Below are 123,864 nucleotides of genomic sequence, written 5' to 3'. Positions count from 1 at the left end.
AGACACACAGAGTGATACAACTGAAGATTCAAGTAAACGTAGTTCTAGTCTGATCATACATATACACAGAAAACTAAGTGAACTGATTATAAAATAGAGTACTATTGCATAAAATATAAGATGCTGGGTGTATTTGGTTTGTTACATGTTATATAATTAAACTGTAGATGTTAATAAATATTCACACTTAAGTGTACTGAAAAGAATGCTACTTTCTGAAAACAACAAAAACATTTAAAACACTTTTAAACACTCAAAAAACATAACAATGTTGCTATACCAACATACTGCATTTAATTAAACAAATCTTCTTTGCCCTACGTAATTCAGGCATGCCAATCGCCTAAGCAATCGTTACAGATATATAACAACATACCAAACCTGCCAAGATTTGTTCAATTGTAAGAAATGCAGCAACTTGCCGTGCACATTAGTAAATGCCAAATAGTTTGGAAGATATCAGTATTACTTCAATCTTCAATGAATGCACATATTATTGCTCAAAAATATGAGCACCAATGTAATGGAAAAAGAACTGTTACTACCAGCAAACCACCCAAAAGCAAATAAAGAATTTGTTTAATGTCCCTAAACCTTTTAACTGAAATAGTAGCAGTCTTGGGCCACTGATTTTATACATGACGCTTATCTCGGGCTAAAGGCAAGAAATATCCTAAAGTCGCTGACACTGTATTTCGAAGCTGTGATCAAGCAGCTTAGCATTCACAAAGTCAGAGCAAGCATGTAACAAAAGAAGTGTTCCCACCGTGTGCACCCCTGAAAGAGCACAAATTAAGGATAAACATGCTCACAGTGTGGTTAGCTTTAATTATTGGTCCATGTTGGCAGATGAGAAGGTAGCAATGGTATGTAGAAGGCAACTGACGAGTCTGGAAAAAGTAGAAAGAAAACGCAAAGCACTAAAAGAATGCTCAAACCCTTCAGTAGTACTATTCATTGGAATTTCATAATATGAGCTTTCTGATACCATACAAGTAAGTGCTCTATTGGAAAAATTTAATTTTACTGAACATGTCATCAGGAGCAAAGGTAATAAAAAGGGAAAACAGAAGAAAACAAACAGAAAACACCGTTATCTGGCATATGAAAAGTCATACATTACTTATTTCAACAACATCAAACTCTTGGTCTCAGAAACAGCAGATCAAATTCTGCTTTTCTTAGTGTCAACGAGCATTGATAATGGACTGAGCAACATGGACAGAACCTGTCAAAGCATTCATTATCTGGATTCAATAAATTAGATCACTTAAATTTGAAGATGTGCCTCACTGTTTCCCAATTATTTAAAAATAACTGTTAGAGTAACTCCATGAAAGTAATTCTATTAGGAGTTATGATAATAACACTCTTCAAAAAGAAATACTAAATTATAAAATTGTAGACATGTCTCAAGCTAAATTAGGAAGAAAATCTGTAACACAGAATAAGATCTTGCTAATTGTAAGCATTTTGTGGGTGGTTCTCCAATATATGGCTAATAATTTCTTATTCATATGGTTAAAAGAAATGGGCATATCTTAATGCAAACAAACTGCAAACAAAAAATCTTGTGTATATAAATATTTATAAAACTCAACCCTATGAGAAATTGAGACTACATCTGCATGGCTTTAATTCAGGATCTCCTAAAACTGTTCACGGATATTATAGTGTTATGTGATTGCATGGACATTTTAGAAGACAGAGCAGCATGTTATAGAACATGCACACAAACAGACCTACTTCTGTTTATATTAACAGAAGTATACATGCTAGCAGACAGCGAGACACATACATGCTGCTCTGCTATACTTTTCATCCGAAGAAATCCATACGTTTGCTCTAGAACAGATTTGGGAGAGGAGGTTTTCCCAGTTCCACCAGCCCCTCTACAAGGGTGGTCCTTTTATACATGAAGGATGTAGAAGACAAAATAATTTCCCAAGAAACTCAGGAAGAAAGAAGCTGTAATACTTTAGACATACAAGAAAAAAGGGAAGAGGACCTTTACCTTGCTACCCAAATCTCAAATCATCGAAAGGCCTACCTTTTAGAAGGCCTACCTCTAGAGAAGAGCAGGCGATGGCTCTTGTCAAGGTATCAGTGACAGAGAAATGGAGAATGAGAGAAAACTTTTTTCCTAGTTTCTAGACTTTTTTTCTGTGATCGGTTTTCAAATCAACAAGGAAGAATGGCAAGTAAAGAGCCATAAACATACAACACATCATTCATTATACTTTTATACCAGAAAATGCATGGCTTAACTTAAAATGTCTCTTTCCTTCTAATTTATGTCAAAATTGAAATAAAAAAACCTTACATAGTTATTTACCAGGTTAACATTCAACATATTCAAAATTATCATCTTGCAGTTTCTAAACAACCTCCAATCTACCTTTTTGAATTACCAGGCAGTCAGGAAACACCATGCTGTCCTGACAAACTGGGCGGAAGAGCCACTGAAGACATTGATTGTACTTCAGAACGACCATTGTTCATAAAGGAAACATTTTAAATGAGACTATTTTAGATGTCAAATGGGAGTTTGAATGCGATACAAAGCACATCCTATGAGATGTTTAAAATCAGTCTTGTCAAGAAAAAGTGTTTTCCTTTTTCACGATTGTCACCCTGAATTTTTTCCATCAGGTCTATTTTAAATGTATTCAGAGCATATACTGATAAATATTTGGGGGAGACAGTCTCTATCATGCACTAGATAATGACCTCCAAGCCTAAAAACTGTATCAGATTATCTTCTCTGCCTACAGCTAAGTCAAATAAGAAGTTATTCCCCCATCTTGCATTGTGCGTAACTACCTCCATCTAGATCATAATGTCCCTTTAAGTTTAAGTGTAGTGCCACAGCTGTTTCTCAAAATAATCCAAGGGAAAAAACCATTATTAAATCCCTTTAGACTAACTTGGATCATTTTTGGTAAACTGGATTAGAGAGCAATTAAATATGCAGTCATATTACCAGATCAGGAGGATGGGAAGCCATAAAGAGGGGGAAATGGCAAGCAGCTGAAAGAAGAAAATTCTTACTCTGTCTCTGACAGGGTTTGGACAGCGTATCTGACTGTAGCCTATGCCATTTTTTTTTGCCTGAAAACATTATCCCAAATCAAAACACAATTCAGAACTACATGCTGGTATGACAGGAGCCCATCCTATGTTCAAGTTCTGCCAAGATCAGCATGGGAACACAAGGATCAGGATATGCAGTTGGGTGGAGACAACAGAGCCATTACAAAATCCCTACATCACTATTATTTTCTGGGCAGCTGCGTTTGACTCTTCTACGTTGCGTATGTAAAGGAAAAGCTTCAGAAGACATGATCCAGCCCTTGTATTTAATTTTTGTATTTATGTGGGTGAGAAGAAACACTAAAGGCTATAAATAACATTTTACAATATTTATCTTTCCTCCTTTGAAGACTTCTCCAGGGATTTTAATTAGACTCTCCCTTAGCACCATTAGGCAATTATAATAATAATAAATCAAACACAATCCTTCTCACCCAGTGGGTATTTTCCCCAAGCTCTCTCTGTTTCCTGTCTTTTTCACTTTATGTAAATAGAAAACCATCACACTGTTTAAATTCAGCTGTTTGATTGGTATTTTGAGTTTGCAAAGTAGTGAGCCACTTTAACACCATGCTGATATCAAAAGAAAATTCTGCATCACACAACTGTCTAATTCCAGCAGCCAGCAAATCCCTTCTGACATTTATTTGAATCATCTTTATTCTTATGAGAACACTGTAGAGGTGCCAAAGCTTTGGGAACAATTGCCTTTCTCAGTCCCACTATCTATAAATACTTAATCAAGAAGGAACACTTTACCACAAACTGTTCACGCTGAGACTCAATGTAGCAGCACAGCGATCTGGCTTCATTAACTAACTTCTAAATATTGATCCGTGAGAGAAAATCAAGAAAATTACAGATTTATCTGCAGTTACAGTAACGACAGATAGTTTAGACCAGAAATTGGAAAAGACCCTATTATATTTAAAAAATCATAATTTACAGAGAAGAGAGCATAACTTAAACCCCTAATTGGTTGCTTGTAGTAGTAATACAGGTCAAACAAAAACCTGGATCAGAAACTTGACGACCTCTTGAAACAAAGATTACTTTCGAAAATTGATCTACCTCTACATCAGGCATTTTCAGTACAAGCAGCACAGAGCTGCATACCCCTGCACAAAGCCACCACCCTTCTAGACATTACAAAATATTTGTATCACAAAAATAGTTTCATTAAACCTTTCACATCACTCTTGACTTGCCTTACGTCAACAAATGAACATATCCAAATTTGCCTAATGAGTTACACCCTTCTATTTCTAAACAAAAGAATATGGACCTGCAATGAGATGATGGATGCACCTGGAAAGGGAAAACGCAACAACCAAACGCACAGAAATTACTGGGGTCTTTTTCTCATAAATTCCACGGCATTAAACAGGATCCCCTATACATTGGTTACAGTTCCCAGTCAAAAATTATGCTTTTATTTCCCAAAGAGGAAACTAGGAGGTAATGCTAACATTTTGGGAGCTATTTCAGAAAAGCCTCAGGTACTTATCAAACAATCTTAAAATGTATAGTTAATATTATTTTTAAAAGGAAATATTATTTGCATTGCAGGGACAATTTTTTTTCTTCTATGGATGCGCTAAACACTAATGATCCTACTGAAATTATCTGCAGCATATGGTATCATGCCATTTGGGTAAAGGTTTCATAATTGGAGAATGAAAAACACTACCACAGGTGAATGGCTCAACAGTGGGCTGAATGCTAGATGGCCAAGTTGTAATCATGGATCCAAAACCCATTATTAGCTGCGGCTTCTTATGTGCAATTGAGGTTAAAAATGTTTGAAATGCCTATCAGCTTAATGCTTTGATCCATTAACTGCAACTCCCTAGAGCCTGATATTCTTCCTATCACCCCAGATATCAAAAGTAGAGCAAATAAAATAGGAAACATTAAAATTAGTGAAAACTTAGAACACTGCCTATGGATACCTCAAAAAGAGACAGGATACAGAACAGCACGCCAGTAAAAATCTCAACATTTCACATGGTTGTTTTCTACAGGTTGCAGGATTCCTCTCTGAAACCCCTTATCTATACCTGTTTTCAGGCAGCCAGTGCAACTTTCTCTGAATGAGGCACAGTTCTGCCTCAAGACATTGGCAAGAACACACACAATTTTAGCAGCATCCATTTGGCATGCTGCCACCTGATAGCTGTAGCTCTGAAAGCCAAACACCGCAGCATTTAACAAGGCTGGCTACAGTAACCGGAGCAGCAACAAACACATCTTCCCCTTCTCACTGTACGGCTGAACTAAGAGGCAACAAGAACAGTGAGGATGAGAAGGACGAAAAGAAGTTCAGACACATACCTCGAAAAAGGGTCTTGAATTTCCAGTGCTTGACATAATTCCAACCTGAGTGATGCAGCCATGCAGGCCTCCCAAATTTCATTACGCATCAGATGCTGTTAAAGGGCACAGTCCAGCTTCTTAAGGTTTCTCCCCACTAAACCCTTATCTGTTTTTCATGGAATAACTTCAATCAGATTCACTTCTTGACTTGGGAAATGAGCTCGTATTAGCGGGAAAATAATACTTCAGCAATATTTTGGAATTCCAAAATGGCTAAATACATTTTCATTGAGATCTGGGCAGAGCTTTCCAGTACTGCAAAGCTGGTTCATCAACGTGAGTATTCCTTTATCAGTTCAGAAACACAGGTCTCCCAATTGCATTAGTGAAAGTCATGGAATCGTATCCCTCCTGCAACAAGGCTCAGAATCAATAAATAAAAAGAAATTCAACCTCTGATATGAGCTATCATGTTGTTTAAAAGCTGTTTAAAAATGTTACTGGAAAACTGTTATGAGGTTTTCAATGATAAAGATCATAAAAACATACTTGCAGTCACTTTCTATGCCTCAAAATTCAGTATGTAATTAGAACCATCCTAAGCTCAGTTACTGGTAAACTCATTTCCATGTTAAAAAACTCAGCAGTTAAGCATGCATCAATGTTCAGGAATAAACCTGCCCTAGGTCTGAAGTAAAAGGGCGATCTAGAAAAATTGTAGTTTATAGTAAGGTGTATACACTGTGCACTGGCAGAGGAGTTAGAAGCAGTCAGATATGAAAGAGGACATTTTTAAAACTGGGTATGCAAGGAAAAGCTGAAATATAGAAGAAAACAATTCAGAACTTGATTACAAGTACCTAGATAGGAGTGTTCTGGACAGAGAAAAACACCACTGCCACTGGGCAGGCACTCAGTAGTGATTCTTTGTACTGAAGGCAAGAACAAGACCATGTATTCCCAGGGCAGCTGGCAGCTTGAAGGCTCTAAGGGGCAGAAGGCTGCCTGACAACGTGACGCTATCATACAGTATTCAGTTTGGCTTTTAAGGGCTCTCAGCCTCCAGCAAAACAAAAGAGACTCTGGCTTTTTGGCATCAACCTGTACGTAGTCAGTGACCTCAGTCTTCTTGACATCTAGTTCATCATCCACATCCAACACAAAACACACCTTTACAACCAGTCAGGTGTAAAAATCCTGTCCAGCCCCTCGTACCACAGAGGGATGGCTGGAGCACAGCTGGACTGCCGGTTTTATATTTAATACACTTGCAGACCATTTTCAAGCTTTGTCTTCGTGCAGTTCTGTATGCATTCTGCTACAGAGTTATTGCTTGCTGCCACGGCCAATTCTTCAAATGTGATGTGAATTCTGCACTCAGATAGGACCATTTACTGCATCTTCCTCTCTCGGAAGAAGAGAGAGTGCAAAAATCAATTTGGAAGGCAATATAAGTGACCAGCAGCCTAGCACATGCAGGGCAGCCAAGAAAACAGAAAGCTTAACTGAAACAGGTTTGAAAGCAGCACTGAAAGAAAGTGATTGTTTGCCAAAACACTACGAAGCATAAACACAGACGTTCTAACATTACCACAGCTTAACTTGCTCCTGTGTCAAGTTAATCCTGATTCCAACCGAGGTAAGTTCTCCAAAGCTGCTCATGCGTCACATAGGTGGAAACAGTTCTTATGAAAACTGCTCTTTTTACATCACACAATGATTTTACCTCAATGGAAATAATTTGTACCAAAAGAGACCTCATTACTAACCACCACATCCTACCAGTTGATTTCTTTCACATTAGGAACTGAAGAAACAAGCTAACCAGGCAAAAAAAAACCCCCAAACTCCCACCCAAAACCCCCCACCAACAAAAAACTCTCAAGAGCTTGTATTCTGAACTCTCTTTCTCTCAAAAAGGAATGCGAAATCTTAGCTTGTATAAACTGACTCAGGAAGGGGGTACCCTACAGGTGATGTCCAATACTGTTTATTCTGTTCACTCTTTTTGAAAAAGAGAGTACTTCTGCTGTATCAAAACTGAGGCATTTGCATCTCCAGTGAGGCCCTGAAGTTCTGAATCCCCTCCACTCCTTGAGCCAACATTGATCAAGAAACATGATGGTTCATCCACCAGCCTTAAAATACATTCTCCATACTCCAAGAGCATATTCCTATTATCCAACAACCTCTTCCTTTGTTGAAAGTGTCTGTCTGAAATTAATGAATTATGACAGCCAACATGACATCTCTTGTTCTTCCTTCTGAATAATGATTGTGTGGTAGAGATTCATATGGAACAAAGAAGGAAGAAATATATTGGAAGAAGACTCGGTATCTCTCAGGCCCACATCAGCATTCACTTTCCATGTTCTCTCAATAGTCCTTTTATTTAATACTGTGCTTTGGTTTAACTCCTATCTTTCCTGCACTTTCTTTTCGTGTTTCATACTCTATATAAGAACACTTTTTATTCCAAGAAAGGAAGTGATTTGGGTGGATAAACATTGCCAGAGACCATAATCTCTCCACAAATCATTCAGGTTTTATGACATAATCGTTTCATCTAATAAATGGCATCCTAAAAAAATACTGAAAAGGAGGCATCTAAATACTTCTTCCTGCGAAGCCATAAAGTTTGATAAATCATGCTGAAGAAATTCCCTATAGTATTTACATCTGAAACTCAATACTAAGCAGGCATTCTTCAAATACAGATATGGGTTACAAAAGGTGTTTTTCTAAAATGGTCTTATTTTTACCCAGATAGTCATCATTCCTGCTAGGAGAGAACCCACCAAAAAAAAAACCCCACCTCTACTGAAACTTCAGCTGAACTTTGACTTCAGCCTATTAATTAAAAAGCATAAGGCGTTAAATATGAAGCTAGTACAGCAAAGTAGCTTTTTCAATTAAGGAGTCTTCCTTTCTTGGCTTGCTAATACCTCAGACACTCATTATAAAGAGGTCACGCAGTCTATTATGCCAAAACCCTACACTTCCTCATTTTACACTTCAATTCAGCAAATTATTTTACCACCTGTTTGAGCACCTAACAGAATCCATGCCTTAATTCCACCAAATGCTCACTTCTGTCACAATGTCCATTTAAATGTCTGTCACATTAGCTTATTTATTAAATTAGAACACAAGTTGCATTAAAATGTAGGCTTTTCAATTAAACATGCATGATACTGCTGCTGGATCTCTCGCTGTTCGACACACCTTTCCCTACAACCTGCATCTCATCATTGTCATATCTAATGTTACAGCTGTAAATCCTTGCAGACAAGTTCATGGTTTCTTTATTTCACTTCATAGTACGCATACTGCTCGTCTCTCATTTTGTTTCATCCTTCTAAAATTTTCAACAGTTTTGTATTTGAACGGAACAGAAGACATGCGAGGAACAGGAAGCAGGCTTGGCTTTACAGCATCCAAGGGGGGGGTCCTAAGCGCTCTAAAAAAAATCTAGCACAAATCTTCTTAAAGGGCTTGATCCACATCCCAAGTCAGTGCAGAAGCGCTTATCCCAGTGAAAGCTGGATCATGCCAGTAGGGCAGTGTCACGACCGTGTGAAATCCCAGATTACCACCCTCACAAGCTGCCTCTTTCGCTCTCATTTATTCACGTAAGCAGGCTGTGGACTGCTCCTTAGCCACCTGTAATTGTCTGTTCCCATAGTTTACCTTTCTCCCTTATGTATCTAAGTGTTAGGCAGAGCAATATGCCTAAGTTGTCAGACAACGTTGAAACAGGGTTAATGCCCTCACCCTCCCTAGCTCTGTGCAGCATGGAGCCAGTTTTGCCAGAAGACAGTGAGACATCTCAGTGGCAAGCTTTGTCACCCTCTTATTCCAAATAATTTATAATCCTGTTGAACAGCACTTATGGCTGTTGAACTTCATTAGTAATTTTTCCCTCTTATGAGGACTGTCTTTAACACTATCTTTTGTTTTCTATCATTTAACTGGTCATTAAGCTATCCTTCATCTCAAAACAGCTTAGTTTCAGCAGTGAGACATCTTTATGGAAAACTGTTCTGAAATCCAAATACTTTATATCAATGGAATTACCACCGGTGTCATTTTAGTTTTATAAAACAGATACACAACCACACATACTTTAGCAAATAGGGACAGGATCTCTCAATTCATAGGTTACAGAGATACTGTTACAAGTGGTAAAGAAATCCTCGCTATTTCTTTCAATGCCAAGAAATCCTTGCTACTGATGTACTCGCAATTCCATTAATAGGAATACTGCAAAGCCACGGTCCAGATGAAATTGTGATGATAACCAAGAAGTACAGACACCAAGTTAGTTAAACACAGAAAAAGATGCCAAATATCTTTACAAACATGCCTTAATCTAATTATATAAGACACCGCATTTCACATCTATCAGGGTAAGAGTTAGAAACCCTACCTGTGGCCGTCTATTCAAATTATTCCTTTGAGTATGGAAGCACCTGTAAAAACTCTTCACTTGTCAGCTTAAAATATTCTAAGAAGTAGAAATACACCAGCAAGGTTTATAAGAATCAGTGGTCATACAAAGCTTTGAGAAAACAAGAAGTGTTGTAGCACTGTGAAGAAGATAAAGCAATTAAGTTTTCACTATTTTATTTAGCATTCTGCAGGGACGGTGCTGGAAAATGCTTCCATAATAAACTAAGAACACGTTCCATGGATTGCTGTGAAATAGTCCCAGAGCTGTCTGACTTCTGCTCAGCAACAGCACACAGCCTTGAGCCCAAAACCTTGCATTTAGCTCATTCTCATAGGAAATGCTGGCCAAAAGGACATCAGGTTACATACCCTGCAGTTATATTTTAAATATAACTACCTTTCTCATGGACAGTTCACCAAAGCTCCCAAGAACGAAGACAATCTCAACTAAATATTAAAGCCTATAATGTAAATGCACGGCATCAGACCTATCATTTCTTAAAGTGTTCTCAGTTACAATTATAAGTTTTATCTTTTCGACTTTCACATCAGTTAAAGCAGACATCCTGAATTTAACCAAGAGTAAAATAAAGGTCAGTACCTTATTAGTAACCCCATATATAACTTTATTTCAGTGGTTTCAAGGCTTTCTTTCTATGGGTTATGAATGGCAATCATGTATATACAACTGAAGATGAGTGAAAAAAATATTAGATCCTCAATTATAGAATTATTTTAACTTTTTTTGACATGTTTCTAAATAGGACATCTTTAATATTTGGTCAATGACAGCGAGCTATGTTCTGTCCCAGACTTACTTTCTCTGCAATTTATCCACAATATTCATCACCAAACAAGAAAAAACAAATTTTTCACAAAAATGAGAGAACATAGAACATATATTTTAATTTCATTTTATAATGACATCTTCTCCCTTAGTCATGATGTTTTTCCCAAGTCATTAGAGTGTGATTTACCTGCAACTCCACATAAAATGGATAACGTGCTGAAGTAAGAGTACGCAGCACTGATAAAACTGTAGCTCATACAATTTTTCTTTCAGAAGCAGCAAAAATTTTCACAATCGAGTCAACTGCATTTTGCTGCTGTCTAGAAAGTCCTGAAAAAGAGCAAAGATGATTTATGAGGGAAGTCTTTTCCTAGGAACAGCAGACAGGGATGGAGACCAATTCTTCCTCTTTTAGGAGGAGATGAGCTCCCTTCCTTACAGTAGCTGTGGGTCAGGAATTCAGATTTGGCCACATACCAGACCCAACGGATCACTTTATGGTAGCAATGCTAATATTAAAAAAACCCAAACAACCCAGAAATCCTCTCAGAATTTTATTTCTGATTCCTATATTGCAATTACGAACACCAATACTTTTTTGGCTTACTTTCCATTTGCAGTAGGCAACTAATGAAGTGTTTAAACTTGCCTCAGTAATAATTTACACCTGTGTGGAGGGGGAGGAGGCATTCCTCTGCTTTCAACTATTCCGAGAGATTTTTCTTCCCCAATTTTGGTACTCCTCCTATGCGGATTTTCTTCCCTCTCACCACCCCGTTACCCTATGCAGGACTCAATTTCCAAACCGCCCAACAAACCCCGGTCAGCCATCTCAAAGCCTCGGGAAAATTCAACAGCCACCGGCCTCGTCGTGAAAATCATCCCCTCCTCCCTCACCTTCACCTCGGCCACCCCGGTGAGTGACGCGAGTAAAACCTCAGCAAGCAAGCGACGAAAAATGAGCGGGGAAGAGGGGAAAGTATCTCCCCAGCTGTTTTTATTAAAGACCCCACAGAAACACACCTGGGAAAGGGGCAAAGCCGAGAGGCGTACCGCCCGCTCCTTCCCTCAGCAGCCCCCTCCCGCCGGCTCGTGACCCCCGCCCCGGGAGCGGTGGTGGTGGCGGCGCGGGGGAGGGTCAGGAGCCTCACCACCCCCCGCGGTGCGGCGGGAAGGGGCGCGCGCGCACCTGAGGCGCGGCGGCGGCCTCCCGTCAGCGGGGCCGGCCGCAGCTCCCCCGCCCGCCTCCGCCTCCCGAGAGACCGCGGCAGCCGCAGGGGATACCCACGTCCCCTCAGCAGGCGCTCCCGCCGCGGGAGGGCGGGCAGGCAGCCCGGCGCTACTCCCTCCACCCCGCGGGGCGAGGCTGAGGAAGCGTCCCCGTCCCCGTCCCCGTCCCCCTCCCCCGGCGGGGCGCGCTCCCCTCGACACTCTCACAGCGCGCGCGCACACGCCGCCTCGGGCCCCACTGCGCTTGCGCGCCGGCCTCCCGCCGGCGCTGGCGCACGGGGCTCCGCCCCCGGCGCGCAGTGCGCAGGCGCGCGGCGAGGCCGCGCGGGGGGAGGGATTGAGATGAGCGTACTACTCCCCAATATGGCGGACTTCGACACTATCTATGAGCTGGAGGAGGAGGAGGAGGAGGAGGAGTCCGAGCCTGAGCCTGTGGTGCGGAGCCAGGAGCTGCCCCGGCCCCGCGATGCGCCTGATCCCGTAGCGGTACGGGGCGCCGGGCACATCACCGTGTAAGGAGTGGGGGCTGGCGGGGGGCACGAGGCAGCGTGACAGGCCGGTGTGGCGGGGCGGGGGCGGTGGAGGAGGCGGCGGCCGGGCGGGAGCACCGTCCTGCCGCACCGCGCTGCCGGCGGCACCGTGCTGCAGGGGACACGGTTGCCCGCTGGCGGTGCCGGGAGGGGGTGAGGACGCGAGGAGGACAGAGCCCCATCCCTCTTTGCCCCCAGCCTCTTCTCCCCCGCGGACGCGAGCTGCCCGCGTTACCGTGATCTGCAGCCCTGCTTCCCCCCCCCGCCCCCCCGTCACCTGTTTTGTGAGAGGAGTTTTGCTTTTAACGTGGTTAAACTGGGAAACTTCGTATTTTCCAGTAGGTCGAGGCAACCCAAAGTCATGAATGAACAGCTGAAGTTCAGCTGGCTGTTCGGTGCAGAAGCAGCAGCTAATCGGCCCTGACAGCCCTGGGTGTACTTTTTCCAAACAATCTGTTAGATAAAAAGTGAACGCCACACGGTGTGAGGATCAGCGGTCTGTTCAGACAATTTCACTACGGCCCTTCTCTGTCTCAGCTGAGCCGTGGAGCCCCCACACTGCACTGCAGAGGAGGCACATGGCTGTGTTGTGGTTTATCTACTCCAAACTTAGTTGTGAGTTTGGTTTAGGTTAAGTGTTTTTATCATTAGAACACAGCATGAGCCAGAACGTTTGCTATTCATTTAAACAGTTGGAACAGAAGATGAGCAAACGGTGTGACCTCATACGTAATGTTTACTCGTAGGGATTTTTCTTAATATTCCTACCCCTGCAAGTGGAGGAATTAATATAACAAAGTACATCCCTAACAAGTTGTTGGTTGTTACATTCATTTTAACGGCAGGGAGGGAGGTATTGAAATTCTCGTATTGCAGAGATCCATCAAGCTTGTGTTGCTTTGGGTCTGTCTTTGGATTGCATAAAAGAATGCACATTTCTCTCTGTAAATAGGTGCAGTGTGATCTAGCTATCTGCAGCAAAAACACTGGGTGGGGAAGGCTCTCTCATCCTAAGAGAACTAATGTTGGATTTGATACTGTGTCCATCATGTAAGTCTAAATCAGGTTTGCATTGAGCTAGTGCCAGTGGATAGTTGCTCTGCTGCACCGCAGTGTACTTGCTTGTGTTGATGGAATTTCTTTCTGTCCTGACCCCAAATAGCATGTGGCCTGACTAAAGGAGGGATGTAACACAAGCAAAATGATCAGAATACCACGTACCCCTCTTATTAGTTATCTGGTTTTAAGCACTAAACTGGAAAAAATGTTACACGTTTATTTGCTTTGTCTGCTGTGATGCTTTTTGTGTATTAGTGATGTTCCTTAAAGTTCCTTCTTGGCTCCAGCATCTTTTGGGGATGGGCAGGCACATCTCCAAGAACTCTGTCAACTAGTGATGTCTACATCAAAAGAAAGCAATACTTGTAAGTGATGTGGAAATCATGAGCTAGCATACATGCCCTTGTAACTACCTGAACTGAATTCCCATCCACCTTATGTTCCCTTTCTTCCACTCCTCCCAGCTTTCTTCCTGTAACAAGTATACCTACCTGAATGGTAGAAGGCAGCTTTTATCAGTTCATGACGCATTTTTCAGTCTCCTTATATTAATAAAAACAGTTAGTGGATGTTATCAATAAAATGCAAATAAACCCTGGACAGTATAGTATGTAATCCTAACCTCCTTATTAAATGGGAAATACTTTGCTTCCTAAAGAGTTTCTGGTTAGTATGTATCAGCTCTGAAATTCTGTCACTTTTTGATCACACAGATGCTGCTGCTTTTGAAATCAGTTGGCTTCAGAAGCAGCCTGCTCTAGTTACTGAAGTGAGATACGTCATCGAGTGAAACTTGTGTTTGTTTTCTGAACCTGTCTGGAACATTGCTGATAAAAATTTCTGTCCTGACAAGTTAGACACTCTATTAAGAAAAAAAGGAAAGAAAACCAGTTATTTTTAAAAAGTCATTGTTTTCCTTGGATTTTTGTTTCAGAGGCCTTCTGTTCCTCATCTGACACTGGCTTTCTTGGATACTTTCGATGTATAGAGAAAGGATAATTCTCTAATTCCAGGGTCATCTTCTGGTCCAGCTTTTCATGTACAGTCCTCTTATAAAACTCCTAAGTTAATAGAGTATTAGTTTCTTGCATGAGAGTTTTTATTCTTATGACCTTGTCAGTGAGCTGCTGAGCCTAACAGAGTTCTACTGCAGTATCCAACAGTACTAAATAGAAATGACAAGAATCTACTGAGGGTTTTTATCGGGATCTTGCTTTTTCCACTGACTTTTTTGCTAACCCTTTTACCCCTGTGCATGGTAAGAGTGATCGTGTAAAGTGTATTTGTTTTATTTTACTCACAGAGAGAGAATGTATGTGAAAGCAGTTAGCAAAATTTATGCTCATATTGTTCAACGCTGTTTCACTCTAGAAGATTCTTACTTTGAAAAAATTAACTTTCAGTCATATTTATTGTTTTCAGAAAGCTTTTGAATTTTAGCACAGAAAAATTACTAGGACCTAGTAAATGCCTTTTCTTTGCTTCTGAAATTCCATTTTAATGAGCTATAAACCCATTGTTTGCTGTTTCTTGCATAGTCAGTGTGACTCTGGTTGGTGTATCCAAATATCTCAACATAAACATTTTCAGTGAAGACTGAGTCATATGCCTACCAAAGCAACGGCAATAACTTTCAAAAACAGAGCAGTAAACAAACTCTAATTTGGTTATGTTTTTATTTATCTGATGTAATTTTTCCATATCATTAAGTCCATGTGGATGGATAGTAATAAGGTAGTGAAACAGCCCTTAAGCATATTTTTGCCCTTGGTATGCAGCTTGTGATTCCTGCTTAAGTCTGCAAACCTCCTAGCTTTGGACACAAGTTAACTTTTGTTATTCCATTATATTCTCTGTAGGAGTGCCCCAGGGATCCACAATCCAGGTGCTAATGAAAAGCATATTGTCATCAATTAGGGAAGGCAGGGAAGAGCCCGGTGCTCTCAGTTGTGAGAAGATGACATTTGATTATTGTCTGATGTAACTCCATCTTCCGCCTAGTTAAAACAGCAGATTCCACGTATTTAAAATAGCAAATGACCTCAGCCTTCCACTAGTTACCAAAAACTTACATCATCCATGGGTAAGGATGCTCTGCAGTAGTTCTGTTGACTTCATAGGGAAAGGTCCTAGACTAGGAAGAGAAATGTTAAGTATTTGAGGAGATTTCAGCTCAGGCCTCTTGATGAATGTCGTCTTTATTCTGTAATGCTGGACAAAGCTTAGATGATACCTCATAAAGAACAGTATGTAGGATCTGAGTTTGTCTGTTCCAGATAGGTTAAATGTAACCTGGATTAGGTGTGGGGAAAGGAGCCATGCTGAAACGGGGCTGGAGAGCCTGTTGTACGAGAGTTGACTAAACGGGTTTAGCTCGTGTAGTCTAGTAAGACTGATTACGATCTATAAATACAGTAGTGGGATAAACGAGAATGAAGCGCTGTTTAAGTCAAAAGAAAAAAAAAGGTAAAGCACCTGTAAATATGTCTGTGCTACATATGAGAAAATGTTTTCCAAAATCTTCCTGTTTCCATTCTGGGGACAGGAAACCTTACTTCCTTATGCTTTGTAAACTAACAGAAAGAATTTTATAATGTGATACCTGTTGCAGGTGGGGTTTGCAACTGGTGATTCAGGGTGTTCGTTTCAGTCTTTAAGGGATTTATGAATGTATCTTACTACAGCTCCCTATTAGAAGTTGCGTTCTCCCCACTTTACAAAGGGGGGAAAATGAGGTGACGGGACTTGTCTGATGCCATACATTAAAACAGGTAAAGAGAGACAGAAGAACTAGAAAGTGAGGTCATCCTACTTCTATTCCAGTGTTGTTGCCTATAGGAAAAAGTGCCTTGCTTTTAGAGATACTTGTCATCCAGCAAGAAAATTGCAACCAAAGTATATGGGTGACTTACCCGAATTTCGAAATGTGAGACTTTGGGCAGCTTTCACTGAGGAGCCAGAGAACTAGCCCAGAAATAAGTTGCCGCAAACTGATGTTTTAAATGATTTAAAGGACAGGTACTGGAATTTATTTTACATCACGATTTTTAAATATACTGAATTTTAGAAGACTTCATAGGCCAAATCATGCTAGATCATTAGTCTGTTGTAGAAGGTCTAATGAAGTTACTTATCCCTTAATCAAGACTTTAGGTCTTAACTTTTTTGCATTAAATGTTCAGTAACACTTCAGTACTTTTACAAAGTTGCTTGCAAAGCTGTAGAGCTACACAACATTCTGCTTTAACATTTCTTAAAAAAAAAAAAAAAAAAATCTCTTTTTATTTGGTTCTTGAATTCCCCTCTCCCATCTAATAGGAGTTTAACGTTTCTGAACTAGGTGATAAATCATCATGAGGATAGTCTGTAAAACTTCTAGAGACACTTTAGTAAAACTGCTAAAGGCCATCAGTGATGCTGACTAAACCTAGTATTATAATGTAGCATAGTCCTGTTTTCAGTATAGTCAAAACCTTTTATATTCTTTCAGCCATTTGCAGGTGTCAAAGAGATGCATTTCTGTAACTGAGGTTTCTTGGATATGTTATAACTGAATGGAATGTTTTGGCAACGGATAAAAGTTTTGGGTTTTAAATACGTTCCATGACATTGTCAGCCTGCAAATGTAATGTAATAAAATATATCATGGTCTTGTATTCTTAACAGATCTAAATCAGAAAGCATAATTTATGTTATTCTTTATGGAAATTGGTGGTGCAATGGGAATTTTAATGAGTGTATGTGACCAGTGAGATAAAAGACACTACCTATGGCTTAGGAAGTTTTTGAACTACGAATTGTTGAAGGTCAGAAGAGTATTCTGGGGAAGTGCTAGTGCACGGTTGCTTTTTTTTTTTTCCCCCCTTTTGCTGTTTCCTAGGCATCTGCTACTGGCCACTGTAAGAGTCGGTGTTCTGGGCTAGGTGGACCTTTGGCATGATTTAGTGGAATTAGTCTGTTACATGGGTAGAGTAAATAATTCTGCAGTATTACCTGAACTTTCCAGTAGTTCATTTATTATGTTGTCTGACTGCTACAACTTTGTGATCGTTTCCGGTAGTTTCATTGCTGATATACAGAGAAGTCTGTATTCCTCAAAACAAGTTTGTGTATGTGCTTCCTATCGTTAGTCTTTTCTGGAATTTTTTTGAAGACTGAAAAGACTGCATCATTGCTCTTGAAGCTTCCTTAAAAAAAAATACATAGTATAACAAAACTTGGAAGATTTCAGCTTAAAAGCTACAAAATGTGGAGGCTGACTTGCCAGATTACATTCACAGAGAATGAAAATGTGCTTATATTAGTAACCTTTGTGCTTGCCTAAAATATTATTGTTTTTACTGTTTGCTTTTGTAGCACTAATTTAACATCATGGCTTTCCAGTTCACTTGAATATGCAGTAGCCCATGCTGTGCTGATGTTCAGTTCACTCACGTTCACTTCTAGAAACTTTTCAGTGAAAATACGTTGGATGAAACAAACACAAATAGGTGGCAATTGGTTATAGTGCTTAGAATAGCTTAGGAGACAAAGGTTGAGAAACACTTCAATTAAGGTCTACTCTTTGGGGCTTTTTTGATGTTTTACATAGCTAGTGCTCCAATATGCTGCTCTTCAGAAGAGTCAAGGCTCTGACTTAAATTAGCCATTGAAGAACTTGATTGGACTTCACCAGTACGGTTGACAAATATTTTAATTAGCTTACTGGATTTCAAAAGACAGCACAAGTTCTTTTATTTTGCTTCTCTCTTCTTTAAGGTTGATTTTACATTTTTGTATACTTCTAAACAAGTTACATTGCCAAGTTTGGCTATCTGAATTATTACGCAGTGCACATGAGTATGTACGTATTATATAATGATAGGTGTTTCAGGTGTCAGTTTGACTCAAAGCAAACACTCTCTCTCCAGAAAGTTTGTTTCTACAATAAATGTTACAATACCAAATGTATTTGTGCTCCTCTTTTTGGCTGTGATCCTTTGGTTTTTTTCTTTTTTTGAACAAGAATACTCAGGAGATAGTTTAGCAGAGCTTACAGTGAACTTGATGTACATTATATTTAACTTTACAAACTTAACATTAAGCTCTGTTCAGACATAAAGGTTGTAGCTGAGGTGCCGGCTGCTGTTGTATTTTGTTAGATTACTGAACTACAAAGGTGTTAAAGACTTCCAAGTGAGGTAGAGGGGATGGAAGATCAGAGTTCTTGTTCTGCAGAAGCTAGCGTCAGAGCTTGGTTAACTTCTTGCCTATTTACATGCTTTAAATAAAATAAAAAAGTCAAGTCAGCCTGCACTGTCAGTATGCTGCTGATCTACAACACCAGCTTTTTGGAAACTTCAGTTGGTTCAGTAGCTTTGGAGCTAGTGGCAACGCAGGTTTACAAGCAAAGCCTAGCTGCCTGTGGGTTTCACTGGTTATGGTGAAGACTTACCTCTCGCTCAATAACAAGAACACCTCAATGAAGACTAGTCACAGTGATACCTAAGACTTACTTTTCTTGAAGTTCACAGTTGTTTTAAAACTGTTCTTTGTGTAGGCTCTTACATGTTTTGCATGAGATAGTTTAACTCAGCCCAAAGCAATTTTTTAAAACTATATGGTTATAAATTTCTAAGATGATGATGAATGGGTTCCTTATAACTAGCTTTATCTGTTGCATGTGTATAAATTGCATGAGTAAGAAAAATAGCAGTGAAAGGATTACTGAACCTAGTAAAACTGGAATTTAATAGCTGGAGCTTTTTTTTCTTAAAGCAGAGATTGAAATTTACTGCCATCCAGTTGTAAAAGAATTTTTGCGCTTTTAGCAACTTAAAGGTATTGAAGTAAGGCAACAAGCTATATTTCTCTGTCTTATAAATAACCTTATGAATGATACACGAGACCTTACATAAACTTAGATTGAAAGCTCATGAAATAATGTAAATGCAAGGGCAAAAGAAATTAATAGGTTTTTTTTAAAGTACAACATCTATTACTTTTTTTTATTAAGGGAAACAAAATAAGTTAGGTGGAATATATTTTGTTTGTCTCTTTTGTTTTCAAGGTTTGGCTTGAGCAACAAGTTTGATACAGAATTTCCTTCTGTTCTGACAGGGAAGGTAAGTGTGAGATTAAACTGTTCTTTTAAATGGAAAGATCCAGTGCATCCAGTGGTTTCTGTGTTACAAATACGTGCTCATGAATCCACAGTGCAGGCCAGCACTGCATTGAAGACTGTTGAATTAACTCTGTCCTGTGTGAACTGGCTGGTTGATGACCAGTCCCTACAGTGTACTTTGAAACAAGAAAAAATGACTTGCAGCGATTGCTATCATTGTTGGCATTCTAAACACAGAAAAGCTCAACATGGCATCATACTGTTTTCATGCAGGCAACCTACATGAAAGCAAGACTCACTTAACCTTGCTCTATAGATATCTGGAGTTTGTGCTACCTCCTGAGTGAATTAAATTATTTCAAATGCTACACCTCTCTTTTTAATATCTGTCAAGCCTTGAGTTTATATTTAGACAGATCTCTGGAAGAGAATCTTGTTTTATCTGAAGTTTTAAGGAACAAAACATTATAGTGTTAAATCTACAAATTAAGTAGGTTTTTAGTACATTTTCAGAAATATAATAATTGTTCTGAAAATTAGTGGTGACAAGTCTCTTGCTTTCTCTGGAGTCCTGTCATCTTACTAAATGCGAGTTTAATAAATATTCATTTGTAGCTATTACTTAATGAAATCTTGTAACAAAATTATTGGTTATCGTCCTAAATTCTTTTCATAATTGTTTTAGTTTTGGGGTTTTTTTAGACTTTTAAATTTTGAATTCTTTTTCTCTTGGATTTTTTTCTTTCTGCTGTTTCACTCTTTAGTGCTTTTCTTTTGCTTTATTTTATATCCTCCTTATGTATCTTTTCCAGAATTTGTAAGGATAAAGTTTATTTGGCTCTTACTACCTTCTCTAATGTCATACCATACAGCTACACTACCTCTGCAGCCTCTTGCAGTAGCTGTTGAGTCATATTAACAATATACTAAAATGCAGCTGGATGGCGTCTCCTGGTTCTGCCAAATCCATCTGGGGTTTTTCTCCTTCATTTTCACCCCAGAGTATAATGAATAAGATACTTGTGTCGAATTTGTCCAGCTTTTTTGACAGCAGTGCAATTGAAAAGCAGGTTGCTGTTTGGAGGTTTTGGTTGTTAAAAGGCAGCTTGGGAACTCTGGCCTTGCTTCAGAATCTCACTGAGCTCAAAAGGGAAGAGTCTTACTAATTCCATAGTGTCTGATGTGAGGACTGGTGATAATACCATTTGCATTTCACCTTGCATGTCTGAGGTTTATTCTTTTCTGCGAAGCTCGCTCTGATCACTGAAAAGCCACAGAATACTTTTTGGAAATAACAATTTTTATGTTCTTTTAGTCCAGTTGTACTTTGTTATAACTAAGCCTACGGAAAATACCTAGCAGGGAATGTTAAAACTTAATTTGATTATATAATTTCATCTCTTTCTGTCTCTAAAATATATTTGTGTGTATTAAAAAACCAAAACAAACCCAACCCCCCAAACCTACACTTTTTAATACGAGCATCAGTGCCTGTCACATTTTCCACTTGATTGTCCTCCTCTTGTTAAATAGACAGTGAACAAAAGTTTAATTTAAAGTTCAGTTGACTGCTTGGACGTAATTTAGCAAAGAGAGGAAAGAGGAAGTTCTTTTCTTCTACTTGGCATTTACCCTTCTTGTTCTATAGATCTAATCAGTGACAGCATAAATCACGTGAGCAGGGATTTGCTGTATATAGGTATGCTTCTTCTGTTGAGAATCTTGATATCCTGTTATCTTTTTCTCATATGTGGATTTGAGGGGCTTTCTGAGTAAGAAGACCTTGAAAATAAATCAGTTCCCTTTTGTGAGGGGAAAACAGCAATCAAATGGGGTAGTAAACACATTTTTCTAACTGCCTACCACACGCTGCCGTGAAAGACATTAAAAACCACAGTTGTGGGTTTTTTGGTTTCTAATACTTTCTTGAATTGCAAGAAATAAAAAAATCAGCTTCTTCCACTGGTTGTGGCAGTCCATCACCTTTATCGCTATTGAAAATGAAAACTCAGTCAGTTTTTTCCAGTAAGTAGGTTTTCTTCAAATACCCTGATAAATAATTCACAGTAATAAGCATTGTAGTCAATTGATACACCACTTCAAGATCTTTTACTGTTCTTAAAATACAAATTTTTACTTTTTATGAAATCACAATTTATGAATAGCATAGTGACTGTTTATATTAACAGTTTGTGATTAAAATGTTTACTACGAACTTGCATTAGTACACCGCTAGTATAGGGCAATGTCATAGTTTACTCAGAATGTCTGTGTAACATTAAGTTTAATGGCTTTGTTGTCCACTGTGAATTGACATTAATAATGTACTCCGTCTGCTAATGGAGTGTAAAAGATGAAGCCATTAGGTGGGCTTGACAAATTTCTCTATGGTATTGTTTTTCCTTTTAATAAATACAGATGAAGATCTAGGTTTTTAAACACAGGATGAAAATCCATCCAATGCACGATAAAAATCCTAAATAGATAAATCTATCTAGCGACACCTTTCTCCCAGAAGCACTGACTTTTTGGATTTATGCCACTGTGTACTCTTAGGAATTTACTTAAGCTTCCTGACCCTCAGTTTTCCCATCTACATAATGATGATAGTAAACTTTCTGCTTTTTTTTTTTTTTTTTTTTTTTTTAAATCTGAAATACCCCTCCTTCTTCACCCATCTGCCCTACCTCCTTGTCTCCCAGTTTTCACAGATTCTGGATAGTTATTGTAAATTAGCCTAGAGCTAAGATGCATGTAATTACATCTTAAATATTTAATTGAGACACGTTTGTTGCTCTTTTTTTGGGAGAGGTGAATGTGTGTATTTGAGGATAAAACATAGGCAATAAAACAATAAAGGAAAGGAAAATAGCAGGTAGGTCAGATGTTGGGCCTAGCTAATTCAGCTAGATTGACTTAATACTTATGTTGCAGGATGAGATGCAAGCTTCAGCTGGTTTATAAATACTGAGCTAGGCTTTCGAACAGTGCATTCTTTTCAGCGGAATATTGTAAGAAAAGGTTTGACTACACTTAATACAGAGGCAATATTTAACTTTTAATAACGTGATTGGACTTTGGCCTAAATTTAAATTCTGGCTAAATTTAAATTCTGTGTGCTACAGTTTTATAGGATTATTAATTCTTTTAAAACAAGCATTTAAAAGCTCTTAACAAAATACTCTTTGTGATATATGGCACAATAGCACACGCTGCTCCAGGTGACAAGAAAATGATGGAGGCAGTGAACCTTAAGGAAGAAAGTGGAGTTTCCTGCCCTGATCTTAAAACAGTAAGGGTCCTATACAGAGATTACTGTGCAGTGCAGGGAAATGTAAGCCATAAAATGTGCTCTTGGTATTGTGATCCCATTGCAACATGTGATTGATAGGGTTTGTGATCATGATGATTGAAGGAGAAAGATCAGGCCTGCTGGGCTTTACTTGCTCTCTTCCTGTGTTTGTAGATTCTCTTGCATCCTGTTGTAAAATATTATGACACCCCCTCCTTTCCTTTTATGTTTTTTTTTTTCCCCTCCCTTAAAGACCTAAAAGGAACTAACGTCTCTTTACAAGGTGTACTGCACAGCCAGGAGCTATGTACTTATCTCATTCTTTTCAAGACCCAGACAGAAACTTTCCAAGACACTTTCCAAAATTACTCAAAACTAGACTTTCTTAGGGAGCTTTCTTTGTGCAGGAGGCGCTGTTAATTCTCTGTTTGTTTGAAATACATTAGTCATTTCATATTAACCTTTCAATATCTGCACCTGCAAAAAAGGCAAGATTTAAATAATTTTAAATTATTTATCAACAAAATTCTTTGTTTCATTTGGATACCATTTTATTATTAAATTAGAACAGTTATTTTATTTACAGATGTTTCGTTCTTTGTCACTGTGTAACAATGCTTAACTGTTACTGGACTGTAAACTGAGAGCAATAAAACTGTGTTTTACTTCTGTTTATCACAGAATGAGGCTTATCTTGGTCACCGGTTCCTTTAGTTTCAAATAAAGATGTGTTATTGACTGACAGAAATATTTATTGTGATTACATTTCCTAAAGGGAAAAATATATCCAATAGTTTGGGTTAGCCGAAACCATCTTAAGTAATTTCATCTTATGTTGCAGCTAAGACATTCACCTTTATTTGGTGCATTAGCAGGTAGTCGTGGTGCTTTCATAATACTATATTAAGGTAAACATCATACCAAAATTTCTGAAATAGAAATTTTCTCTGTTTCTCGGTGGCATCTAAAGTTGGTTTCTAGTTTAGCCATTTGCAGTGCTGTGCTCTACAGGAAGGAGAGTACTTCAACATCGTTCTTACGAAGTAGCATCAAACTGTTAACTTGATGTGAACAGGGCTCCCTTAAGAGTAGCACAGAAATAGGGAATCTCACCATCTCAGTGCTTTATTAGGTCCCAATTTTTTCTGCCAGCTGTGGTCTAAGAATCTGGTTGACTTCTTTTCATGTTGGGTGTTACCACTGATGGTAAGGTTTCTTCATGTTAAACTAAATTCTAGACTGCGATTCCATTGTCTTTGGTGGGTTTGTACAGCTGCATTTTGGGGTTGGGGTGTGCTGTTGACAGGGTCCAGTAAACTTTCTGTCTAACAGAAAAGGAAACATTCTCTTTTCTTAGTGGGATTCATTGCAAAAGTACGAATGGGTCACGAAAAAAGATACTTATTTTTATCTTTCAAATAAACAGATAGAATGATACATGTACAAATTTCAAAAGACTTCTCAAAGAAAGTGCCGTTTGTATATATCTAAATGTTAGGAACATGTAAACTTCCTTAAGCCTTGAGAATGCCAACTTGTTAATGTACGTAGTCTCAATTCACTTTGAAGCATGTCGGACTGCAGAAGCTGTACAATGTTACTTGTACTGCACACAACCAACCCAGTTGTACTTTACTACAAAACGTTCCCCCACGTTGGAGATGAAATGGTCTTGCTCACGTGCATCTGATATTTGTTATATCCTGAACACAAGAGCTGGCATTGGCAGAGAGATCTGTAAAACCTTCTGTTTCAGATACATGCAGGTACAGGCTAGTTTTCCACATTACAATGTGATTTTTTTTTTTTTTTTTTCCCCTGTTCATTGAAAATGTCCCAATACGTGGGATCTCTGTTTCTTTTTGCCATTTTCTTCCTTTCTTTTTTTTTTTTTTTAAACTAACGTGTCTATTGTAAAATATATTGAAATGTTGATGTTCCAGTCAGTCTAAAGAAAATTCTTTTGCTTGCTCTATTTGTATATGGAAAAAGAATTATAAGACGCTCTATTTAATGGGGGGCCTGTATAATTACAAAAGAAATACTTTCTGTGTACTTATTAATTCCTGCTATAAAATAATCACAATGTTAAATTACGTTCTTATATTACTAACTGTAGGCCTGGCTTGTGTACAAACCCAGATGACCTCTGACTCTGTACTGCGTGGTGACCTGAATGGCCAGGAAACAGATGCTGTATTTATTTACTCCCTTTCCTGCAATGTTTTAATGAATTTAGCTCTTGTGAATAGGCGGAGGTAGCAGAATCAGGTCCTCTCCATTTCCTGTCCCATAGTTTTGCTCCTTTGGTGAAAGGAGTCTTTGTCACTAATTTAATGCTTTTGTTGTTGTTGTTACCCTTGTTTGCAGAATCAAACGGACAGAGTTGGGCTTGCTTGGTTGGAAGGATTATGTCGTAGTTGCACAGCTTTGTATACAGACTAATTCTAGGGGTGTTTTTTTTCTTCAATATGGCAAGTAGTTAGGAAAGATTTTTTTTTCTTTTTTTCTTTTTTTTTTTTTTTTTTTTGAGTTGTTGCTTGTGCCTGGCTGGTCAAGTCTATTGAAGTTGGATCTGATTATTCTGCTTTGCGTGTTCGAATGCTGGATTGTGTTACAGTTAAGAGTGCCATCTTGGAGTCAATACCACGAATCCATATTTGACTTGTCAGATGTAAGTTATTTAGATTCTGTAGAGAGATGAGGGATTTGGGGTATGTAAATAGGTAAGTGCTCTCGCCCTTTTGTAAGAAACATGCTGCTATCAGAGAAAGGAGCTTATTTCTGATAGCAAATGTGGTTTTCCACTGTGACTCTGCAGTGGCGATATATAGAAAACATTATTCTGAGTAAGCTCTGCTGAATATTCCTTGATTTAAATAAGTTGTTTTTCAACAACTAGGCTTTATTCATAACCCTGTACAAGATGCATTTCTTTGCCTTGAATATAATCCAGTGTATGTCTTTCCGGGCTTCCCTATTTTAGGAAGCAGTTACAAGTGAAGTTGTGGCCTCATGTCGATATGGACCACTTCAGGAATTTATTTGTGGACAGAGGTCCACCTTCACCCAGGCACAGTATAGACTTGCATTGGTATGAAATTAATTTGGACAATATTATCCTTTTTTCTACGTGACACACAAGTGTTTTTATTACAAAGCTGCCCCGCATTTCCTTGGAAAGCAGATATCTGTCATTCTTCCATTTTTTTTGGTCAGCGTAGCCAGTGCATATGTTGCACAGCTGTGTCCATCCCACTTCTATTTTTGTTTGGGGCCACTACGTTATCAGGACAATTGATTTATTAATGGTGCAATAAATAAGGATGAGGCTGTTCATCTAAGCGATGTTTAGCTTTTTAATGCAAGTTTCTGCAAAGCATGCACTATAAATGAATTTGTTACAGGAAAGTGACTCTGCATGCTCACGGGGTAACCAGTGTTTTAGAAGGTGGGGTCATATTGTATCATGGTCTTACGCTTCATTTACATTCTAACCTGTAGAGGCAATTACTGAGAAAATACACCTGTAATGGCTTTCCACTGAAGTTTAGCATTTCTATTGCAGGTTGCCCCAGAAGAATTCAAGACCAGCATCAGTCGCGTGAATGCATGTTTAAGAAAGAATCTTCCTGTCAATGTAAAATGGCTGCTTTGTGGCTGTCTGTGCTGCTGCTGCACACTGGGCTGTAGCCTGTGGCCTGTAGTCTGTCTTAACAAAAGAGTAAGTACATGTTTCATTCTTCTTATTCTATTTATTTTGCAATTACTGATAACATTAAATTATGTTTAATAGTATTATCCCCATTTCAAAACCCTTTTTTTGTCTCACTTGCGTTCAAAAGGTTATTCCCTTTTCCATTCCTTAGAAAACAGAAAAAATGTTTGTTAATGAAGTAAATTATACCAAATTACCAATTGAATTAATAGTCTTAGGAATAGCTAATCCCATCTCAGTTCAAAGAACAGGATGGAGTATGTGATAACCTAAATTTCCAGGATTTCTAAACGTCTAAGAATTGAATTAAATGAGTGCAGAACTGGACATTGACCTTCAAAGACCGCCTGAACTGCAGTGAAAATTACTTTTCCTCTTCACCCCCTCCTACCCCCCCCCACACCTCCGAATAAATATTTTTTTAAAAATTAAAAATCACTTTTTTGTATGTAATAGTTACCATAACATTTCTGAGCTGTGGTTTATTTGACATATATTACTGTGCTGTTTCTATTAGGAACAAACACAAATTTGTTTTCTATTCAGTAAGTTCAAAGACTTCAGTTTGGTTTGGTTTTTTTTTTCCCCCAACAGAAAATTGACAACTCTCTTAATCAGATCCAAAGTAATAATTCTGAAAAGCACTTTAGCGATATCAAGTAAACATGATCCTAATTACCTCTATGGTTTACATTTAGAATTGATTATCACAGCAGTAAATGTTTAGGAAATAAATAAATAGGTATAGCGTAATGATGTTCTTTGCAGCTACATGATTTGTAAGACTTGTAGCCATAAAATCTTATTATCCACAAATGTAAATAGTACGTAGGTGCACTAAGAAAAAAACCTCTCACACTTGTCAATTTAATTATAGCAAAAGATCTTAAGTTAAAAATCTGTTAAAAAGTAATACTTCTGGCTTTTGAGAGTTTGTGATCTTTAATAAAACAAACTGAAAGCAAAAACAAGCAATAGGCATTGCTTTTCAGAGAAGATAAAACAGAAGTGTTTTGCCTAACTTTCCAACTTGCTCAAGAAAATAACAGTTGCATTGAGTTTTTGGTTAAAAAAAAAAATAATGAAGTGCACTAAATGCATGATATGTTAACTTGTTGAACTACTAATCACTGAAGCCTACATCACTAAAAAGTTACAGGACTTGTTTTAGATCGTTTTAACTGCCTTTATAAACGTTCTTATTGCAGAGGAATACGCTTGAGATATACAGATGGAATATTTGCAGTTTTAAAACCATATTTAATATTCTTGTGCTAGTGAAAATCTAAATAAATGCCCATGTGATGTTGTAGTATTAATATAATTCTCAAGGGTACAAATAATATGTATCAAGTAGGAGTAGGGAAAATCACGTTACTTCTGTGGGTATGTGTGTATATATATTAGAGCAATTTGATCGCTTTAACAATCACAACTATAAGATGGTTCTTAATTTTCTCTTGTGGTGGGTTGAACCCGGCCAGCAACTAAGCACCCGCCAGCCACTTGCTTACTCATCCCCCCCTGCCGCAAGCAGGATGGGGGAGAGAATCAGAAGAGCAAAAGTAAGAAAAACTGATGTGTTGAGATAAAGACAGTTTAATAAGCAAAGGAGAAAAAGGGAAGAAAACCCAAGCGATGCAAATCACTCACCACCCCCCACCAGCAGACCAATGCGCAGCCTTGTCGCTGGGCTATGGGCTACTTTGGAAAGAATAGCCCCCAGTTTTATTGCTGAGTATGACGTTACATGGCATGGAATATCCCTTTGGTCAATGCTGCTCAGCAATAGCTAAAACATTGATGTGGTATCAACGCTATTTTCGTCATAGATCTGAAACACAGCACCATACTAGCTGCTGTGAAGAAAGCTAACTCCAGCCCAGCCAGTCCCCATACACTCATCTAGCAACAAAGGGCATTATGAGATGCAAAGGCTGGAATATAAAACTAAGACAGTTGAAACAGGAAACAACATGTACTTTTTAATTCCAAGGATAGCTTCGTTGCTGGAAAAACTTACAAAGAAGTTGTGGATTCTCCACCATTAAGTCTTTGACTCAGGATTGGATAGCTTTGTATCTTTTTTTAATGAGATCGTGTAGCTCACCTACCATTATTAGCTTTAGCAAAGAAATTGGTGGATGGAATTCTGTGGCGTAGCATGCAGGAACTAGAGTAGATCATCACAGTGGTCTTTTTGTGACTTTAAAAATCACTGAAACTCCCAAAATCTTCTCCTCTCCCACAGCTGTGGAAAGAGAGAACATGAAGGTCCCATGCACTTTGTTATCCAAGAGTTGAAAATACAGGCACTGTTTGTTGTGAGCTGGAGTTCTGTGGTGGTGAGATTTTTTCAGGATTCAATAACAATTACATTAGCAAAATCCGGAAATTAGATGTACATAAATTACGTGTTGTCAGTAGGCCACCTGTAGGGAGTGCAGCATTTGGCCATGAGAATGTGGGAGATTCTGGTTTGTTGGCTTGGCTGTGGTAGGCAAAAATACTAAATTCAAAAGGATCTCCTACTAAGTAAATGAGTTCTGGAAAGTTGCAGTCCTAAGTTAACAAAAAACCCGTGGGTGTTTTCTTTTTTTTCTGAAGAAGATCTAATGTTGAGGTGTGGGGAGTTGAAGTGGTAGGATTTCCATTTATAATTTTTCTTTTGCTTGGTTCTACTTTTATAAAACTAACTTATTTTAAATTAAGCTTAAGCCAGAAATGCAACAGTAAGATTCTTCTGGATGAGGCTGGCTACTGAACCATTTATAATACAGTTTTGACTTACTTTTTAGACTAGAAGATCAATTCAGAAGTTATTAGAATGGGAAAATAACAGACTATATCATAAGGTAAGAAAAGTTAGAGTGCTCGTTTTCTTCAGCTTTAAGAATAGTAAGTTTTTTTTGCATAACTGGCATGTAGGAATTTTGCAGTCTTGTTATAATTCCGTACTGTATAGTGATCTTAAACCTGTGTCTGAAGTGTTCCAGATCCTAATAATTTGTTATTGCTAATGCTTGTTACGTTACTCATCAAAACAATGCTGTGCTATGCATTAATCCTTTCATAATTATTTTCTTAGCTTGGTTTGCACTGGAAGCTGAGTAAAAGGAAATGCGAAACTAGCAATATGATGGAATATGTGAGTATAACTTCTGTTATTTATTTGGTATTCAACATACCTATGATTTTATAGAGAAAATCCTTAACTAGTCTGTCACCTATCCAAAAAAATCTCTCAGAAAAACGTGCAGTTGATTTTGACATACACCCGTGAAGGCCACTTTTAACAAGAGCAGCCATGGCATATCTTGAGACTTAGAAATTGTCACCACTAAACATATTTTCTCTTCATAACAATTCTACATTTGCACTACAGGTACACTTGTTTTGGTCTGTAATTTGTAATGAGGGAGACCCACTGGGACGTTGTGCATTGGTGTGATTCCCAGTCACATAGTTCTTTAATGTTTATCCACTTTTTCCATTGGTATTCATAATTACTTTGATTCAAATTCTTTGTGCAGAAATATTGCATTTTTATAGTACTGTGTTTTTTGTCTGGATCTTTTTTTTTTTCTTCTTTTTTGCTAGCTCTGAATTTCATAAAGTTTTAACCAAGACAGTCTGTTTAGGAAAGCAGAATTTCAAATATTTCTGTGGTCCTACTACTCCCCCATCCACTTTCATGTATAGCCATGAAGATTGTGTAGGCTTGAAGAAAAGAGATAGTCACCCCCAAAAAGTCAAGAGTCCAGAAGTCCTGTATTTCAAAATGACTGAAATCTCTGCTTTGTTATTCTGGGAAACGTTCCCTCCTTACAGAGTATCTCAGATATGTTTAGTCTTGTGTACTAGCTAATGTTGCATGGAAATTGTGCTGAAGGTTTGAACTTTTTGGTTACTGTGTTCTGTTCTTGTCTTTTTCCCTTCTTCAACAGGTAATATTAATAGAGTTCTTACCAAAATATCCCATATTTCGACCTGACTGAGGAACAGCATTTGAGCTTTCATGTTACCTGTCATTTTCTACCCTTAGTGCCTTGTAGATGATTTTGGAAAGAAGATGGTCTACTTTGCTGTGACTTAAAAATGTTCTTCAGTAGAATATCTTCCTTGCTATGTTACTTTCTTTTGTTAAGAAGAGAACAATTTGCACATTTTTTTTATGTTAAATGAGGCTTCTGTGTTGCACTCTGAATTTTTAACATTAACTGATATAGTTGCCACTAGGGATCTAACATCAGTGCTGCTTAAACTTGTTCTGAGCATGCTGCCTTATTAATTTCTGTATTTGCTGTCCTCAAACATGCATCCTGATGCCATGTCATACTATATTTCATTCTAAATGTCCCAATCCTATAAACCCTCAGTAGAAATGTCCAGGTAAGCATCTAGTAGTAATGATTTTAGTATAACTTGCTTGCATAGGACTTGCAATCAACAGCACTGGTTTTGTCCTGCACTTTGCAAAATCATCATTTACATTAGGGGGTTAATTATTTTACCCACTATGGATTTGTAAATATTGACTCTTTGCATAATGTAAAGTGTGGTATGCCAAGGTTTACAGAATGTAATATAGCTCTAATTCTATTGCCAACAGTCCAACATCGTTTTATTCATTACATTTGCTAGTATCCCTCTGATTGTATAGACCCATTCACATGCTGTTTTTATGGTAAAGCCATAATGAGTTTGTACATACTATCAGATGTGTAGGGCTCAGTTGCACTTTGTTTAGTAAATGGATGAAAAATGCATAGCATTTCTGTCTTTTTTTTTTAAAGTATTTCAGGTGGTGTTTGTAGCACCTGAAATAGGAAGCTTAAATACTGTTCACCTTTGAAAAAGTTGCATTTGTGGGGTAGATGGCAGCTGCTATTAGCAAAATATCCTAAAGCCTCTTTTTAAGTTAGGAATATATGGATGTCAAGTTTTGTTTTGTTTTTAAGTAAGGAAAAAAGTGTTTCATAATTGGAGACCTTCATTACTGAGGAGAAAAATTTGGAACAGCCAAATCAAAGCTGAAGTAACGCTTTCGTTATTTTTGTAGCGTGATACTACTGCAACATTTTAACAGTTAAGTGACACGGCATCCTTTCCAGTGGAAATAAAATTTATCTAAATCAGAGTAGTGTTTTAAAATATGATGATAGGAGGAAGTGGATCAGTTGAAGGGGTTCATGCGTATGTTTTGGCGTTCAGGCACAGTCTGAAGAGCCACAAATGCGTTGTGGAATTCACAAGTATTTTTGGATTCTTCCCTGTTTGCCTGATCTCAGGAAGGGAAGTAATTGTAGAAGAACTTCCTGTAATGGCTGGCCTGAGCAAGACCACTTGATAATAGTAAGCAAATGAAAATTGATGCAAGTTCCCTCCCTTTCCTAACTAGAAATAAGAAATCGGAATAAAAACAGCAGATGACTATCTGCAAGTTGTGATGAATATCATTGTAAGTGTCCAGGCATTTCTTTGCAGCAGCTTGACTCCTTGCGACATCATCCCAAGTTGCTTTTTAGTTTCAGGGTGACTTGGGACTTCCTCTGAATGTATTTGCATCTTTTCAGTATGCAATATCATGTTAAAATATAATATTTGTAAGACTATTGATTTCTTGTACGCAGTGTTTACAGAAGGCCAGTTTTATGCAAGTTGTTACTTCGAATCAAATTTCATGCTATTCTTACTGTACAGCTGAGGAGTGTCAGACTCCAGCGCTTGCAGTAGTTTCCAATCACAGACTGATGCTTCAGATTGTGAAATCTGTGTACTTAGTGCAGAGGTTTCATTTGACTGGTAGACTGGCGACAACTAACTCTGTAATTGCATTTGTAACATAATGAATAAAAAACTACTGTGTTGTTTGAATTTAACGTTAGCTACACCTTGCAACTCAGATTTCTATCACAGAACCAAGCAAAGTGTTCTCTCCAATTTATTTTTTTTAGGATGAGTGTTAACCGGAAGCAGAGAAAACACTTAATGGCAGAAGAATGCAGTGTAAACCAAAACTGAAATAGCACACCCAATTTTATGTATTTCCCTTACAAATAAGTTTCTGGAGTAAATGAAGGGAGCTTAGCTTAATTAACAGAACAATGGAAGTTTCTTACTGTTATGGCAGAACTTTGTTAGTAATTTCCTTTTTTTGTGTAAGAAACTCAAGGAATCTCAGCAGGTTCTTATTTTCTTCTTTATGTGACTATATTTTCAAAATGCTCTTTTTTCCGACTGAGAGAACAGGCAAGCCGAATGAGAGTTCTAGTAGTTGCCAGCGGTGAATGCTGAGCAGTGTTCAGTTTCGCTGCTGAAAGAAATCCTCTTCAGTCTGTGCTGACTTCATTGTATTCAGTTCAAAATTTCTCAACCTGATTTGTCTTGTTTCTGTGAAGTGCTGTGCCGAGCTGAGAGAATACCCTGAGCTACAGGAGCCCCCAGGCCCTCTGGGCTGCTCCCTGGCCACCCCGTGCTGCGATATGACCAGAGATCCAAGGCAGAACAAGATGGCGGCTTTGCTTTCCCACCCTCATCCCTTCGTCCCCTTCCCGCGGGCCTGGCCATGTCCAGTGCCACAGGCTGCTCTGCCCGCAGCAGATTGTCTGCCCCTGGGTCTCTCCCGGGCACCGCGAGGCACTTAAGCACATAATATTAGTTTTTAAAGTTTACATTTTAAGTATGTAAATTCTAGACATTTTACTTTGTCCTTAATTATTAATTGTGTAGTCTTCAAACCATAAAAGGGTCTCTTCTTTTTGTGTTTTAGTAGGCATTTAAATATGTGGCCATAAAGCAACTAGTAAAGAATATGAGAGCCAAAACTGCCATTTACAGTAAACTCCATGTTTTAATAAGTAGATAAAATTTGCATTAAAATGCAAAACCAGCACGCAGTATTATATTTGCATCTGAAAGACATAGGTTCCATAGCTTATTTAAAGAGGAAGGCAGCTGTAAGTACTGCTGTGAACTCTCTGCACTTCTGTTCTGCCTACAGGTTCTTTTTTGCCTGGGCTATCCTTTGCTTTAATATAAAACAATTCCCCCTGAATGTTATCTCACGAGACTGAAAATCTCATTTCTGACAATAAGAAGTCAGCATGAATTGGTAAACCTATTTATGGAGGATACTTGTTAATTGGAGAAAGAATTTGTAGCAATATAACAGAGATTAATGTTAGCAAAGTGTAGTGGAAGTGCTAAAGAAAGTGCCTTGACTGGTTCCAACAAAAGAGAAAACATTGTGCAGAGAGTAAGGAGAAAAGGAACTAGTAACTATCAGTAGTGTGAGTTTGCAGCAGATTTTTAAAAGCAGTTACTGTCTACCAAGTCAGTGTTTAATTATTCATATAAACATGTTGACACTAACTTTCCTTTCTAGTTTTTAGCTAGCAAATATTTGGTTTTGTATCTAGGGAGTATGGAAGTATCAAAGAATACTGGCAGAGCATGAAAGCTCTTACCTACTGATTCCCCACCTGCATCTGTGAAGTTGTTTTACTCTAGGAGGGAAAAAAAAAAAGTGTTCTGAGACATGCACAGACAAGTCTAGGAAGTGTGGGTTCAGTTGTCGATGGGTGACTTTAAAACAGAAAACATTTTTGCTAAATCTAGTGTGGTCTTGATAAATAAAAAAAAAAAGTTCCTGTGCTTTCCTTGATAGGTACAGAACCCCATATGCAAAAACATAAATATATGTTTATTATTGTCCCACTGTGACAGTTTACTACATTTACTTGTCAACACACTACCATTGGAGCAATAAAAATGTCAAGCTATTTATATTCAATGTAAATAATTTATCATTTTAGCAAGTAATGTTATGTGATTCTTCTGCTTTTTTTTTTGTTTTGTTTTCTGCTTTTGGTGTTCTTACAGTGTTGTAACATTACTTGTACTGCTTAAGAAAAGTGGTTTTGTTTAAGCTGTATGAAACTTTGTGTTCTTAACATTTTTATTATGTTTACAAGTGAACAGCCACTTTTTTTTAATAGGACCTCACATCTTGAGAGTTTTCTCTTTTTTTTTTTTTAATTAAAATACAATTCTAACTGAGCTCGCTTTCTACAATTTACTGCACTGGCTTGTGCCATTAAAAGAAGCTGGAAGTCAGACATGCTTAATCACTTGGAGACATTTTTCTTTAATTAAATTTAAAGATGAAAACCTTTTGAATAGCGCAATGTGTTTATGGGAAAAAAATCTTCTGCGTCTCTCCCTGTAGCAGTGTGCAGATCAGCTGCGAATGGAACGGCAATAGTGGTGGGTTTTCTTTAAATGAGACACGTTTCTGGTATGGCCAGATCAGGTGCTTGTATTGGGACTTTAAGTGTGGTTTGGCTGTTTAAAGAACAAGACTTGGAAAGCTTAGAAGGCTTTCCAAAAAAGAAAACTGCAGAATGATCGCATTTCGTCTTCCAGATAATTTGGTTGGTTGGCTTACAGACCCTCTGTTGTAAGGACTGCTTGTAGGAGTCTCTTGCTGCAGCATTCCTCTCTGAAAAGCAGAGGGTTTTCTCCTATGCTATCATAGTTGCACCTCAAAGGGAGCCTAACCTGAGCATGGGTCGTGTGTGTTAGCGAAATAAATCATTGGCTTACACAGAGGATTGTGAACGTAGGACAATGCAGCCTTTTGTGTGTGTTAACAGGCTAGCTTTGTAGCTGTGAAAGCAGGACGTTAAAATTAAAGCCTTTGGCTCATCCCTGAGGGAAAAATACTGCATTCCTGAAATGGGCATGTGCAATGTTTTTGTTGAAAGTTGGTGTCCTCAGTTGTTTTGGACAAATACGGGAGCATCTGGGTTGACATGCTGTTTAAGCATGGAACTGTTAACTGAATATTGTTTGAGAAATTTAGAGAATGTTACTGTGGTGTTAGGCCGAATACAGGAGCGTTGGGCTGAGTCAGGAAGTTAATCCCCTGTTAGGGTTTATGAGATGTAATTGCCTAGACGACTAGCAAAGGTCCATTTTAAGAATATTTGGGATTTGGCCCCGACTTCTACTATTGGAAGGCACTTTCAGAACTGCTCGGTAGTGAAGCTTACTATAATGTCTGTGCCAATGTATTCATAATTCTATACATCTGTCATGTCAGTATTGTTCTTCAGCCTAAATAGTTGAGGTGTTCCAGCTGAGTTTATTTTTCTAGTTAAGCTTATAGAGACGTAAATCCTCTTAGTCTTCATTTGCTACACAAAATGAAATGTTAGTCTCCTCTCAAAAGCAAGTTCTCTGTTTCTGATCATCCTGCTTGCATTTGCTTGCGTTTATTGCAGTTTGAATTAATTTTCCTTGAATAGGGGCGACCAGAAACAATCGGATATACCAGATAATGGCTCATGGCTGAGGCACCAGGTATTTCCATGTAGATAGTTCCCTCTCTTCTGTGAAAATAATGTGATCCATTAAATTTAAAGGATCACATTTGTCTCCTTAATGGCTGTATTGTATTTCTGATTCGTAGCCATTCTGTGATAAATTTGGGACTTTCTCTCCTGAGTCACTTCTAGTTTGTACGAGCTCCCAACAGACACTCTCATTACTAGTCCCATCAGTCCAGACTTACCATTTGACACTTTATACTGTTGAATTTCTCGATACTTACATTACAGTGATCCTCCCAGTCCTCCAATTCTTCTTGTATATGCGCTCCCATTCCTCCTGTAAAAAAATCTTTGTCACTGACTGATTCCATCTGCAAAGTTAACAAAAATGTTTTTACTAAAAAGATTCATTCCAAGATTGATGCCTGAATTCTGCTTGTAATTTTCTAAAAGCCCTTTTACTTAGTCCCTTACCTGATTTAAATTTTTCTATTATTTCCCCATCCGACTGAACCAGTAATTTCCTTGTAGTTTATCTGGTAGATCTAACCTATTTGGACTTGTTGATTTACACCTCTCTATTTTGTAAACATGTGAACAGGGCAGATTTGGGTCTAGGCTAAACTACTGAATTTTCTGCATTTTCTGTAATCAGTGGATCTGTTGAGAGGATCATCCTTTTAATATATTCACATTTTATTTCATATGCTTTATATAAACCGTATGATCCATAGTAGCCTCCTTTTGAATAGTAAATCAAAATTTCTGCAGGAAATAGCTTTAGATATCTAAGTTCACTGATAACAAATACGACCTGAGATTTCTGCTAGAAAAAAACACATTTTAAGAACACTCCAGGTCACCTGGGATATCCAAAATTGTAACAAAATTGGGAGGAGGAATTACAGTAGATCTCAGACTAAAAAGAATTTAAATTAAAAGGCATATATTAAACAAAAGGTAATGACTGATCTGTATTTAGTGTAAATTATGTGATGTGCAAGCCTAAATGAGTAATTGAAAATTACTGGTTCTCCAGACAGTATCTGCAGGGATGTCATGGACATTGATGACAATGAAGCGTCTGAATAGGGCAACAAAAGTAAAAAGGGAGTTCTCATTTTGGCAGTATTGTAGACAATGCACTAACGTGCCTAGTGGTTGTGATGGGTGCCCAATTTGAGATGCTTTGAAGCCATCTGACTTGCAGAATATGGTCTATTAGGACTTTCTGCAAACAATAACATTATGGTTGAGTGCATAAAATGGCTCGGAGTGCCCAAATAATAATGGGAATGGCTAGGAGAAACCACAGCGATACAGTACAGCTCAGCAATGCAGGGCAGCTCATGAACTTAATTCCACACTAGTTTCCTACATACCTGAACATTTCATCCTTCGTCAAAGACGAATTTAGTTTGACCTTAAAATGACAGTCTGTTGGATAGTGAAATCTGCAGCCACAGAGGGTCAGTCCACATCTTAATCTGAGCTAGATTATGAAGTGCAAAACTGTAAAATGAAATCTAAGATGACAGTTATCCTAACTGCTGTTTCCATCAAAGTAAGTAAGTTACTTTGTAAGTTACTAAGTAAGTAAGTAAGTTACATCAAAGTAAGTAAGTTACAAAGTAAGTTCCTTTCAAATCTAATTCAATTCCTATTGGTTTTTTTTTTTTTAGATAATTCTCAAGTGCTTGTAAGGTTCAAGTGCTGTTTTGGGACCATCTGGGGAAAAAAAAAAAACCAAAACAACTATTGTAAAATCTGTTAATACGCAACAAGAGTTGTTGGCCCCTGCTGAGGCTCTTCGTATGAGTGGCAATTTTCCACCGCTGTGTGAGTTAATCAGAAACCATTGGTAGTGTATGACCAGGGGATCTCAGGGGCCGGCTCTCGATGTACTTCGGGGGTCCTGTGGAACAGTTGTCTAATTCCTATTCCAGTTGCTACGGTGAGCATTTGTTCAGCACTTCTTTCCACCTGTAGCAGAAAGCAGGGGACAACGAGGAGGAATGGATCCTAGCCACACTTGAACCACAAAGAGAAGAGACACTTCTGAGGTAACTTTTTGATACAGTATTTTTTTTGTCATCGTTGAGTGCATGGAAGAGTTAACTTGCTTTGTTGTTCTTTATAATTTTTCGGAAGAATTGAGGAGTGCTGAAAATCACATCGCTGTAAGTTTCCATATAGTCCTGATGGAATTAAGAGCTTTGAAACACACAGAGGGCGATACTAACTGGTACAGCTACTCTAAAGCAGAAGCTACCAGATGGCTTTGAACTGCAGAAGAATAAGCATCAGGTGCTACACCCTGAGGGTGTAAAATGTGAAATTCACTTAAGAGCTGCAAAGCCAGAAATGGGTTGTGTAAATCCCACCCAAAAAGTACTGAACTTTCATAGTGTCACCAACTGTTTTGTGAGTACCGCTATACTGGCAGAACAGCTGTTGGGACTTGTGGAATGAACACAAATAGCAGCATTATTTGCCTCCAGTCACTTCCGAAAACCTCTTTGGAAGTTCTGCTGGACTCCTCGAGCCCTTTGGGGAGCTCCTAGCGGGAGGCCTGTGAGCGTCAGGCACAAGAGCCACAATGGCTGTTTGTGCTCCTCCACTCTCTATGTTGAGCCGATTTCAGTAGCTGAAACTCTCCGGAGCCTCAATCTTACCAGACTTGTTGTGAAAGGTTGAAGAAAACTTTGATACTTTAGAAAAGTCTAAAGGTGACATCCGTATTGCCAGACAGCGCTGTTGTAAAACGCAGGCGCTCGGCTCTGCTTGGGAAGCGGTCGTTAAACCAAGCCTGCGGTGTGTCGAGTCCTGTAAGGGCCGTGGCTGCAGAGCACCACGCCAGATCTTGTCAGTGGGATTTATGATGTAAAGATGAAAGACTTACTGATTTAGTTGTTCGTGACAGTGAAACCCAGGGCGGTTCACATGCCGTTGGGCTCTCGGGACAAGGCTCGAGTCTGACTGGGAGATGGAAACCTGCTTGTTCAGCTGGCAAGCGGCTGGTGTGGCTGCGGGGGAGCGACCGGTACCGCCACCTCCGCCCGCCGGGGCTGCGGTACGGCGGACTGCCCCTCCGGCGGAGCCAGGCTGAGGGAGGCCCTTCCCGCCCGCTTCGGGCCGAGGCGGCCGTGCCGCGCGCGCTCGCTCGCTCGCTCCCTCCCTTCCCGCGCGCCTCAGGCGCCGCCGCTCCCCTCGGCGCATGCGCCCTCCCGCCGCGCATGCGCCCCGCCCAGCCCGTCCTGCGCCGCGGCGGTTGCCCAGGGCCCGGTGCGCGGCGCCTTTTGTAGCGGCGGAGCGGGCGGCGCTAAGGCCCGGCGGCGGCCCCCGCGCCCGCGCCGGGGGGTCTCGCCCTCCTCCGCGCCTCCCTCCCCCCCCTCCCCGCCCGCGGGAGCCAAAGAAAGAGCAATGGCGGCGCGTTAGCGAGGCGTCCTCGGCGCGGCGCGGCCCGGCGGCTGCGGACCTCCCCGCCCCGTGCCGACCGCGACGGATGCGCGCCTCGCCTCGGGCCGCGGCGGAAGCCTAGCGGGGCCCCGGCGGCCGCCGCCGCCTCTCCTCCTCCTCCGCCTCTCCTCCTCCTCCGCCGCCGCCGCCGCCTCCTCCTCCTCCTCCTGCTGCGGGCGCGGGGGAGGGCGGGCAGCTCGGGGCGCCCCGCTCCCCTCAGCCCCGCGGCGCGGCGGCCATGGCCACCGAGCTGGAGCCGCCGGCGGCTGGCGCCGTGCCGGGCGCGGCGCCGCTGGAGGCGGAGGAGGACGAGGAGCACTGGCTCTACGGGGGTAGGTACCGCCGCCCCCGGCCGCGCAGCCAGGCCTCTCCCCGGGCCGGGGCAAAGCACCCGGCCGCCCCCCAGCATCTCCCCCGACCCCGCCTTACGGGCCGCCCCCGGGCTGGGAGGGGGGGCGTCCCCACCTGCCCCCGGCCTGCGGGGCCGGCTGGTGTCACCCGCTGGCGCCGCCCGGCTCCCGGCGGGGCGTCTCGCCTCTGCCCGCGGCCCGGTGCGGGCGGCTCGGCTGGGGCAGCGGGACGCGTTAGGGAGGGGGCCGGCAGCCCCCCGACCGAGCTCCCCCCTTCGGGGGCAGGCGCTTGAGCTGCCCTCTGGGGCGCGGGGGGGCTGTGTGTGTGTGTGTGTGTGTTATTGTCCGAACAGCAGCACTGTGAGGCGAAGAGGTTAGCGTGATGCTCTGTTACGGTTTAAGTTTCCTGATCGTCCCAATCTTATGAACCCGGGTGATGCAGGTGAACCCCTGGGCTAACGGGACTGGCGTGTGCGTGTCTGTCTAGGAAGAAGCGTAGGACTTTATTTAAATGTCTTTGTCCTCCCCATAGACTTTCCAGCTGCATATTTTTATGTTTCTTCTTCCCTGGCCTGTTAAAAGTCTATATAAAGACCTTCCCAGCCGACTTCGGTCCTTTCCGAGATGGTTGCCTTCGCTCCTCCTGCTCTGAGGCTTTGGATACGTGTTTTGAATTTTGTTCTGTGTCAGTGGTGTGAGACCTCACTTCTGCACATAGGCTTGGTTGGTTGGTTGGGGTTTGGGTTTTTTTTCAGTTGCTCCATTTCTAGTTGAACTTTGTTGGAAAGAGAACATTGGGGTTATAGTGCCTTGGCACTACTAGGTATTTCTGTAGCTGTGACGCCTTTTGTGCTTAAATTCAGCGTTTTTTCTTCCACTTGAATAATTTTCTTTTTTTATTATTATTGTTTTTGCAGATGACACTACTGGTAAGCAAGAAGATGGACCAATTTCTGGGTGAGTCCAGAGTTTATAGCAATACATGCTGCAAAGAAGATCAAGCCGTGTTAAGCATAGCTTCATGAATACTCTAGACCAATGCTGTTGCCAGAAACAGCAGCCTATCCTTCTCCCATCCCGTGGGGTCATCCCCAGCCGCCACGCTTGGGCTGGCACAGCATTTATGGATTTGGAAGATGAACTGGATCAGTCAACTGATTTGACTTAAAACTAACTTTCAACCCTTTTTTTTTTTTTTTCCCCCTCCCTTCCCTGATTAGTTTTAAATCAGATCTGTTTTCCAATTTAATTCCCTGGGAAAAATGGTGCCTTCAGGATTGGCCTTTGTGCTGGCCTGGCATTGGTAAAACTGTGGCCTGTGCTTTAGCCTGGAAAAGCTAAAAACCTTGAGTCTAGGTTAAAATCTTGACACGATCACATCAACAAATTATGGATTTGGGTAAGACTTTCAGATAAAAGCGTTGGGGACAACTCAATGATCAGTTTTGCTTTCTGTGTATGGAAAGTATCATCTGTCCTTGATCATAACTCCCCTGTATTTGCAGCAGCGTGTTTTGCACCAGCAGAGTTTTCTCTCAGCAGAAATATTATGTTTGCCATTTTTAAATGTAACGTGGTTTTCAGAAGACTTGGATCTTCACTGGGCTTCTGTGTGCTCAGCACCTTCAAAAGTTCAGTTTAATATTTATTGTCCTTTAAGGTCGTTATGAATTCAGTATCTGGAATTTCTGAGATTGTTATGGATACTGTCCTACTTCTGTAGTAAGTATCCCGTGCTTAGGGAATATGAAAACTTGTTCAAAAACAAGTTTTAGGCAGACTTGGTAAATTGTTACCTAAAAACATCAAATGAGCTTTGTGAGAAGGAACAACTTTTAGTCTAGATAGAAATTTACTGCTGACTTGCATAAATCTATTGTTCCTTGTCACCTTCATCTGAATGTAATTTTACTTTACAAGCAGGATTAAAAATCTGAGTTTCCAGCAACTGTCTCCAATAACTGCAAGATGCATGAAGGAAAAGTATTAGTGGTCATGCTAGCTCTCCTTCCCCCCCCCCCCCTTTTTGTTTTTTTCCTTTTCTTTGTTGCACAATGAGAATCTTCCGAAATGAAGAGCTGCGGGGTGTTTTAAGAAAAATGACTCTTTGTTTGCTATGTTGTCGACGGCTGCAGCTCCAGGGATGCATTGCTGGCTTGTCTCTACCCATGAAGCAGAAATCAGTGTAGTGCGGGATGCAGTATCCATTAACACTCCTTAGCCTAAAGGATGCATTAAATACTAGCAGTCTGTGCAGGATGCTGTTACGTCAGCAGTGCGCAGGGTTATGTTGGCATTCTGGAGAAATTAAATAGCTGCGACATTTTTTTGCATGCAGATGATGGCTGTGGACCTGTCAGATTGTTCGTTCCTGGGAAGCAAACAGGTTAGGGAACGACTGTTACTTAGCAAATGTTTATTTGAATTCTGATTCATAAATTTTAATGCACACCCACAGATACTTCATGTGACTTGAAGCTGAAGGTAATACTTGTCACTCTTCCTTAATTCAGTCATCTTGGATTCTTAAGAAAATTCTGGGGTTGAGGTTGATGTTACGAGTTGCTTGGATTTGGCAAACAAAATGCAAAAGGTTTTGGAGCCGTCTGTGAGATTTTCTCCAGTGGTACATCTCTTGGTCCTTATGTAATAGCCTATGTCTGCAACTTCGAAATACTTTTGGAGGCTGATTTTCCCTTAGACATCTTGGCTATTTTTTAAAACTCAAAGTGTCTTCAGCTGTCACCTCAGGAACTTGGCGAAAATGGGACCTATGCTTCCTTGGTTAGCTGCTGAACCTTCGTCCCTTCTTTTTGATCTGGGCTCGATTGTTGAATTTCTTTCTGTATGGGGCTTTTCTGATGGGAGCTTCAGTAACTGCTCAAATTGTTCCTGTTCGTTTGTTCTTTTTTATGCTCAGTAACCGCTTTCTGAGTTGCATTAGTGTGATCTTTTGGCTTACGTGTTTGGTGTCTCCTTTCCGGCCACCTCTGAAATGGCTTTAATCTGACCAGTGTTTGGATTCTGTTAGGTGTTACGTATGTTTCTTTTCGAAGATAATCTTGTGTGTGGTTATTATCTGACATGGGGTTTTAAACTAATAGCAATGTCCCCACAAAGTACTGGTGGAGAATTGGGTTTCCTGCGCCTGGGCTGTTCTAATTGTCTCTTTTGAAAAGCCAGAATTATTTTGAAGTTCTAGTAGGTTTTGCCTATGACATTAGAGAAAAATGATCTCTCTTTGTATTTTAGTTTTGTAACCCTTAGCATACTCTTTTCTAGCATGTGTATACCAATTTGATTTTCTTGCTTGGCTAATGCAATAAACAATGTTAACGTTTGTATGAACTCTTTAATTGGAGTTAAATCTGAACCTCACCATTGTTGCATTAGGACTGATTTGTAATGAATGAGAAGACTGGGTAGATAATTATCTGTCTTTTCTTCTCTGAATTTTAACTACTCATTAACGTAAGCTATTTGTAGAAACACTAAAATCACTTTTTCCTTAATTTCTACGGGACAGATGCCCTTGCTGCTTACTAAATATAATTATTAGCATCCTTAAGGACAAGGTGAAGTTTTGCTTACTGTGGTCTTACCCCTATCAGTTGTGATTGTGCTGAACCAAAGCTGAAGGCTATCATAGCTGCCACTTACATATTAGCTGTTGAGTGGTGTTCGGCTAGGCAGCCATGCTGTCCGTCAGGCGCTCTTTGGAAGCGCTAAACCGATTCTTTCCAACAAAAGCAAAGCCAAGCAAGGATGATTAATTTTTTGTCATACAGTTGAGCTAACTGCCAGCAGAATAAACACGCCACATGAATAAAGCCATTATATGAAAGTCGCCTGGACGAATGCTTTAGAACTGTTTATAGGTGAACCTCTAGATTGGGCTTTGTCCACTTTCTTTTATCTGTCACGTTTATTAGACATGCAGAATCTTCTCATCCTTTGCAAGATGCTCCTCAGGAGAACCGGCCTGTCAGCAATGAAGACCGAGAGATGTCGCAACATGTACGTGTTCCACTGCGAATGGTAGACGTAGTTATTTTTGTGCTTCTCAATACTCATGGATAAAAAGATGTAAGCGTAAAGATGCTGGTACTGCCCAGTACGTTACATTTGTACTGTAGGAGTGTACCGACAGTCAATTCCTAATGCTAACTACAGCAACAGGCTTCTCTTCTCAGCCTGCCTTGTGTAGTGGGTAGTGAACCCTAATCTAAGTATTGCTTATGCCCACTGAAGAGGCAGATGAGGGCCTCTGATGCTGCAGTCTGTCAGGAAAAGCAGAACGCGATGCTACCTCCAGCTCAATACTTAGTATGACTTCTCGAGGGTCAGTGAAATGTGGGAAACGCTGGGATAGAAAGCCCGAAGTGCTGGAATCAGTTTTGATTCAGGCTCAGACCACTTAGAATGCAATCTAGTGGCTCAGTGCTGAAAGAGTAGGAGGAGGCTTGCTTCTCCACCCCCTCTTCCTCTAGTCTTTTTGATGGGTTTATTTTCTGCCACTGTGGTATGTCAAGAGGGCTCACGCAGAGTTCTGACAAACCCCTGTGCCATGGAAAAGTAGGGAGGGTTAGGAACACCTTCCCCATACCCTTTTGTAGTGGTGAGGTGTTAATTCAGCTCATGCATCTTGCAAAACTGCACTGCTGGATATCTGGAAGACTTCCTTTGCTTTTGTGCCCCAGCAGTGGTGCTGCACTGGAGTCGAATCGGCAGCTGTAAAGTTCTTGTGTAAAGTTAAGTGACTCGGGGACCAATTGTGCTAAATAAGCCAAGCCGAGCTCCTCAGCAGCTTCCTACCACAAAAGTTGTGATGAGAGAATATTTGCCCCAAGGTTCTTCGGTGAAGCCTGGTGAATGTATTTTGGTGATTTTTGTGATTGTATACTTTCACCATCGACCTGTGAAGGAGATGTGTCAGGAAAGCCCTAGCTCTTTCAAAAAGAGTAGGGGAGAGGAACTGTGGGACATGATGAAATTCTTAGAATCGAGCTAAACCTTCCCCACCTTCAGAAATCTTACCCTGATTCTCATGTAGGGCCACTTCTTCAAAGGACGTAGCAGTTTCTTTGTGGGTGCCTGTCTGTTTCTGTTGAAGGCTGGTTACTTCCATGGGTTTTGCCTCCAGAGACAACTTTGTATAGAAAAAGAAAGTAGAAAGTTATGTCTTTGTATCAGAATCATTCTTTCTAGTAGTCCTTCATCATACAAGCTTTGTAAGATTTGGCTTACTGTCCCAGGGAATTTATCAGTTTTATGTATTAATGAGCTCCTGTGTGCTTTTATTGTTGCTAGGCCCTTCCAAGTGGTGAAGATGATGAAGATGACAGCGATAGCGACAGTGATGATGATGACGTGAAAGTTACTATTGGCAACATTAAAACGGGAGCACCGTCGTACATGTATGTATTGCTGATTATGGTGTTGATTTTTGATCTGAGGTAGCTCTAGCGTGTTGATTGGGATTGAAAGTGGGGATGCGAGCTGATCTGTCTTCTGGGAGACATGGGAGTAATGGTCAGAACACCAGAACGGGATTAGAAGCTGATGGGCAGCTCTGCCCTGCAATTGCTTGTTGGAGAATCCATCTATAAAATAGGAATGATAATTCAGGGGTCTGCTGTTGGAAAATTAACCAAATAATTACTATGCTTCGTTGCGCAAAATCAAAGGTGGGAAGTTACATTTAACTTCATCATCTGTGAAATGTTCAAGAGCCAAAATCTGTATTGGTAAGAATTTGCATAAGCTCATTTTCAGCTGTCTGATTTTCGTGATTCAGAAATGGTGAGGCTGGATTTGCGAACCAGGAAATTATGTCACTGACTTAAAATTCTACTTAATTTGCATTGAATAAAAATAATAAGACAGCATTTTTGCTTGCTGCTAGCAGCCTTCCTCTTAAGGAAATGACTTACATGCGCTTTGCGGCATATTCTAATTTTTCCACTTTATGGATAACTTCCTTCTCTTGTAGAGGTGGTTTCAGTCTGATGGATTACTCTGAATAGCAATGCTCCATCCGTTAGACGCTCACAAGATTTTGCAGACATCCTTTTCGAAATCTGCTTCTTCTACCTTTCTCTCCTCCTTCTGTGATCTATGCGCAGCTATGATTTCCGTGTTGTTCAGTTCCGTTTAAATACTAAGTACGTTCCTGGGCAGAATGGGAACTACCACTCTTTGAAATAACCTTGCCCTTCATGTTCAAGACAATCCTCTTGTGTTCTTTTGTTGGTCAGTAAGTACGTTTGTTGCGTTTCTGTAGGGTTAGAGAAACTTATGAAACTGGTAAATGAATCTCACTTTTAAGGTGTTGAGACTTGGTACTAAAAATCGTAGAGAGGCATGAATAAACCCAAGTGAACGACGCATCTTCTGAAGGATGTCAGGGCTTGAATATATTTTGCATGAAAATCTTCAACCAAGTAATTTGTTCAAATACCAATGTAGTGATTCTTTTCCATATAGGGGAACTCCTATGAATCTAAACTTAAAAACGGGTAGAGGCTATGGAGCATCCGCTTCAGGTATTGCTGTTATTTTTATCCTTCACCTTTTGCAGTATTTCATTTACCTGGCACTGGCAGCTGGAGCAGCTGAATCTTGGTCTCTGTTTGGAAGGATATAAAATTAGCGCGTCTTACTTAAAGTAGGAATAGTAAGTGCGTTTCCTAAAGATAAGTGCTCCTAGGACAGTCTGAAGGTCCAGGGTGCAATGGAATGATTTAATTACCCATCACTGAACAAGCTGATTGTAATTCTATTTAAACTAGAAAAAAAAAAAACAGTGATTATTACTTTTATAGTAAAAAACCAGAATATTTCTAAACTCTGTTGTTGCACTGGGGCCAAACATTCTAAATTGCCTGGAGAAGAACTTTAACTCTGTGGTCAGTATACTGAGCTACTTGCACTGTGAGATACTAAAAGAAACAAACTCTGGCCTTGAGTATCAGCTATGCGTATTTCTGCAGATGAAATTTTCCCCACCATTCGGTTTAGTTTATACTGTATATTGAGACTTGGATTCTGTCCTTCCTCCTATGTGAGACTGTCTGTTCATGGGCTTCATATACTTCCTTCCATTAATTTTGTTATGGAAATGACTTACCTTCTGATTGAGAAAATAAGAACAGATTCCCCTTGAAGATTCTGTACTCAACAGATTTTTGCTGACTCCACTTAGTACATGGTCCACTTAAGACTGATCCTGAAAAAGTTTCTTGTTATGAGAAAATGTGTGTATCTTGGGAGGGTAAAATATTTATTTTGCCTGGGGAGAAAAATGCATTTTTTTTCATTTGGGGTAAATTTCATGCATGCTCTAATAATTTACTCCGTTTGTCTGTAGTACCAGTCTGGGCTGAATTTGCTTCTCTGCTGTTCAACTGCAAGTGCTGTATACCCTGGCTATTTATTTGTAGAGCGACTGAAGAAATTTTTATTAAAAAGTTGATTGTGGTTACCTACGTGCTGTAAAGCCAGCAGTGAATTCACAGGGGTGCTTTATTTTTGAGGGGAGTAATTTGCTCAGCAAATTAGTGGATTAAAGGCATTGCATTAAAAGTAGTAACGGTTTCTCTCTCTCTAAAGCCAAGTTGCAGCCCAAAGGTATTGACTTAGATGCCGCAGGGAATATAAATGGATTGCCTGTTATAGAAGTGGATTTAGATTCATTTGAAGACAAACCGTGGAGGAAACCAGGTGGGGCCTCACAGTTTCTTGTGGTAAATATGTTCTACAGTTTTAGTTGTCTGTCTTTAATTTCACATGTAATTTCTGTCCGTTTATTGCTGCCAGGGAACAGGGAAGTCAGAACAACGCGTATTACTCAGCCTCTGATGCCTGTCTAGACAATCAGTGACATTTACTGATTGATCAAGCCATGTTTCTACCTAAAATTGGGTTGCATTTACTCTATTAATTTATCTTCCCTAAAGGGAACAACTATTTTTTTTAATGTTCTATTTTATTAATTCCCTAGTTCCAGAAAATACTGCACTGATACCAATACGATAACGTTTGTTGGCCTTAAAGTCAGTTGAGTAGGATCAAGATTTGGCTGTTGATGATGTGTGCAGCAGCTTGCTTCTTCTGTCTCACCACGGCCAAGCTCAGAGTCATCCCCGTGCACCCTTTTCATTTGGGTCCTGGGGATGTCCACACTTGTGCAGGAAAGTACCCCTTGCAGAGGGCAGCGATGGTGGTAGCGATGGTGGGAATTGCCATGTGAGCACGTCGCGATAGGAAAGCTGTCTTTTTGTGTTGAGTTCTGCTGCAAACAGTTGAATAAAAGGAAGGAAAACACTGCCTACTCTGACAAGAAAGGCTAGGATTTTTCTTTTAAAAAAGCTGCATTGCCTAATTCTTTGCTAGATTCTGCCCCTAGGTGCATAACTGTGAGCGAGCAGTCCTCACGCATTTCTTCTGGACAGTATTATCTAGACAAATTTGTCCAGACAAATAGTACTTCGCACAGCAGGTTTTAATAGGTACATGGTCTCTTTTGTCTTCCTGATTAGTAGTATGAGATTTCTGCTCGGAAGCGACTCTTGCATGACAGCTGTAGGATGCTACAAATAAACTTTCTGGTTTTCATCTGAATTTGATACAAAAGTAAATGAAGGAACCAGAGAGATCCAAATTTTTGCTGTGCTACTCTCATAAAACATGCTACGATGAAATGCCAACTGAAGCAAAAAATCCACTTGCCTCGACTCAGAAATAATTCTTCTCCCCGCCAGCCCCTGTACTTTATTTATCTTTCAGAAATAATTGCTATGCTAAGTAAGTAGTGCTTTTATAAGGTTGTCTGTGGTGTGTTTTTGGTATCTCTTGCCCACCTGAAATGAAGGGCATCAGAGTACACAACAGTGCTAGTAACTACATCAACATGTCATGGTATTAAACCAGCACTAAAGCACGCTGTGATGACTAGTAGCTGGTACAGACGTAATAGAAAACATAGCCTTTCTTCTGCAGGGGATTTCCCATCGATTGTGAAGTGAGAAAGAGGGGGCTAGGAAGAAAATCAGTTAGAAGGAAAACAATGAAGTGAAGTTCAGAGCTAAAGCATGGAAATCATTGTGGTCATGCTGACATCCCTGGACCAAAATGAAGCCAGCTAGCCTTAAAACAGTGTTGAAGTACGAATAGAGGGAAGATGTCTGCAGAGGTGTGGCCTGTAAGTTTATTTTAGATGGCAAGTAGCTTGTTACTCAACAGCCTTTCAGGTTTATATCCTTTACAGTTAATTGTTCAGCAAGTTGGTGTCTCCTTAAGTGAGGGAGAGGAAGAAGAAATACGGTGTGGAAGAACTGATGAAGGGCTGAAATATAGGCTGATAAAATAGATATGTAAATGTCACGTTGCTGAGTCTGTGTTGGTGAAATTTGCATATTTGGGTGGTACAGCAGGAAGAGCAGCCTACCTAGAAGATAAACTTAAGCCTTGCTGTATAGATCCAAGCTCAGCGTGGTCAAAGCGTTTTGCTTAGCCCTTAATGTATCAGCTCCTTGGTTTAGAATCGGTCTGTCTAGGAACGCCTTTGCGAGGGGGATGTTTGAGGGACACCTCAGCAGGGCTAGGAGGTGCTTTGCAGTGCTTCCTGTTGTGAGGTTCGCCTCACGGAGTTAGCTGCAGCTGTGTTTGTCCCTCCGCGTCTACGTTTTCTTGGCAGGCAGTTTGTGGCCACCTCCCTTATTCAGAAGTGCTCATGCTGAATTGGCACGTTTCACAGAAGACTGTCAAAGTAAGATAACAATCTTGGAAGGCTATAGTTAGGATCATGACTGAACTGTAATTACGTGTGTAGTCTGAGACGTATCAATAAAAAAAACTTCCACCTTAGCCCCGTTTCACGAAATGGGTGAGTCCCCGAATCTCTTCTCAAAACAGCAAAGGCAACGACGGTCAGGAGCAGAACGTGTTGGCTTAGCTCTGCCAAGAAAACGGTTCTGTGGCACCATTCCATGTTTGTGGTCGTAGCTGGAACCGTCATTCCTGTGCCCTCCCCAGCACTAAACTCATTTGGACAGTGGCAAGAAACCAGTCTGAAAAAATCCGGTTGGTGAATAAGTGGTTGCAAGCATCTCTTTTAATAGCCTGCACACGTGCTGTATTCTGTGTCCCAAATGGTCCCGCTGCTGTTCAGGCTGTAGTCCCCCTCCCAACGAAAGATGCAGCCATCTCCGCTGTGGCACGCAGCCGCTTTCTGACAGAATGAAATGGAGAGTAAGCTGTGCTCTCTAGAAGGTTTTTGTTTTCTTAACTCTTCATTTAAGCAGTTAAAGGACAATTTGAGAATGCAGGTCTGCTAGAATCCCTATGTTAATTTCTGCTCCCTTTGTCAGGCGCTGATCTTTCTGATTACTTTAATTACGGATTCAATGAAGAAACGTGGAAAGCTTATTGTGAAAAGCAGCGACGGCTTCAGCTTGGACTGGATCCTGCTCCTCCCATCAGCACTGAAAATAAGATCACGGTAGGTGACGTGTTACTCCTGCACGTGGCTACAATAAAACTGGGGCTTGTTTTTATAATCCCAGAGAGTGTAAGAGCAGAAGATACCTTAATACCTAACTGTTCTGTGTTCCTTTCAGTGATGAGAAGTACAAAAATGTATTTTTAAAGATTAAATCTCTCTGCTAAAAATCTTTTCTCTCTGGAACAAATGGCTCCAGCTGTCTGGCAGGTTTGAACCACTACAGTAGCAAGACTTAAGTGAATTTCCAGTTGACTTTGAGACTACTCAGCTATAGAGGTGTCTGGTTGGAAGATCCTGTGGATGTGAGAGGTGTAGAGAGGGGAGCTGGGCATCCATGGCTGTTTTACTTGTTGCTGTTGACTGTTGCGGTTGTGTGGCTGCCGTTTGTGTTTGGAGGCTGCTTTGGCCATCAGCCTTTGCAGAAGTCCATCAGGTGGCCAACAGCTGTTAATCAGAACTTCAGCCAAAGCGTCAATACAGCAAGTATTACTATTTCCAGTTTTGACTTCAGGACTACATGAAAAAGGATACGAGATTATTAAACTTTCGGACAGCGGACAGCAGGCTGGGGCTGGAATAGCCAGCTAGTTTACAGAACTGTCTGCCACCTTGACTGAAGAATAGGTTGCTTGTTTGCAAGAGCCCTGTGATTGTTCCTCAAGGGAGCCCTTTTCCTTTGCTGAGGGTTAATATCTGATGCTACATTCGGTTGAAAGTAAGGGCATTAAACGTGTGTTATATATTGCCTTCCATAGGTTCAGCAAGGAAGAACAGGAAATGCTGAAAAAGAAGTGGAAAACAACATCATCAAAACAGAATTCAAAACAGACTTTTTGGCTCTGGTGGGAGGACGCATGAAGGCTGGGCCTCCTCCTAACAGGTAAGAGATGATGCAGACATAAAGCCTGGGTGCACTGTGTTCTTCGTAGGGGTAGCTGGGATCCACCTGGGCCACATCAGAATCGCCTCAAGCCTGAAACAGAAGCAGCTTTTAAACTTCACAGGAAGCTACTGTGGCCACTCATTAACTGTTGTCTTCAGCAGTGCTCTCCTGAGGGTTGTGCAACCCCTGCCTACCCGTTTACCTCTCCTTGGCGATATCCTCAGAATAGTGCTGCACAGGGAGGGAAACCTATATCCCAGCTGAAGGGACGCATCTCCGGGAGTAGAAAAGACAAGGCAAATACCTCGGCTTTGAGGGCTTACATTGCTGGCTGCTTGTGCTTACTTGGCTTATTCTTACTCCCACAATGTTAATCTTTGCCTCCTGAAGTGGAAGTGGATTACATGTTTGGCAGCTGATAAGAGGAGCTATTGGTTTCTGAACCTGTATGCTACGCTGCTTGATGCGTGCCAATTAGTTATTTTCTCCAGTGAGAGGGAGGATCCACAAGGCTGGACAAAGCAAAACGCTTGAGTCATTTTGATTGGCAGCCTCTGCTGGGAAACCCACTTTGACCTTAGGAGGTTGGTGGTTTTTTATCAAAAGCTTCAGAAAAACAAAGCTATGAAGAAGAGCCAGAGCTTTGGGATTTGGGTGTTTCTATTGGTTTATTCACATTACATCTTTTGCACGCCTGTCTTGCAGAAATCAGTCTCGCATTCCAACTTTCCGCTTTGTCTGAGAGAGAACCAACTATATGCTTCAAGTATAAGCTTTAAAACTCTGCTTAGTCTGTTTGCATTTAAGCACGTTGCTGGCATTTCTGTCCCCCTTCATAGTGCCATCGAATCGGTCAGGTTTGTTTCCAGCTGTTACGCGTATCTCCTGAGATTTTTGAAAATCTACACCATTGCAAAATAAGCTGATGCTATTGCATATACAGCATTTTTGTCCATTCTAACTTGCAGTCTGGTTTTGAAAGTACTGACCCACGAGATTCTGTTCCTGCAGCAGAGCTTTTGGTCAGGACCAGAACAAGTATCTTCATACACCACAGCAGCATCAAAACCATGGGCTTAGCAATGAGTTGGGTTTGTTGTTTGTTTGTTGTTTGGGTTTTTTTACTTAAACAGAGCAAATTTCAGTGAGAAAACTTCATCTCGCCAACTAGCCAGCATTTTGTCTAAATTTCCTACTGAGATAGAAAATTCTTCTGTCTAACTTGGAAAAGTGCTGACGTTTTTCTGTCCTAACTGCAGGAAAACATGCCTAAGGCCATACTAACACAAATCAATTGTTGGATGAATATAGGATGAGGGATTCTAAAACTTCAGTTGTGGGTGCTTCTCTCTCTCACAAACCTTTACTTGTGGTGACCTTACAAGGAGCTCCTATAAAAAATGTTCTTCCCCCAAGTGTCACCTGGGTATGGAGATAAAAGAACATAGAAAATTGTAGGTTCTGTGACTGATTTCCACTAGTGCAGCACTGTTTCTTGGCTACGTGAATATATTTTTGTTCAAGGGTCTAGCCTTGATTTCACTGAAGGCAGGGGCAAAACTTTTGACTTGACTAGAAACAGGGTAGACCCCAGGGAGGTGGGCTAGAAAGTGTCTGAGAATCTGATTTTAAATAACTTCAGTGGTATCGGCAACACTCAGAAGATTGGACAGAAAGCAGCAAAAATCTGGGCTGATAACATTAAAGGCTTCTCCTGATAAATACTCTCCACTTTCTCTGAGCCTGATCTGGGAATGATTATTCAAATCTGGAGAGTGAGTGAAGGGTTTCAGCTCTGAACCAGAGCGTGCAATCCATGTTATTACACCCGTATGTGGTGATTCTTCGGATCATGTCTCTAGGTGTTCAGAGAGACCTAACTCACCCCTGCAAGCAGAGCTCAAATTGCTCAAAAGTGAAAAAGGACTTCTCGTTCACCTCTTGTCCAATCTGAGTGCTGCCTCTAGGGATTTTTCCCTGGTGGAAAAGAATGCACGAGAGAAGCCTGTGTAATAGTGGGGAACACTGCTCCTTCTAATGTCTTCGAGCCTAAAAAGATGCATCTGCTTTGTACCAGGAAGCTGGGTGGGACAATTGATGTGATCGGTGGCCAGGCAGGCACAATTAGGAGAGTAGAAGGAAGACGTCGCGATAAGCATGCCTCTGAGGAAAACCCAATTCAGGTAAATGTTTTGCGCTGTCCTGACAAATTCCTGATTTTATTGCACTTGTAGTGAACCCTGAGCAAATGTCTGTGCATTCCTGACCTCCCATGTCGCTGTTTCTGTCTGCAAAGCAGCAGGTAGCATATCAACCCTGTTGAGGCGTATGCATGTATCGTTCCCTTCCGCAGGTTGAATTAACTTCTGTTTTAAAAGCTTTACCTTGCTAGGAGCTAGGGATTGCCCTTTAAAGACTAGCCTTCCCATCTGAATGGTAAGGCCTAAGTTCCTTTTCTCATCAGCTCTCCAAAATATTCCTCGGGGCGCGTAGCTGGGAGGCTCTCGTGTGGATTATTCCCTTCCCCTCCACTGTCGGGTTGGAATCTCCAGTTCTGCAGTGGAGGACTTCTACTTGGGGCTTGTGTTTCTTTTTACGTTGAAGTAACATTTAGTCTAAGCATCGCTAGATGCAGCCCACACTTCAGACTTAGGGTGGGCCTGTGTTACTGGATCTTGTCCCTTATAAGAAATAAAAGCCTGGGGTCTAAAGCTGGACTCAGTTCTGATCTTGCGCGTCCAGTGTATGACCATAATGTTCTGCCTGCCTTCTAGGTAGGAAGGTGCTATGTGTAGGGTTTGAGGACCATCTGCCGAGAACTCTTCTCTTAACCACCTTTCTCCTACCAGCCACTCCTAACTCACCAAAAAACCCCAAATATGGAACCTTTCCCCTGTCTAGACGCAATTCCTGGTTTTGTTTTTACGTGTGTTTTTGTGGTCTGTTTGGTTTTTTAGTGGTCAGTTTTCCAAGTGTTGCCAACAGTGGCCCAAAAAAGAGTTTGCCTAAGAGAAAGAATTTGCTGGGAAATGGTGGTCGTTCTTCCCACTTAGAAGCACTGATACCTGTATTTCCAGGTCATTCTGGTCTCTCTGCGTATTGATTGTTCCTTCAGCAGTAGTGGGCATGTGACCTGCTTTTGTCAGACAGACGTGAATCCAGTCTTCCTTTGACCTACGTGGGCACAATCTAGAGCAGAATGTGGCCTCTTGCTGCCCTCAGGAAAGATAAATTGGGTTTAAAAAAAAACCAAACCAACTGTGACTGTGTCGCCCTCGAATACGGCAGCTTTTAATCTGAAGCCTGTATCCGTGGCAGTCCCCGTGAACAAAAGGTGGTCGTAACACTGAAATATCAGCTGTCTGGCGCAGTTGTGTATACAGCTAGAATCTGGTCTCGCTGCTGTTCTGCGTAAGAGAAGATATCTTGCTAAGCATATTGATCGCTTTGATCAGCCTGCCTTCCTCTCCAAAAGGTGTTATCCCCTGGGTATAGCATAGCCTGGTCTTTCCAGGTATCACGATGCTGCCTGCTTTGGTGATACGCTCCCTTTATGCCAGCACAGTGAGGTCCTAGCTGCGGGAGCAAAGAGATTAAAATCCTCTCTTCTCGTTCCTCTGCCTTCTAAGGTCCTTGGAGACCACGGAAGTAAGCCACAGCCCCCACAGCAGCCCCAGCAGCCATCACAGCCCCAACAGCCACCTCAGCAACAGCCGTTCGCACCACCAGCAGGCCCACCGCCTCCCCCGCTCGCTGGGCCACCTCCACCACACTTCCTCCACCCTCCTCCACCAGTTACTTCTGTTCCACCTCCCCTGCATCCTCCAGGTATGTGTTCACACAGCGATATACGGCAGTCTGAGGCTGCAAGTTAGGACGTCCCGGGCTTGCAGCAAATCAAAGGTTTAATCGTTAAATGCTATGGGACAGTCGAGCAACCAGGTAACGGGTCCTTAGACCTGGCCAGTCTTTGTTCAGTGCCTCCATCAGCCTATTTAACGTTTGCCCTTGAATACTTAAAAAACGGCAGCTGTTCCTTGGAAAAAAAACCTCTAGGCTTTGTTTCCGTGAGAGAGCCTTTGGGTGCTACCGATCCATTTGCTTTATTGATAAATGTAAAGAAATGGGTTCCTGATTACCTGTGGAGGAAGCCAAGAACATAGGAATTGCTATCCTGTGTCAGATCAGCAGGCTCTTTAGTTCAGGATCCTGATTCCAGATGTTTCAAGGGTGATGCTGGAACTGGCAATTCTGCAAGAGCAGCTCTAATAAACAGCTTTCCTCCTAAGCCAGGTCAGCTCTTGGTTGGTTTATGCCTTGAAATACCAAGATTTGTATCTTTCTGTGTTTGTTTCTGTGCATTTTATTGTACCAACTGCCACTGCAGGATGATTCTTACTGTTCCTAGAAGAGCCTAGCGTCCAGTGCAGACATTAGAGCAGTGCTTCATTTTAAAAGCAAAATACGAATAATATAAATGAGGTCTTTACCACGGGTTTCTAGTCCATTGGATGTGGTCAGTCCTCAGCATAGGCAAGTTTGTGCGCTCTTATCAATAACCAGATGGGTTTGTATTGTGCTAAGAGCACTTGGCACTTGAGAAGACGCTGTCGAGATAAGTCCTGTGTCTGCAGGAATGCCCTTTGCCTCTGCAGTTACAGACTGAGCCCTGAAACCTATCGAGGTAGCGGAAGTAAAATTTCTAATTTTTTTTCTACTTAGTTGTCTTGAGCACCACGTTACAGAACAGTTTCACTGTCTCTTCTGTGCACGTAATAACTCAGTTTCCACAAAGTTTCTTAACGCATCTGCAACTTGGAGACCAGTAGTACTCTTTCTGGGCACCAGGCAAAATAGGGCAATACTGGTGGAGAGAACAAAGAACGTTGCAACTGAAAAGGCCAACGTTTTTCTGTCTTCGCTTCCTACTAAGCCTGCGCATCTTCTGATCCAACATAAGTCATGTCTGTGCCCCTGTTGCTTCTGGCTTCAGTAGTGCACGAAGGTTGAAGCGAGGGCCACGCTCTGGGCTTTCCCTGGTCCTGTAGGCAGCGGCCAGACTTCTGAGAAGCCACTGGGAGCACATCATGCAGTAACTCCTACGTTTTGCACTGGCTCCACGTGCAGAAGATACAGAACAGAAAATACGGTCAAGGCTTTTAATCTGAGGAGGATTATTACTGCAGTACTCGCTGGTGGACCACGGTAGCTTTTTCTACTGCCTTCCATTAAAATGGTTGGCAAAATGAAGATGAATTGTTCACTCGTTCTTTTGGTTGTTGACCAGGGTGTCTGATTTCACTATGCAGTTATGATTGACTTTTTTTTTTTTTAAAAGTTTAAAAAAAAAAACCAAACCAAAAAACAAAACACAACCAACAACAAACGAGCAAAAGGACACACCGGCGTCTGCAGCAGGTTCTCCTCTCTGGCTCCTTCAGTTGTTCTGAAGGCCAAATCAATTGTTTGTGTGTTGATGCTTGGAAAAAGGAATTCTCCAGTGTGAGAGCAGCAACGTTTAAAATTATAATATAAAGGTAAAGAGCTCATCTTTTGGGAAAATGATATAGTTTGTAGGCTAGTTACTGCTTAATAGCACCAATTTTTCTGCTGGTCTGTCTGCTCAAATATGTGACGTTTATTCAAAAGTGTGCTTTTAGGATTAGCTCGAGGTACAGAGATGACATGCTTTACCTGTTGTCCTCACTTGTTTTGCTTGCTTGTTTATTTCCATAGGTCTGCCACCACCCGGTCCTATTCCAGGTAGGTGTTCGCTTGCTCTTACTAACAGCGGTGATTCTGAACACACAAATGGCTGAGCATTTCGATTAAGTAACACGAGATAGGATGACACCGAGACCCATTTTAGAGCACAGTTAATTTAAGGCTAATAAACTCCAATGCAGCGTTGAACTCTAGCTGCTTATCTTATATTCTGGACCTAAATAATAATCTGTAGGGCTCCTTAATGCTATCTTGTTTTGTCTCTGAAGACCAATCTAGAAAGTGAAATGGAGAACTTCAGGTGGCAATTAGTTAGATTTGAAATGCTTCAGTTCCTGTAACGGCATTTGCACAGCAAAAGTCTGAGTGACAAATTGGTGCTTTGTGTAGGAATTTGGAGTGTGAGACTGAGCAGAACAAATGCTGTTTCCATCAGAAGCCTTTGCTCCCTGGTGTGCAGTAGAGATGGTGAATACTAATAAAGAAATGTAACAACCAATCTTGTGCATGAGTTAAGAACCCCGCTAATTCAGAGCTACTGTAAAACTGACTTTCCTCTAGCTGTAACGTTTTTTTTTTTGTCTCCTACTGGAAATTTTGCCTAGTGCAGGGAAAACAAATTTAGGTGTTTGTATAGCAGACTGTTTGGAGCGATAGTTCTGACCAGATGCCGTACGTCTGAAAATCCAAGGCTGATGGTGGCTGCGTATATGCAGTCAGGCCACTGCCTCTGTGTTACACAGTATACTTGATTCGTGTACTTGCCAAAGGTCTGCACCCAAAGCACTTTGGACTTGATGTGCTTGTCCTCGCTCTGTCAGACATGTTGGACTTGATTCACAGCTTTTGTGTCCGTGCTTTTGTATTCGTGCTCTGCCCTGGGCTTCCCAAATGGAAATACGGAAAACCTACGCTAGCTGGGCTCTCCTTCAGACTGAGAAAATTCCTGTGTTTGTTAAAATGTCGCTTTTCATGCTCCTCTCAGTGTACAATAATATTGCAGAGCTGGTTTTCATTGCAGTACTAGAAGGAACCTGCTCATAGTAAGCTTGGATTTAGAAGACCTATATTGTAGTGAAACTGGATGCAAACTGGTCTTGATTGTAGACATTGCAGCGGCGAGTTGCTAGTTAAGTGCGTTTAGATTAAAGTCGTTTGGGAGGAGCGAGGTGGAGGAAATGACCAGGCTGTTGCAAAGAAATTCCACTTCAGGTAGCTGGGTTGGAAAGGGAGATGAGGGACAATACCTGCTAATTGTGATGATGATGATCCCCCACCATTAGAGCTAGGTGCTTGTAACAGTAGTTCTTCGAAGTACTTGCCGGTGGTGAGCAAGTGTGGTTGAAATGCTCTAGGCATTGCATTTTATTGGAAGATCTTAGGAAAAGGAGGGGGGAGAAAAAAAAAGCATCTAAGAGTGCGACGTGTCCCCCAACTTGTTTGCAGCATAGAGCTCCACTAGCTGAGCTGGAGACTTCAGGCTACCTCTTTTTGCAGTGAGACGCTTCTGGGGAGGGGTTCTCCTGACCCGTTTTAGGTGTTCACGGTAAGAGGTGATGAATTGTCCCACCCTTTCATTGACTATGCTGGCTCAATCGCCATGGACTTGAAAAGGAATCTGGAGCTCTTGGCTTCAACGTAAATGACTGCAGTTAGTCAGGTGACTCCTGTCCTTTGTATCGGTACGGTTTGCTCCTTTTTTTTTTTTTTTTTTTGCTGAATAATAAACCGAGGAATTTTTATGCAAAGTCAAGCCAATGGGTGGTTAGTCTGTTCTTGTTGGCATTGGTAACTGCCTATAGAAATAATGGTTGCTTATAGTTACCGATACGAGTTTAAGAAATTCCCTTAGGAGCAGTCAGCACGTCCTTCTCACGTTCAGACTGGTGAAGATTGAGGACTTTGGCTTCCAAGGCTTGTGCCACTTCTGGAAGTGGCCTTCATAAACTTCTGCTTAATTCTGCTTTCTTGAAGATACTGCCTTGTGATTGTGTATAGTAACTCTTCATGAGTTTGACACTGGGCCCATTTTTAAAGTGTCAGACCTTTCAGACAGCTCGCTCTGTGTCGTCGGTGCTGTGTCTTCTCATTATTTTTAAATGTGTATGTGCTCAGAAAATTGGCTTTCTTTAAAAACAAACAAAACCGGGTGAATTCTATGTTATGTGCTTTGTAAGAGACAAAGTTACTCATTTTAATCAATGGAGCGATAAAACCTTTGCCGTAGCCGCAACGTGTCTGCATCCCAAGGACCAGACTTTTCTGTCTTCCGCAGGACTGTAAGGGTTAATGTTTACTCCTTAATGAATCTTATGTTTATGATGAATGAGCCAAAGTAGAAGGTAGTTCTTCCTTTATTTTTCTTTCCATACCCCTACAGAACTAACGTAGCTGTAGGGTTTTAATTTTGGTAGGAGGTACAACCCTGAAGGAAAATGACTCCATTTCAAACAGGCCCTTGTTTGGAGTAAAAAGATGCTTTAACTGCTTTTAACCGTAAACAGCAATGAAGTCTTGTTCCCTCACGGCAAGCTGCGAGATCTTTGTGATGTGACTTACGCTTCTGTGTCTAGGGTTGTTCCCGCCTCCTCTGGCACCACCACCAGCTCTCCTCATTCCAACCTTGGATGGGTAAGACCACATCTGGGCTGAGCCATCGGTACAGCTCCTCCCTAGCGAGGAGGGGTGGAGGATAGGTCTGAAATCAGCGCTGGTAATTCTTAGTCTGGTCATGGATTGGGGTGGGGGTGGACAGCAGAGTCTGCAGGGAATCCTCCGTGCATTTACCTTGGTTTGTCATGTTCGTGGCACCAGAAGGAGTCAATAAAATCTAGGCGTGTGCTTAGGTCTAGCACAGAGTAGGTGACAGCGTGTTATGTTTCTCCAGATGTTTTCTATAAGGATTCTCCAGGTACTTTGTAAGGGCTGGTCGTTTCCCAGGAAGCCTGCCTGATTTACGGAAGGGAGGGGTAAAGCAGGGCAAGCAACTGAGTTATAGCAGCTTCAGAAGCTGTGGCAAAGCAACTGCACCTGTATGCATTTCTGACAGTTCGCGATGCAAAGTGAAAGAGATTCACTGAAACCATGGGTTTCCCATGAGGACGTTCCACAGACCTTCAGAAAAAAGTCGGGTAAACTTGCAGCACGGACGTACCTGCGAGGGGTCACTGATGGTAGTAACTTGCATCCTTTTCTCTCTCCAAAGCCAGCCAGCCAGCTACAATAATAGGCAGCCTCCTCCATTTGGCTACAACTCTGCAGGTGAGCACTGAAGATAACAGTCAAACTGCTTATCTCTCTCTTCTCTGGTATTTGGTAGTTTAGGCTTTTCTTAAGCTGATGGACATCATGCTTGCTTTAACGTCAGGGTCCTGCTTGTGCCCCGAACTACCCCAGTCGCTAGAAACGCGTGCTGAGTTTGACCACACCGTAAAGTGTTTGGAAAGCTGAATGTTTTGCAGCAACGGTGACTGCAATTTTGTAGTTGAGCGCTAAGCCTCAGATCACCGTTTTCAGCGCAGATACTCAGCAACAGGGGAGCTTCCCCATGTGCCTCAGTGGCGTGTTCTTGCGCTTGTTTGCACACACACTTGCTCACACTCACTCACGCTCTCTTCCTTTTCCCCCCGCCCTCAGGGACAAGGACAACCATCAGCTTCGCGTCTCCTCCCTGAGCTTTTGCATGCCCTCCTCCCCCACTTCATCATCTTCCGCGCCGCGAGCAGGCATCTGTCTCCTTTTGTTTTGTAATGGAAGAGGCAGTGCCAGAATTTCAGCCGGCTTCCTTCCCCGTTGCAGCCCTGCCAGCAGTGCCCGTGTCCTCTCCCATTTCCTTAGTGACCAGCACTTGGAGCGGCACCTCCTCGCCGTGCTGAGCAGACAGAATCGCAGGCAGCCGCCGCGCTGTCTCCTCTGCAGGAGGTGGTTGGAGGAGTGGGCAGCGCGAGGCCTTCCTGAGAAACAGGAGCCTCAGGTGCTGTCATATTGTGCAGCTTTTCAGCAGCTGGTACTGCTTTGGGACACGACCTCGCTGGTCAAGCTGAGCAGGCCCCAGCAGGCCAGCGTCTGGACGGGGAAGTGCCGGTGGCTCTGGGCTCACCGGGTGGCATCCTTCATTAACAGCTGGTGCCCCTGGCCCTCCCCGGCTGCCACCTTAGGCGAGAAGGTGCCTGGTGAGGAGCGAGACCTTGTGAGGGTGGCCGAGAGCCTAGGGCTAGCTAAACTCGGCTGGCTCAGCAGCGGGAGAGGGGTGCCTCGGCATTGCAGGCACCTTTGCCCTCTAAGCCAGGATGTCTGGGAGGAGGGATGGATTGAAACTTTTCTCAGTGGAGACCTTATAGCACGCCCTATATAGCCGGACCTATGGAGAGCGAGAGCTGGGGGAGTGCGTAGCCCTTGCATTAATGTGCTGTGTAAGGGGCTGGGGAGATTTTGCAGCAACGTCTGCTTGCGCCTTCCTCAGGGAAAAGGTGTTCACATGTTCTCAGCAAACTGCTGAAAGTAAAAAGGGAGAGTGAGGACAGGAGGGAGCCGGGCCATTGTTGTCTCCTTGGATTCAGCTGTACCTCCAGAGGGTATCTTTGGAACGGGAGGGACAGAGAGGATGGCGTTAATGCTTCAGGTGAACAAGGATTCTGCTCTCTCGCTGCAGATTCAGGTTTCATCAGCTACCCACCCATCTCCACATCCCACACGCCCTGGGTGACGACGGTGGACAAAGGCACAAGCAGTTCCAGCAGCAGCCATTGGGAATACTCAGGCTCGAGGCGCGAGAGGGAGCGGGAACGTGAGCGGGAAAGGGAAAGGGAGAGAGACAGAGACCGCACTCCGACCACTAGTGAATACAACAAGTGAGTGCTGTTTTTCGGCAGCTTCTGCTCGCAGCCACCCAGTGGGGAGCTCTGGCCTCGCCCTGGAGCGCAAGAAGGTGTTTGGTCAAGGGATGGGATTGTAGATTATACCAGTTTAATTTTCTGCAATGTCTGGGGAAGAGATACTTTGGATCAATAACTAGAGGACAAACTGGGAGCCAATGTGCCTGGCTGATTTCCTGTGTCTGTTTTTTTGTTTAAATCCAGCAGAACCAGTTACGCTTGCTCTCCCACCTGTAATGTGAGGCCAGTAAGTGAAATAGCCCCTCTCTGTTTACTAGGTATTTCACAGCTCAGTGTGAAACATTGGCCATAGAAGCTGCTACCTCTTGTCTTCTAAATGCAACTGTCAGATCAAAGGAAAAGCCACCCGTGCTTTGCTCAGCTCTCCTATAGAGGCTTTCAGGGCAAGGAGTGCCATTCACCAGGAGTCAGCCATCAAATGTAAATCCTTTCTGTGGGCAGTGCTGGAGACAACCACCTCGGTGGCAACTGATGTGATCTCAGGCACAGCAGCGCTGGGAGCACTTGGGAAAGGAGTCTGTCGGCCTCCCAGCGTTGATCTAGAGAGCTAAAGTGAAGGCTAGGCTGCAAAGACTCTTTCTAAACCCATCACTTTTTTGTTCTGTCACAGGTAGCGTCAGTGTTTTGCAGGCTTCAGGCTCAGAAATACCAATAGTCATTCAAAACATGATCAGAATGCGCATTCCTGGCAGAGGGGTGCTGCCTGCCGGGGAACTTCCCGGCCCAGGGGGTGAGCAAACAGGGCAACGTTTTCCTAACCTTTTTATTTCCCCCCCCTCCTTTTTTTTTTTTCCTTACAAGCCTGTGGGCCCTGTGGGTGGAAAGGGGAGGAACAGAAGACAAACTTGTGACAGTTTGAAGAGCTCAGACTCCCACACTTCCTTGAGCAGGTTCATGCTGCAGCCAGGTCCTGTGATCAGCACTCCTGAGCACACTGTTAGCATTTCTGGGTGCTTCCGAGCATGCTGACCTCCAAGATCGCGCTTGCCAAGGCAGGGCAAGTAGCCATGCTCAGTGCAGTCCTTTGGAGCACTCCCAGATGATTGATACCGGACACTTACTTGTCCGGCTTGCTTCCATGAGTGTTAGGACGATGTTTCAGACTTCCTTTCTCTGAGTCTTGAATACTGTTTCCCACAGTGGGACTTGTTAAACCTTTAGATTTTGGCTTTCAGAAGTTTGAATAGGGACTATGAGATGTAGAGGGAAGTGGAGCGTGGGACGTACCTGAATTTGGGGTACATCATGCCCGCTCCTCTGTGTGGATTGAGTGAGGTGCCTTGGGCAGATAGGTGTAGGGCAGAAAGACCACGTCAGCTATACTCACAATTTGAGTTTTTGTACTCATGGGGAAGAAAATAGTCCCTTAGTCTAACTCACACACAAGCATTACGGGTTATCTGGGACAGTAGTGGTGTGAGGTAAAATCCAGCATCAGGGGAGGCAGAATGATGAGAGGAGCACGTTTCTGTTGTTTTTGAACAAAGTAGCTGGATGTCTTGGACATATTCCATAAGGATTGTGAGGGCAAAAGCCCTGAGACGTTGGCCACATGCCTGCTGCTAAGGTACTCCCGTGGCAAATCCAGAGAACAAATTTTGTAAACCCTTTGCTTTGAGAGGCCGGGAGAAAGCCGTGACATTCAACTGTTTGGGCTTATGAGCTATGTAATAGGCAAATGGAGAAAGTTATTTCACTGTGGTTAGAAACTGGGATTGGGTTGCAGCTTGGGTTCAATAAGCAGCAGCAGCTTGTTGTTAACAGGTTTTTTCAGGAGCATCATGAATACCTGAGGCTGTTGATAATAAGAGGTGATAGATTTTGTTGGTGAGGATGGGGTTCTACAGTCCCGTAAACATGGCTCCTGACCTTCAGGTCCACGAGAGGTGTGTTCCTCTGCCTCACTTCTCCTTTCTGTTCTTAAGTGACGACGAACGATACCGCTACTACAGCCGAGAGCGCAGCTACGACTTTGAGCGTGACTACCGCCGGAGTCGAGATCGCAGCAGGGAGCGAGAGGATCGCCACCGAGAGCGCAGGCACAGAGACAAAGAGGAGAGCAGCAAGCATAAGTCTTCAAGACGGTAAGAGCTGTCTAGGGTTGAACTCGGCTGTTGATGGGAACACACCTTAGCTGCAGACAAGAAGGGTGATGTTCTCAGAGTGAACTGTCGCCCTGGGTCATACTGGCTTCCTGTGACCTGCTGATGTCCTGAGATGTGACGCCCAGGGAGAGAAAGCGCGCTGGGGCACGCACCTGGGCCGGAGGCAGAACTGTCTGTAATAGGGAGAGGAGTCCTTGGCGTTCGTAAGTTCTCAGTAAGGCAGCTGGCAGGATGGCGAATCGCTGCCAACAAAATTGCAGCACCGACTGACAAAGGAGAGGTTAACCTGTGCTAAACATGGCATCGGAACAGCCCAGCTCCCGCTGTTCAGAAAGTACACACAAAGTAAAATGCAAAACCGTAACAGAAGCATCAGCTGTCAGTATTACGTGTTCCTGTGCAGAAGAGAAGAACTTGCTTCAGCCTGTAATCTGAAATTTCCTCTTGGAGCAGGAGGCTGAGCACTGCATGACCAGAGCTCCGTGCCCAGTGCTTCCAATAGTGAGGTTGATGATTATCTGGACAAGGGTGAAACACTTTTGGAGCAGAGCAGGATGTCCTAAAATCCCAGCTTTTCTGGAGAAAATGTATTTGCCGCAGATGATCTTCCTGCGAGAGCATTCTTCTAGCAAAGCAACAGGTCTGGTCTGAAGCGGTGCTCGGTCGCTGTGTCGGTTTACATCCTGACTTGAGCAGACTTGCTCAGTTTTTTGGTGCTTCAACTTACTTCCTTCTTTTAGATGAAATTCACGTCAGCTCTGTAGGTAACTACCCTTATTTTGAATTTGGTATCGGAAAAACTCCTACATAGTCACTGGAGGCAAAAGGCTGTTCTCATCCTTAAGGAGATGAGTAAGTTTTCAAGAAAGGACTGATTGCTTGGAAACAAAGTGACGGGAAGACGGGCCAGGACCATAATCAAAACTGAATACAAAACAAATGGAAGCTGAACTGATATCAGACTGACAAGCCAATGGCTTTAAGGGTTATTTCTCAGCTTCCTCTACTCAGAATTGAAATCTGGCGTTAGATTCCTGACTGCATGAACAGGACGGAATTCACCAAAGCAGTGTCAGAATCTGCTTGAGAGCTGGATTTACAGAACCGGGCCACTGCGTGAGGTGGGAATGAGGTGACTTTTCCTCCGCCCCTGAAACCACACACAGATGCTCTCTGTCTTGCTCAGAGTGGTAGGATGGGAAGGGTTTGTTAGCTAAAGCAAATGGAGGAATACTTCTTGTTTAAGGCCACTTCGAGTGCGTACCAGCGTCCCTGCTTGAGGCACTTTGAGATTTGAGCCTGTTTAAGGCATTTGCAGGAAGATGAAAGGGTTTCCTTGTAGTTTCCACTTTGCTGCAAATTGACCGGTCTGAAGGAAATCACTGACGCTTGTTTAAATATTAAAGGACAGTCACATTGTTCAAGCATAAGCCACCGCCGCATTGCTGTCCACAGGGTGGCTGAAGGTGTGTTGAGGAGAGGCAGCAGTCTTTTTTTTTTTTGGTTTGGTTTTTTTTTCCCCCTCTTCATTTTAATGACTATGAAACCATTTATTAAACAAGTCAGAAAATTACTCGAAACCAGGAGCTTTTCAGCCAGGGCTTCAGTGGTTCAGCCAGTTAGGTGTCTCTGCTGCTAAACTGGTATCCCAGCTGTGGTAAGAATTTGTCTCTACACCCGACTCTGTCCCCACTCATGGAGCTGGGTGTCTGTACTGTGTGACCGTGCGTCTTCCTGTGATAAATTCAGTCTGCTTTTTCCTGTACTCTGTGCTCAGTTTTAATTCTGCCACCTTCACACCACGGTCAGCTCCAGAGACCTCGCTTGGTTTTCAACCTGTGAGGAGAAATAATTGCATCTTTGAGGAGCAGCAGAAAATCTCCTCCCAGGAGGGGCCAAGAACCAGAGTGGGCAAAACCAGAGCTCCAGCCTTTCCGCCTTCCCTGATGGGAGGCGGAGGCTGATCTCGGTGCGTGGGGGTTGTCAGGCACGCTGCGCGTACGCGGTGCGGCTGGCTGTGGTCGGCGGCGCAGGGCTCGGAGGCATGCCCAACCTAGTCAGAGTTAACTTCTGGCCGGGATTTCTCCCACGTCGCAGAAATCCTGTGTAAAAGTCCACAGCTGTCCAGCTGCATCTGGAAAACAATTCTGGGCGAGGAGACAGAGGAGTTTTAAAGCACCAAGCTAGTGAAGTGCCAGGTCATTTATGAGTGAGCAGAAGTAGAAACAGGATCTGCCTCCCATTAGGAAACCCACGTTTCTCTAGCTCCATTGATCCCTTCCTTGCCTCTAGTCCAGGGATTTCCCCAAGATGTTCAGAGGAGTGAAAGTTTCAAACGCCTCTCAGATTTAGGACTCTTCTTTCTCTCAGCAGCCTCAGTGCTTCGCATCGAAGCTTGAGATGTGTCAAAATTGTTACGAGCTCCCTTGGGAGTGGGAAGGACACAGATGTTGCTTTTAAAAACTCTCCAAAAATTATTCTGACAGCAGTCTGTCTAGTACGCTGCCTGCCTGGACCGTGTGCTGATGCAGCATGTGGTGTAAAGCAGCCACCTCCAGCGGTTTGCATAACCTGCCCTTAGTTCAGCCACACGCGGTATCAGATCGTCCCAAATAAACACGACGAAGCCTTTCAATGGCACCGTCGTGCCCTCAGCGCTTCGGATCCGTCTCCTGGTTATCCTAGATCAAAGCGCCCTGTCCCCGCGCATGCCGAGGAGTCGGTGCGTTTGGGCCTCTTCTGTGGCAGAGCTGTGCTGATGCAGGCTCTGATGTAACTTTCTTCTCCCCCTTCTTCCCCACCGCAGCAAGCAACATGAGAGCGAGGAGGGGGAGAGTCATCGGCGTCACAAGCACAAAAAGAACAAGCGGAGCAAAGAGGAGAAGGAGGCCAGTGAAGATGGCGCCCAGGAGGGAGAGGAGCAGGACGCCAAGGAGTAACCCAGGCCCGCCGTCAGCCCTCAGGAGGAACTTACTCCTTTTGAACCAGCGTGGCATTGGCGATGTTTTGTTTTGGGGGGTTTGATTATTTTTTTTTATTATTATTTTTTATTTGTTTCTCCCAAGGGAAGAGAGGCTGACTCTGGGTGAGCGGTGAAGCATGTGGCAGTGGGTTGAGAGCTGAGGCTGCACATGCAGTTCAACAACTTCTCTTTTTTTTTTTTTTTTTTTTTTTCTTTTGATACGAGACAAAATACAGCAGTACTAGTATACAAAGCACTGAGCTACTCTACTCATAAACATCCCTAGGGAGAACTTTGTTGTATCAGATCCTATGGTTTCTGATGGAAGATAGCTTCAGCTGAAACTAACGCATTTAGGTAATAGTTTTTGTTTATTTTTTTGTCATCATCATTCCTTTTTGAAAACTAGGACAGTAAGTGCGACTTGAAATTTATTGTCCAAAGAAAAGTGTGGTTTAGATCCCGAGAGCCAGCTTAGAGTCTGGCTTCTAGTAGTGAAAAGTCTCATCCCCAAATAAATTTCTTTATAGCTACAAACACGTCTTCTGATTTCTCTGTGGCCAGCCGGGCAGCAGGGGAGGAGGAACTGCTCTTACCGGTGGGGCACAAGACCCTGCTTTGGTCTGACGGCTTTGAGGAGCTGCCACGTGTGTTTACCCAGGGCGTGCAAAGACTTCAAACCGAGCTGCTTTTTTCTTTTTTTTAATCCATTGCAAAAATAGTCCCATCATACCTTACGCCTGCAAGTGGGAAATCAACGGAAGACCCATAGTAAGAGCATGAGCTTCTCTTTAATTAGTTTTAACTTTTTTTTGTTTTTTTTTTTACTAAGAGTTGAGCTGAATACTCTAGCACGGTAGAGAACGTGAAGTCCCATCTAGCAGTTTGCCCTCATGGGGTTGGCTTATTTCTGTTCGGTTATCGCCACCAACACTCCTGTGCGATGCATTCCTTCCCCCTAGATCTCAAAATAAATTCAGTCAAATTCCGGAGTTTGTTTGGACTTAGTATCGGTTGGGGAGGGTGGCAACAGAGATGTTTCTGGGCGGGAAGAACAGAGGAAATAATTTTGAGGGTTTGGGGTATGTCTAGTACTTGGGACACTGCACTTCTGTTTGTGCGAGTCCGCAAGTGTCTCATTTTTAAGTATCTTCCACTACTTCGACTTGTTATTTAAAACGATCTTAAATCTTTGCCCTAAAATAATATGGTTCTGACATGTTACGTATTTTTTTTGGCATTGTAGTCTTGCGAGTCTGAGTGTCATGCGAAGCTTACAACCTCGGAGACCTGAGCCAGTGTAGCACTACGGTAACAGTTTATACGCTATGGCAGCGCATTTGATGAGTCATTAACTGCAAAACCTGTGGGAAGAAGAAAAAAGAGTGGGGGTTTTGTTTGGGTTTTGTTTTCAATCTAGCTTTTTAAACATGCTTTGAGATCATGGGAAATGTGTGTGCACTGAACCAGAGTTAAAGGGCAGGGCCTGGAATCGGGCTTCAAAGTATTCCTCCCTCTGCAGCCATGTCAGAGTTCTGGTAGAACACCGCCATTTAGGAGTACGGCATCTCTCATGGGTCGCCTCTTCGGGCATCAGATGAGGGGAGCGGCGCCTCGCTGAGAGGCGGGCGGCAGGAATCCCAGCTCCTGGCCCTGAGCGGGCGGAGCGAGGGGAAACCTCCTGGCACGCTTCTCCTGGGGTCAGGGTGGTGGGTTTCAGCTGTGATCGCCCCGTAGCTTTCAGGAACTTGGGATGAACTTGCTTTTATCTGGTTGCGGCGTGGCGCGGGCAGGAAATCAAACCAAAGCTGGGGAGAAGGATTCAAGACTGGTTGGTACGTGCCCCCTGGAAGCAAGGCTTGTCTGCAGTGCGGTGACAAATGGGCCCCCCCTCCACTTCCAGAGCACAGGCTCACCTGCACGACGTGGGCCTGTCAGGTGGGAGAGGGGCCAAGCAGCCTTGCCTGTGCCTCCATAAAGAGCCTGTACTCTCTGATTATGAAACTTGGTAGGTTTGTTGTTTTTTTTTCCCAGAACATGAACTCTGAAATTGCCAGGGCAGCTAGCACCAAAGGAAAGGCCAGGCAGTGCCCCCCAGACCAGTCTGAGCTGGTTTTTGCCTGTCTTGAATTGGGGGAAAATGCTGGCAAGAGAGTTTCAGGCTAAGGTAAGCCAAGGGTTTGGCCCCCAGGCAGTAGAGTTTCTTCCATTTTTGCATGCTGAGGTGTTTGTGGTGCCTCCCCATGGGTGGATAGAGCGATTCGACATCCGCTCCCCTAGTCTCTTGCTCTGTTTGTGGAGGCGACAGAAGCAACTCAGCCTGTAAATAGGCATCATTAATGGCAATCGCATCCAGTCTGCAGCCCTCCGCACCTGGGCTTGTTGATGGTGGTGCGGGAGAGGGGATGGAGAATCTTGTATTGGCAAGTCAGTGCCGTGACTTCCTCTTGTGTCTTTTGCATGTTTTTACAGACAGACCCAACTCCTTCACTGATGTTAGCAGGCTTACGCTGCCAGCGGCAGCTGTGAATTTAAGGGAAATAGTTTGAAATGGTTTTAATTTAATGAAAGAAATAGAGGTGAAATGTTTGCCGTTAACGTATTAGAGAAGTCTAAAGGTGGGGCTTTGGAAATAATCTTTACTTGCGTCAGGTAACTACTGCAGGTTTCATGGTCGTGTTCCCTGGGGATACTGAACGGTGACTCTCATAGCTCTCAGAAGAGAGGCCAGTTCTTGGGCTGGTGGCATCAGCACTTGTACTGGACCAAAGCTGGAGATGAGAAAGGGGCCTGCGCGTTACTAAGCGCAGAATGCCCCAGGTGCCGAGCATCGCCGAGAGGGTGAACGTCGCAGCCAGAGATGAGCCCTTGCACAAGGCTTAGTACGCAAGCGCCAGCCAGCTTAATGTGGAGAGAAGGTGTAAGGCAGCTCGGGGAACCTCTGGCAAGTTGTTCAGCTCCTGACAGCATGAAACGGGCACAGCGCTGAGGAGGAGAGAGGCTAACTTCATTACGGTTGTGCAGCGTATAGTTAATGGCAATGATGTCTTTCTCCCAGACCATCAGATGCTGCCATTCCAGTCAGGGATGTTTTGCGCTGCCTGCACTGCAGCAGTAGAAATCACAACAAAACCTAACCCAGCCCCCAGCTCCCTCTGGGAGCAACAGCGGCAGCCCCAGCTTTGCCTCTTAGTTGCTGAGCTGTGCAGCACGCTGAATCGGGGAGTTAAGCCTCATTAAATAAAGCTTTATTTATTCCCTGGGTTAGCTTTTCAGTCCAGTCAATTCTGAGCCCCACAGGCACCAGTGGGCTGCGGCCAGGAGCAGGGGCACAACCGAGGGGAAGGGTGTGCGGGACTGACTTTTGTTTAGGTTTTTTTCCCAGTCACAGCCATAGTGTATTTCAGGATGGTCCAGCTCCTTTCCTGGGAGAAGCAGAAGACAATTACGCTATTTCCTGCCTCACGAGGTCAGTTTCTTGGAGCAGTGGCTGTTGTGCAGTGTGCTGAGCAGTGTCCCCCCACCTATTCTGGGGGCATTAGGTGACACACGGGAAAGAAAGGTTAAAAAAACGCCTGTAATCCGTGTTTTTCAGTAGTATTACAATAATTTATAAAAGCATCAAAACAAATTCAACATCTATTAACAAGCTGATCTTGGAAACAATACTTAAATTACTAGGGCGTTTTGGTGAAGCTGAAGGCACCTTGAAACAAGATAGAGTAATAGGAAAAATCATGCTGCCTTTTGCAGCATCCTCTTCACTTAAACTGTCTGACTACCAGCTGCATGGCTTTTTCCTGCTGTACTTTATACAAGCGATATTTGGTGCTACTCAGTAGAAATCGCCCCCTCTCTATCTACATAAATATTTACTGTTCCATACCAGGCCCAGACTCTGCACACTGATTGGAAAGAGACAAAAATTGCTTCAGGTTTTTTTGTTCCTTTGTGCCAGACGGAGGTCGAGTGACTAGTTTTCCGCAGGCACCTTTCTGACTTTTGAATTATTTTGCTCTCGGCATTCAGTAGGAACAACAGGAAAAAAAAGGCCCCGGAGCCCAGCTGGCCACGCGCTGTTTCTGCTGTCAGAGTCCACAGCGGTATTTATCAACCGAACAAAGAGGCCACACCGTGTGCCAGGGAAGCTTTTGTGACGATTGGATCCCGAGCTATTTCTGTATAATAGGCTCTGATAACAGGCCCTGCTATATACTGCCTTAAGCTAACAGCCAAAGGAAGTGAAGTCACTCTGCATGTAAACAACTAAAAGTCAGTCACCTAGCAAGGAACAATTCTGCTCTGCCACAATAGCTAATTACGAAGTAGCCAGCCCTAAGAAAAGCACGGCTTACGACAGTGATGGGCACTTACCTGCACTCAGTTCACTACAACAAGGAATTAAAACATTCGTTCTAGGTAGCATTTTCACAGGGGAGAGAAACTCCTTTGATTCTTACAATCTGAGTTGGCCCCATAAAAGGTACAGCAGAAACAGCGCAAGAGGAAAGATCTCTCTCAGTGCAACCTGGTTTGAGAAAGCTGTCACTTCTACCGCCGATCAACAACCTTCTAAAAAAGGAGGGAATTGCTTTATGTGGAGTTTCCAGGTAGGAACGTAGCAAGGCGTCACAAGGTCAAACGAACCTGCCTTGGCTTCACTTTATTTATTCTAAATTTTAACTATACAGTGGATTTGAACTGAGGCCAAGCCGGGCACGCTGTCCTTCTGGAGGTGGCTTATTTCGTACAGTCGGTACAATGTGGCCAAGGCAGCCAATGACCCTCTGAGCTTACCGTGATCCAGTGAATCGATAGTTTGGTCCAGCTGCAAGAGGGACGTGAACAGAACTGCAGGAGCCCATCTCACATGCCTGACGGTACAGGCGCTGTGTCAGGTACATCCTCCTCCCCCCTGCCTTAACTCTGCATCTGATCACTGGGAAACTGGTAAAAATAAGACAGCATCCTGGGACAGAGGTTTCTTCTAACAAGCCTGTTTGTTTACTTAATCATCTACCTTCTGTGGGAGAAGCTGGTCATTTTATCAGGTCATAAAACCAGGGAGACCGAGCTGAGGAAGGGGATGAAAATTAAACAAATTCCTTATCTCTGGCTACTGTGCTGGATGCACTCGACGCCTTAACCAAACTAGTGGTAGTTTGGTTCAGGCTCCAAAGGAGGTAAAGGCCTAAGCCATAACCGGGCCAAGAACATCTCTAGGTCCAATCTGTTCTGTGAAAACCCACAAAGGAGCAGTGACCATCGATGCATATGAGCTTGGAACACCACATGAACAGCGGGTGGCTTTTCCACGACTCATTTACCAAGGAACAAAGAAAGTTGTGGGTACAAGGAGTCTCACGCATACCTTTTCCATCGCTTGGAATTTGACTACAAGCCAACCACTTTATTCCATAAATATGACAGCCTAAGTGAGCCTTCTTTGAGCTCTGCCTGCTAAGCAGCTGGCTGCGTGGCAGTGATCTCCCCTCGAGCTGGGACGCCTCTCAATGTTGCTCCTCGAGGCTGAGAGACCTCTCACCAACTTCAGATCTTTGGTAAGCGACTGACATTGCACATAACCTTGTATTATGGTAACCTTGATTTCTGTCTTGATAGTTTTGAATCATTGTTACATCCTTTGTGCAGTAAGAGCGAACCTTGCTGTCGTTGAAGTTGCACTTTTACAACACCGTAATTCAGTGAAGCCACTTTTGCTGATACCTTTGACAGTGGTCCTTTAAGCAGTCTAAATCGGCCATTCACAACAAATTGGCATAGTTGGCAGGATCCTAAATCAGGATTTGTGACAGCTACCTGGTGACAGGACCTTCATACAAGTCAACATACCTCCACCATGCTAACCTAGCAGCTCTTCAGCTGTCAGCTGAGAGTTACAATTGTTTTTTTAATGTATAAACACATTCATTAGGTTTCAGTAACCTAAAAATACCAAGACTGGGGGCTATAGGAACTGCTTACTTGGGTCCACATCCTTACAGTTTTATTAGTGGCTTTTAAAGGCACATATAAAATGACTCAATGTCCAAGAAGGGCAGTCAGAGATCAGTAGCGGAACTGTATTAAACTAGCAGGGGAAATCGGACAGTCATGCCTGTTTTAACCTGTTCAAAATATTAGATGGAAAACAGAGCTCTAAAATTGAGGAAAGCGCCTCAAAGGCAGTTTGTAGAGAAACACTGGAAAAAGAGCTTTCTCTGCAACACCAATTCTAAAGAGCTTTAATGAGCCCAGGAAGCTACAACAACTGTTTGGATCAACCATTACTTTGAATTCAACAACCAGATTTGTTGATAACCTCAGCACGGTAAAGAAATGTTTTCTCCAAAACGGAAGCTAAGAGTCTTCCATGGCAATACACTGTGTAGCAAGAGTTCACCATTCCCTTGCTTCATCTGTCACATGTTTTGCTTTGTGTGATGGCCAACTGATATCTGATACCTGAAACTGTTGTGTGTTTTGTTTGAGCTTTCACACGAGGCTTCCCGGCCAGGACACGACAGTAAGCGTGACTTTGTTCCTTTGCTCCTTCAGCATTGGGATTAGTTCAGAGTTGCTCATTCCTATTGCTGGCACTCCATTTACTGCCACTATTTCATCTCCACACCTAATCAGAAGACAGGAAACATGCTTGTCAGGACATATTTAATTATTATTAATACTGCACCCTAGGACCCCCAAGGTCATCTAGCCCACCCTGAGCCAAGATCATCAACTTTTTGAAGCAACTTTTTCCACTCGATGAAAGGTTAGGGGCAAGGAATGGATGCAAGCAGAGGGAGTGGTTGCTGTCAGAGTCTTGCTTCTGAGTCAAAGAGGGCAAGGGAAAAGGAGGGCACTGCTGGTACTTGAGTGACACAGCAGTGAAGGTCACCAGCAGCGTGACCAGTTGGCCAGTCAGCAGAGGCAAAAGTTACAGAAAACAAATTCGTGCTGATAAACACACTCATCACCAAGGTTGCTCCTACAGCTACTTGACTAGCAATCGCTAAGGTGAAGTGCTCACAACACTGAAGCATGCTGTCACGTTGTAGCTCAATACAATAGAGGTTTCAGAGCCCTGCCTGATCTGCCCACCTCCACGGCACACCAAGCTATCTTCTGAGTGGTCGTACCGTTCAGCTATGATGACGAGAGGTGCTGAAGCCAGCCAGCTACCTTCCTTGTGTCTCATGGGGAAAGTGCATTGCTGTCCTAGCACTCAAACAGGAACCCAGCTGACCCCAGTCCTCCCACCAAGGCTCTGACCCAGCTCTGTTCTTTCACACCGTTTTCGGGGGAGCAAAGCCCAGCTCCCTACACCGAAACTACATCCCCTGCAAGACAGCAGCCTCGCTTCTGTTTTTTACAGTCCTGCACTTGCAGCCTGGCTGCATGCTTGCTGAGAAGCCAGCTCTGCTGGTTCCCAGAGATAACATTGCAAGAAATTCCGTGGGGTCCTCCGGCTCCACTATTGACTCCCCTCCACTCACTGCAATTACTAACAGGTCAGCAAAGCTCATTTTAAGTTTCCTGCACAGGAGGGCTTTTGTTGCTTCCATTGGGATACTTTTCCTGATCCAGGAGATTTTATACTCTGGAACCTCCACGATTCATCTCAGACATCCCCTTTCTAGTCAACTGGAACCTTTACAGCCTTTTAAAAGGTAACTCTTAATTCTTTTTAGTTGCACCTTTATAGAGAAACTAAAACACTCATTAGTATAGGACTTAGTTTGTTACAACTTTGGTAACAGTATTAACTGCACAAATGAGTGTCTAAGAATTAGAAGTCATTAATGTTTAGCTCAGCTAGTTAAAAGGGTAGAAGACAGACCCTCAGTAAAATGGTGCATGCTGACATAAGTACCGATCGTGTTTCTGACACAAACACCAGAGACCCGCAGGGCAGCTCATACGTACTTCAGTTTCCTGTCTCGGAAGGCAGGAGTCCCAGGCACTATGGTTTTGATGAAGAATGGCTGGTTTCCTTTGCTTTCCTCAAAGCCTCCAACAATGCTGAAGCCCCAGCTTTCCAGGTTACCTTTACTAAGGACAATATCTTGACAGCAGTGAAGGTAGCTGTGAAGACAGGCACGGTCAGAAACAGAGAAAGCTTATGAGTGTGTTTCAAGGAAAACTGCTTAACCAGAAAATTGTGTTTTCCCTTGCAGACAGCGCAGAATTATTTTCTTTTTTTAAGGACTTGAGGCAACCCCTTTGCAGGGCATGTTACAGGGATAATTCTCAAATCTGAAGATGCCAGTCCTTTAGAAATCTTTTCTCAGTATTGTCAGTGCTAGTTTAAGAGTTAACAGAGAATTACCATTCTCTAAAGGGGTTTGTGACCTGAAAGATTCATGAATAACTTCATGAATTCTACTAATGAACACGCACAGTACTAGTGACAAAAATAAATTAGTCGTGAACAGCAGTTACACCCATGCAATTAATGAGAATAGAGCTTTTTTTAATTCTATCTATATACCACACGCTTGGTACAATGAAGGCATTCAGCAGCTATGTATCACTGATGGAAAGCAAACATGGGAGGTATGGCAGCCTTTCTTCTACTAACTGCCAAATCGGAGTATGAAAGGTCTTTCCTCCTGGACCTACACCCAGGATTGCTGTGTACAGTAAGAAACTGGACTCCTCGGAGAGAGATCACAGGCCACTGTTTTTGAATGCCAGCCACTGAGGTTATGTCTTCTCAGTAAGCCTGGAGTATGCTGCAATGCTAGGGCTGCCTTGGAGAATGTGATACGTAAGTGCTAACAGCACTTGCTCCTTGAGTTTGTAGCACAAAGACCTGCAAAGCCTTTGCGAGGAGTCTGAAAAGGTGTGGCAGGAGTGCAGACAGGCATCTCGTGTACTCTGGCTCACAGTCAGCTTACATTCTGGCACCAAAGCGCTGCCAGAGCTACGATGTGTGAAACTGCTGCTGATCACCCCACTGAAGTATTCCAGCAGCTAAACTTTTCCTAATAAACGTTTTTGCCTCAAGGGCTTTGCTTGAGCAGTTTGCAGATGAGTTTCAGATTTCAAAAGCCTTCTCAGTTAACTTCTCACTACGAGAAAGATCCAATTATCTACTTTCAAACTGTAATTTACTTTTGTATGAGTTCTTCACACATAAACGCTGGAAGACCCAGTTCTAGCTTACTGATGCCTCCATGGTTTTCTTCTACAGGTACCACACAAGCATAAAAACAGCTATGAGAAATGTATGTGGCAACTAGAGAGAACAAGAGCGGTAAGCACTACATCAGCATAGAACATAAATAAAAACATTAGACACATTCTCCAAGAGTTGGAAAAGGCTGTTTGCTAGAAATCAGTTTTCCATATGAAAAAAATGTTTCTCTTCCTAAAAACCCTATTTACTATAATGGACAATGACTGTGGGAGAAGAATTTTAGACTTTACAGGAATTAAAAGGTGCAAGTTGTATTCTGACAAACACCCTGCTGAGTTTGCAGTTCTGCATCCCTTTCAGAGTTTGCCGAGTGCGCCGCTCCAGTGGGGCCATGGCAGGGAGCGCCAAACAGTTGTTGCAGAAAGAGCTCAGACTTCATGGAGACCGGCTTCAGATAAACCTCAAGAAGGCAGGAGGAAAACTGCTTTTCCACCCCCTGAGAATTATCCGTAAGCCACACTGTGCACGGTTACTGTTTTCAAGAGTCAAAGCTTTTTTACAGAGAAAAGATAAATCAATCTGTAAACTTGGTATTTCTAGTATCTTTAGGATTCAGTGTGCATTGAATTAGGACACACACCCTCTCCAAACCAGCGTTTTGAGATGGTGTTTTTTAAATCAGTACCAGCTACTGATAGTATCATAATACTATGAAGTAATCAAGTAAAGTTCCTGTGCTCTCTTTTGTGACATATACAGTGATGATGATAAACATTCAGTAGCAATAAGTAGTAGCATACAATTAACTCGGAACACTCACCGCCAGCATTAATAACAAAGTGAAGAATAGAGAAAGAGTAAGTTTACAAGGACAGTAGAGCTACCTGCAGTTGTATTACAAGACAAATAAATCCAAGAAAGATACCAGCCACCTGGTTCAGTACAGCCAATACTAGTTGCCTGAGGTTAGACAGAAGAATATTACTACACTGTCCCTCTTACAGGGATGTTTGTATCTTCATTGGAAGTGCGCAGCACTGGCTGTAGTCAGAGCTGGAAGATGCTCCAAGCTTACACGCCAAATGCTGGGGTGTGAAAGTAGCCTTAGGAGCACAGAGTGTTTTTCTTTTAGGAAGAATGTGACCAGGATGCTCATGTTATTCCCTCTGTTACCCAGGGTCCCAAGAAAGGCACAGGACCAGGGCTGTCATGTCTCTCCTAAAACACTTCCGCAGCGGTAGTCTGGCACATAACCCAAGTTCTGTAGATGGGCTACAGGGGCCCCACATTTCAGAAACAGCACATCACCAAGTGTGCCGAGATGAGAGACAGTATTTGACATAAACAGAAAACCACAGATACAAGAATCAAGGCTAGAATTAAACACTGTGGGCTCAAGCGTTGCAACGACTGAATACACTTCCCTAGCCTTGAGCACTAACTTCGACTCCAGTCTTTCAGCATAAAGTTTGGCTTCAAACTAGAAATAAATACATGGGTTTCTTCTAAGGAGGAAAGGATATTTCTGCTGGATTGGAGTAGTAACTGGGGGGGGGGGGGGGGGGCGCGGGGGAAGCTGAACAAAACCAAAAATTGCACATGCCATCAGCAATAAGCTTTAAACTTTCACACTGTACTGCAAAATGTTTTAGTGTACTGAGGCTATGTCTACTTTAGCAGGGCAGCCCAAAAGGAACAGATCCGAGTGAAACAACTGGTGCTGAGGACACAAGGTCTAGTTTTGGTACATTTCAGGGGATTTTCTGTAATCTAGTTTTGGTGTTGTACACACAGGGTCTGTTTGTGCCACAGTGCAACAGGCATTCCTCTGCAGCACTTCTGGTTTAGTCCCATTCAAAAGGAACCCAGCTTGTGCAAGTCAAGACCTCTCTGCAACATGAACTAAAAACAGCAAGTGAGGACAACTGGGATTCTCACTTCAACAGCACATTCCTGAGCCAAACTAAAATGCTAGCGTAGGGGCATCCTGAACATTGCCAGTTGACAAACAAGGGTACTATTTCAGTTTACAGATTCTCAAGCAATAATTAAAAATAATCTGATTGTGCCAGCTACAACATCAAATATAAATACCTTGCTTAGCTGCAAAACGCAGATTCTTAGTGGCTTTAGGGAAATCGTTCATTCTATGGACGACCAGCTAGTTGCTACCAGGTCTTACTGTGAGCGGATGGGAAAATGAGTGAGGAATCGTAAGAATTACAGCCATTTTTACTACTGGAAACAAGAAGGAAGATTTTGTCAGGTCCTGAAGTGACATAACCTTGCTTTGTGCCTCCTAACAACCCTCACACCCACAGAAGAACAGCAGACAAATTCAGATGCCTGAATTCAGTTCGGAGTAAGAAAGGAAGACTGAAGAGCAGAAAGGGCATCCGTAATCACTGTTTTTTGCTTCAGTAGCCAGGTACAGTAACAGTCAAGTAAAGGGGGGGCAACATTAATACCAGCAGCAAAAGAATTTCAAGCAATGTATTAAATGGCAGGTAATGTCAGTATACTCCTGAAATGAAGACAGGTGACCAATGAGCAAAGAGTGGAGCCCAGTCCCTGTAGCAGAAAGTGTGGTGAAGCTGCAAGCCACCAGACATCCAAATAAATTGGAAAAGGAAGAAGGGAGAAAGTACAGCCAGGTTTTGCCTTGCTATACTTCACTGCAGGAGCACCCATGAGGAACAAACACCAGCCAGCATCTGAGGGTTTGTACTCAAATTTGGGCTATCCAGGTACAGCTCAGGCTAGTTCATACCAGGCCTGCACAGAACAGACAGGCTGATTCCCTGGGAGAGCAGAGGAAACTGGTAGGACAGTGCTGAATACAAGCCAAGTTACAGTTGCTTGAGACACAAAAGCTACCTTCCTTGGGCTGTTTGTTTAGCATTTACAGGCTGCTGCGTAACACAAGGGTAACATAACACAGGCTTTGTTAGTATTTCTTCTTTCAGGTGCCTCAAGAAACAAGGCTGTAAATAATCCGAGCTTCCCACAGAAGGGTTTGGCTTTACTGTTCCACGTGTATCTCCTGCATGATCCTCCTCAAGTCAGCTAGAATAACAACAGACTCTACCTTTCACAGCAGAACGTTATTTTGATGCAACTGCAAAAGTGAGCAAAGCAGAGGTTCACCTCTCCAGGAAGGCGATAGAAATTCAAGTTTTCAAAGCCCCAACCCTGTCATCTGGAACTTACCATGTTGCTGCTAAAATCTGTGCTAAGTCTACGGTCCAAAGCTTTGCAGCAGGAAACTCAAGCAGAATCATTTCTGTTTCATGTTAAAGATGACACAATTATGACAGCCAAAAAGAATCAGACTGAAAGAATGCCTGCCCCTGAGATGATCAGATTAGAAGCTATAAAACAGTACAGGTATCTATTGGCTTCTGTTATGCGATCCAGAAAGAGCCACAGAGTCATTTCAGTTAATGACATTTTAGCAGAGACCAAATACAAGTAGACAAGTATCTACGTTGACTATATGTCAACTCGATGCCTCAAATGCCAGAATCTATGCTTCCCATTTTCTGTGTCAGTTCTCTTAGAAAAGGTTTCCAGGAACTTCTGGAATATGGTTACTGTTCAACAGAAGTGGGAGAACGATGGGTCACACCATAAAAAGCAGTAGAGGTTTCTCACGCGTTCATTATACTGTGATCTTGTTGACAAATAAGGCTTTCCACTGCCTTAGAGCCAAATGAGAATACCAGTAATGCTTCCAAGTCAACCAACAAAGCAGTTAATTTCTAGTGTTTGAGTGAACTGTTCAATCACAGAGTTGACGATCTCTATAGAGTCACCGAACAAACATACCTAGGCAATCCGAGCCATGTGATCCAGAGGGGAGACCAGCTGAATCCTTGCTCCTTGATGTCCAGAGATGGCTCTGTCGAGTTCAATGACAGGATTTCCAAGGCTTTCAGTATGACTGAGTGGGAAGCTGCATTAGATTTCAGTGCTGAGACAGCTTCATAGTAGTTCAGATGAGTCAAATCAATGCCATTTATGCTTAAAAGTACATCTCCTGTTGATTAAATAAGATAGGATTATTACAGACCTTTTGCTATAATGCCCATTTCTGCCTCAAGGTCTCATGTGGAACCCTGTTTCCAGCCTCACTTTAGTGTCCAAGTCCAACCTCCACTGAAAAAAAAAAAACCAAAACCATTCCTAAAGGATAAAGGGTCTGAGAGCCTCCTTACCTCGCTTGATTCTGCCATCCCTGAAGAGGCATCCGATGGGCTGCACACTCGTTACATATATAGGGAGCTTGTTTTTGTTATCCCTTCCACCTCCAATTGTTATTCCTAAAGATTCCTTTGGTTCCTTCTTTATTGCAACTGTCTTTTCATGACTTATGTATCCCTGAGGTAAATCCTACAAAGGAATGACAGTACAAAATGCAGCTTCATTCATGCAATTAACATGAGAAGCCCAGATCTGGAAGAAAATAACAGAACATCTTGTATCTTTAATCAAGAACATTTCAGCAATGTTGCCGGATGGCAAAGTCAGCTTCTCACGTACTTGCTCTGGGTAGAAGTACTACCCTGTATTTCCAAAGTGATACCACCACAACTGAGGCACTGCTCTCCTAATGATCTCACATTCATTTGCCGTAGAGATGCGCACTCTGAGGAGAACGATTTTGCACTGAGGAGCAAGCTATGAACTCATTTCAAGGCCGTTCATATCAAGCAACCAACCTCTCTCTGACTACTACTAAATGTTTAGGTTGTGGTGAAAGCACACATTAGAGCATATGCTGTAGAAACAATATGTAAATGATATTCTAGGATTTAAATCAAGGAACCAGACCCCAGCCATTTATGACAGCTAGTTACTAAACTCCAGAGACATTTAAACACAAAAGTCTAAGCAGTTGTAGCAAGTTTTCTCACTCAAATGGAAGTTCTAAACACAGAGCAAATCTCTCTTGGTACAACAGACTGGCGATTCTCCTCTTGCTCATATAGTGTTTCTTATAATATGCAAACGGATGGCAGAAGCAACACTGAAGTCACAGGAGCACTACCGTGTAATTTGTGTAGTTTCTACTTCTGTACCATAAAGCCCTCTAGCTCCAAACCAGAAGCGTAACTTAGTGTCATCGTGTAATGCCCTGAATGTGTTGTGCTTGATGGATGTCAAGAAGCAAGTCCCAAGCGTCTCATGGATGGTAAATTTCCCATTGCCCTTTCCAGACAAGAAAGGACTAATCACTGGTTCTGTATCAACATTAGAGACATTTGAAGAAATTTTGACACGTTTTTCCCTAAAAACTGTGTTTCCCAGTAGATGACAAACATACGGTTCTCCGGTACTAAAAGCCACAAACCTGTTGCTTTTCAATAGCTCAAGAAGAAATGGAGCTACTCATCAGTCTTGTATGATAAATCGCCGTCACAGAGCAAACATAATAGATCTGCTAGACCAAGAATAACCAGCGCTTTTGCCGTTATTTACAAAACTTACCTTCTGGTAGTTAGATTTTCGTCTATAGTGATTCTGGTCTAGTCGTCTCCGATGGTGCACTGGGCTTCCTCCATTGCTGCTGCTGCTGCTGCTGCTGCTATTTGATGTGCTGCCATCTTCCACCGGGTCCGACAGCTGTACACCTGGCTGCCTCAAGACAACAAAGTTCACTCTTGATTCAGTGGTCTGCCAGGAGAAACAAGAAGAGTGTAAATAAAATAGAAAAATAAATTAGAAATTAGGGACAGCCCCTGTCATTTTCTTGGGGAGAGAGAAGGGTTGGCGTCGGTTTCTACAAAAGGTCTAAAACAGGGCTATGCAACACGATGCCATGTTTTTTGTGGTGAGCCACAGAATCCTATGGTGAAGAGAAAAAAGGAAGTAGCAAATTTTAGACAGAAGGAACAGGAGTAGAGGCAGGCTTCACTCATGCCTCCCTCCCCTACAAATGCCAAACAAGAGAGAGTGGAAAGGGATGATTAATTCCTCCACTTCAGTACAAATAACCAAAATAGCATATTGTGTTGTGATACAAAATGAACAGAGCTAGAACGCTGACTGGTCCACATGATGGATGACCGTGGTACGAGTACTGGATGCTTTTTCTTTTATTGTAAAGAAACTTGTTAAAGCTCTTTCCTTCCCAGCTTATGTACCATGTCTATTGTTCAACATCTCCCACCCATTTTTTTCCCAGAGTACCTGAAGACATGACCTTTTGTCTAAGATTGCTGCCAATTAAACACTTAACCAGCTGTATGTCTGGCCTTGGCAGAACTACAGGGAAAGTATTCACTATTGTTACTGCTCTTCTAATTTGGTTTGTTCTTTCAGATAATTTGACAAAACCTTATTGTGAAGGACTCCATTGGGGTAAGGTGTTGTGCTGACTTGGGGCATTTCCTGCAACGGACGAGAGACGTACGGTTGCCTCTCTCACTTTGTGACATGGGACCCTGTTCCCCTGGTGCCACAGCACCCTGGCAGCAGTGAATTCCCTGGCCTCAGAAGAGGGACTGCATCAACTGGCTTGGGTTTTTTTCTTTTTAAACTAGTACAGGAGACTTTTGTTTTCTGAAACAGAATTTAAAAGCCTCTTGCCTCCAAAGTCACTTCAGATAGAGCAATTTTTTTCCAGACAAGTTGGCACACATCCATGTCTTCATAAAATATATTGTAAACATCATGTCCTAAAATGGGGATTTGCCCTCCCCTTCAACCAGGATTACCAGACTTATGTACAGTACATATGGCTGTGCATCTCTCTCTCTCTCTCTCTCTGTAAATGGTACTTTACAATACAGGTAGAAGGACTCTTTTCTGCAAATGGTTTGCAATCAAAATTACATTTAGCCAATAATTTGAATTAGCCCTCAGAAGAACAGATAATGTTTGGAAGACTGTCACAGTTTTACACAAATGTCACTTCAAAAGGAATTCAATGCCCAAACCTACTGAAGCTGGTTTGGAGACTTTGGTTACCAATTTCAGTGGTATCAAGAAAGAGTTCCTCTCATGGGAGTTATGCTTGCACATTACAACAGAAATACAGCAGCACTTAATGGGATGCAAACAAAATTCTAAGAGGCCATAGAATGGAATCATATATATATATCACATAAAAAAGGATCTCAGTACTGGAACTCTGCTCTTTCTCTTCTTTTCTCCCATACCACTGCACCCCTCTGCTGATTACCAGGAAAAGAACTGGCTCTCCCTCACTCTGCTGACCTCAGATCCTTTCCGGGATATAAACAGTATGTGATGAGATGTATTGTGTCAGGATCTTTAGATAAAAACAGAAACTGGAGGTCATCGCCTAGGGAGATAAAGAATTTAAACTGATCTACATGATATCTGCTGCACACGTAGCAATCCTTAATCCTTAACCAAAATTCCTTGCCCACTCCTTTCACCAAAACATTTGGCATGCTGCAACAGGAGCGCATGTCTATTGCGCAGGGAAAGACAACCTCTCTTCTACCTGTTTAGTATTTCAGAATGTTTTTAGCCTGAGGTGCCTCATGTTGTTTTCTAGACTCCCCTCCCAAATACAGGTAAAACAGGGAGAGAGGGCTTCAAATCAGTCAAAAGGGTTCTGTTCTGTGCTGCCAGCCTATCACATCTCCCAACAAACACCTTCAGTTTGACTGTTTGAAGCACGAGAGGCTGTCCTAATCTTTGTCTCTGCTGCATGCATCTACACAGCGCATACGAATATTCACTCTGCAAGAAAGGCTCCAAACACCACACCACAAAGGAGATCCAGTTGCCTTAGCTGAAGTAAAGCGCCATGAGCAACTGCCTCGCTTCAGACTTGTCAGAGATGACTCATGATGGATTCCCACTCTTCGTGTTTATCTTCATTTGGAAGCGATGCTTCCCACACATCTGCAGGGAAGTCACTTTCCCAGAGATATTTCAGGGAATGCAGTTTGCTCTAGTGTGTTCTGTTAGCCCTTGGGTCAGAACAGGAACCCTGCCATCAATGCAGACAGCCATACAACCTCACCACAACATAAATTACCTGTATTATCTGCGCGGCAGCCTCAGGTGTTCCTTGCCTCAAATCCTGGCCATTTATTGACAGGACTCTGTCATTCCGACTCAGCTTTCCGTTTTTGGCTGCCAAACCTCCCTCTAACAGATCTAGAATAAAAATCCCTGCCTCATCTGTCTTCCTGATCAGTTTGATTCCCAAGGGTTCGGATCGGTCTCTCTTTATCAAGGTAACGTGGATCACTTCCCGATTTGTAGCAGAAGTGGAATCCTGCTGTGCAGTCTTACTGGAAAAACCCTTCTCCTGCAGGACCATGAGGTGGAGAACAGGACCTGGGTGGCGCAGAAAGGAGACAGCTTGGCAGTGAGTCACACTGCTGATGTTGATGCCATTCACCTACAAAGACAAACATACCAGAGTCACTAATCAGAACCTACATAATTTAGGCACTGTCCACAGTGCGGAACATCACAAAGTTGGAGGCGGGATGTACAACTCCCTGTGCAATGCCGTGACTGAAGCAGCTGCTTCTGATGCACATTAGAAAGCAGAGTTTTCTAAAAAAGAATGCAGAAGAAAGCAGATGAAACTAGACCATAATTGATGGTGAATAGCTGAGGACAGGGACAAGAAAGGACAACTCTCATAACTGACAAATCTGAAACTGCAAAATATTAAATCATTACATCCATCCCATGGAAACGCAGAACTGATTTCCCTTAACTTCCAGCGTTCAATACACACTTGGAGGAGAAAACTCAAATTGGAGACTACCCATCCTCACTTTTAAGTTGAGGAGTGGTCCATAGTCTACAAGCTTCTGGAATCATCAGTCTAATCATGCTTTTACAAAGGTAACTCTGAGAAGCTACTTTTCACTTTGTCTGTTGTCACATAAGACTCCGTGCAGTCTTCTTTTAGGATGTTAATAGGGCTACTAGGTGTGGGGACCTGCCCTATTTACAACCCAGTCACGACTGAGACATGTACAATTCAACTGAATAAAATAGAAGTTACTCTATTGGTCTATCTAAGAAACCAACTCGGAGATCGTATTGGCCACTTGTGCACGTGGGGCTGCCAGTCTGCACCGACATCCACAGTCCAACAGGATAATTAGGTCTTTATGGCTTGTCAAATGATTGGGCAGCCATAGCCGGGAGGTGCTAACAGTTCTTGCTGCATGTAGGCTTTACTGCTGCATACAAGCTTCCGTTGCCTTGATTAGCCCACTGCCATGCAACCTGATTAATCTGGAAACTAAATCTGGCCGTGGGTCAGCACGGTATGAGGTTGGTGCTCTTTATTACTCACATTACATATCTGATGCTTACTTCAAGTCATAAGGTCTTAAACTTTGGACCTGCCCATTGAGAATATGCAGCTTAGGCAACACAGTGGAGCAAGCGTTTATAAGACTTCCTAACTAGAGCACAGTCATTTGGAGAGAAATGGTGCTACTGGGTGAAATTTATCAGATAGAAATCTTTTTAATTTATCAAAAATGGTCTAAATTTCAAAAAGTTATCAAATATGCAAGGTAAATATGAATATGACTGGAAGGAACCTCAAAAGTCTGCTTCGCAGCCCCAGCAGATACACAATGCTACCGACACACAAAAGTTTGATCAGTGCTTTTAAACCCTCAGCTATAGAGATTTCCCAGTTTTTCTAGACAACTTTCCTCCCCCAACCCTCATCTCAAGTCAAGAGAAGCAATGGGACTACCAGTGGGGTTTTACATACTTCAAGAATATGGTCCCCAGGTGCTATTCTTCCATCTGCAGCAATGACAGAATCCCGCAAGACTTCCTGAACAACAATGTTTCCAAGTGGGGTGTCTTTACCCCCAACTATCCTCATCCCCAGCTCTTCCTCCGGGTCTTCTCGGTGAATTTCAATTGTGGTTGTTTCAGCCACAAGACTAGTTCTCTGAGGAAGGTCTGATTGTGGAAATTGAAGAGAAAAAACAACACGTTAATAGAATTTTCCTTCACATAGCACTCCAAAATTTGTAACACTGGCAGGTTGTGTCCAAAGTAGCATCTGGAGGGAAAGTAGCTATCAGGAGGGAACAATAGGTCAGATTAAAAACTTAAAAAGCTCCTGTTTCTTTACAGTTTCTCCAGAATGTTCCCCATCTTCTCCTAGCTTATGGCAAATTTAAACTCTTTCATTATTATTTCTTGAGTTTTATTAAAGGGCATTTCACTTACCATTTAGAGATTTATTTTTCTACTGTGACAGCTGGCCTACTAGAAGCGCACACATAACAAATGCCAATTTCCACGATGCCCATTAGAAAAGGGGACTACTGAGCTGTAATTACTGCCATTGCGGCGACTTTACCACAGGCAGCTCACTGCAACTTCCCTCCTCTCATCTCCTTTCCTCCTCTTTTCCCATTCCCCCTGTAAAACAGGAGTAATGTTTACGTATTTACAGCATACTGAAGACTAAGCAATGCTTCTCAGACACTTTGAAGAGGACAGTTGTTGTTAGCAAGTTTTATTAAATCTACCAGCACTGCAACATTTAGGCAGGCCCAACACTCTTAATGAAGCCAAGCGCAGTGCCTGTCAGGGTGAACTGCAGCTGTCACACGAGAGATGCAAAACCTGCCCCAAGTGTACTTTGGCAAAAAGCCAACAGAGAATTAAACTGACCCATGTATTAACTCTGGCACAGGCACAGCAGTTGCCAGCTCCAGCGCCTGCACGCTTGGAAACCGAGACTAACTTTGAAACAAGGCACAGAGATTTCCACGCTGCTGCCTTCTAACAGGGGTTGAGACAAGCGGTTCTATACTGAAGTGGAGATGGTTACTTTTATCTGCAAGGGTTTCATAACTGACTATTAATCCAAAAAATAAGTTATGCTATAAAAACACACTTGCTGCACACCATTAGGGAGGTATTGACCACTCCAGGAAACTGGCTGTATGTTTAACTTTCTTAACAAGATTAAGAAGGAGCTGGAACATTTCCTAATTACTAATTATTTGGATTCTGCAAGTGCTTTAAGTGCTGCATGTTCCCATTGACAGGGACTGCCTTTGTTTCTACAAAGAATACTGCAAATATTCACTGCAGTCTAACAGAGATTCTCCAAATTGTTTTGCACAGACCATTTTGTGCTTGTGAGCAGATCCTGCCACACCTGATGCACATGAATGCATCTCCCTTCTGCTCAAGGACTAGCTGAGGAAAGAGATTACTCCAACGGCTACTAATGGCTGAATAGCATTGAGGATATCTAAGAAAGTTGGGGACACTTTAAAAATTGAATTGTCTGAGATAATTACCTTTTATGATATAAAAATGAGGTAATTACATAATTACATTTCTGTATCAAACTCTCACCTTCTTCAGTCTCCTCAAAAGCTGGATTAACCAGTCCAGGCTCCGCAGTCCCTAGCGATACCACAGCAGCTGCAGAGCTTTCTGCCACAAGTGACGATCCTCCACTTGGTACCTCTGGATCCTTGAGTGTGTTTGTCTCCACCTTGGTAGGAGGATCTTCCTTCCCTTTGGAAATGGGATTCTTTTTCCGCTGTAGTTCAGATCTGTATTTCTTGAAACCAGGACACCTAGAGAGAGATTGTCAATGACTGTAAGTGGCTAGTCTCTGCCTGTGTGGTTAACCCAGCACATGCAAGCTCTGACTGACAAAGTTATGTGAAGAAGCATGTTCAAGACCTCATCAGCTGCAAAGCTTGTATCACAGATGCTAAAATTTATTCTCATTTGACCTTCAGCATCTACTTGTACTAGTTCAGCTTAAGAGCAGGCCTGTTATTTTATTACTTTCAAAATTATTAAGCAAATTATTTAAAAAAGGAGAATGTAATAGGAACAGGAGTCTCCCTTGCTAAATATTTACCTTTAGGTGAAGAAAACAATACCTCTTAAAATATAAGCAAATACTTAGCTCTGACCTTTTGGAGATGACTATGAACTGTATCTTCATGCAAAGGAAGTGGCTCAAGTTTCAAGCTCAGCCCTGAATTAGGCTTTGTTTTTAACAAGCCAGTAACATGCAAGAGCAGCAAGCGAGGCTTGCTTATTTTTTTTGCTGAATGAGACCTGACCATCAGACAGAACTCCACCTCCAGTCCACGCAGGTGATGGCTCTACTTGAATGGGAGCAATTTAGAGGAGTTTATAATGCCACTGACTGCTCCCCACACAGAGGTTCAAGAAGTAATTCTATGTTCAACAAAATGCGCTCTGTATGCAGCTACACCACAGCCAGACTATCTGAGCAAAAACGAGCAAGGAAAAACAAGCTCTTTTATCAAGAGTACTTATAAAAAAGGTGGCAGGTGAGGAGGGTGATGAATGAAAAAGCATCACTTTCAGAGACATGAGTAGTATTGGGTGTTTACCAGAGTCACTTTTCAAATTAAAGTTGACTATTTACATTCTGGCTAAACAAGTCTCATCCCGGTATTACTACCTCTGGTTCATTCCTAGTCATTTATTCTCCAAGCAGTAAGATGACCCTGAAACTTAAAGACAGAAAACTGATTGATCCAGTTGTGCACATCCCTCTTAAGATGTCAAGAAACAAATTCATTTTGCAAAGGGCAGAGAAATCCCCCAAGAAAACAAGTTTCTAGATGCTTCTTATTTCCTTAAGTCTCCTACCAGTTAATCTCACTTAAAACTAAAAAAAAAACCAAAACAGGAAGACCCAAATCCCAGTGTAATTTTTTTCTTTCTTTTTTTTTATTTTTCCCCTCCTCATTTTTCAGTCTAACTATGCTCACAGCCCAGGTGAAATAGCCTCGATTTTTAGAACACACCCTCCCCAAGGAATATACAAAGAACTATGAAACGTATAAGAGAATGAAATAGTTTCCAGTCAGGTCTCTAACGTAAACATTTAAGGGTGCCTCTCTCTTCTGTGTTTAACTCCTGTGCCACAGGGATTAACAACTGACAGAAGTTTACTGATACCAGGGCAGAGAGGAAGGCCCAGCCCTGGTATGGCCCATGGTCCCAGCTACACGACAACTGCACAACTGGGCAGCCCTGTCCCCGTAGTCTACGCATTCAGCCCTGCCTGATAACAAGAAAGCAGGACAAAGAGTTAGTTAGGGAAACAAGCCTGTTGCATTTCTCATTGCCCACTGACAAAATACACACTGCCAGCGAAGGTCTGCTTCTGTCTGCAGTAGGGCTTGTACTTAGCTCCCTTTCCTGCAATCATTAACTAGGGAGGAACAAGTGTTCTTCAAGCGCCATGGCAAGAGCTCTTTGTCACCTGCACTTATTTAAAGCTACAATATTCTGCCTGCCACCAGCTCAACCAGCAGTGGAAGCACCAAAACACACCTCTGCTGACAAGCCCAAGAAAAAAAGTCTCCCTTCCTCTGCACAAGGGGGAAAAAAGGAAAAAAAAAAAATTTTTCATTTGCTTCTCTTTCTCAGCAAAAGAATGAGAGAAGATAATGGAATTATAAGTAGGTGATTCAGCAACTGCATAATGTGCAGCTTGGAGGGACTTACATTATTTGGATCAAAGACTTATGTATTGCACATCTTAATTGGACCAATTAAACTGGCAACACTGCACAATCCCTTGCTTCCAGAGTGTTGACTTTGTGCCTTTCTTCTCTGCGCAAGTGAAACAAGAATAAGCATGTTTATAATTTTTAGAGTCGGGTGCCCCAGATCAGGGGACACAAATTTATATACATTTGATCGGTTTTGTGTCTGCGGACAACTTGCATGCAAGCAGGCAAGAACCTCACCCTTCGCCTCTGTAGCACATGTGAGCTGGCCTCCCTAACACACACACACACACACACACACAATTACGTTGTCTTCACCCACCCACCTTTCTGGCCTCACCCACTGTCATCTTCGGTGTCCCATCTTGCCCCAGTTTAAGAACTGTTCTGAGAATGGATCTTTCCGGTCAGAAGCACAACAGACAGATGGCATTATACAAAGGAGCAGTAATATAATGTAAATGGGAATGCACCTGTTCTGCAGATGAGCTTCTAGTTCACACCGCTGCATTGTCTGCTGACACTCTGCCTTGAAAGGACAGAAGACAATCAGCTTATCCAACAGGTTTCGTACTAGAAGGCTGGACTTGTGGCACTGCTGGAAAGAGAGCTTTTTCCGATCCATAGGACAAAAGTTATACTCCTGCATGAAGTTTTCAAGGCACTTGAAACAGTACGTATGTCCACAGGGGGTGTCCATAGGTTGGAGCAGAGGCTGAAGGCAGATATGGCAGATGAGTTCATCGTCCACTTCATCCTGGAAGTTGTAGAGATGATTGTCCAGCAAGAGGTGGAACTGACCACACTCGCAGCAGAGTTCACTAGCTTGGGACACGTGTTCTTCTGCTACAGGATCGGCCATGATAGCCAGCATCAGGCACTCTCGGCCCCGCAGCGAGGAAACTTGTCACGTAGTAGCTGTCTGACAGAGGATGTCTAATGAAAGGGAGAGAAAGAGAGATTTCCAGGCAACTGTCCGCCCTAGATCTAGCCAATTAAAAATTAAATTGTATTCCTGCCTTAAGTTCCCCCCAGTATCTTCACCCCTACCGACCCCCCTTCCTTCCACAGTGACCCTGTGAATGATCAACCCAGGGATCAGAGAATGCAAGGACCTTATTCAGCAAAACGTTTAAGCACATGGATAAATTGAAGCTTAAATTACTTTACACACACCAGTGACACAGACTAGATAAAACCCTGCCAAACATATGAACTAGAAAAGCTGAGACAAAAGCTGCATGTTCTTGAGGGAGAACAACCCGGAGAGGGAAGGGAAGGGTAACAAAGATAGTGATTTTTAAACTGATAATTTTTCTCTCTGACTTTCCAGATTATACCAAATATTTTAAAGATATGTATAGTGAAACATCAGTTTGGGGACTTCTAGTTGTTTGGATTTTTGTTTTGTGTTTTTGGGGGGTATGAGGAAAAAGAAGAGGAAGAAATTTCAAAAGAAACTTAAATCTAAACCACATTTCCTTCCTTTTAAGCCCACTCCCTTCAAAAAAGTTTGTTTTAACAAACAATGCATTGTTCCCCACTCATCCATGCCTAAGTTCACCCATGGAAACAAATTTCCTATAAAAAGACTAAAGCTTTCTAAGTGGAAAAAATTTAAAGAATTGTCCACATCACAGTTTGTTGTAACACAAAGGCTTGAGCTTCAGCTTCTTACAGTTAGGAAGAATAAGATAAGGGGCAAACTGAGTTCTTTGTAGCTGCTGCTCTACTGATTTTAACAGAGATGTCTCCAGTCCAATCCATTTTGAACCTTTCCTATTGTAATTAAATATAAAATTCACCTAAGTTTTCTAGCAGATTACTCTACAGGCACAGACTACTGCAGGAAGGATTTTTTTAACCTGGCAGTTATTTTAATGAAGCAGGAAATGTGGTACTAGATGAAGCTAACACAGTGGGGGTTTTTGTTGTGGTGAGGTTTTGGGGTGGGGGGTGTTGTTTGTTTGTTTTTTAAAAGTTTATGTAAAAAATCCCAGAGTCTTTCAAGACAAAAAAATTGCAGAACTGTGATGAAGTGGAAAATTTCTGAAGACATGGAAAATATCTGAAAACAATTGCTTTATCTGGAACAGGTAAAAGCCTAAGCAAGAGCGAACACCAGTCTGCACCAGTGCCTGGAGGACATGGCTGGCACGCAGCAGCAACTTTGGAGGAGGGTAGGCAAGAACAATAAGATAGCAAGAACGGCAAGAAAAAATTAGTCATGGGTTTCTAATAAAAATCATACATCACTCCAATTAATTGTCAAGCATAAGTCAGCTATTTAAGTCAGCTATTTAATTAAAGGGATAACGTATCACCAACAGAATCAAGCCATTTTACAGGCGTATTTTTACCTAGCCATAGAAACTTGTTCACTTCAAAAGATTAAAACATTACTGTCACGGTTCCAGGTGGGTACAGGGCATGAGTTGTTTGCTTCTCCTCCTGCTGCTGCAGTGCCAGAAAGCATCTTCCCCTTGAGGAAAGCACTTAGGCTGGATCTACAAACCTAGATCTTCTGTTTGCGTTCACTCCTTAACTCTTGCATGACTGACTCAGCGCTCCCCAAAAGAGAAAGCACAGTTCACAGACAGCACACAAGCAAAACAAAGCAGATGTATCCATGCCCTGCTCTCTTAGAAATACCCCTGTTCTTTGGTACTTACCTCCATCTGAAACAGGCATCCCTACTGTTTGCCTTATAAAAAGTCTTCATAATTATCTTACAAACGAAAAGGAAACATTTCAACATCAGACGATCGCTTAATGTCATCCACCAATTCTAATCAATCAGCTCAGCACCAGCAGTTAATGAAACACCAAGCTTCCAAGGCAAACATCTACCAATAAGAAATACTTGTGCTTCGGGTTGTAGTATTTGCATAAAACTTTGGCAGGTGATTAAACAAACCTACTTTCTCAGTGAAAACAAACCCCATGGTAATTTTGCTGATAAACTACCTTCATATGGGGGTTTTTCAGATTATTTACCAAATTCATTCTCTGCTCTCTGTGTTTAAAGGTTATACAAGATGAATGCCATTTATGAGTCATTTCAAAACTCACGGAAGATAAAAGTATCACCACAATCTTACTGCTTTTTTCTTCCCTGTAACTCCAAGCTGTTCTGCTCTCTCAATTCTAGATCCTCGAAAACAAGATGTGAAGATTTTGTTCAAAAGCGCCAAAGTAAATTTTACTTTTACACCACTGTCCTTTCAATAAGGAGGACACTCCTGCAGACACCAGGGAACCTAAGCCTGACACCTCTGTGATGAAACCCAGCCCACACCCTTCGGCAAGGCAGCAGTTAGTGAGCAGCACAGGGAGGACAGCAGGCTCAAACAAGCCTGCCGCTTGTTCAGTGATTCAGTCAGAAAGCAGATGTTCTGTAAGAGGAAAATTGCTAACATCTTATTCAGCAAAGATGCTACTTCAGCGCAACAAGACAGATTTTAAGTGTCTACAAAATGCACTGTTTCAACATAACAGGCATGGTGCCCCTCAGCTTAAATAGACCAGTTTCAAGAGAGTCCGTCTAGAGTCCCTAGGATTCTAGCTTTGGAGGTGAAGTTTGATATAGACTCAATCTTTTGCAGTTTCCATCAGATTTCAGTTACTCGTTCTAGCCTCTGAAGGTCAGACCAACCCCAACAACCCCCTTCGTTCTTGTGTTGCTCTTTCTGTTATACCATTCGCCCTCTCCAGCTTCTTTCCAACAATGCCACCTTGAGTGGCACGTTCCCTGCTCCTGCCTTTCTCCATAGTACTGGAGGCCTACTGTGTAGGCCTCACACATAAAAGCTTACATGTTTTAGCTTACAAACGATGCACATAATATGAGGCAATCATAAAATAAGGATCTAGCTTGGTCCCAAGTTACTACTTATTGACTACGTGAAAATGTTAAAGCCTGACATATACATACGTTACTCTAATGGACTCTACTGTTCTAAAAGAATAATGCAAGGAATGCCTCTGGAGTCTGAATTATTTAGAAAGTAATACACCCCATTCCTACACATGACAAAGAACTGAAGGAAATAAACCAGCAGAAATCTCTTTATATTTCCCTGTTTCTTACCCTGTGTGGGCTAGAGAAAAGATTTCTTTGGGATCACTTTTATCTTTACTGTATTAAAAAAAAAAAAAACAAAACCTCACTGTTGGCCTTTTTTTTTTTAAGTAGGATTTCTTGTACTGTAACACTGACTCAAAGAATAGACTTTTTTTTCTTTTTTTAAAGGAAGACTTATCAGGTTGTCTAATCTATTTCCCTGCCAAAGCAAGACTATTCTTGACAATATTAGCACATTGCCTATTCTTGTTTTAACTCTGCTAGGGCACAGAGCCTCAGATATACGCCCCCTCTGCACATCTACAAGGCTGTTAATAGCTCTAGTAAGGGAGTATGCCAAGAACCGCACCGACAGCGAACTACTCAGTACCATTCTTGAGGGACAAACTCGGTTCAGAACTAGTCTCCAAAGCACCCCTGGGCTTGTAAACAGGACTGATCAATTACTTCTACAGCTTTTTAAAAAAATCCTTTTAAAAAAGCATAATTATCTAAGAAATCTTTTCAACGTCATGCCTCCACTTGCGCCACAGTGACTGAAAAGGAAGGGTGGCTGTGGTACCTGGCTACCCCAAGAGCAACATCCCTGCTTCCAATCTTACCATTTGAAGTCTCAGCATTTCCAAACGCAACTCTTGCTCCTTGTTTTTAAGGCATTTCACTCTGCCATTGTTAGTGTGGAGCACAAATTATGGCACAATTCGGTCCAGGCCTGTCTGCTCACACAATTCTAGCATTTGACATGTCACTTTCAGTCATGAACATATTTACCCTAATGACATCTCTTTGAGGTATAACATTGTTGCTGTTCCCATTTAAAGACTGAGAAATGACATCAGGAGAGGCTAAAATACAGACCCACAGAGGCATCAACTTACGGGAATTTAACACATCTCTGAATACGATCTCAAGTGACCTACCTAAGATCACATAGGAAGCTCCTGAGAAAAAAAACAACAACAACAAAAAGAAAATCAAGACTGTTTCTATTAACTAACTGATTTATAAAACCACAAGTATGGTAAGTGAGCCAGAGCACATTCTGTATTGCAAAATAAAGAAATATGCAGCCAGTCTGTAGTAAGGACACAAAACAGAAGTGTAGAATTTTTCCTAACAGGTTAGGATGACTAGAGGAATGTCTCATACTGCTTTAGTTAACAAATAATTAAAAAAAAAATATCTGTCAAATAACTGGTTCTCAATATTAAAAGACTACTTGTACTATGGAAAATATTTTGGAAATACAATGGGTTTATGTTTTTATGCACCTGTAGGTTAGCACTTATATGTTGATATAGGCTGTTTTATTGAAAACCCCAATATAAAAGTTGGCTTTGAGATTGCAGGGCACGTGCCCCACGTATACTGCTATGTAATAGTTCACTGCAATAATTATGCCAGTTATTATATTTATAGCTACATTTTCCTGGGAGACTGGAAATGCAACATTCCAACTAAAGGCTAAACAAATAATTAATTTTTTTAGGGTGGACAAAACAAAGCCAGCACATTCTGGATTAAGATGACTGAGGGCACGCACCAGCAGGGCACTAACCCAAAACCCACCTGCTTATATAAAAGCAAGTTCAAGATGGATTCTAACGTAGCAAACCCAGTGCTCTAGCAATAAACCAGAAGAAAAAGTGGCAGAACTTTTGCTAAACTTTCTTCAAACAGTTTTCACTCAGTTAAGAAGTTTTGTGTTTCACAGAATGGCAATTTTTTTTTTCATTCTAGAGACAGAAGTACATTGTGAAAGCGTTCTGTAACAGTTTGGGGTTTTTTTCTGAATTTCATCGCTACTTTGAATGAGGATTTCACGTACGTGAAATGGGACAGGTTTTATATGAAATGCACTACTGTCCTGACTGAACACTTCCAGTATGCTGCTGCAGTGTTTCACAACCATGAGTAAGCTGTCCTTCGTTTACAGTAGTGGCACAGAAAATAATGTTGAAATATCAGAGGATTTTTATAAGCAATACTCAAAGTAGGTCAACTTTTACAAAAAACACAATACCGAACCCAAGAATAGTTTCAGGTGGTGATACAATGTCCTATTATCTTTCTTTATTGTTTTCTGATACGCTAAAGATCAGGCCACTGAACGTAAAAGTAGGAAGTCAAAGCTTCTGTAAATGGTAAATTTATACAGCTAAATAAGAAGCAACCCTTTCACTAATTAACCTTGCCTTCAAGTCAAAGGGTTTCTAATAAGCCACCTCCAGGAGTAACTGCTCAGCACGTATATGAACACTTCAATTGAGAAACTCTAAATCAAAGCTGCTTTCCTGTACTCAATATAAAGGAAGATGGACAATTTTAAAAGTTTTCATCGTCCCCACCATTTATGCCCATTCTTTAACCATAAATTTGAAAATAAGTTGTATTCTAACTCCCCGGTGTTTCTGTGCTTCGTTGGACAATTTTGTATTTAATCTGCTTGAACTTCTGGGCAAGTATCTGTTTTCTTAACCAGAAAACAGAAAACCAATTGTATTTTCATTAATTATAATCAGAATCATTATCCTGTTAGAATAGAGAAGACATTATTCCAGGAAACCCTATTCTGAGAGATGTGCTAAAAGGCTCGGTTGACTAGAGCAAGACTATCCCAAGGAGTTTTCTCCTGAGCAACTTTTGCAATATCAGCTCTCCACCATGGTATGTGGATTTCCATTTTTAACATAATACACTTGAAGACAGATTTTTTTTTTTTTTTTTTTAACTCTTTTATTAGTATATTCAAAAGTTCAACATAAGAAAAGATCTCCTGGCTTTGTATTACTTATTTTAAAAATCTTACTAGCAATCAACAGCTTAAATTGCAAATATACACCTAATTTTAGGAGGAAGAAAAGCTGACATGAAAAATTAAGAAGTTGGCACTTATAATTAATTTCTCTCGCTACCATATGCTCTTAACATTTGCTTCTCAGCTCAGTTAATGATACCACAGAACAGTAACTGTCTCACCAGGGACCTAGCATGCTAAAGTAGCGGGACTACACAAATGTAATTTCAACAATTAATCCTGATTCTTTCTACAGAGCCAGAGATTCTGGTGTTATCATTCAATTAATATTATCTGGGTAACAAGAACCAATAAATTGCCCCTCTCCTCCCTTCTTCTTAAGGAATTAAGTAGTGGTGTAAAATGTTTTCCACCTACACTTTTCTTCCAAGGTGATTAAACAGTGACTATTTTAACATACTGCTCTGAAAAATGGATAAATTAAATGCCATCAAATAGAAGTGAAGACAAGTGCTGCAGAAAAAGCAGCTTTCTCACCTTTGATAGATGCTTCCGCTATATCCACCATCCTTTCTACACCCTGTCTTCCACACAAACGTGCAAGTTGCTTGTTTTATGCTCGCAGGAATTATTCTGTTGTACCACTCACTTAAATCAATTTGCTGCTTTGCAGAATTTGACCCAAAGATACCTATGGAAGTTTCACCACTGGCAGCACGCGTGGATTTTCTTTGTGTGTTCCTTATTTTTTTCTATTATGTCTAATCATCTCTCTCTAGGAAATTAAATACCCCTACCTCCACCCTCACCTCACCTACATTTTGAATTTGGCAGCTATCTGCAATTCCATCCCTAAAAATCAGTTTGGTGTTTGTGGGAGAGGTTTTCTATAGACAAAGAAAGAAGGAATCCAATGCTATAATTTAAGGATAAAGGACCTAATCTGTAATTAATAACCAAAACTTCTCTTGCAATCAAAGCAAAAAGCCCAAAACCAAATCAAAGAGGGATTAGGAGATTTGATGTTAAGATTTAAGTTCATCTAAATATCTGGTAGCACACTTACTTTCCAAAGAGTTGGGTTTGCTTTTGAAGACAGGAGGTAAAGATCATGTGTCTATTGGCTATATATGAATACCAGATGCTCTTACCACACCATTGTCTGTGTGTCTACCTGTAAATTCCTTGTTTATAAAAAAAAATAGCACCGTGGTTCACAGAATCTGAAATAAGCATGTAATGTGCAGAGGCTTGTCTTGGATATAAGCCTTCATAATTAGCCAGCCCTGATAGCTATTACTCTTGCAGTAGCCTGACAAAAGAAAACCTGTACATCATTGTCCATTTGTGATCTGGGTGTTGTATTTGTCATATAGGTCAGAAAAAAGCAGATGCTTTCTTATCACAGAATTTCTGAAGCATACAAGGGAAGCAGCAGACTGTGCATTATATAACTGTATGTTTTTAAAAGTCACTGTTTGAACATCCTTACCAAGGCAGTCATCATCATATATATTTAAAAATAATGTGAGAAGTGGGGAGGGGGGGAAGAGAGAAACTGTTGCTTTTGGTAGACATATGGTATTTCTATAGCTCTAGGCCTTGCCTGTCTTCTGAGAAAGACCTACAAAGCTTTAATCTCTATCACAATCTATCAAGTGTTACTTTAAAATTAAATAAAATTAATTTCAGTTTAAAGAAACTAATCTTGGCTATTCTCAACCTTAAGCATGAAATAATTTGTTTTCTAGGTTAGTTAAAAAAAAAACAAAAACAACAACACAAAACCAAACAACACTTTTGCAAATATTGTTTTCTACATAACTTTACCATAAGCGATCCAGCAGCATGAAAGCAGAGTTTTGCACCTGATGATGAAATATTTCCTATCAACAGACAGATAGTTACAGTTGTTAACATCAGAAACATCAGATTAGGCCTCTACCGCAGGATAAAGTAGCACAGAACTTTTCATTACCCACACCAAGTCAAATTTTGGTCTCACTTACACTAGCACTATATTTTTTTTTTTTTTTTTTTTTTTTTTTTACACGGTGCTCTGTTTTAAGTTAAAGAGTTTGGCACAATCTATGACAGCATCCCTTTATGTCAATAGGCACCTGGAATCTAAACTCCGCAAAATAAAAGCAATGATCAGCAACAAACATGCAGCATGGCTGAGAGCACTATGCTAGAGGGACCATCAAATTTCCCCTAGTCCTGTCTCTTTTTTCCTCAACGGCTCAGGACTGCCCCAGCCTGTGCTTGATGCCATCAGCAACAGCAGGGCGTATCACCCTGCTCAGTATATAATACCCCAGTCTTCCTTTCACGGGGTAAGAGGGCATTTTATCAAAACTTAGTGCAAAGTACTTTCTAGCCCAAGCTTGTTCCCACTAACTAAAAAAGCTGAATTAAGATAATTAAGTCTGTAATTCCCCTTTATATCCCATCTTACCATCAGATCATGGTAAAGGGAAAAGAAAGAAAACAAGTTATCTTCATTTAAACAAAAAAGCCAACACCTAATTCCTTAGACCACGTCTTCTCAAACTGCTTCTCCTCAGGGTGGCGTGCAGCTAAACTTGAAGTTAGCTTAAACTCCCGCCAGTGCCTGTGGGCAGACAGAGCTGCTGCAACCAGTAGCTGAAATGCCCTTCACCACAGATGGCAGCTCGTAAGCGAGCAAGCACTATAGAAGCCAAAAAAAAAAAAAAAAAAAAAATAAAATCTCTGGATTAAGAATTACATTCCCCTAGAGATTTACAGAACAGTATTATGGCTCATTTTTAAAAGACTTGAGACACATTCTGCTGCTTAGGACATCTGTATTACTGGTTCATGAGCTTAAGTACAGTTGCACATGTAGTTTAAGATGCCTTTTTATCATACAATTTGCCCTGGTGTATCTTGTTGACTTCAGACTTAAAACAAACAACCCTCACAGGCAGGGGGAAACAAAACTGCAAGAGGCATTTTTTATTTGGATTTTTTTCAGTTCTTATCCTGGTTTAAAGCTGTGTCCAAGCTGGTATCAGAAACAGGTCTTTAAGAACCATTGTTATCTTACCTTATTGGGCACATATTTACAGTATACGTAAATTGATAATTATGTTATATTTTCCCTTGTTCTAAAAACAATTTAAAAATGGGCATGGCTGTCTCACCAGTTAAAAGAGCTGGAACAACAGATCAAAGTCCTTCCACTATCCACAAATCAACGCAGCAACCACATTCTTCCTTAGCCACCCGTGAACGACCTTAAGTCGGGGTATAAGGTAGGAATGGGGAGGTAATCTCCTTTCTCTGTTTAGTTTTCAGCCTGTTGAGACTACAAGTAAAGTAGCCAAGTAGCCCCAGAGTGTTAACCTCACAGGAACTTTTTTTTTATCGTAAGTACAAAAAGGCCCAGAAGAGCCATTACGTTTATTTTAATGTATCCTGCTTGAAATAATCATACGGCAATTTTTGTTCACTACCAGTTGAGATCATGTAAGAGAGGATATCCTCAGATCTAAGGTTCTCAGGGCAGGGACTGCTTTATTTATTTATTTATTTTCTATTTAGAGACGTGCAATAGCACTTACTAGGTGAGAAGAATTTATCTGTTATTTATTAGTGTAGGGGTGGGAGGTTAATAAGTCTGAAAATGTTACAAATAGGGCTGATCACAATTTACTGGACTTTCAACAACTGCAACACAACTGATGTCACAGGTGGGCCCCTTAAACTCTCAGAGGAGCAGGGCAAGTTTTATCTCAACCCCTTTTTAACAGACAATCAGCTTTTAAAGAGAGGGTCTGCTGCAGCTGTTTACAAAACTTGCATGAGTAAAGGCCCAGGCAGAGTAGACAAAGCAAGACAACACAGTTTTGTAAATACATAATCCCTTCCAGTTCTTCCCTTCCAGAATATTCCAAATAAGGAACACTACAGTCTTCTAACAATATTTGCACAGAGACCCTCTAAACTCAGGGCACCACTATATATACATAAAACCAGCTTTCGCCTGTAAGCTGCTGATCATCTCTCCAAATTCCTCCAGCTTTATTCCATTTCCCTCCTTCCAGCCTTGAGTACTTTTTCCTGGACCAGCATAGTAATTCCTACTACTCATATTCATCTAAATCCTCTCTAACGCTTTAGGTAGTTCATGAGATACTGGCTCATGGGCAATTTCTTATCCAAAGTATCAAAAAAAAAAGCCAGATATTTTCATATTTTCAAACTCAATTCATGTCAAGAAATTTCTAAGCCAAGAGCAACATTTTATGTGTTATAAATCAGGGAACAAACTGATGAGGGACTGTCAAATACAATTCCTAACAACTGTATGAACAGCACCACTAAAGTAAGCTGAGAAGGAAAAGCCAAACAAGAGGGTTTTGTATTAAACCAGCAAAACATACTCAGGCCTGTGAGTAACACAACAGCTGCATCTACTCTGGCAAGATATACACAATCAGAATGAAATGATGCAGCTTAATTTTCAAAGTGAAATCAATATAGCAGTTGCAGCAGGATTTTTTTTTTTTTAATGCAGAAAACAAGAAATATACGGGAATGCACAAGGAAGAATGACAAAATACAGCAGGGGGTGCTTCATGAACTACAGATATTTTATTCTGCAGTTATATTTATTCTTTTAAGTTTATTCTTATACTATTAAGTCTGAGACTCTACACTCTCATGACATGCATAAATTCATCTATTAACCATACTTAGGGAAGTACAGCACTACCATGGTTTACAAAACCATTAATTACAATTTCTAATTGAAGTTACTGGAATCACCATTCAGGTAGCACTAATGTTATCCAGAATAATCCTCACCCTGTTTCATCAGGTATCTTTGAACCTCACAGGATTTTTTGGAGGTCATTTAGCTGCCAGGTCCCTTCTGGAGCTGTTTCTTCCACCTTTCACAGCTCTCATTCCCCAGGCTATATGGTTGGGTTTGTTTCTTAACTCTTGCTCACTTCCTTCACTGTTCATTTGGTTAGAAACTTTAGAAGAAACTTGTCTCTCAACAGACAAGGTTCCTTTTTGCTGCACGCCACAGGCCCCTCTCTCAATTTCATTTCATTGGTGTTTTATGCTAGTGCATCTCCGTTATTTAAATGATTTACACATGCATCAAGCTTGCATACTAGAGCAGACACATAAATAAGGTGAATGAAGGTATGAATTTACAGCACAGCTGAGTTTTCCAACAGCTAGCGAACCCCATAAAAGATTGGCCTCCTGTTTATCATTTCTCTGCTCCATCCTCAGCCATATGACCCCTTTGTTTTTCCCTGCACAAGTACTGGTGCTGTTCTGACTCCATGAGCTCGTTCAGGGAGCAAATCCCTTTGGGGGAGGGAATAAATATTTCCACTGCCTTTGCCCCTTTCAGCAGCAGACACACTACATCTGCTTAGTTACATTGTAAAAGAAGAGTTTGAGCGTGTAACTTAAGAGAAAGAAGTTTTGTTTTGAAGGAGCCATGTGCACAATCTGCTTTCTCTCTGCTGGAGAACTGCCAGAAGAGCTCTGGCCTTCAAGCATCAAGGACAAACGTCAGCGCCGTCCCTCAAAGGCACAGCACACAACTGGCATTGCTGTGGGAGGATAACTACAGTTCTTTTAAACTACACCACGCCACCCAAACCTTGGGCTGCTCTGGAGTCTCCAGAGCCTAAAGGATTAGACTGGACAACTCTGGGGCCGTGTGACAGTGGCAGAAACTTCCCTGGGCTGCCTGTTATCTCCATAGGCTTGTACGCTGTGACCCTGCCCCCACATACCCTTTGCACAGCAGAGACCTCCCCTAACACTTATTATCTGCACTTGAGCTGGAGTAGCGTTTCCTATGGAGCCTTTATACAGTTCTGGTCCTTTCGCCTTGGCTAAAAAACTGGAGCAGAAAGTGAAAATATGACCCTTTTTTGTTTGGTAAACAACAGGGAAATACTCATTTTGCATTCCTTACTTTACCAAGGTAAAGTAGGACCAAAAAAATTGCTCAAGGAATTGAAAGTTTCAAGCATGGCTTAAAGCAAACTAAGCCCGCACTGCCACCGAAAGGGGCAGTCCCGCTCCCCCTACCACCTCCGATGCTGGGCATCAGCTGCCTGTTCTCTTCATTTTCAGTCAGATAACGAGGCTAATGTCAGAAGCAGAGAGATGTCAAGTGCACACAACCAAGCAGCGAGGCAGTGGGATCATCCCTTTAGCAGCACACAGCCTCACCCCGCTTTAAAGCCCTCGTGAAAAACTTCTAAAATAAAATAAAAACATTCCAGTTATATAGTATCCCTTAAACACTTCTTTCCAAGCTGCTTACAAACCTCTCCAGAGCATTACCTCATATTTAACATCACCTGTATTTCTTACCTTTAAGGCATTTCCAAAACGTCCACATCGTCACGTTGCTCTCCTTTGCCTGTTATCTCAACTTCTATTTATAGGCTTTTTCTGCATTAATTACCAGCACAGCACCAGAAACTCGCCAGCTTGGTACCTCTCCACCTCCTAGCAAAGAAATTTTGCCCTACAGCCTCCCTCCGACCCCCGCAAGCGGCCAAAACGCCGACTTCGGAATGTCCTGCACCGGCCCGAGTGTCTGCAAGACCGACCGTTCAAGAGCTAAACCCTTGGGGCAGGCAGGCAGCCTTCACCTGCACTGCCCAGCCCTAGCCGCACTTACTGCCCTACGTAACGATAAAAGACCTACGTTTGCTCTCCGGCCTCGCTCGGTCATGGCTGAGAAACCCCCTGCTGAGAGAATTGGACGCCGGGGCAGGAGCTGCCGCCCTCAGCCGCTTCCACAGCTGATCCGCGACCCCCCGCGGCCTCCCGCCCCTCAGCCCGGCAGCGGACGCCTCAGCCGCGGCGGGAACCCCGCGCCCCTCACTCACGCACCCGCCCCCCCCACCGCTCACCTGTAGGCGCCGGGGGCGGGAAGGGGGCTCGCTCGCCCCCGGGAAGGGGAGGGAGGAGGCGAGGGAAGCCCGGCGCCAACTCGGCCTGCGACGGCGGCAATACGCGGCTCCTCCACCAAGTTTCCGGGCGGGGAAGAAAGTCGAAACCTACGTGAGAGGAGGAGGCAGAGCAGCCGCCCAGGTGTCGCCCGCCCGCCCGGCACGGCTCAGCCCTGCCCTCCCCTCACCACCGCCGCGCTCCCCTCCTCCTCCTCGGGCCGGCCCGGGCCGCCCACACCCCCAGCAGCCCCGTTCCCGCCCCGCCAGAGGGCGCCGCGGCGTCGCGGGGCACGTTCTTCTCCTCGGCCGCCTGCGCCGGGGTCTCCCGCTCCCCTCAGGGTCTGCCCGAGGCCGGCGGAGCCCTCGCGGGGCCGCCTCAGCGAGCGGCGGGCGTGGGGCGGCTCTCCCCACGCTGTCTGGGTCGCGGTGCGCAGGTGAAGCAGCCGCGGAGGACAGGTGCTGGGGGCTCACCTCTGGGAAAGACCCCGGCCCCTCATCCCGGCTGCCTCGGCGCTGTGGGGAACGGTCTCCCCTCTCGTTTAGGGTTATCTCTGCTTGCTCGCTGAGGTGATTCTCCTCACCCCCGGGGATGTTTCCTCTCCTTCTACCAGTGTCCTCAGGCCTCTGCCTTACCAAAAAACCCTCTACAAATAGAAGAAAGCAAAACCTGATGCTGTTCTGAGTGCAAGGAGCAAATTGTAGCTCAGCCAGCTGAAAAAAACACAGAATTGAGAGGAAATTATTTTTTGCATTTACATTCTGACCGCTTTTCTGGGCCATAAACAGAAATACTGACAACTCGGAAGTATTCGGCTTGCGTTTGCATTTAATTTGTTGGCAAGGCAAATTGTAAGAGTCTAGGAAATTAGTGAGCCTGCTGCCAGCCGCCAAGCAGCTGTCATGCCGTGGGAGGAAGCCATGGTGCTACGGGGCGCTTCGTGCTGCTTCGTGGCTGGTAAGAGCCAGGGAAGGGATGGCACTGGAGACAGCAGAGTGCTAATTTCTGCGCTGTTACTATAAACTAAATAGGTCCAGCTTCCCCTGTTCATCTTTAGGCAGCTCCCTGTAACTCTCATGCTTCAAACCAGCAAAATGCCAAACCAGGTGGGTCTAAAAGTTGTCAAACTATGTTAGCTCTACATCCAAGCTAGGAATTCCCCCCAAAGGAAGAGACCTTCCTGGATGTGTATCGTGCCTTTCTTTGTGCCAGATCACATTTGGGTCCACACAGTGAACTAGAACTGTTTCAGGCCAAAAAAACCCCAAAAAAACCAACCCATCGTGTTTTCTGGGTTATATTTTCTTTCTCTGGTTCATCACTCAGCCTTGGAAATACTCTTATTGCAGTCAAAGGGTCATGAAGTAATAAAGATGATGACATTTCTGCCAATAAAGAAAAAAATAGAACATTAAACCACATACGGTTTTAGAGGAGGTTCTATCAGGAAGGACGTTTGTACATTAACATAGGTAACACGTAGTGCAGGTGGAACTAGCACACACCTGTCTGCATTTGATCATTTAGGCATGTCCCATAGTTGCTGAAGTAGACCTAAATGAAGAGTGTGTGCTTTCAATGCCCTGAAAACACCTTCTCTGCTTTAGTAGGGCTAGGGATCTGTGTTATTCAAGAAAGACTATTTAAAAACGTTAGTACAGAGAGAAGAGATTGTCTTTTATTTCAGACATGGACTGATTTGGCTCAATTTACCCATTCTGTGTTACATTTCCTATGTAATCTTTTCGGTTCTTTGCTACCTCACTAAATCCTTCTGTTCCCTGTTTTTGTCTGTTGAAGTCTTTCAATGAGGGGCTGTGGGCTCTGCTTGTTCGTGTGTGAGAGGATCTTTGTCTTGCAAAGGTGAGACTGTACGAGATGCACCGTGTACCAAAAATGCAACAAGGCCTTTTCTTCTTTTCATTTAGATCATTGTTGGAAATCCGACGGAATCGAGGCACACCAGCGACGCATCTTTGTTCAACAAGATCCATGTTACTACAGGACATGAAGTGTAAGGTATTTTTGTAGGGCTTGGCTGAGAACTGTGATCTAGATTTGCAAAACCATGGATTTTGGTTAGACTAAATTCATAGTTTGATAGGATTTCCTCTGAAGCACCAAGGCTGAGATGGCTGAGAAGGATGGATATTATCACAGCCTCAGACCATTCTGAACAAAAAAATATTTTGGCAATAAAGTGTTTGACTGGTCTGAGACTCTGTGCAATTAAGCTCTAGTTTGGGGAAGGAACAGCAGTCAGCGGCGGTCCGGAGCTGAGTAACGGCTGGAAGTGCATTGCCAGCTCAGACACAAGCACTAGAGCCTGGTGCAGAGATATCAGGCTGTGTCTGCGCTGTCAGCCAACCTCACACCAGAGCCTGTGCACATTAAGCCAGAACTCATTCACTCATATTGAACACTGGCTTGCGTGTAAACCGGCAAAGGCTTAAGCTAAGCTCTGTGGAGCTGGAGCAGTCTTGAGGGGAGAGGTTTAAACCTTAGCACAGAACAAATCTCTCCTTCATGCAGCAGCCTGCAGCTCAGTCGGTGAGGACAGGAAATGTGTAGGTGAACTTGGGGTATTAGGAAGACAAACCCCAGGGAAATTTCAAATGGATGCAAATCTTTAAAATTAGGAATTCTGTCTAGTTAGGACTGGCTGGAGATTTTTATCATGTACGATGACCTGTTTTTCTGAGTGGACAGTGTGCCCATGTATAATTAAGATATGGTGAAAGTTTATTGTATAAGTGTGCTGGAATTTTGGTTTGGCTTTCCAATAAAGGGATCACACTGAGTCATGGTTACTAAATGGACACAGAAGAGACATACAGGTCTCTTCTGCAGAGCTAACACAAATGCAAGGAACTGAAATTCATTTCTTTCCTAGTACAGGCAAAAGCAGCCACATCGTAAATAAGGCTGTGGCTTGATGACATGAAGCCTTTGCTGTATTACTGGTTCCTACCTGCTCCTTGTTCCTGCCCTTGCAACACAGCACACCAACCCTTAGCTGTGTCTGCAGCTCTTTGTGTGGCTGAACTGTGTACCAGATCAGGATACTGATCCATCTGAAAAATGAACCAGGTGAAAATCTCTATAAATATATTTTATTTTAAAAATATAAACATATTTAAAATAGATGCATGTATTTTTTAAGCCAGATAGATCAGTTCCCCAATCTAGTTTATAACTCAGAGGTTATGGATGGATGATAGTCTTCCCTACTAGTACAGAAGCAGGCAGTTAGAGGAGCAAAGTGGCTAAATATGAAACTGATCCCGGTGAAGAAGGATCCGAAACCACAGTTGAATATTCAGTCTGCAAAGTGTAAATGGATTGCTCCACTGGATTGTTGTGCTAGCAGTTAATGTGTTGTGTGAATCTGAATGGCAGCTCATGCAGTTTCGCATGTAAACATTTTGCTTGAAAAACATCACAACACTTTGGAGAGAAATAGTTCCTCGGGTAACACTCAAATTATAACTTCGGTTAACCTTATGTTGAAGAGAATCTTAGTCAGCTGTCTCTTCACTGGCACCTCTTGCAAACCCCACAATCTGTTGGTCTTCACTCTCTATTGATTTTGAAACACCAAAGTTGTTCTGCAGAACTCGAGGACTTTCTATTTACTAGCAGTTCTTCTAAATTACTTGTGTAGCTTTTGATAACCGAGAACGCTCACTATGAAAAAATACAGCAATCTCAGTTCGAGCTTTTATCTGCTCTAACTGCTGATAATTTCCTGCGTGTGATGGTGTAATCTGTACAGTAAGTGCTGTGATGCCATGTGGAGAAAGATTATGGGCCACATACCTGTGCAATGCATGTGTCAGGATTAAAATGCCACTTTCTGACAAACAGAATTAGGTATACCAACTAAATATACTTGCATGTTTACAGAATATTAATATTTCTTTTATTTCACATGAAGATTTAGAAAGCTTTGTAAAATCTGAAAAAGAAAATGGAAAATCAATAAGCAAACGCTAGGAAAAATAACAGGAGGAAAATTGAATGGGGAAGCAAAATCACATCACACAAAGGTTTACAGATTAGTTTAATCCCATTAATGTTGCATAAAACTTGGTAACCGTGTGCGTTTCTATCATCCTCTTGTGGGAAGGTGCAAAGAATATATGACTGCACAGTATTAATTTGGGACTCAACTTTGATGTTTCATCACAAACAAACCTAAATTCCCAACCCACACACAAGAATGTAAACACAATTAAAAAAAAAAAAACAAACCCACAAACAAGGAGGGAGAGCCATCCCAGGAATTTATGATTAAATGGCCTGGAATCTCCCTTTTGTGGAAAGCAGAGCAATGGAAGTATGTGTGCATGAAGACACAGTGGACTCTGGTAAATCCAAGGCCCTAAGAACATTGTTTGGATTCATTCTGCCAGATTCTATAGTACTTTTGTTCCTTTTGCAGTATTTTGTTATGTTTGCTGCAAATTATTGCTACATATGCATTGCATACTGTATATTTATAGGAAGTAGTCGGAGTCCCATTGTTTGAAATTTATAAATGGGAGCAAACAATATTAAGAAACATAGTGTAAGAATCTTGTATGTGTTAGTAATGACTTAGGACTATTTTACATTATCTTTCCTTGTGGTGTTTTATTAACAGTGGTCAGTTATTAACGATGTTGGAGTACTTTATTTGATGGATCTGTAGAATGTTTTCATTAGAAGTAAACAGATTGATTCCCTGCTTATAGAAAAGTGTGTGTTGGCAGATATAAAGAGGACATCTGGCTTTTCTTAGGAGGGGAATAATCCATCTGGCTTTTTACAGTGGAGCAGATATGATAATATAAGGGAAAAAAAAAAAGGTATATGAAGCAAATCGCTTTCCTGATTTGCTGTTGCGAATAATATTGATGGCTATTTCATAATTTTTAAATGATACTGTTGAAATGTTGCAGCTGCTTTGTAACCAACACAGATTTCTTTTTATCACAATGCTTCTCTTGCAGCATTTTAAATGAGACTTCAGAAATATAACACCTATCAAGAAAGATATTGTAGCAATAGACAAAATAACATTTAATTAGGCCAATTTCAGGTCCCACTGAATTTTCTGTTATTATTTTACAGGATTGGATTTGATCTTTTGTGCTGCTGAGCCCAACTGCCTTAATCACCCTCCCTTATTAACTTCTTGAAGAAAAGAGATAAGGTACCATCAAGTTTCTAGCAATTAGTTTTATAAAGCAAGTATGGTATTCAATTTATAGCCTGTAATCACAACACTGTTCTCTTAGTTAAAACTGATAACAGATACTAAGTAGACTTGATCCAATTCAGGAATATTATCTGTACAATTTTGTGCCTGGGAGGTACTGCTGCTCTCTGATATAGAGTATTAACTAAATAATGTGTTTCTGCAGCATTTAGAATTTGACCTCTAGCCACTTTTGTTCTGTTAACTGTTTAAAAACAAATGCTGACTTTCTGCCGTCCGTGTTTATGAGCACTGCTTCTTGGACAGTTGAGTCAGAGGAAAAGGCTGCGTATGTCAAGGGGTATTATCCTGTCCCTAACAGGAAACTCTTCCCCTTGAAGTCCCAAGTGAGACTGTGGCAGCTTGCTGCGGTCTTCCTGGAGAAGCAGGAGTCACAGGAAGTCTGCAGCACTACTCCTAGTGCACGTAAACTCCCTGCCACAAGGGTTTAGCAGCAGCAGCAATGAGTATGTCTGGGTTATGGAATATAGAACATGGTGTGGTATTTCTGGAGTACATTCAGGTCTTGTTCATTAATTATTTCAATGTAATAGAGCACCTTTATTTCTCCAGCATAACTGTAAAATACTCAGTAGATATGAGTTTAGGGATTTTAATCACCTTTCATTTTGAATTGTCTGCTAGTGGGTACTCTTTGGATAACCACAGGGCCAGTCCCTTTCCAGTCTCATGAGGTGTGCTGTCTGCTTCAGCAAGGTTACTTCTAGGACAAAGGCGTTTGTATTCTGCTTGGCCATATGATGTTCTTTGCTAGCAAGACATCTACATTTGGAAAACTAAACCAGAGATCCCCTTGGTTCATGCCACCACAACATCCTTCAAATATTTTTCAAGAGCATTATCTTTCAAAGTGTCTATTTTTCATTGTATTTCATCCAGCCGTACAGATGCAACCTGCACCTGGATTCAAGAAATTACTGCATCAAGTCCTACGTGTCATCATCAGTGGGACGATGTACTTTGATAGCTATGCAAAGAATGTTAAAGAACAAAAACGAAGATCCTAAAACTCATAAAAACTGGCAGGTTACATTCATCAGTTCTTTACCAACAGCTTGCTGCAAGCCGTTCAGCACAGCAAGTGCCAAAGCAATTTAAATACGTACGTAGGAAATATCTCCATAAGGATAACTGCATCGTTGCCTGATTTGCACCCACTTCTGGAATGGAAGATGAGACTCAGTGTCCATTTATTTAACAGCACCATCCTGCAAGAGAGTGAAGAAGCATCTCAACATCAGGATGTTAGAGAGGCAAAATGTACTGAGACACCTTGGAATGTCTTTTCTCCCTGGAGCTTATAGTTACTAAAATTGCCCTAGAATACCTTTGGTATTTACAACAATCAATTTTTAATAACAGCAATATACACCTGAAAGGATTGAAAAGAAGAATGTGGGATGGCTGCAAGTCTCATCAAGATCTAACACAGATCTGGACCCATACTAGTTAAACATACTTGTTCTTCAAAACTCTGTTCAGGCAAAGTGACATATTTCTAGTGAGACTGTTCAGCCTACACTAAGAAAAAAGACATGTCCTGAGGAAAAACAAGATCCATCCAAAGTAATTGCTATGTGCTGCAGCTGGAGCTCTGTTTCCAGAAAATAGCTAAATATAAACATTCCTAGCTGAATGGGTGGGAAGCCAAGACTGCCTTGCAGCAAAGATACCCACTAAATAGGATTACCTGTTAACAAGCTAATCCACAAGAATTCATTCTGCCACAGCACTGAGAAAGAGATCAGAGAAATAAGCAATATAGCTGCTTAAAGCATAATTATACCATTAATTGGACTTTTCTGAAAATGCCATTGTGGCATCTGGTATGAGTTATCTCTTGCATTCCTAGACCAAGCTACTCCATATCCAAATCATGAGGTTACATTTTTTTAGCTGACAGTTAGGAGCTCTGCAGACCCTCCCAGGGGAACTGCAGCTCTAGCTGTTTTCTTCTGCTTATTGCAGTGCCACTGGAGATAATGTGAGAAGGAGAGCTTATGGTCAACACACACAATTTCCGTCGTCGTGCCCCATATGCTAGCTTGGAAAGGACGCCGCAACCCCAACTATAGGGCTTTCCGTAATCTCTGTACTTGTAGATCACTTCTCGTTTTTTAGCTGAACTCTAGAATAGAAATCTAAAGTGTCACAACAATAATACAGCTGTGAAAATAGAATAAACCTTGCCTAGGAATACTTTATTTTTTTAAATAATTCTGCCACCACTTGGAACTGTTACCAGGCTGGTTTTTGGCAGACCCGGTTGTTAAGTCCTACATGCCTCTGTAACATGTACTTCAGGCTCTTTTCTGGAGAAATGTAATTCTGCGGAGTTGCCACCTTAAATTCTGGACCAGATGCCTCAGATTTTCTGAGACTTTTCATGGATGTAGTACACGAGTTTCTTGACCATAATTATGAATCTTTGCAGTAATGAAAGTCCTCTGTTGTGCTTCACCATTAAGCCGAATTCTGATGCAGGAGATAGTGGTAAGTTCAGTAAAAAAAAGGTACCTCCATTTGACACAGAATATTCCAATGCTAATTCTCTTCCAGCCAGTGTTCTCCCTGAACACTCAAGTCACCATCTGAGGAAACCAACTTCTTTATGTTTCTGTACACAAGAATATTGACCGGTATTGTATAGGCTCATCTTGTCAAACAATGTAAGCAGCCCTGAGAGACTGTTCTGACCAGCTTTAGCAGCGTGCCTTGAATTTAAGCTGTGCGTGACTTAGGAAGAAGGACCTTGCTAAATACATTCCAGTGGTGAGTTAACGTAAGAAAACACACGTCTTCCATAGAATGTTAGCAAAAGTGCTACTAAGTCAGGGGTTTTTTTACTATGAATAATTTGTTTGGCTCAAGTTATTAAGACTCTGCAGTCTGAACATAATAAAAGAGTTTTGGGTAAGGCATGACTCCCTCCAGCTCAGTCATCCATACTTGTATGAGCTTCAAAATACTGAAAGAAGTAAAAAAAAAATTTAGCAGAAAAATGAAGGAATCTGACTTTGCTGTGAAGCAGTTACTTTAAGAAATAGAATATGTCTGTGACTGTAGTCAGATATTTTAACTAGACCTTCACTGGAAGAGCTTTCATTTGTGTTTTGACCACCATGTTCCTATGATGGACTCTGAAACTCTGAAAGGAGGCTGCTCCATGGCAATTGATGATATGAGTCCTTCTCTCCTGAATTAGATTCTTTAGTGCATACAGTAAGACAAATCTTGCTGCGTGAACTCAAGAAATATCTTTAATAATCATTTTAAGAAAAACTCAAGAGATGTCAGGTGAAACGGAACACAAATCTATCATATAATATTCAGTGAAGTACATACCTTGCACTCAAATTAAAACCGCTCTTTTGGTCATAGCCCACTTTAACATTCACTCTTGTTTGAAATCTGGAACCCTGCTCTGAATTCCTAAGAAATGCAATAGCTACACTGTTGGTCCTCCTCAGTGAAGGTGTATTTAAGAACCAGCTGCTCTGGGAATATTGTCTGGTATATATCCTAGTGTGTTTTCTGACATGAAGGGAATTGATATTAAATCTATTCAACTATCAAGACCAGAAATCAGCACTCAGTTCTAGTACTATCCTTTTTATATTTTTCAGAAGATTCAATGGTCGAAGTAATGATCCTTGTATATTAAAAAAAAAAAAAAGCCAAAACCATAAATGCTGCATCCCTGCTTGAGTGAGGGACATCCAAACTATTTATTTGTATACCAGGGTTTAGCTAGCTAAGAAGAATTTCTTCAACTGTAGGACTGAAATATATCTCAAAAAATGAATTGCCAGAAACAGTATTTTCAACTGGCTGCTCCATCTCATGGATACAGCAATTCTCTCCTGTGGTTGAAGATGGTTTTCTTTTGGTTTTGCAGCTCACATGACATCTTTTGATTTCTGATCTAACTACATTCCTCATCTTCCATGGAAGTTCCCCTCTGCTGACGAGTCCACTAGCACATTTGCCTTCTTTACTCATAACACTTGGTCCGTCTTCATTTTTTTTTACCCAATCATCAGAAAGCAGTTTGCAGATACTAATTTGCAGATTTGCCTCCTGGCAGCCTCCCAGTTTACAATTCATATTACCGGTTTAGAAACTGAGGCACGTAGAAGTTTAGTCACTATAGCACTACAAAGTAAGTCTGTGTTTAATAGAACTCAAGGGGCTGCTTTTATTCTTATTTACATCAGCTTGTATATTTCTTTATTCTTTTGATAATTGTGAAAATTGGCCCAGCAGTCATCTTGCTTTCTACAAAAAGGAAGGCTTTCTGAATCATTTAATTTGCTGCTAGGGAGAGGAAGGCTTATGTGTGGAATTTTTTGAAGAGTTTGCCAGATAAGGCCCCAAGTCAAAGACAGGCATGCTATATTTATCTCTGATATGACTCTAAGTTGCAGTAGTGATGTTACAGTAGCAGTTAATTTGGTGCTTAGGGTTCAAAACAAGGTGAAACAAGGTGGTACTCAGTAATTTTGTATTATTAAATATTGGTTATGAAATTTCACTTCTTAAAAGGCTATCTTGTAATTACATCATAAGGAAACTCCTTTTTCTGGGGATTCTTGGTGTCAAGATGTTGCTTCCATGTATCTTAGCACAGACCAGTGTGTATCGATCATGTTTTTGCAATCCAAAGTGAAAACAAAGGTGGGGAGGAGGAATCCAAGTAGTATTTTGGTTCAAATAAGATAATAATAAAATTAAAAAAGGATAGCTATATTAATTATGGTTAGTTGTCTACGCACAAACAAAAATGCTGATACTAATATACTTCCCTGCTCTTCTTTTCAGTACTGGATGGTCAACAAAGTTCTGCTACTTTTAAATTAGAATTTGCTAAATTGTTCAATGCAGTGGTACCTCTGCAACAGGTATGTTCTCTGCTTGACTAAAACAACATTGCAAGTAAGTCTGGGTAGTAAGTTAAGGAGGAGGCTAGATACTTGTCCTTATATGACACCAAGCTAAGTTAGAAAAAGAGTCCTCGAGCTCTTACCATGTGTGGTCGGACTACCACAAATTAAGATGAGATTACGCTAAATGTGGCAGCTAAAGTCCAAATTGGTCTTAAAGGTATAGATCATGTGATAGTTGAAGCATGAAGTTTTCTTATTGCTCTCTGCTCTCAAGCTGCCTTTATAATAAAAAAATCTCAGTGCTTAATTTCCCTTTTCCCTGAGGAATGGCTGTCTTTTTGGGCTGTCTTTTTGCTGAATATCCTGGCTACTCCTAGCTCAGCATCTACCCTTGTGGTGGAAGCTAGGGTGTCGTGGAGAATGAGCCCTGCTCAAAACCCAGGTTTCATAGTGGTGTCACTGCTTCAGCAAAGAGATTTGTGGGGGTTTTTTTCATATCAATTAATGCATGCAAGCATACGCAGGTAAAGTGTGCTTATGTTCTGTTGTTTATTTTCCAATCCTGTATTGGTATGAGCATGTATACACTGAATATTACTTACGCTTGGACTTGTATTCCCTTAGCTGTAACATTTTAGCTACAGAAGTGTAACAAATACATTTGTGATAGTGTCATCAGTCTAGCCGTTTTGTAATACTTATGACCGTCTGCTTGTCCTAGAAGACTGAGGGTTAAAGAGCAGCTTTTTGGAAACAGCCTATAAATCATTGTCTTCGACAACATTTTCAAAGTTTGATTTACGTTCTTTTTCTTGCTACGTAACTCACAGCTGCTTCTAATGAAGCTCTTTAGTGACAGGAGAGTGGTAAGCAGCTACCAGCATTCTTTCATTCAGTTCAGTACTTTGCTTATTCTTGGAGGTCCCCTGCTGTCCTCCAGTGCTATCCCTCCAGCCCTCAGGAGCATTACAGTGCACACCGGTGCTGGGATGTTCAAAGTATGAGTACCCTCTGCTGGCATGTTTTTGTACTAGGCTCTGTCCTATAGCTCTTCAGTCTCGTTGTATTAATGCATAGTACATTACCCAGTTATCCTTATCTCCATATATTAATTTTGGAAATTTATTTCAGTAACAAAATTTTGTCTTTACTTAAAGTATTCATAATGAAAAGCTATTTTCTTTCTTCATTTCTCCTCATTATAAAAAAAAAGTATTTTATTGCATTAGTTCAAAAGTTCGGTGACGTCTTACTACATTGTGAAAGATGCCATTCAGAATAACATCAGTGTTCAGACACAGAACACTGTTAGGGATAGATGTCCCTTCAGAGGCATTTTTTTACTTTAGTAGGTTTTACTATTCTACCTAAATTTTATTTTTTTTCATCATAGTGTGACACACATAGGTCATTGTAAGTAATTTCTTTCCCTGCTTGGTGTTTAGACCCTTGACATAAGTATTTTCCCCAACAATCAGCACTTGGACATAACATATTATCATTTGTACTTGATAATTATCATTATCAAGTACTGATATACTTGATACCATACATGTTACATGCAACACTGGTAGTTTGCAGGGATCACAGATCAACAATGAGTGTCTTGAGGAAGAATCTGGCAACAGAAATATAAGGGGTGGGGGGGGGATGAGCATTGTCTTACTTTCTACCAAGAAAGTAAATAGCAAAGAAGAATCAGTCTTCTGGAGAAAAGACTGGGAAGAAAAAATTGTCATGGGCTAGAGGTAATATTTGGCTGGTGGATCCAGGCCCTGTTTAGTCACTCTTAGCCGGAATTCAGAGAGGAGACCCTGGGATCTGAGCCCTTTGGTGAGTCTTGAATGCAATGGAAAGTTAGCGTAGCTGGAAGAAAGGAGTAGCTGCAAGTCAAGATTAGGAATCCCCTGCAGAGCAAGGGAGAAGGAGACAGAGGTTGTACCGCCTGTAGTTCGCCCCATATCTGGTTCTGACCATTCCCTCTCATAAACGGTTCACTACATCTTTAGGAAAGAAAAGCCCAAGTTCCCTCGGGCCCCTAATTGTCCTGCTGTGTTTAACTCGCCTGCTGTCTACGCATCTGTGGCATATAGGAACCAACTGCCTTCTCTGGGGCCTCTCACAGATGTTTTGTAGGCTGCTTTATAACTGGACAGCTGTTGTAAGTTCATGGAAACCCACACAAAACCATGACAGTTGCTTTCAAAGCTACTTTAGTGACAATTCTGGTACCTCTGCTTTCTGTAAAACATCAGACCCATCTAGAATAATAAAGCCACCACTGAGCAAGCAACACAGAAGAGATTCTGAAATAACACTTTAGGCTGTACACAAAATAGTAAATTAATGTATTTATTTTCTGTGTTCATCTCAAATAGTCCTTTGGAAGTCTGAAACAAAAGCAAGGCAGTGCTTGATAGGTGCCGGTCCTTTGGGACTCATTCCATAGCTTCACCACCTCACCCATCAATTGGGCAACAACTGAACTGAAGAGAAAAACAACACAGCCGGATTTCCTTTCCTGTCCTTGACACCTGGGGGATCTCTGATGACTAGCATGGCCCTGCTTGGATGTGTCACCTTATGAGACAGCAGTTCTTGAGTACAGCACCCTCCAGAGGGACCTGCATCAAAGAGGAATTCAGTTCTGAATGTCTATGTTTCTACTGGTTTGTATTGGCTATGAACGCTAAGCCATAGCTTTGCACCTTACACTGCAGCCCCAAATTGCACTGCATTCCCAATTCTGACAATAATAACCATTTCAAAATGCCTTGACATCTGCTTTTCTGGAGAAATTAGATCTGCTTTCTTTTCCTGATAGCTCTGTCAAACTGTGAAATGTAGCTGTGAAATACCTGGTGGTTTACAAATCCGACACAGTAGTAAGAGTTTGCAAGTCTGCAGCTGTGTGACTATTGCAGATAGAGAAGTCTGTTAAACTAATAGATTTGGATTTTCATTTCTCTTTCTTGGAGGGAAGTTGTACTGTTTGGTTTGCTTTGTCTTGCTGCTCTGATTCATAGTTAGAGCCAGACATCAAGTATAGCTTGCCTCAGCCCCTTTCTTCTTTCAGGGATGATCTTGGATTCAAAATCTTAGTCATTAAAGTTGCAGGTTTCTGACTTAAGATCATTGGGCTTCTTTTCTAGGGTCTTCTGATTTGAATGATTTGTTTTCAAGAGGCTTTAGCTGTCTTTAATTGTACTTTGTAAACTGAGTGGTCAGATCCAGCTGAGATCAAAAGGTTCCCATCAGATTAAGGGAGGTAGGTAAATAGCTATTCTGAGACCCCTTTCAGAATTCAGAGACACAGACAAAGCTGTGTCATTAGCAAAGCAGACAGTCGGTAGGATTTTTCTTCTCCAGCCGTAACTATTGCCCCTTTCACACTTGCATGTGGTTATCAAACAGGGGCCTTGTATCATATTATGATGCTAATATCTGATCCAGTATCCTGCTGTCATTTATGTTGGACAATTACAGACTACATGGAGTATGTTCACCTGAAGTACAGAAAATAGAAATGGGAAATGTCTGTTAAGGTATTGGTCCAATAATGCATTTGTTAGCCGTTTGTCAGAAGAGGGTAGAAAAAAAATTCGGTGCATCTTGGCTTGACACTTTCTAAAACCTTCTTTCATCTCCCTCTTCCTTCTCATCCTCCCAAAGACAACCCTCACATCAAAGTGCTTTGACTGCAAAAATTTGCAAACTTGAAATACAATTCCATGGTTTTCACATCTCCATCTCCAAAAGTCTCATCCAGATCACCTTAAGCTGTTTCCTAAGCATATGCAGCCCCCCTTAAAGTAAATGAATACTGCAGATGTTCAGCAAATTCAGAGATTTGGATCAACCTGTGCTTTTCCATTCTTGTTCACAATGTAGTGTCAACAGTACAGTCAATATTTATCATTCATTTTTAGTTATCAAAAGGCAGTCACAATATTTGCCCAACTTTTTAAAGTGATTGGAAATCTTTCAATGCTGCATATTAAATAGCTTATTTTGCTGGGTATGTGGTAATCAAAATATGTATAACTGCACTGCATATTGTCCAAGATCTCGCATGATCGCCCTTACATTAAACAAGTATTCAACTGAGGCTTCAGCTGGGAGACAGAAGGCGTGTGTGTGTCTGGGAGAGGGTGGGGTGGAATATTCATGCCGTTGAAAAGACTCATGTTGTTACTTAACAACTACATTAACCTCATGTCACAAGTCATGACCTTGTGCTGACCCTGGCTAGCAAAGCAGCACAGCTCTGAAGTACAAAACATGAAAGTGGGAGAAGTAAGTAGCAGAGGAGGAGAAAAGATCAGCTCTTCATGGAAGAGGCTTCCAAACCTATTCAGACAAAATGCCGAACAATAGCTGCAGAGGGGCTGTGCATAGGGCCATCTCCACCCAGTCACTCACTCACTGTTGAAGTATTTTCATGGTGAGCCTTTCATAGCCAGCTGCAGACTGACACGACCTTTAAACTGCGAGATTCCCTTTAATGTAAGGCACGCTGATAAAGCAAAGGGAAGAAGCCTGAGAGCATACAGACAGGTGCTTTAGATCTCTTGTTTCTATCCTTCTCCTTTGCTTTGCGGTAGAGCCCTGTTTGCACAAGTGACTGCATTCAGAGATGAGCCTGGAAGCTCATCCCACCTGCATTTCGAAAATTTGGGGAAGGGAAAAACTTCACTAACCAAAGATGCTTTTTCCTTAGCTTTTTGGTCCCTGGAGTCTTTCTGGTAGCAGTGATGGGATTTACAAGCCCTGCTCTGCAATGGCAATATCAGGAAATGGGCAAAGTGACCCCAATTTTAAGTGAGAAGGAAGGAGGTGGGATCTGATTGGAGAGCAGAGCAAGGGTGAGAGGGCAACAGGAATTTGTTTTGCAGAGCAAGAACTGTTGCAAAAGTTCTGTGGGACCTGTAAAAAGGTACTTTAAAGGCAGGCTGGCAGGCTGAGTGAGGGCTGCGGAGAGAGAGTCGGTGGCATGATGAGAAATTTCTCTTGGTGAAGGGCTCTGTGGAGAAATATCAACTCACAGAAGCTCAGGCAAAGTGGTTTTCCCCCCCCTTATTTTCTAACAGAGTAGCAACAAAAGTGGTGACACCACAGGATTGACAGGAATGGCTTCAGTGAGCCTGTTGAGGAATTGTTCACATGTTTTGCTGACCACATATTTTGGTCGGCAGGCACCTTACTGCTTGAGGAACTGCTAACCCATCTGACCAGTGGCTCATTTACTCTTGTTTGCCACCTCCAGCAGACATCAGGGCAGGGTGTTTCAGAGGAATTTCCATAAAGAGCCTTTCTAAAATAACCTACTTCAAAAAGAGGCTCTTGGTGCAAGCAGAGATTGGCTTATGTTCTGAAGCTTGAGGTTTATGAAAATTGGTGTTTCTCTTTGATTTTCCAGTAGTAAATAATTATAGGTTTGACATCCTCAAGCTTTTAAGTATCGAGTCAGGCACCCAACTATGAGACGGTTCATAAAATTCTCACTAACCTAAAAATAATAAACACTGGGTTATTTTTGCTTTCTTCCTGGATTTGCATCCTTTAGGGTTACAGGTTTTGTTTTTTTCTTCTTCGGCTGTTTAAAGCGTACTCCTTATTACAAGGGCTGAGGACTGTATACGTGCACAGCAAATTCCAAGAGTGGGGTCATTCAGAGAAGCCGGGCAACTCTCAAGAATTGCAACAAAACCCTGACAGCTAGCAAAGGAGGTCTGGCACGAAATCCTATACGGTGGCCTTCCTTGTGCCAGGCCAGGAAGTTCCCAAACGTATGTAGTCATATATTCTCCGAGGGGCCGTATCTTTTGTTTGATCTACAGGGGCCAGCACCAGATAGGCCTTCCCGTTTGACAACAGCCAGGCCAGGCCAGCTGTGCCACGGAGCCCTCCCACTTCCCTCTGCGGATCCTGCATTCAGCTCAAGGCTGCTGGCCCAGCTCTCTGTTTACATGTTTCCAAATTCAAGGAGGAAAAGTGAATATCAAACAGACCTGCGCTCTTTTGAAGTGGCTAAAGGATGCTATCAGGTCGGGGGGGGGGGGGGCGTGTTGTGCCTTTGAGGCTTGTTTGTCTTTCCCTGGTCCTTCTGTGCAGGCCTTTAACCAGCCATTCGAATCTTCAAAGCCGCCCTAACCCCAACGGTGCAGCTTCTCTGGAGCTGGCACCATTACCGGGGCCAGGGTGTTTTGTGTTGATCCACTTTTCTGTGTGGTTTTCAGACATGGAAGCTTCTTTATTCTTTTGAAATAAATAATTGGACTGAAATTAGTTACTATCCGACAGGAAGAAAATAAGGGATTTGTTTTGTTTTTCAAGTAGGAGGTTTCGTCCCTCAGCGGTGAGCTTCCTTCTTTTATGTCAGCTGCAAAGATTGCCGTTTGGAGAGCTTTTATCATACTTACACATTAGTAAGTGATGGTCTTAAAATACATCCTACTGCTTTTTTCAGCTTTAGCACTTTAATGAACGACAAGATTGCTGTGGCTTTAGGGCTGTAGCCTCACATTATTGTCAGCGTCTGCCCTCTACTGGTAAATGCTTGAAATTGCTACTTGGACACATTAAATCGTGTTGAAAGGAGAAACTCAAAGCACCTGGGATTTTTTGTGTTTTATTTTAGGACCATCTCACTTTGCTAGATCTCTTCTAATGTGAAAAATCTTTCCTTTTATAAATAAAAGAAATGCTTTTGCTAATTAGAAAGTAGCGAGGAAAATCAAATTTTGAAACTCCAAAATCTTGAAGTAGTTAGAGTTTTGAATATCAATAGTAGAAAAAACAATAAAAACATTTTCAATTCATTACTAAGAGCTTTTTTTATCCATGATCTCATTCATCGAGTCTGTTTATAGGTTTTCCGAGAACTGGACTAAAAGCAGCTCAGACATAGAATCACAGAATCACAGAATAATTTAGTTTGGAAAAGACCTTTAAGATCATCAAGTCCAACCGTAAACCTAACGCTGCCAAGTCCACCACTAAACCATGTCCCTAAGTGCCATGTCTCCACGTCTTTTAAATACCTCCAGGGGTGGTGACTCCACCACTTCCCTGGGCAGCCTGTTCCAGTGCATATAACACAAAGCTGTGCTCTGGCTGTATGCAACCAGCAAAAGGTTGAAATACCTTTACTTTGATTCCACATACTGCTGTGTTGTGCTATCTGCAAAATAAAAAAAAAGGTAAAATTAATTCTAAAAAATAGTCTGAAAACTAAAATAATCAACAAAGCAAAAAAAAAAAAGACAAAATTCTGGACATTTTTCTAAGTTTCATTTTTCCCATTTGTTTTTCACTTTAAAAATACCAGAAATATCCATTCTGTTCATATGAAACATCTTAGGTATTTTTGTTTTCTAGACAGCTGCAGAACTGCTATTTTTGTTTGTAGGTCAATTAGGTATGCCCTAAATGGAAAGTAGCAAAAATTTTGCATTCTTTAGTATTCTAGTCAGTGAGTCCAGGTTACCGTGAAAGGTGGCAGGGTTGAAGTTTTAGCAAGAGATAGATTGTTTAGTAACTTATCGCAATCAACCTTTTGGTTCTCATATCTGATAGGCCTGGTGAGGGCAAAGCTGGCTTTCAGCTCTCTTTGTGCTCTGACTTCTGGAGCTTGCCTGATTTGTGGAGTAGCAGAAACCTGCTTTAGATCTGGCAACTCAAAATGACCCCCTGAAAGCCAGTCTCAGCCCAAACAATCTATTTATCTAACTTACTGTGGCAAGAGAAAAATTTCCATGCCTGGCCAAATCCCTTTGCTTTGGAAGTTGCATGTGAACATGGTTCCTTCACAGAAGGGAAATCACCCTCCTTGAGAAAATACCCCTTTAAAGAATCCTCTTGCATTTGGCTCTTTAGAGCCAGTAGGGCAGCATATATGGCCTAGAATACAGCCCGGAACAACAGGTCTCTGCCTTCTAGAAGATCTTTCTTCTTTGCTTGCCAGATGCTTTGGACACCTCTGCAAAGTTTATAGTACAGCAACAGGGGGGAAAGCATCTTTCCCTCCTCTGCTAAAATCACTTTCCACATCCTTTTCCTTATGTAGTAAGAGTTTTCCCTGTTGTGAAAAATCTATGTTGGGTACCGTTCAGATGATTTTCATGTATGAACAATTTTATAAAGGTTTAGAGACCTGGTGATTGCACAAGGAGTCTATGACAGATACAGTCTGCAAGATTCAGATATTAAAATGGTCAGAAATCTTTAATGAGTTCTTTATGTTCTGGTATGCTTTGTTCTTAGATTTTGGTGCATGATGCTTAGGACAAACGGTTGGAAGCAGCCTGAGATGGCCTGGCCAATCTTCCCTGGACTGCATGGGCTGCCCTGTATTGGATCCTGCAAAAAAATATCTTCTGCAGATTGCTAGATTTCGTACTTGCCTGGTTGTAAAGAATGGGCAGAGATTAGAGAGTAATCTTTAATTGGATGCCTTTTAAGGGTGCAAAAATGTTGTGTGAATTTTTTTTCCTTGTAAGTATTGTCTTATGCCAAAATATTCTCCTTCCCTATCTCCTGTAATTTGTCATAAAATTGTTATCTTAGTCTTAGGGACATGGTGATAATTTCCATGACAACACAGAAAGATTCCAGAAACAAAGATTTCTGACTAAATATATGAAGGTTGTCGAAAAGCACAACTGCAAGAATTCTGCCTACCCACTGTAAATAACAGACAGAAAAGTTAAGGTTACATGATCTCATCTTTTGAAACTGAAATTTTCTTAACACCATGTTGATTTACTTAACATTGGATTTTTTTAAATTGGGTGAACAAGCATTTCTCCAAACAACAGCAATACGCCCTTACTATGCAGATCCACAAAGCCTCGCTATGTGTCATAATCTTAAATTGGTCCTGATTCCACATGAAAATTCACAGAACAAATACCCACAGAACTGAGGCTTTATGAAAAGATGGCTAGAAACAATTGAAACACTTCTAATGCAATAGTTTGATCCAAAAGTAAAACTGTGTTTAGATCTTAGCCTGCAGTTTAAATCTCTCCATAATAAGCTAAGTCCTAATGCATCACATTTGGAAATGTTCAAAAATAGAGAGATTTTGACCCTGAGCTGTCATTTCCTGTATTGGCTGACCTACCTTTGATGGTGTACCTAGTTGTCCTGACATCAGATGGGGTTTCCCCCATATTTCTGGGATTTTAACTATCATTCTCTATTATAGGAACACCAACATTGTGCTTGATGTGTTCTGAGCCAGGGATCAAGAGAAACCCTGGCTCCAGCAGGTAGCAGCTTAAAAGGAGAGTAAGTCACTGTGCCTTGCCCAGGGGTGGTATCAGTGTCAATTACATGCAAAGCAGTTATTCTTTGCACTGCAGTTCCAGTGTTGGGTAAGGAGCTAACTTTTCAATAAATTTGTTTATGGATTTAGAAAAGCTCTCACTGAAAATGATCTTGATTATTCTCTGTGTCCTGCACCCACACATTGCAGTGACTAACAGTTTCTAATTCATATTAACAGCTTCTCAGAGGAAAATGGGAATGGTTGGTCCTTCATACTGCATTGCTCTTTTATTGTGGTTCTTCTTTATATGTCAACAAGCAATGCCATTTAACCTGCTGTGTGTTGTTCCTTGGAGAGAATTGGCTGTTCCTACCTTTCTGCTGGCTTGATAAATGCTCCATTTGCATGGAAAATAATGCAAATCGGTTGTTGAATTTTTGCCTTACTTAATTGCAAAGCTGGTTACTGTTCTGTGTAAACAAGCTGATGGTGTTTTGTTTGCTGACAGAAAAGAGAGAATTGGGGACAGTTTATATTTGGCAATGCTTATTTTTTGTGGGTGGCTTATGGCCTAATCCTGATGGAGACATTTGGTTTCTATTGTATGCTCGAAAATAGCAAGATTTTAGAAAAAAATTCTGAATCTTCTTGGTGTGAAGTGTTTAATTCAGCTCTGATCCCCTGATTCGTCTTCTGTTACATTAATAAAACCTGAAGTAGCAAATGAAAACAGATTAATTGTATACTGGCATCCAGCAGCTTTGATTCTCTGTTTTCCAAAACTTTCTGTTTCTACTTACATCGCTAAAAGGCTGTAAAATGCCACAATGCTGTATTGGTAAAATTTCATTTGCTTCGTCTTTCTTTATAGAGGTATAAATTTTTATAAAAGGTGGAGGAAAGGGGACTTTTGCATGTTAGGTTTTTCTGTGTCAAGTCTTGCACCCTGAGAAAGTCCAGAAACTGCATATCTTTGTATATGGCAGCTTCCAGGGACACCATCCTTCTGTCTACAACAAAGCAAAAGAATAATGCTCAGGTTTGGGGCTTGAGGGGAAAAAATACCTGAAAAGGGTTGGAGGCACGTGCTGCACTATGTGAAGTACTGGCCTTTGCCAAGTAATGTCCGGTTCTCCTGAATCAGTTCCCAGCCTTTCCTTGTTTGTTTTCGTAGTGTGCCTCAGGA

General features: G+C 42.0%; 3 protein-coding genes across 10 annotated transcripts; 2 read left to right on the top strand and 1 right to left on the bottom strand.

Moving 5' to 3' along the window:
* The first annotated feature begins 12,214 nt into the window (after positions 1 to 12,214).
* CHIC1 (cysteine rich hydrophobic domain 1) lies at positions 12,215 to 37,656 on the top strand. 5 transcript variants are annotated; one of them, XM_076347459.1, is made up of 6 exons: positions 12,215 to 12,393; positions 19,520 to 19,574; positions 26,434 to 26,589; positions 29,382 to 29,438; positions 29,672 to 29,731; positions 37,601 to 37,656. In XM_076347459.1, exons 1-6 carry the CDS (start codon positions 12,224 to 12,226, stop codon positions 37,619 to 37,621), a joined length of 519 nt encoding a protein of 172 aa, XP_076203574.1. In that variant the 5' UTR covers positions 12,215 to 12,223; the 3' UTR covers positions 37,622 to 37,656. The 5 variants fall into 5 exon arrangements, with proteins under 5 accessions (XP_076203574.1, XP_076203571.1, XP_076203573.1 ...); XM_076347456.1 differs by lacking the exon at positions 37,601 to 37,656 and adding an exon at positions 32,985 to 34,760; XM_076347458.1 differs by lacking the exon at positions 37,601 to 37,656 and adding an exon at positions 30,531 to 31,350.
* Positions 37,657 to 39,615: 1,959 nt separating this feature from the next.
* On the top strand, positions 39,616 to 67,789 carry LOC143164624 (uncharacterized). 3 transcript variants are annotated; one of them, XM_076347453.1, is made up of 16 exons: positions 39,616 to 39,709; positions 40,645 to 40,684; positions 43,660 to 43,744; positions 45,038 to 45,144; positions 46,214 to 46,272; positions 47,339 to 47,449; positions 50,098 to 50,228; positions 50,987 to 51,111; positions 53,192 to 53,297; positions 54,744 to 54,942; positions 56,851 to 56,877; positions 59,412 to 59,469; positions 60,044 to 60,099; positions 61,490 to 61,688; positions 63,659 to 63,817; positions 66,645 to 67,789. In XM_076347453.1, exons 1-16 carry the CDS (start codon positions 39,616 to 39,618, stop codon positions 66,775 to 66,777), a joined length of 1,689 nt encoding a protein of 562 aa, XP_076203568.1. In that variant the 3' UTR covers positions 66,778 to 67,789. The 3 variants fall into 3 exon arrangements, with proteins under 3 accessions (XP_076203568.1, XP_076203570.1, XP_076203569.1); XM_076347455.1 differs by lacking the exon at positions 39,616 to 39,709 and having other exon boundaries at positions 40,645 to 40,656; XM_076347454.1 differs by lacking the exons at positions 39,616 to 39,709; positions 40,645 to 40,684 and adding an exon at positions 42,172 to 42,211.
* Positions 67,790 to 70,397: 2,608 nt separating this feature from the next.
* On the bottom strand, positions 70,398 to 103,371 carry LOC143164623 (ligand of Numb protein X 2-like). 2 transcript variants are annotated; one of them, XM_076347451.1, is made up of 10 exons: positions 103,219 to 103,371; positions 89,924 to 90,386; positions 87,295 to 87,521; positions 85,679 to 85,875; positions 83,960 to 84,328; positions 81,433 to 81,618; positions 80,160 to 80,334; positions 79,771 to 79,981; positions 74,727 to 74,885; positions 70,398 to 73,431 (listed from the first exon to the last, which is right to left on the bottom strand). In XM_076347451.1, exons 2-10 carry the CDS (start codon positions 90,322 to 90,324, stop codon positions 73,296 to 73,298), a joined length of 2,061 nt encoding a protein of 686 aa, XP_076203566.1. In that variant the 5' UTR covers positions 90,325 to 90,386; positions 103,219 to 103,371; the 3' UTR covers positions 70,398 to 73,295. The 2 variants fall into 2 exon arrangements, with proteins under 2 accessions (XP_076203566.1, XP_076203567.1); XM_076347452.1 differs by lacking the exon at positions 103,219 to 103,371 and adding an exon at positions 102,671 to 102,947.
* Positions 103,372 to 123,864: the final 20,493 nt, after the last annotated feature.

Source organism: Aptenodytes patagonicus, chromosome 9, assembly GCF_965638725.1.
Source record: "Aptenodytes patagonicus chromosome 9, bAptPat1.pri.cur, whole genome shotgun sequence".
Classification (NCBI taxonomy): Eukaryota; Metazoa; Chordata; class Aves; order Sphenisciformes; family Spheniscidae; genus Aptenodytes; species Aptenodytes patagonicus.
Note: the sequence above shows the minus strand (reverse complement) of the source record. Positions and strands in the feature narration are given on the sequence as shown.

Excerpts from the sequence above, each read along its gene's own strand:
- CHIC1 (XM_076347456.1), top strand. The coding sequence starts at position 12,224 with ATGAGCGTACTACTCCCCAATATGGCGGACTTCGACACTATCTATGAG. Across the intron at positions 29,439-29,671 it reads ATAACAGACTATATCATAAG|CTTGGTTTGCACTGGAAGCT; the intron begins GTAAGAAAAGTT and ends TTATTTTCTTAG. Across the intron at positions 29,732-32,984 it reads CTAGCAATATGATGGAATAT|TGCTGTGCCGAGCTGAGAGA; the intron begins GTGAGTATAACT and ends GTTTCTGTGAAG.
- LOC143164624 (XM_076347453.1), top strand. The coding sequence starts at position 39,616 with ATGGCCACCGAGCTGGAGCCGCCGGCGGCTGGCGCCGTGCCGGGCGCG. Across the intron at positions 40,685-43,659 it reads GAAGATGGACCAATTTCTGG|ACATGCAGAATCTTCTCATC; the intron begins GTGAGTCCAGAG and ends CACGTTTATTAG. Across the intron at positions 45,145-46,213 it reads ACGGGAGCACCGTCGTACAT|GGGAACTCCTATGAATCTAA; the intron begins GTATGTATTGCT and ends TTTTCCATATAG.
- LOC143164623 (XM_076347451.1), bottom strand. The coding sequence starts at position 90,324 with ATGCTGGCTATCATGGCCGATCCTGTAGCAGAAGAACACGTGTCCCAA. Across the intron at positions 80,335-81,432 it reads GAAAATCTAACTACCAGAAG|GATTTACCTCAGGGATACAT; the intron begins GTAAGTTTTGTA and ends ATTCCTTTGTAG. Across the intron at positions 74,886-79,770 it reads ACATGGCTCGGATTGCCTAG|CTACCTTCACTGCTGTCAAG; the intron begins GTATGTTTGTTC and ends CTGTCTTCACAG.